Source organism: Falco rusticolus, chromosome W (assembly GCF_015220075.1).
Source record: "Falco rusticolus isolate bFalRus1 chromosome W, bFalRus1.pri, whole genome shotgun sequence".
In the NCBI taxonomy this organism is placed as follows: domain Eukaryota; kingdom Metazoa; phylum Chordata; class Aves; order Falconiformes; family Falconidae; genus Falco; species Falco rusticolus.
In genome coordinates, this window is record NC_051209.1 from 6,353,659 (window position 1) to 6,476,124 (window position 122,466).

General features: G+C 41.8%; 1 protein-coding gene across 1 annotated transcript; it reads right to left on the bottom strand.

Annotated features, from left to right (window-relative positions):
• Nucleotides 1–7,435: 7,435 nt before the first annotated feature.
• Nucleotides 7,436–121,632, bottom strand: LOC119140921 (WD repeat-containing protein 7-like; the record flags this gene model as incomplete). Its single annotated transcript, XM_037372582.1, has 21 exons — nucleotides 7,436–9,816; nucleotides 9,967–10,171; nucleotides 12,818–12,922; nucleotides 40,804–40,903; nucleotides 46,927–47,009; nucleotides 47,666–47,815; nucleotides 48,542–48,659; nucleotides 58,880–59,066; nucleotides 76,047–76,268; nucleotides 94,339–94,445; nucleotides 95,954–95,956; nucleotides 101,625–101,752; nucleotides 103,398–103,516; nucleotides 104,942–105,031; nucleotides 108,711–108,799; nucleotides 109,336–110,105; nucleotides 116,265–116,479; nucleotides 117,644–117,839; nucleotides 118,544–118,764; nucleotides 120,715–120,963; nucleotides 121,488–121,632. Coding segments are annotated over 20 exons (3,501 nt in total), but the record flags the coding sequence as incomplete, so codon positions are not given.
• Nucleotides 121,633–122,466: the final 834 nt, after the last annotated feature.

The window sequence follows — 122,466 nt, forward strand, 5'->3', positions numbered from 1 at the left end:
ATCACCCGCGGAGCAAAGCACGTCCTCACCCAGAAGCTGCCTCGTCTGCTTCTGTAGCCTGCCTTTACCTTGTTCATCCTGGCTCCCCGGGCACTGTCAGAGACCCTCTCCCGAGGGCCAGCTGCCCCAAAACCCAGCACCGGGGCCATCCGGTGTCACCCCTGTGGAAGGCACAGCCAGTCGCTCAAGGCCATGTCCAGTTGGGTCTGGAGCATCTCCAGGGACGGAGACAGCATCGCCTGCCAGGGCAGCCTGTGTGGGGGCTTGAGGTCCCCCACAGCCACCTCCTTGCCCTTCACTGCTCTTCTGCTACCAGATGCTGGCCAGAGGCTCACCTGAATGTGACACCTGGGCTCAGACCCCCATGTCCCCTGGCGGGGGACAAGGATGCTTTGTATTTCTGAGCAAGCACTAAGTGAGGTTTTCCTTGAGGGGGAATCTCTGTCTCCTGAAAATGTTCCAGCCACATGAAATGTGCAAATGTCCATCAGCTCCATTCCTACCTCGCTACATGGCACGCTGCAGTCCAAGCATCCCCTCCAAATTCAGGGGAGGCTGAGGGCTCCTGTTGCCCAGTGCCCACCCCGACCCAGAGCATCACACCTGCTCCCAGTTCCGTACCTGCCCGGCACAAGCACCCCGTGCCAGTGCTCCTGCTCTCGCCTCTGCCTTTGGTGTCACTGGTGAGTGTTCTTCACCAGCGTCACCTTGACCATCTCAATAACCTGGCTGCAGGGAACAGCGTTTTCCAGAAAAACAATGACTCCCTGAAATTACTTTGCCTGGCTGGAGTTCTTTGGCAGAGCGAACAGGAGGCCTAGCAGTTCGCTCACCTGGGTTTGAAAACACGCCTCGGCGAGCCCAGGGAAATGGCTCCGTGTGGCCGGCAGATCACGGTGGGGTTTGGGTTTGACCCCGGAGCATCTGGTGCTCGTTCCAAAGGCTCCTGCTCGACCGCCCATGGGTTGTGGTCATTCTCTGATTGTTTGGTTCCCTCTCACAGAGTCTTTGGCTCCCAGGGTTCATGCTGCTCCCCGTCCTCCCTTCGCCTTCCTTCTCCTTGAGCCGGACAGTCGGGCAAGCTGGCGGAACCACGGTTGCATTTGTTTCCTCAGTAAATATGTAACTGCTCTAAAATGGATTTTAATCCACTTTCTGGCTAAACTGCAAACACGGTGAGAATATGCAGCCTGCCTTAATACCTTCTCTGTCCTTAAAGCAGAAATAAGTATTTTTTGTCACTCTGCAGCAGTGCTGTGCATCGCTGAGCAGGCTCCCGTTTGGCTCCATACCTTTTTGCATTTCATTGCAATTCATTACCATACAGCCTCTGTCTTGAAATATCATAAAAACCACCTTTGAGATCCTCCTGGAGTAACAAGGCAATTAAAAATGGGTCAACGCTATCCTTCAGAAAGGTAGAAAACAGCCTCTCGCCCAGCCACCCGCACTGCCGGGTGGCCAGCTGACTGCAAAGCAGCCGGCGCAGCAGCACCAACGGTCTCATCTCCAAATGTCACTCCCAGGGCCCCCGCCCCGCCAGCCCCCAGGTGACCCAGAATCAGCATGGCACGGCATGGGGTGGCTGCTCAGGTGCATTCATGGGCTGAGGTGACCATGAAACTGGACCCAAGTGCTCACTGTTACTCCCAGTCCTTGCAGGTTGCTAGAGAAGACTTTTAATGAGACCTGAATGAAAGAAGCAGCATTCCTACTAGAATTTGGGCTAAATTTATAAATGGTCTCACCCCAGTGCCTTCAGTGGAAGAGGATGAGGGCTGGGGTTGGACCCAGAGCCTCAGCTGGGTTTTACAGTGTCACTATTTAATAAGGTGACACAATATTTGATAACATAGTCTAAAAGCAGTCAGGTGCAGCAAGCACTGCAAAACATTATCCTTGATACTCATTAACCATCAAACACACCTCCACAAACTCGGCCAGCAGCGGCAGTGGCAGCAACCCCAGCTGTGGGGAGACTTCTGGTCATCTCTTCGCCTCAGGCAGCGCGGCACCAGCAGTCCGATGGCAGGGGCAGTAGCTGTGCTCTTGGACAAAGCCCCCATCACGTTTCAGACAGGGTGGGATGCTCCCTCAAAGGCTCTGTTCCTCTGTGGCCCTGGGTACCTGCGCACAGTTGCCATATTCCTTGCATTGCCAGCAGGTCTCAGCTGAGAAACGCAGGTAGCACATACCTAAACCACAGCATAAGAACGTCATCTGTTAGAGAGTAACAGAAAAAATAAAGCCAGAAATCTTTGAGATACCGAAGGTGTAAACGCCATAACACTGCGTCAGGCCCTAATGGGTCCTTGAAGGGGACCTTGGGTATTCCAGCAGTCACAGCCCGGCTGATTTACTGCCACACGCCGAGAGCTCTGTCACTTGAAAGTCTTCTCACCAGCCGTGTCTGCAGATGGGGCTGGTAAGCGGTGCCAGGCAGAGAGCCGAGCTGGGAGCCTTCTGGCCAGCCCGGCTGCCGGCACCGCTGAAGCTGCAGCCCATGCAGAAGATGAAGAGATGGGTCTTTATAAACTTTATGAACTTGCAATAGGCAAGACCAGAACGTGAAGGGCGGTAAAAGTCGTACTGCAGCCAGCTTCTCCCCCCTTGGTTCTGCATAAACTTGTAAGAGAAATCCTCCAGCTGGAATTCCCTCAGCCTTGCCCGCAAGGTTTGTGTGCCCACGGGGGAAGGCTCAGCCTCAGCGGGGCGACAAGAGCTGCAGCCTTCCCTGGTGGCCAGCACCACCAAGGCACCGGCACCCCTTGGCTGCTGGTCACAGGAGGGTGGCACCGAGCGGTGACGCTGCCAGTGCGGCAAGCCAGGACACATGCCCGAACAGTGAGGGGCAGGAGGCATGCCTTGAGGTCAGAAAGGTGGATTTGGTTTCGGGTTCTTTTTCCTAAATAATCAAATTTAAACTTGCAAGGTGTGCAGATTCCACCACTGTTTTTATGATAAAAACATCAGTTTTCTTGTACTGTATTCTAAATTGGCAGTAGCTCTACAGGAGTGAACAAATGTCTGTTTAAAGTCAGTTACTTCAGTAAATAAATACCTACACCCCCCATTTTAAGCTATTTCAGTCCTTTGCAAATAGGTTTCCAATTAAAAAAAAATAAACCAATTAAAGTCATATATTCTAAATGCAACAACCAACAATGATCTTCCCATAGACGTCATTCAGCCTTCATTTTTTAAAAAAAATCAACATTCAAAAAGCTATGCTGCTGCAGCAGAAAGTTTCACCTTTTAATTTTTTATACAGGATTAATTTTTAATTTTCAGTCATCAGAGATAAAGGGAAGTTCCCCATGAGCTCTCCTGTTCAAAGAGCACTCCAGGCAACTATTGCCATCAAGTCTCAATTTATCACACTGGAGGCTCTGACGCATATTTTTACTGATATTTTTCGTTCAGACAAAAGCATTATTACTGGTAAAGTTTTGGTGTTTGCTAAAGCCAGGCCCAGCCTGGACAGCTCGGTGGGAGCAGAGGAGAAACCCCGTGTGCTCCTTTCTCCCCAGCCCCCTGGAAGTGTGCTGAGCACCGTCCCTGCCCGGCATTGGGACCTTCTGAGCTCCCTCGCCACACGCTGTGCCCGAGACCCTAGTATGAGTCAGTGCCATAGATGCTATTAGATACGTGCTCCTTCCACGTGCGCCCAAAGACCTTGCCTGCATGAAGCACCATCTGCAAGGTTTAGCTTATGAGTTGAGTTACTCAGGTGTCTCGCAGAGCCAATGTCCCACAAATCCCACAAAGGGTCCTGACCATTTTGCAAACCTCGGAAATGCAGCTGGGGAGACTGCAGCCCTGCGGCAGCCCATCTCAGCTGGCCGCGTGTGCCCTGGTGCCCCTGAGCTCCCCAAGCTCCCATGCGGCCCGCTTGCCTCCTCTGCGCGGGGGGGCAGTGGGAGGGAGCGGAGCTCTCAGGGCACTGGGAACAGAGAGGTGAAGGGGCGTCTGCCCGCCGGGGGTCTCTTTTCTAAAGGGAGAAGGAAACTCACGTGGCTTCTGGAGCTCGCAGTGTGGAGCTCAGAGAAGAGCTTTAACGTTGGGTTCTTCTGCATGCTGGTTGCTCATGGAAGCTCCTGCAGCACCCAGAGGACAAAACACCTTCAGGTCCTCTCCAATTCCTGCTACTGGTCCGTTGGCTTTGAAATAGGCAAAGCCAGTGCTGAGCATGTTAAGGGCCTTCCACGTACGCCGCTTTGCTTGGATACAACTCATCAATTTGAAAAAGTATCTTGGCTACAAAAATTACTATTTGAAATCCAACTGAGGTGACGCCCGGAGGGTTCCTGTCCTGCATGCTGGCCTTGCCCTGCCTGCGCTGAAGGGGCATGCTCAGCACGTGAGGAGCAGGCAGCAGGAACGGCCCCAGTGCCTTGCAGTGTGTCCCTCCGGGTGGGACAGAACCCCTCGCCCACAGGGCTGCTCTAAGCAGACCCCTGCCAGGTGGTCAGGGGGTCCCAAGGTGAGCCTATCTCAGGGACCCGCAGACCACCAGCCACGCTGAGACCCCAGCTTTGGCTGCACCCTGGGGGGCTTGTCTCTGCCCAACGGTGTGGGGATGCCCCAGGCAGCCGGCAAGCTCGTGCCCACCCCTTGGCGCCGGACTGGAGGGAGCGAGCTATGGGCGGACGGGGTCCTGAGTCAGCTGCAAAGAATGCTGATGGTCAGCAAGACACGCGCCATGGACAATTCTACCATCCTGCTCTTCGGAGAAAATCTCTGATCAATACATTTGATGGAGTTTACACTGACCTCGGTGGTCTGCATTTCCAAATGGCTTTGGTTTTAGGCATGATTGACATGTTTTGAGGAGGACATCAACTGAACATGCACTTGCACTTTGAATGCGACCTGGCTCCTGCCGCAGTTGGAGTGCAGCCGGCGGGATGGGGCTCCTCCAGACAGGGGGGACAAGCAGGGTGCCAGCGGAGCCACTTTGTCACTTGCAACGTCCCCACCAGCCCCTGGGCGAGGAGCTGTGATGTGGGAGAGCAGGGGAGCCCTCTCTCCTGCTTTATGCCACTGAAAACAGCAAATCTGAAGTGCCTGGTATAATTTCTCTAGAGTTTTTTTTTCTATAAATCTCAAGCGACCTCTCATTTCCAGTATCTTACTCCAAATAAAGCTAATTAGTGGACAGACAATCTCCACTGCACCAGTTTAGGCAGAATATTGTGTGACAGTTCGGAGACAATCACGCATATGTAATTAATAATGTACAAGTCCATCACTCCGTATCAATCACCTTCCCTCAGGTTGGCTCGCTTCCCTCAGCCTTAATGCATGCTCTTTCAAGCCGAAGAAGGGAGCACCTTCCCATTTGATCTCATCTGTCCCTTCCTCTCCTTCTGCTCCTCTGTGCCAGGAGCTGTCTGTCCATCTGTCCCCCGTGTGCCGCCCAGCACCTGAATGCCGGTACAGCCGCTCCGTCACTAGCCATGTCCCCTCCAGGCCCTGGTCCCACTGCTGCTCCTGCTCCAACACAGAACATGGCCGTCCTGCCCCTCCTTACCTTGCCATGGGCATCCCGGCTGGTCTTTGGTGCTCCCAGCCACGGTGCGGGCATTGTGCCCTCCCTCCTGCTCCCAAGGTTATGCCAGATGTTGCTCAGCTTTACACGATGCTTCAGGGCGGTTTCATTGCTCAGATCAGTGCTAAATGAATCCAGCATGACATCCTAATTGCTCACACTACTCCACATCGCGTTCAGCATGCCAAATTAGCCTCAGTGTGATTTTTTATTGCCTCTTGGCCACAGGTGTGGTTTCATGTCCAGCACCAGGACGTGGACAGATGCTGGCAGCCAGCACGGTGTCACACACAGGAGGGTGACCCCCTCCATCCCCCCCTTGCTAGAGCTGCAGCTGGGAAGGGATGGGCTATGACCCTGGCTGGGGGCCACCTGGCCGCTGGCTTTGCCCCACACAATGCACAGGTGCTGGCAGCACTGTGCACAGCAGAATTGCCGGTGGCAACGTGGGTGGCACGTGGCTCCCTCAGGCCCAGCGTGCCAGCAGAAACCACCGGTGCTCAGTGCCAACAGAGCCTTGCTCAGGTGGGAGGAGGAGGGTGGGCCACAGCGCCGCTGGCTGCTCTGTGTAGTACCCCAGGATGTAGCCAGAGAGCTAATTATCAAAAATGATGCTGTATAAATGAAAGAAATATCGATCTTTTTGCATCAAAATGCAATCATGCCAAACCAAAGCCAATCAGCGTCCTTGAACACAGACATATAGCAGGAAACAGGCAGATACTTTGTATAAGTAAATTGTTTAAGGTGTAGTTTAGGCTTTAGTGTATTTTCATTTCTATTCAATGAGGAGACAGCGGTGAACACCGAGCTCCCTGCATTCGGCCATCTCTCTCCACTGATCAGTTTATATTTTGTGAAGTAAACAGCAAAACCAGTGTGTCTAATTTTTGAAATTCTTCTGGCTTTTCTTTTTGACCTTTGGTATTTGTACAGATCGATGCTCTCTCTAAACCATTGCACAAACACACCTTGAAGTGTCAAGCTTTAAAAATGAGTCTTCTCTTTCTCCTGTGCAGCCTGGATTATCTTGGCCTTGTCAAAATACATTCTCTAGTTAGGGGTTGGAAATATTTCCCTCCTGGCTCCCAAGTATTGATTTTTCAAGGCTCAGCTCTGCTTGTCAGCCGAGGAGGGGAGAGGTGAGAGTTCGCCCGGCGCTGCCGACTGTGCCGCCCGCACCACGCCAGCTGCATTGCCCACCCAGCCGCTGCCTTACCTGTAAGGAAATACTGCAGCCACTGATGCCTTAACGCATTTGTGCACTCCCCAGACTGGTGGTTTGCACAATTCCTTCATGGGTTTTTTATTCTGAAGAGCAATTAGGTCACACGTGACCCGGCTCTGGCTGCCCCGGCTCACCCCATGGCACGGGGCTTCCTCTGCAGGCAAACACAGCTGCCATTTAAAAAAAATAACATGTATCGCAGCTTCCAACCCAAACACAGTGTTACATCAAATACCCATGGTAATCCTGCACACCAGCTCAGAAGAATCTCAGTGTTTAATTTATTTCGATTATTTTGTCTGGGGGAATGAAAACCATAGGACAAGGAAAGAGCATTGCCTGGCACATGGCAGTGGTGGGGAACTTCTGGAGGATTTTTATTCCCTTGTTTGCCTGGACATGTTGTTTTGGGAGTTAAGAGAACATTGTTCCCAGCCCCCTCCTTCCTACCTTCGTCAGTTGTAATGGAGGCTGCAGTCCCTTTACCAGGACCCCCGCCCCTTTGACGGTGACTCCCCCTGCTCGCTCTCTGCTGATTCTCCAGTGCAAAGGAAGAGGTTTCTTAAACATTGGCGAGACCTCACATTACTGGCCAGTAAATCATCAGCAGGGAATTATTTACACACCATCAGGCAGATGCCACAAACCCAACACTCTTCAATACAATTCAGTTTTATTTCACAAGCATATTTACACAGGGAAGTTTAATATATACAGAGGATGGGGAGTGGATTCGTCGAGAAGCTGCTGGAGAGGCAGACACTTGAACCATTCACCGTACATGGCGACTTCAATCATCACAACATTTTCATACAGGTGTCTCATCATGTCATCTTTTGCTTGTAAACTGCCAATGAAGCCACATCCATCTCTACATTTACAAGAAGTCCAAATACAGTGCTAACAAATCAATAAAGCACTAAAAGCTTACACTGGAACGACAATACACACTTCACTGCAGTGCTGAGTGTGCGAGGCTGGGCAGAAGTTCAGGACCGGGCTGCGGAGGTGGCCCAAGCACACGTGCCAGGGCGGTGGGAAGGCATCGCCACCGGCCCCTCACCAGCCCCATGACTGGGCCGGCCCCACCACCAGCACCAGTGTGCCGGGGGTGCGCAACTCTTCAGCACACTGACCCCTCGCTGCCAGTGCCTCGGTTCTTGCTATGTGAGCTCACTCTCAGGACTGCAAGGAAATTTACTAGCTTGCTTCTGCATTTGAGAAAATCCATTACACCTCTAGCTTGAAACAAACATTTTAACGCATATATAATTCAAGATGTTTGTGCACTATACCACAAAGGAAATCACTGCAGGGGCATGGTCCACACTCCTACTGGGGCCACATTTTGTTCTGAAAGTAAACACACATACATAGGCGAGATCTACCACAACCCACCAGACCGGGTACCGGGGGGAGAATGCCTACAGGGTACATAGCGCTCTCCTCATAAGCCTATACTGAAAATTACAGCATTTCATTCTACAGATGGAAAGTCTCTGCTTGCTCTCATCTTTTTGTTTTGTATGGTTTTGTTTTGTTTTTTTAATCTCCAAGGTTACATATATATCTGTATAAACACAATGTACATGCACATTGCATTAGTTCACTTCGAAAAGACCCTGATATTCTACTACAGAGTTTTCCACTATACACTACATTCCCGCCAGAGAAAAGATTAAAACTTAACGGCAGTTTGTGTTAAACATTCCTAATGGTCTTAATTTCTTGGGTTTTAATTTTTTAAAATTATTTTTAAACAGCAAACAGATATGTAGCATCAGGACTGTAAATCTCAATTTCATGTACACTGTACTACACAGACCACCCAAAAAAAATAAAATAAAATCAATGCTTTTTATATTTAGAAGCCATTTTTAAAATTCATTTATTCCTTTTTGGGGAAGGGAAGATTCTATAAGTACCATTTTTACTTTATTATGTAAGAGACAGCCGCCTTAGTTCCATGAGCTTTCCAGACAAAAATGACAAAGGAAAAGCTATACAAACATCAGTATGTTTAAATAAAATAGTATTTTATAGATTTTTTCTTTACTGTGAGCATAAACCAACATACTTCCACACCATTAAATATTTACAAAATTAGACATGTAAGAAGAGGAAAACACAGTCACTGCTAATGTTACCACAGGAATATTCCTACTGAAGAAAGTGTTTCAATATATCCATTCAAATAACTTACCTTCTACACACTTCTCATCATTTTTCCAGCCAGAATTGCTCCCCATCGATGCCATTTGTGCCACCTCCCCCCAAGGCCCGTGTCCTCCTGCCTGGGCCCCCAATGAAGGCACCGCAGGGCTGTGGCTGTGACACAAGCACGGGTGGCACGGCATGGGTGCACACTCTTGCTGCCGCGCACATCCTGGCACAAACGGGAGCAGCTTTAGGAAGAAAAAGCTTTTTATCTTTTTTTTTTTTTTTTGTCTATTTTTTTTTCAAAATAAATACCTGCATTGGTAGCAAAAAACACCTTTATATATAAATACTCCTTTTTTCAAGTTTGCTATTCCATCTTAAAGAGATTCTTCTTTTTTTTTTTTATTTACATGTGGACTATTCTTTCTTCCAGACTACAGCAAACAGTGACTGGGCACAGCAGCACTTCCCAGTTCTCTTGAAAACCGAGACTCTGTATGAGGAAACATCCCCTTCAGATCAGAACACAGGCCATCCCCCCGCCCCGTGGCAATGAGCCCCGCACCAAGAAACACACGTGCCTAGCTCTAGGATGCATCACCTGCCATCATTCAGTGGTCACTAGGAGAAAGTACATGTAAACACGAGCCTTTCTGGTAAACACTGAGATTCTGCAAGAGTCTCCAAAGGAAAAATATGTTTAATGAGGGCTGCTGTGTGAACTCAACATCCAGCGAGGAAGGGGCCGGGCTCAGCCCAGCTGCAAAGCCTGGTGTGATTCCTGCTGCTGCAGGTCTGGCTGAGGAGTGCCATCGCAGTGTCACCGCTTCTGCTGCACCACGCTGGCAGCACCTTCCCGGTGCCTTCCTCCTCCCGGCTGCAAGGAAAAACCAGCTGGTGTCAGCGCAGCTGCCTGGCTGAGCCTACTGTGGTCCGCAGGCACCACTGAGGGCATCCCCCGTGAGGAGCCCAGAGACAAGGGAGAGGGGGAATGATGAGGAACAGCTTTCTAGCACGGGGGATTTACCCTAGACCATAAAGCGATGCTCCTTGCCGTCGTGAGCCATGAGGATGACGTTGCGGTTGGAGGTCCAGATGAGCCGTGCCAGCCTGAGGATGTTGTGGGAGCCTGGCGAGGCTGGCTGCACTGGGGGCACCTGGTAGGTTTTGATGCAGCGGAGCTGGGGCGCTGAGTTCAGCATGCCAATGCTCCCCAGGAGAGAGGTGTTCATCTGCAAAGACACCCATGGGTGACCCACCCTGCCTGCCGCTTCTGGGGAGGGTCACCACACACAACTTGCACCCAGACCTCCTCTCAGACTTCAGCATCCCCGCAATCCCCAGGACCAGCGCTGGCTCAAACCAGGCTTAATTAAAACTTCCTTAGCGGCAGTGTTTGCTGGCAGGGCAGTGGAGCGTTCAGGAGTGCGCCGGGTGGTCTGGGTGGTGGTGAAGGACTACAACACACAGCTTTTGCATGAGGTACCCAATGGGCTCAGCGGGCACCTTCCCATGCTCCCTTCGGGACCTCAGAAAGGCGTGCTAAGCATAAGCACACACAATCGGAATTTAAGGAAAACCCATGAAATCAGTAAGAACATCTTTGTGCTAGAATATTATCTATCAAAAATCATAAAAACCACTAGCGCTGATGATACGCAGCATAAAGTGCAGTCGTGGTGGTAGGTACAAACAGGAAAAACCCAACAGCAAGAGGGTTAATTGTCTGGTAGATGAAGCAGCCATTTAGGAGAGATCTGTTGAGTTACACTCTTGGAAAGCAGGCCAGATCTCACTGATGCGCTCTGTCTAGCTCCGTGTTTATAAAAATGAGATTCTCTGATCTAACCCACTGAGATACACAAAATCCTACATACACTTTCTGGAATTCTGCTTTACTCTCAAACCCCTTCCTATTTGTATGTATCGCAACCCTAGGATTTCCATCCCCGAGACGTGCCCCGTGGAACCTTGGCAAATCCTGGGACATTTAAGGGGCGTTATTGCTGATGCCACGTCCTGAATTCTGATCAGTACAAAGTACAAGCCATTACTTTTTCCTGGCTCTTCTCAGCAGCAGAGCGGTGTCAGAGAGTGTAAATCATGGCATCTCTAGCAGGGAGCAGGCAAGCACCACTGACATTTTCACAATTTAAATCATCTTGAGTAATAACCCTTTTAAGATGACTAATGTTACTGATTTTCCTGCATTAATAATAGCACCAAACAGAACACAGAAGGGAAAAAAATCACTAGTGCATGAGGACACATTTTAAAACTAAATGTGTAGGTATGTTTAACTCCTTATGTAAAAGCCACTTCAATGTGAACATTTATACACCTGGAAGAGCGTGGCAGATCACAATTTAAAACTTGTGCCTGACTTTTTTCCCCTGCCAATTCGAAAAGATCTGGCTTGATTGCTTTCTAGATTTTCCCTGAGCACTTAAATTGAATAAACATAACTGATGGATGAAGATTCTTGCTGCTCTCATTTACTGTTTCAGAAAGCACACAATATAGTGATGGGTAATAATTCAGGAATTTTTTATGGCACCTGTAGAACTACTGAACGACACAGAAAACTGTGGAAGTGTATTAAAAAGTGTAACTGGCACTTATGGGCATACTGAGCTCTGTTTTACAGTCTCGTTACTGTAAGACTCAATGACTTTGATAGCACGTATCGCTTGATCAGGTCAGCTGCTTCCAAATAACGTATTTTCTAAGTCTAAAGCCATTTGAAGGTAAAAAAAAACCAACCACAAACCAAACCTGCTTGGGAAACATAGGCAGCAGCCTACAAGTGACAAAACGTATTCCTACCGATGTGAGATTACAAATAAAAAGGTTGCTTAGGTTAAAGAAAATAAACCTCTAGACACTTCACAAAGTGGTGGTCTGACTCTCAGTTTCTCCTCACGTTCCAGACCCTCTATATCAGGGGTCCTCAAACTTTTTAACCAGGGGGCTGGCGCACGGATGCAGTGGCAGGAGGTCATCTGCGGCTGCTTGGTTCCCCCCCCAACCCCCGGTGGGGGGGTTCTGTAAATACCGGGGGCCGGACTGAGGACCCTGGGGGGCCGTATCCATCCCGCGGGCCGTAGTTTGAGGACCCCTGCTCTATATTCTTTCTATCTCAACTTTCAGCATGGTTAGGGAAAGTTTGGATTGCTCCATGTGGCGCAGCAGAGCCCAGCACAGGGTCCCCGTGCTGCCACCACCCACGGGTACGGAGTGGAGCTGGACACAGGGGCTTTGGCCTCAGAGTTTTGCGCAGCCACTGCCCTGGCCTGTGCAGAACGAGCTTGGGTCGCCTGCGGCCTCTACATTTCATCCCGTGGACATTTTAGGGTGTGAAATTGAACTATTACAACAGTATCATACCCCAACTTTAAACATCAGATATGAAGGTTTATCATTTAAGAACGTTCTCTGATTACCCAGAAGCAATGTACCGATGTGTACCCATCCCTCACCCAGGGACAGCTGCACAAAATGCTGAAATAGAAACGCCAGCAAGAAAAATCCAGTCTTACAGGGATACCACTGCTCAAAGCTGCCTTCACAGGTCTGAAGGGATGGGGAAGGAAGAGCTACACAGGGGAGAGGGGCTGGGGGCACCGAGCCTCAGCCCACCAGCCACCCCTGACAGCAGAGCAGTGTGCTCCCTTTGGGGTGAGGGACCCACGGCGCATCGGGCTGGTGAATGACAAAACTGCACTGAGATTTCAGCTTCTGCCCTAACTTCTGGGACACTCCTGTTGCCATCATTTCCTTACATCTTACCCCATCGCTGAACGGTGTTAGAAGAAAACCCCACACGTGAGTTCATTAAGGATGTGCCTGCAGACGGATGGATGGGAGCGTATCCTTACCTGCCAGAAGGAGAGGTGGCTGTCAGAATTGGAGTATGTAGCAAGGTACCGGCCGTCGGGAGCAAAAGCCACTGCAGTTATCGGTCCTTTATGGCCATGGATAGTCTAGCAAGAGCAGGAGAGAACAGCAACATAGAAGATTCACCATCTGTCACCACGATGCTGCTGAACACACTTTTAACTAAACACAAACGCAAGCATACATGGACTTCTAGAAACCCTTCTTGGAAAAACAAGGGAGACCACTACTGTCTGCAAAAATTAAATGCTATGTGGAAATGCCTCTTCATTTTCACCTGCATCTTCTGTTATTCCAGCACTCATTTTCTGACCGTCATTGTGTCAGTCCCAAACGCTCCTGAGCAGCAAACCCAGGCTCTTGCACAGCAGCTGGCTCCTGGTCAGGGGGGACTTGGGGTGGCATGGAACATAACTGCAGCCCCGCCACCCCAGGGACCTGCGCCCAATGCCCTTTCCTCAGGGCCCTTCAATGCCTCCAGACAACCCAAAACGTGAAAGCACACCGCTGAAATGTCTTCTCAGCTGGGACTTCAGCACGTGCTGCTCAGTATTAAATACCACAACAATTTAAGTGTTCTAATTGCTGCCTAGCCAATAAAACAAAATTAAAAAAAAAAAAAAAAGGTAATATGTGTCTTTAATGGGAATTTTTAAAAAATGTGATACTTACACTCCCCGAAAGAGGCTGTAAATTGGATGTCTATCCAGCTGGCTCGGCAGCAGGCAGGGAACAGTAAGAGGCACAACTCCCCTGCCTTTACAAACAGTCTTTACAGGAACATCACCCCACCAGAGCGCCCAGCTCTCTCCACTGGCTCCCCAGAGGCCACTGGAAGGCCGGGTGCGGAGCTGGGCAGCAGGCACAGCCGGACCCCCACACCCAGCACCCGCCGCCTCACGGCCAGGCAACATGGGGCTTCAGGCTCCCACACTCACAACACCACTGCTTCTTCTTCAGGATGGCCACAGCCCACCCTGCACACAGGAACGGTGACGGGAAGACCACAAACTTCATTCCAACGACACAGGAGCGTAATCGCATTTTTGTAAAAGCCTCCCTCAGAGGCAGGTGACGGCCTGGGAATTACATCCACCCGCAGCCGTATGGGCTCATCCTTACAGCCGCGCCTCGGCATGCACAGGCAACCGTTCCACTGACAGAGCCCTCTCTACTCCAACAAAGAACACAAACGTTTCTATTCAAACAGAAGCGTGCAATTAAACCCCTTGTGACTGCTGTCACAATATATATAATTAAAAGTTCAAGCCTCATATTGTAGATGAAGCACAAAGGATTTTTTTCCCCAGAAACAACACAACTGGAAGGTACTTGCTATTGTCTCAGATTAGCACTTGAACTATTACTTGAAACACACGCTTTGGAAGTGCAACGCAGGTGCCTAGGCACGCACCACACATTCCTCAGGCACATGTAAAATTTTCTAGACCAAGTCCTGGACTCCTGGATCTTTGACAGTATTTAACGTTACACACCCCGCTACCAGCCCTCCCCTAGAGCACCCTCCCATGCAGCACCACCCCAGCACCGGGGTCCCTGCAGGCATCAGCACCCCACCCCGGCTGCACCAGCACCTCGCAGAGCCATCTGCTCACACGCCACGCTTACAGCTACGGTCTCACCAGTGGTACAGATGTGGGTTTTTTACAATATCCAACAATGTAAACCTGTATGTCAGAAACACCCTGAAAAAGCACACACTTATTCCATGCTCAGGGTCACTTAAGATTTTAATTACTCATTACCTGAGATTACTATTTAGCAGGTGCAGAATGAGCGTACGCTTTAGGCAAGACTGAGACTCATTTGTCTTGTGTCCTCTGATGCTTTGGAGATCTCAGAATAGGCAAACCCAGGCAGCCCACCTACCCTCACATCTTATACCCCAGGGGCGCAAACCTGAGAGCCCCTCTTGTGGCTGGTACCCCTGCCCCAGTGAGCCCCAAGGGCTGGTCTCTCCCACCAGCTGAGAAAGCTCAGCTTCCCGGGGATCCAGCGAGCACCGGCAAGTGCTGGGGGGCTTGATGGCAAGTGGGGAAGAGAAGAAAAAGAAACGCAGCCAAGGAAGCATGAGCATCAAGGGTAGGGCCAACCAACAAAGGGTTAAAAAGCCAGAATCTGTATTTAAATTCAGGATGACACATTAACTTCTTCTCAAAAATACTATTTTCTATTGGATTTGCATTGTGAAAACACTAGTATCAGAAGCACACAAAGTATTTCTTCGAAAATACACAACAGCAGCTCTTTCTGCATCAAAAGGCTCTGAGCCAACTCTAAACTGGCAGGGCTTAACCATGTGAAAAAAGACTTTGTAACATTCATGGAACAAAATTAGGCTGTGAAAATAAAAGTAGTGCTCCTGTACACACCACCGGGACATTCAGAGATGAAGACCTACTCAGAACAGTACGCTGCATCTGAAGTTAGCCTTATATATTAAGAACCCATTAATATATTCGTTTCTTGTTTATCATGTAAAAGGTGAGCGAACTCCAACAGAACCTCAAACCTCTCTCTTTAATGTAATCACCACAGCCTAGGATGAAAGTTTGAAAGGGCAATTAATTAGATGACCCAATGTTTAGGCCCATCAAACTCTTCAGCACTTAACAAACAAGTAATACTTGTCAATAAAATATGTTTTGGTAATACAAAGGTAGAAAATCAATAGTACTAGTGCACTTGTTGCTCTTTTTACTACTGAAAATGTGTTCCAATAAGTACGATCCTCAAGGGAATTTATCTGCTTTGTTATTTAAAGGAAGTGCTTCTCTAATTGATGCTAATCCTTTCAAGCCAAGTTTTTTGCTGAGTCTAAAGCAGGGGTCCTCAAAATACAGGCCGCAGGCCGGATACGGCTCCCCCGTATTTACAGACACAGACACACACACCCACACACACCCCGCCGCAGATGACCTCCTGCCACTTCATCCGCGTGCCGGCCCCCTGGTTAAAAAGTTTGAGGACCCCTGCTCTAAAGTGTGCTTTGCAATGCCCATCGAGTGTTACTGAGGCCAGTGAGTTAAGCGTAACCAAACCAAATTATTGCTGCTCATTCAAAATATTCTGCTTGCACCCATACATTTGGTGCTCAGACTCCCCTGGCTGGCACCGTTTTGCTGCAGTGCTGAACACTGCATTAATGGATTACAGCACTAATGCCTCAGCAGAGATCGCATGCCAAACATGCTGTCTTTTGGATTGCTTTCAAGTTACTATCCGCGGTTTTTCTGCTCCAGAGCAGATATATTAGCCCACAATGAAAAGTATGCAAAAATCTGTGTGATACTGGTTTGGGAATTGTCTTAATTCTGAACAGCAGAGGCGGTGGAATACTGTGCAGCTGTCTGCAGCTTCCCTCTGCCCAAGAAATTGTTTTTTAATGGGACGATGCTCCTGGGAGACTATTTGACTTCTGCACCTGCCACCGCTGTCCTGTAATACATGATATACTGAAGCTATGACAACCTAATACCAAGTCCAATATTTGGTAAACTCTACATTGAACTGCAATATTCTGTTAAAGGTGACAAAAACCAAACACTGTACCCTGCAGCGGTTTTATTTTCATAAATATACTGAAATGCATACTTTAAATTGATAAAGTAACTTAAGTACTCCTAGAGAGAGACACTAATATTTTATCACCTTTATTATTTGATATTCACCTCCCCAGTCTCTAGAGCAGGGGTCCTCAAACTTTTTAACCAGGAGGCCGGCGCACGGATGAAGTGGCAGGAGGTCATCTGTGGCTGCTTGGTTTCCCCCCCCAACCCCCGGTGGGGGGGTTCTGTAAATACCGGGGGCCGGATTGAGGACCCCTGCTCTAGGGGTACCTTAACCAAAGGGAAACAAAAAATTCACTTGCTGAGGAAGCCTCATACCTAACACATCACCCCCAGAAGCACTGCCCATCACGTGAAAGACACACAAAAGCAGAGGTTTACCACAGCTAAGCAATACCCCTAAAATGATGTGCCTAGTTTTAGCTTGGAGCAGTAGGAAAATATCAGCTCCAACTTCTGCACGGGACAGAAATCATCTCTGGGCAAGGAACAGTTATTTGAAAATTAAGGTGGAGGTGATTCTGTAACTCTTTCATGGATCAGTGAGAAGTCACTGGCAATGGCTTCATGGGCAATTTCAGCAACTCAGCCGGGGTGATATGCCACAGCAACCATCTAGAAGTGTTCTTAGGCATAAATGCAACATGATATGAGAAGGTAAATAAATCATAAACATAGAACTCACTATGCTAAAGGAAAAGTCTAACAACAGATACTTAACAACCAAAACATTAAGCTGAAAATCATTGGTGTTGACGGCACCTACTGAAAAAATGCACCTCTCCCTCTGCTTCCCCCTCCCAACTACACAGAAATAATGCAAGTTTAGAACAGGTCTTAATAAATACAGCTAGGTCTGACAGATCAGTCATTCCTAGAGGTGGTTTGTTGTTTGGTTTTTTTTTTCTTTTTTTAGAATCGTATTACAAATAATATAACCAGAAATGAGCCACAAAAGAAGAGCAGGTTAGTAGTGCTTTACCGACATGCATACACCTCTCTGAAGGTCCCCTGGCAGTGGCACTGAGGGATTCCACATCACGGAAACACAAATGTTCTTCTTTTTTTTTTTAAGTTAAAAAATTAGAAGATGGGTTTTAATGCTAATGTAGAGTGCAAACCCCTGCAGAACATACACAGAGCCCAAACTGTGCAAAGGAATAAATACCGGCCTTTGAGAAATCAATATAAGTGGCAGACCTATGAGGTGAATATATAAACATAAATACTTAGGACGACTGCTTCAAAGGTAAACAGGAGCCCCTGCAGTACCTGCTCGGCTGCTCTCACTTCAGTCCCCAGGAGATTAAAAGCACCTTCGCCAAGCTGCGATATACTATGCCCAAGACCCATTCTTTTTCTTCAGAGATTGTGAATCTTATCTTTGTTTGCAGCAGCACTCCTTCCCGGGCTCCCGCACATCTGTCTTCTTTTGCTATATGTTCTTCACATCATACTTTCATGTGACTGATTTCCTTATTTCAGAATATATGGACGTAAGATCGGTGCCTACAATGGAGGGGGTACCAGGGATTTTCAACAGATGGTAGGAAGTCCCCACTTGCCCTCACGTTCCTATAGCTTTGCCTCCCTTCTGTTAACCTGCAGCCGGGAGGTGCCCGGGACCCGCAGCCCATGAGACGGCCGGCACGGGGCACTACGGCGAGCGTGGCAGCCAGCACAGACCCTCCCCACAGAGGGTCACTATTAAAAGGGGTATAATCACTATTAAAAGGGGTATAATAACAATAATTGCAAGCAGTTTGTGTAAAAAAAAACCCCAAAGCATAGATAAGAGTTCAAACTGGACTTGCAAGTGCTTCGTGCAAAACTCAGTCAACCCATTACAGCCACAGGAGAACACAACCCCGGACACGAACAGGTGGAACGGCACATCCTGGCTATCTGATTCAGGTGTGATTTGCCATTTTGAAAAGTGAGAGTAAAAATAAATATTACTAAAACAGATTTCAGGAGCAGACAGGATAGGCAATGTTATTTTCCTAAGCAAACCCTTAAGTCTGATACCTGTGCTGAAATGACCAAATTCATAGCACAGTCTGAAACAACCAAATTCATAGAACGGTTGTTTTTTAAACATAAGAAACTTAGGTAAAGAAATAAATTGTCACCTAGACAACCCTGTATGGCTCAGAGCACCAGCCAGTGACAAGAGACAGAACGTGCGCTCTTACAGATACTGTTTGTCAGAACCACATCATTTTCATCAAAGATCAGTCTCTATTGAAAGAAAAAGCTATTAAAATTTTAATTAGACTTAAGAATTGTTAAGTGAGTTAAGAGGAGACAGGAATGCATGGACCACCCCCTCTTCCTATGCAATTACTGTTCATTAAGAAGTTCAACCGATCAAAAATATGCTTTTCACCTGCCTACATCTGCTGACTTCTATTTGAGAGCCGATCATCAGAGTGTGGTGGCTGGGGCACGAAGCACTCCAACCTCTCAAACTTCTCTGGCAACGCGCTAGATGTGGTCACCGCAATCCCATTTCCCCCCCCGCCTCTTGCCTATTCCAATAACTGTCACGGGCTCTGCAGCCAAGCACAACGCTCCAGGACGCTTCCCACTCTTCCCAGTCAAAGTGCGTTTCACTAAGGTGCCCTCTGGCTGAAGTGCCGCCCGCGCTGTCTCAGTACAGATGAAACCCCAAGAGCTAAGGAGTGTCTGGCACAGCGAGAAGCTCCCGTCCTCAAACAGTTCTGTTCAGGTGCAGCTCTTCCCTTTCAGCTCCAGCTTTACTCACCCAAGTTTTAAAGAACACTAGTTCAAACAATGTCACAGTCCTATTTAGAGCGCCGCAGTATTTTTAACCTTTGAATTCAGAGCCTTCAATGCACTTGCAAAACACAAATCCGTAATTCCCAAGTGACTCAAGACTTTAAAGAAAAGTGTTCAGCAACTCCAATGGAATAGGAAAAGCTAATGATATCAGTGCTTCCCACCAGGTCAGTGGGGTTTGGGGACTTAATTATCCTTCTAGAAGTGTCTTCTGCCCTGCAGACTCTCAGAAAGCAACTCTGCTGTCATTTTTGAAGCCAGCCTTCTGATTCTCGCTGCTCCTTGCTCTCATTTTCTTCTAATCAGCACCAGCCATGTTTCCAGATCTTTAGCAGTTCCTGGGCAAACTGTCACCTGCTGCAGAACTCCCCGATGCTGCTTGTTTTTTCCACAGTTACCACCCGCATCCTCTTCCAAAGGTCACCAGCATCAGCATCAAAATTATCAAAACAAGCAGAAACTTGGAAATTGCAGTCCTCAATTTTACAATTTGTGGAGAACATTTTCTTACAAGCCTAAGCCTTTCTTATGAGTAGTTTGCATATGATGGTTTACACTTGGTGATGCAATGTCATTGCATTTGAAAAATGCAGCAGCTTTTTGACCCTTTTAAAAAAATAATTAATTTGTGCTTCTTTCGAGACCCACCTTACCTAACTGGGAACACTGGCTAGACCCACATGTGCAAATACACACATCCAGTGATCTCCACCAGGACACCATGCCACCCTCTCGTCACCGCAAGCAGTGCTAGGTAGGACCACCAGAACCGCAACGTGTAATGGCTAGTCCTCCTTGTCGTTACATCCCAGCTTACTGCAAAACCAGTCCTCCACCTAACAAGAGTTTCACTTTTCTCCCATCAAACAAGCATATCTTTTTATATTATGCAGATCACAGACATCAGCATGTTCCGCAATATTCTGCAATTAAAACATCACTAAACAACAGTTGGGACGGGTGGAGAGAGAGGGTGACGTACTCTGGTCCTTGTGTTCAAAGTGCGTCTGGGTGTTCAGAAACCCTGTGAATAGTGTCAGGGCCACTTAAATCACACAAATCCTCTAAATTTTAGAAAAATTAGTTCACAGTAATAGTAATAATACCTGGAGCATTATATACCGTTGTGCAGCTATAAAATCTCAAAACAAATTAGTGATCAATCATTACTCAATAACTGACAAAGTATAAGAGATGATGTGTTCATAAGTTTTTCTAAGTTGTTTAATATGTTAGGGATACAGATTTTCCTTGCTTGGTGTTAATTGTTTCAATTTCTTCCAAAATGTACTTTAAAAGCTTTAGTTTCACTGCAGATAGTTTCACTCTCTACCTACAGCCAAAAAGCCATTTTGCAGCCGCTTGCAGCAACGTGGGGGCTGAATCACCAGCAGGTGCCCCAATGCCTCCAGAGAAAGGCAGCCCCGGCAGCAGTTCTCCTTTGGATCCAGCAGGTCTCACCTCCCTGCTCCATCGGGATTCCAGCCCTTCCCCGTGCTCCAACACTACAGGTCTCCTGTTGCAGAATGGCTGTGTGATCATGGCCATGACTCCCTTGAAGATCTTTGTGAAACAAAGTTAGCGTAAGTTAGCTGAAGCAGGCCTTGCAGCTGTGCTGAGGCATGCTGATAAGGAAGTTGAAAAAAAACACACTGACCTTGTGCCTAATGTTGTAAATAACTTTGAGGAATTCGCGTAGACAAGAGAGAAAATAAAATATGTAGCTAGCTAACCGCAGAAACCGCAAGTAGGAGGACGTATGAAAATGTAACCCTTTAGAGCTTAGCCAATCAGCAGATGACTAGTAGGCATAATTAACTGGAACTGTATATAAGACATAATCGCGCCGTAATAAATCGAAGCTTGCTTTATCACTCATATTGAGTTTGCCCGCTTGACTTCCCTCGCCGTCGACAGTCTCCCACTTATGGATGCGAGAAGCAAAGCAGAAAGCAGCTGGGCACAAAGCCTGAGTTCAGGACCATGTTTTTCCCTAACAGAGAACAAACCCCCGAAAGCAAAAATGCATTCACAAAGGTCATGTCTTGATTGAAGACACAGGTCAGTTAAAAAAAAAATGTTAGTAACATGATTTAAAATAGTTCTGTACATCTACAGAGAGAGTGAGTGGTGTTTAAATACATTCTGCTTGGCCATGGGCAACCCTAAAGGGAGAAACCCAGATTTGACCATCACCATTTAGTGCATATTAGTGCTTTATTTCTACTTGAAATATGGAATATAAATTAAATGTGATTTTGCAAGTTATGAACTGTAAGTTAGACTTAAAATTTGTTTTTAAAAGGTATTTGCATATACTCTTGTTTCAGCTTTTCTTTAAAGGGAGTGATAGTCCCTTAGGAAAAAGGATGACAGCTCTTACACAGAGGTGACTGACAGCTGTTTATCTGGCTAAACACTGCCAGATCTGTCCAGGGTAATCTAGGGTTTCTCTCTTTAACAATAAGTTGTAAGAGCAATGTAAAAAACCATAAATCCTTACTCCCCTTCCCAGCAGGGTGGTTCCCTGGACAGCTCCAGAAAACTGCTTTAGCAGCATCTGAAGAAAAAAGCTTTTTATAGAAGGGAAAAAGCAGCATTGAGGCCACTTTTTGTGTAGGAAATAGTGTCTGAATAGGAAGCAACAGCTAAATTAGATATAATTGGAGATACACGGAAACTCAATTTTCTTTGCAGATCTCAGTATAAAATCTGTATACCTGCTTTTCTGTCACTGCTCCTGGGGATGCTACTAAACTCAGTGCTGTAAAGAAATCTGTAACTCAGCAGGGGGCTTGTGGTCTCCGAGGCTGGTCAGTAAGTTTAATGTCTTTTTCTAGTCTATTTGACTTTTGTATACCAAATTGTACCACTTCAAAAAGGAATAAACCCTTACTGGAATGGATTACACTGTCAACTCTCCACTTTGGAAGCTGACAGCTGAGGCATAAGAGTTAAGTAGAAAGCTGTAGTTGAATCAGTTTTTCATTTAATTTTTACTAACTTTGATTATTCAAGAGCAGTCCTGACATCTGCTCTTGGACTCACAGTCCTCGCTTGGCATCTGTCCCTGCCTTCCCACTTCCAACAAGATGTTCCCTTATCTGCAGACACAGCATGCCTGCAAAGGTGGAATAGGCAAGTTCCTTTAAACCAGTCTCCAAATCAACTAGAAAAGTAGTACAGAAAAATATATAAATAAATAAAAAAATCTGTCTTGTAGAAAACCATCGTTGCTAATCAGCATGACCTAAAAAGCAAATTTGGTGATTCCAGAGGCCTCATTACTTAGCCTCCTGAGGCTGGGAAGTTGGCATGGAGTTACGGTATGAATTTATGGTGCACTTGCTAGGCTGTACATGAGGACTTTCAGTTTGCATTTGTTACTTGTAGCTTAATGCATATATTTATATGTGCAAAATAGATTTAACTGCAACACACAGAGGCAGATTTGGTGCAGATCAACAATATCAAAGTGAAAAGTTAATGCAGAGAAGTTAGCGTGCTGTAGACATGCGCCTTGGTTAAATCCCCACCAGCCTTCCATGTAGAAGCATATAAGGACAGTTTACTCTCATAAAATATACTGTTAAATTACCACCAGCCAACCAACTGTGCGTAATTAAACACTGGTTTTAAAAGAACTTTTGAGAAACTTGGAAAAAAGTGACTATTTCATTACTGCATCCCTAACATAGCTGGGATTTGCTGTCGATTAGTTACAATCATTTCTTGTTACAGTAAAAATGAATAAAATCCCTCAAGCGTATTATTGGGTATATTTAAAAAAATCGGCTCAGGGTAAAGCTACTGCAGCCTATAGGGAAAATGGGCGCGCATCACACAGGGTAGCCTGACACCTTCTGTACGGCCATCTCGTACTGGGAACAGAATGTAAACAGAACTCAAGAGCAAGGCTTGTATCTGTATCAATGAGGATGAGAAAATGCAGGTGCTGGTGCAGCCGAAGCATTTCCCCTTAAATTCCCACCCCACTTGCCAGCGATGCACTTACTACTACCCTGTATTACATTATGATGGATTTTCCCTTGTGAACTTTGCTATTGCTTGTGCGAGTCAGATTCTAAACAAAACCAAACAGAGAGCACCCCAGCCCCCCTGCACCTTACCGTGGCTGTAGCACGGACGGGGCACATCAGAGTATTTTTACAGCCAAAGTACACTGCACTGAATGTGCTTCCACACGTGCTATGTGCCAGGATGCCAGCAAGGGGGCATTTGTTCTGCAGCCTAAGAGCTTCCCTTCCTGCCTCCAGTGAGAAAAAGCCTACATGCGGCGAATGAAGAGACGGGACGCAGCTTGATGCAAGCAAATGTCAATTTATTGTTCAGAAGCACGCGGTTTTATACACTTTCAGAAGCTGCGCGTTTTAAACAGATTGGTTCTTGAAGCTAAGCCTTGCATACTAGGCAATCCCCGATTGGTGGTTAACTACCAGCAATTAACCGCAAGGTGTTACCTTTCCTTGGCGCCATCCCTCTCCCACTCCCCTGTGCTCTGTAAACATGCCTCATCATGTTAATTGTTGTCTAGACAAGCTCGAGCACATTCCCCTCAGCTAACTGATTGCCACGCATGGTCCTAGTTTCCAGCCCGCTCCTGCATCTCCCCCTTCCTGTTGCACAAAAGAACCCCTGAAACCGAGCAAAAACAAGGCACAAGTAATAGAACAAATAAAAAACCAACTAAGACATATTATCAATGTCAAAATAACCCACTGTCTCTGTTCCGTACAGTTTTACAATTTCCCCTTTTTGTTTTTGAACAGCTAGTACCAGGTTTGCCATGTTCTGCAGGGCCCTTGCAAACATGACAGCAACCAAGGTAACAGCAAACAAACAATACTGCCAATTGAGTGAATGGATGCCAAAAAGGCTGACATTTTCTCAGATTTTGATAACATGTTGCTGCAATGGGGCGCCTAAAATCCACGCAGCACATACCATCCAAATCCTCACAGCCGTGTCCTTGAACCAACGACAAAAAGCAGTGGCAATTTTGACTCACATTCTTAACTGCCTACCAAACAAGGTGATTTAACTCTTTAATGCTTTCCCTGCTGTTACTCTGGATAAGAGAAGAACCGCTGCGACACTTTCCCATCATAGCCTCCTACTACATTAGCATCTACAGAAAGACAATTATCGACATTCAAAGTGTAAACAATATCAGCTTCTTTTGGATTAACATTATACGTAGGTGGAAGGGCACACCAAACAAGAACTGGTTCAGTCAAAAAGTTCAGAACATCGCATGCCTTCTCTGAACATCCCTCTGGGGTCATTCCCCTCATTCCCTCTCTTTTTTATGCAAAGAGAAACACTTTTACCATAACAGAGAAGCCCCTATTTACATCTGAGCCCGGACACAAACCGCAGCTGTATGCTCCACCAGGCTCAGGGCAGAAATCGTTCATGTAGTTACATAGCTATATATCTCTACAAGCGTGCAGACACCTATTAAACACTAGATAACCATGTTTATCTTTCCTAGTCTCCTTCACAATACCCAGCTGTTCTCTCATCTCTTCTTAGGTCAGACATTCTCCAGTTTCCTCTCCTACATCTCTCTTCAGACATTCTCTATCCTCCTCTTTTTTGCTTGTTAATTGCGACAAGGCAAAGGTTGTGTGTAGCTGGGTGACCATGACCTGATTTATGTGACAATCAACTAAACACTGAATACAGGAAAAAAAGGTATGGGAGACATAAGGCAAACATCACTAAGGTGGTTAAAGATAATTATAATAAAACCTGTAATACTTTTGAGTCATGGCCCAAAGTTTCCCAGCCGTGAGAAGAGACCAAAGGCATCCCGCCCCTGGCTCTGTTGCAGATCTTTGTTTTAAGGCTTTTGAGTTTTGTATACTTTTGTAAATTAATTCACAGTGGTCACTCAGATTCACGTAACACATCCTATCAAAGCCTTCACACTTGTGTCCCTGTGCTAATAATAAAAATCAATAGCAACTCGGTTCTGTAGCAACATATGATGGACAGAATCAACATCTGTTAATAAGCCAGAAAAAAAGAACAGTATTTGTAGTATTACTTTGTTTAGCAAGCTAGCAGCCTAATTTACTAAGCAAGTTAAGAGCGTGTACTATTCTTACAGAAGAGATTAGAGAAGCAAAAATGTGTTATGCTGCATTCCAGAACTCAGCCTGAGAATTACAGTCTGCTGTGAGTTCTGCGTTACAATCATTTGACACATGTTGGGGTTGCGATTGTGAAAGTTGCCCGTTTACAATTTTCATTGGCATTATCACAGCCAGTTGTTTTAAAAGCAACCCTTGAGCTTCCTGATGTTCGACTTGTTGCAAAATATTCTGAAGCCAATCAATCAAGTTAGTATTAAAGTTAGTGACTCTCTAGGACCCTGCAAGACTGTGGCAAGACTCCCGCATCCTGACTGCTTTAATAGCCATCTCTTCATTTGCAAACAGTTGTCCCTGGGATACCTTGCCTGAGTCACAGAATCGGCACAGTTAATTGCTCCAGCCAACTGCTCATAGTTAACAGCAATTCCCCGATTAAGGTTTTCAGTCAAGGCCACTACACATAGCTCACAAAAATCAAATAACCACATCATATACTGTATCAGTTAGTACCATACAAAGCAGTAACTTCCAATCATGCAGTGTGAGTGTGTAAGGCTCTGCCATCACTTCAAGAAGGGACATAGCAAATGTATTATGAATCCTCCCTTCCCGCACTGCTTTGCTTAACCCTTTAACAGCCTCGTATTGCACAGGCTGCCACTCTGCAGGTTGATTTGTCTGACAAAATACTGAACATGCCATAGCGACTCCCAAAACCCATCACTTAAGTGTTTCCCACTTGCATTCCTGCCACCAATCCCTCAGACTCCCTTTCACCCTCCCCAAAAATACAATCAATGCATCAGGAGAGACGAGGGGGTGGGGAAAGGTCTAGCTCCTTTTCCAGATCTATAGGACCTGGATCAAAAGGTTTATCAGTGTCAATAAAATCATTGTCCGAGTTGTCCTGTTCCCGTGCTTGGTCCTGTGTTGTGAGGGTCGCTGCAATCAGTGACAGAAGCTTTGGGGGCAGAGGAGGTGTGGACAGAATCACCATCGCTGACGGTGTCTTGAGAAGAGTCGCGCTGTCGGTGGAATTTACAGCTTCCTCTGGTTTAGCACCGATAGTAGAATTAGTCCACACTTGGCAAAGAGTAGTCAGAATTTGCCACCAAGGTGCTAAATGCATTCCCGACACGGAGTTCCCCTCCGCGGCAGCATCATACAATTGGCTGCTGTCTGTACACACTTTCATTCTTTCAAAGTCTCTAAAGTTTCTTGGCTGCTCACCTGTCTCGATGCATACAGGTGTTATCCTCGGGGTTTAGGTTGTCCGCCTGGTCCAGACAGCAAGACGATCGTTCAGCCAAGCCGTCTCCTCCGGAACGCAGCCCTCTTCCACGAGCTGTCTTTTTTCCGTCCTTATTCTTCCAAGGCTTCGGAACACCACCATAGGGGTCACCATTTGAGGAGACTGAGGCACGGACTCCCGGATCTGACTAGAAGACCCTTCATGAGTCCATATACGTCTCTTTCTGGGGACGAAGCCTGATTCCCCATTACGGATTTCCCACAGCTCACCTCTCAACTCCGGAGGGATTTCAGGCCGGCTCCTGCTTCCTTTCAGCAGATCATTCAAAGTTCTGTGGGATTCGCTGCATGTCGCTCAGATAGGCGATTCGAGAGCCCTTCACGTCGGATCCTTAAACGCATCACGTCGGGGTCACCAATTTGCGGCGAATGAAGAGACGGGACGCAGCTTGATGCAAGCAAACGTCAATTTATTGTTCAGAAGCACGCGGTTTTATACACTTTCAGAAGCTGCGCGTTTTAAACAGATTGGTTCTTGAAGCTAAGCCTTGCATACTAGGCAATCCCCGATTGGTGGTTAACTACCAGCAATTAACAGCAAGGTGTTACCTTTCCTTGGCGCCATCCCTCTCCCACTCCCCTGTGCTCTGCAAACACGTCTCATCATGTTAATTGTTGTCCAGACAAGCTCGAGCACATTCCCCTCAGCTAACTGATTGCCACGCATGGTCCTAGTTTCCAGCCCACCCCTGTACCTACAAAATTAAAAGATTATACTCAATAATTATCTTTTATCTGCAATTTGAGGATGTGTGTTTCTACTACCAAGTTTTCCTGCCTCATCTGAACTTGTCAGTGCAACAGTGTCAGTAAATGCACATATAGGTTCAGATTCCAGGATAGCTGTCTTTCTTATTCTGTCTTTAAAATACCATATTTGAGTACAGTGTCTTTTATTCAATAATCAAACTTAACTGAAACAAGCTATCTGACATCAGCAACTATTCAGTCCAAATATAATATGAAATAATTTTATGCCTTACATAAGAATAAAAATTTGCAATTCACCTAGGTACCGAAATAAAACAATAACACTATGCACAATTCAATTACTGCTTTGACTGCTAAAGCTCCAACTTTAGTTCTGCGGTGAGCCAAATAAAAACACCTTGGACTAAACAGCATCAATTCTAGCCCATGTTTAAAAGCACCTTTTGCTTTGAAATAAACTGAACCAAAACTCACACTTCTCTTTAATTTTCCAGCGAAAACTGCAGAGTTTTTACATACAAAGTCTCGTATCTGCATCATCTGCAGATTCCTCCTGGGGAGGCACTCTGAGGTGGCAAAGCACGGTGATGCTCATGGCAGTGATCCCACGAAGGGGGCTGGGGTCTCCTCTGGCTACACACCCACCACTGGCTGTGCTTCCTATGGACACTCACCTGGGCAGGAGTAAGCACCAGGGTAAGGGAGTGCTTGCAGAAGAAAATAGCTAAAGAATTCAATACTGCTCAGCTAAATGAACCATTTGTATTCATGACGAGCTCCTTACACATCCAGTACTACAGGTTTACAGCAGGTTTACACTAAGCACGGCTCACTTCAGTATCAGTTACAAGTATCTCTATGAAATGCAGTTCTAAATATTTATGATGAAAGCCAAGATTTAATCAATGAAAATAGAATATTTTATGGCTTCCTTGACTGTACTGTGTGCTTCTCCCCGCATGCACTTTACCAAGCCATTCTCTACTCACAGGGAACGCAGACCCGACTGCAAGTCCCAGCTGGCACCCAGATCCTGGGAACCCCTCGGTGTACCGGTAAATGTATCAGGAACAGCAACGACATTGGCTTCAGCAGGTTCCTTTACAGGAGACGTGGTTTTCATAAATTATGCATCAAAATATACAGCTGCATATACAACCCTGTATTATCTATAGCTCAATGCTGGGGAAGGGTTTCTGTTTTCAGAGGGAATTCTCCATGCTTCCAAGACTGGAGCCATCACCCAACAGGAACACATGGACAGACATGCAAAATACCCAGGCTGAAGTCAACAGCCCAAAATCCCCTAAAAATGAGAACAGCACTGGAGGTACACTGATATTTTCCCATAAAGTTCATGGACTTGCTCAGTTTGAGCCCCCTCGATGGGAAGAACAGATATATTTTCTGAATGAGGCTCCACCCCTTACACCAGTAAGGGGCCCAGAGGATGTAACAGCAGCAGGCAGCTTCAGCTCTCATGCTTTAATGAAAGTCTTTGATTAGTGACTCTGTAAGGGCCAGTCTCTCATTACATACCCAAACACATTTCTACAGAAAAGAAAAAATTATCAAACAGCTTGTATGTATGAATTAATGGGGGAATTTCAGACTGGACTCTGTTACTCCGCAAGACTTTACCTGTCGTAACTTTAAATAGAGATGATCACACCGACCCCAGGTTCCTGGGCTGCATGTGAGGGCAGCAAATCCTCGGAAGCCTCCCACAGGAGCTCACACATCCCTCTGGGGGACAGCCCTTACGTGAGCTGAGTGCCATGCCTGCTGCTCACCTGCACGGTGAAGAAACGCCTCCAAAGAAAGAATGTAGGTGAGTTAATTCTTATGGATTAGCATGATCAGAATTAATGAATAATGTCACTAAATCTGTTTTGGCTATAAAATAGTGCTAGAGGCTCTGACAAGCAAAATATCATTAAGCAACTTTCAGACATTAATATTTTCCCATCATTCCAAAGTCAACAACAATAACGTATCCTAAAATCCAGTTACCTGAAATATATCTCTACAGTCTGCTGACACTGATTTAGTGTTCAATTTTAAAAAGAAAGCAGCAGAGTATCACTCTTCTTCTGTATTATTGCACCTCTAAATACATGAATTTCAGATGCATGTTGACAATAATTTACAAGCTTATGCAAAATATTAATAATTTGTTTTGAATTTAACATGAACCTTTAACTGCATCCCACCTGCTGGGACTGCTTCTAGCCTAGCAAAATGACTATGCATTTTTTTCGCCTTGTATTCCTAATAAATATATTACTTTTAAAACAGAAAAAGAGAAGCACGTCTCCTGGGTCATGACTTTGTACAGTATGTAAGTCACTTCAGAAAACCTCAAAACTGTCAGTTTGTAAAATCAATGGAAAAGATGACGTTTGGAATGGGAAGCGTAATTCAGCCACGCTGGCAGCGGCAGGAGCACACTGCAGCAGCATCAATGAGCTGCAACGTGGTACGTTTATCATTAGATAGTCACTCCCCCAGAGGATTAGCAGCACACAGGTGAACCTTGTGCCACACAACACACTTGGGGTGTCATTAGCTCATGATAACCTCACTCCCTGCCATCTCCTATTGCTTAGAGGTTACAAAGATTATAATAGGACTAAAAGAACTTGGGCGAATGCAACTTGCAATGAGTGATACCTTAATCAATTCAAAACCAGGGGCTGCACATGTGTAGTCAACAAAGGTGTGGATGGGAAACTTCGAGCATGCATTATGTTTTCAATTAATGAGCCCAAACTTCAGGAGAACAAAGAAATCCAGACATACACTAGGCCTTATTTTCCCCAGACAAATTCCAGCTTTTTCAAGTAGCATTTTGCCTGATTCAAATGCCATGTATAAATACTAATGAAAAAAACCCCCAACCAACCAACAGAAGGATTTTAGGATACCAGCTCACCTGAAATAAATTAGCAAGTGCATCCCAAGCAGAAGCAGCAAGATCTTCAGGGTGTCTCAGCAGAAGCACGCTAAGTTACATACACCTTTGAGAAACTTCATTGTGACTGCAGAATTACGAATTGCGCTTCTCCATTTAAGTGGTTTATTTTTGGCTAGAAATTGCCAGCCATGCTAAACCAGCATGGAGTCGGGGAGGATTAACAGCATGTCTTCTGCTGTGTTTTGTAAACAAAGGCCACATTTGCAGATGGAGCAGCCACAGATCTGCTGCACTCAGAACTGTTTTCCAATTCACTGTGAAACATCAATTATCTTTATTAAATAACAGTATCTCATCTCAGTCCATTATCAAGATGGAGTCTTATTTTAGCTGGACTGCAGCCCTATCTGTATATCAAGGCTGGCTGCAGTGCCAGAGTGAGTGAAAGGCTGTGAAATAATAATCATCATCAAATTGTGGTCGACAGGTTGTGAGGATGGAAGCTTTTGATGAAACCTCAACCATTTTTTGTGCAGCTGATAAAGCTTAACCTTTGCAATACCTGATAACTAGGACTCAGTTAAAGGCAGCTCTGCATACGCTTAAAAGCTTTGGCTGCTCGAAGCCCCCTGCAATTGCTCGGCTGGAGGGGATCGCACCTCCCTGCCTTCAAACACCCCCGGCACTGAGCAAGCCGGCACACGCAGGGCCACCCCAAACCCATTCCAGGGATTTTTACACACACACAACCCTTGTCTTCCAAGAAGGCTGAACCACGCTCGGCCCTAAAGCTGTGCCAGTAAAAGGTCAGCCTAAAAAGGACAACCTGTGCATAACAACCAACAGCAACAAGGGAAAAACTGCCAGCAAGCCTGTTTAAACTGCCTGTTTAAACGTGGGCAGCTTTCTGTTATCCAGAATAAAAGTGGGATGAGATCACACGGATAAAGGGGGGGAAAAAAAAGCATAAAACCATACATGCATTAGGCTAATTGCATAGCAGCCTTTCTGTTAAAGTTGTTACTCGGCCCTTTTCTTATGATAATTTCTTTTCAAAATAGAATTAAGGGATAGAATAAGGTTGTAAACATTTTGTACCAGGTTTTCATTTTTGAGCATAGCATGAGTAATCTGCAAGCTGAATATAACCCTCCCTGTGAAGAATGGGGAGGTGATTCAGCCTTCAATTTTCCCTTTTAGCTATCCTTCAGTTTCTCTAGAAATAGAAACTTGAGGAAATTTGTCAAAAGTCACATGAACAAGCAGAACACGCCTTTCAAGGAGAATGTACATCTCTAGTTTTTTGGGCAGCACATGGAAACAGAAAGGGCACCAGACAAACCACATGCAAGCACAAAGTTATGGCTGTGTTTATGGTCACTACCTTAAAAAAACCCTGAAGCACAACCAAACCGAACAAACCCACTGCCCTGAGCAGCTTTCTCACCATTCAAGGCAGCTGTGGAAGTTCACTGCTGGTAGGACTGAGCAAGCAGCACAAAAAGTGTTGGGCATGCTGCTTAGACAGCTGGAAAGCCTTCCTAAAACTGCAACACATTCCGGGGGACCTGGCAACACCCTTCTGCATTATCACGCAAACGGTGTTTAGCTCATTTCAAGATCTCAGCATCAACCTCCAGGAGGCTCATGAAGGCACTGGAGGATTAAAAGGATAATTAATGTCTATTTCCCAGCAAAACCAGAACTGACATGCAAGGTTAAAGACTTATTTATACCCACGACCAGGCATTTTCAGAACCTGGCTTAGAACTGTTGAAATTTCTCTTCAGACCAAAGAATGAATCGCAACAGAATCATTTGCTTTTCCAAATGAAAAAAAATCTTGAGTAAAATGTGCACTGATAATCGTAGCCAAAAGTAGGAGCTTCGAGTGAAGCAGCCAAAGCGCTCACAGCTTGTTAACATGGACTCCCAGCAAGCATTAGAAAAATGAGGGTGTTCCTGGGGAAGGGAGAGAGCTCATGGCATTAGTTACACCGGAGTTGTACCTTAAAGAGCAAAGAGAAAGACCTGAACAGTTAAAAGCCCACCTCCCTGATGCAAATCTCTCCAAAGAAAGGTATGTCTCATATGAACTTGGCACTAATAAAACATTTACATAAATACAATATAACTCTTGTCAACAATGTAGTTCTATAGAAAGGAGGTGTTATCAAGCAAGTTTACTGAAACGTACGGTTTTGATGATAAAAGTCAAAACCCTCATGTGGTGACACTTCTGAAAGGTGTTTGGTGCAGTCTTACACATTCCTGGGAGAAATGAAAGTGATACATAACGAACAGGTTGGCTGTTAGGTGGATTAAATATTGGCTAATCGATGTGGCTTGGAATGCAGCTGTAAACAGAAAAAGTGCTGAATTGGTGCATTTCTCCTGGGGTCCCAGAAGGGCCCATCTAAACCCAGAAGCTGTGCAAGAGCTGCTGCTGCTGCAGCTCAAGGAGAACACCCAGCGGGTCTGGGCTTGGGGAGGGAAGACCCGAAGGGCACCAGCCTTGGGAGCACCCTGGGCCAGCAGGGCTTGCCAGCCTCCCTCCAGCCTGGAGCAGCCTCATCTCCTTCGTTTGTCAAGTATGGTGGTGCAACTTTGACCATGTCTAGAGCACTCACACGCATAAACAAAATTAACAATTTCTTATGCAAATGAACAGTTAAATGTAAAACAGGACCTACTGGTCAGAAGCTGAAGCTAAAGCAAAGTCAAGCTAGAAACAAAATATAGCTTTAATAATGAAAATTATTAACTAATGAAACAACTTATGATTCTGGCAGATCTTCCATTACTGGAAAATTTAAGATCAAGGTGAGATGATCTTCTCAAGACGCACACTGCCCAGTGATGCTGGATTTAAGCGTTTTGCCCCCTGCAGGAGGTCAGACCTGATGATCACAGAGATCCCTTCTCACTTCTCTCCTTCCCTCCTCCGGGGAGCTGCCAGTCATCGGCTCCCTCCATTTACAATTTTGCTTTCCTGAGCGAGCCATCACCCGTGATAAATACACACTGAACTGCTAAATGCTGCTCTGGAGACCAGCAATGTCACTCTGATGGACGTGGCAGCAGGCACCATTAAAAAAAATAATAATAATAAAAAAATCTGCTTTTACATGGAACTTGGGTCCTCCCTAGGTGTGGAGGGGCTCAGCATCTCCCGAAGGGCTGCTCCGTGCACTGCCGGAATGGGGAATCCTCCTCCAGAGCCTTTACCTCCCATTGCTTGTCTCTGCATACCTTGTTTTTGAAGGATTTAAAAATATTCTGGTCACAAACCCACTGCTTCTCCAACAACAGAAAATGCTAAATGGATTCAACAGTAAATACTGTATGAATTGATATGCCAAAGTTCAGCCAGTGTTTTACATAATTCTAATCAAGCTTCAGAAAAGAGTTCCTAGTGCAGTTTAAGACTAGAAAATTGTTTCTTGTGGAACAGTTCTATTTATGAAAAAACCAAAGAAATCCCCCATCGCAGCAGTTCAGAGTAATAATCCAAAGTACAGCACAAATACCATTAGGGTAAAAGACAAAACTATTGCAAAGGAGTAATTCCCATAATTTCCCCCAACATATGGCTACTTTATAGTAAAATATAATTAAATAGATTTGCAAAAAGCCCAGCTAAATGGATATTTCTATTTTTCATGATTATTTTGGAATTTATCAAAGCACTTAAAATTTTCAGAGTGATCTTGATATTTTATATCATCTCACTTTTTCTAACAGTTTTTTTTGTTGGGCGGGCTGGGTTTTTTTCTTTCCTTAAAAAAAATATCTCTCATTAATTCTTTTGATTATTCAAACATTTCAAAAGCCGTGCCGAGAGCGCCTCGTATAACCTTTCTCTGAGATCTGCAGCAACGAAGCACAACGAGCCCCGTGCTGCTGCGCAGGACATGGCCCGAGTGCAGGGCATGGGACCCCTCGAAACAGGGTACACAAAGACCACCCCAAAGGGTGCTAGCACCTTGCCACCCACCTAATGACATGTGCTCCAGAAAGGCAGCAGCTGCACTACGGGCAGATTGGTTGGCTTCCAGAGCCACGCAGCAATAAGATAGTATGTTTTATTGTGAGTGTCATGGAGACGGTGTGAAAAATTAAGAGTCATAGGCAGTAAGTGGCAATGGGTCAATACTGTTCACCGAGACATTGTGTAGATAATCAACAACAAGGCCCTGGGTTCTCTCCCTGCTGCAAACAGCTGAAGAGCAAATCAATACCGCCATGGGAAGGACACTGCCCAGCCCCACTCCCCACAACACATCGCCGCCACGGCAGGAAAGCACCTGAAAAACCACATGAATTCCAACTTCGCTCGTGTCTGACGCTGGGCACTGGGAACACCGCCTAACACTCAGAAAATATTTAATAAATAATTTAATAGGAAAAAGAGAGAGAACATCTAATCTCTATATTAAATTACAGAAAAAACTAGATGAAAAAAGATATGTACTTGGACTACTCATGATACAATACAAAGGGGCTGCAATTTTCATTCCCATTTAATGTTCTGAAAATAAACTAAAATCCAAACCCCCAAAATTAGTGTTTCCTTGAAAGTAAGATTAAGTGTAGAACATTAACTTTTTTGTTTAAATATTATAATTAATAATCTGTCTTCAAAAAATACTAGGTAGAATTCATGTTAGTATGCCTATCTGCACAGCAGCAACAATGCACACCAAAAGCAAAACACTGAAATGCAGATAACTGGCTTTGAGGCAACATTTTACTTGTAGTATTAATAATTGACACCTTGTTAAATAAGTGATACTAATATACTATATTTTTAATGGAAAAAACCTATCATATATAAATGTTGATTTATTATTTGTTAGAAAAGGTGATGCTTGACATCCATCATTCTATTAATTATTAGGTGTAATTTCTCAGTCAGTACGTACAACCACCTTTCTTGTAAACAAAATAAAAATGTGCTGGAAGTAAAAAAACACCAAACCCTAGAGAATATTTTTGTTGCCTATTATTACAGTTAAAATGCCTCCCTTTTTTCTACAAGCAGATCACAAAATCCAGGTCATTAGCACCCTGTTTCACCTATAGTGTAAAAATAAAGGAACCACAATCAGAGTGCATGTTTGGGCCGGCAGTTTGCTCTTCTGCTGGTAATTACTACAGATTTTTCCACCAGCTATAAACTGTGTTAAATCTGTGACACAGTTTCAGTAACACAGAACCCCACACCGCTCAGATCCTGCCATCAGCTGAAGTTAAAAGGGACTTTTTTTTTTTTCAGCATGGCTGCATGATATGAAAAACTAACATTTTAAGCTTTATTTTCATCACCATAATTACGTTAGTATGCACGGTGCTAAATTACCGGATTATAGTTTCATGAATTATTCAATGCAAACATCACAAAATCAAAAACAATTGCAAAGCAAAGCAATCTCCTTCTTTTATGGGGATTTCTGATATTTTCTTCAGGCATCTCCAGAGCAACACGGCTTCAGCGCAGCAGGGCAGCACCCCGTCAGTGCCAGCGACACCCCGATACCTGCCTGCTTTGCTCCCCCGTCCAGGAGTGATTGCCTACTTTTGCATGTGACCCAAAGGGATGGGAGCATGTTGGTGCAGGCACAGGTGCCCTCCCGAACAGTCTCACGCCCATCAGTCAGATGGCTGCTGGAGCACGGTCCTCTACTGCACATCAAGCCCGTAAAACCACCCCAGCCCATTTTTGGGAAGGGTGAGCATGGGAAGCATGGGGTGAGCTCAGAGAAACCCACCGTTCACTCAGCTTTTTAAGAAACATGAAGAACAACATGTTTTTAGTGGTAACATACCTAACTCTGGTTTCTATATGCACAATGTACAGAATTCATTGCTCCGTAAACGCTGCCAGCAGGTGCCCTGGTGCTGCTCTCCAGAGGTGCCTGTGGAGCCCAGAGGCAGTGGGGCAGAGGTGGGTGGGCAATGAGCCGGGGGACTGCACGCTGACACCACCAGCCTTCCTGCTCGGGGGACAGGTGACACCCCGGTGATACCACTGGCCACAGCCACCAACCCCCGGCTTCAGTGGGGCCAGGACAGCACACGCACGCCCTTGGCTGAGGAGAAGGGTGCTGGCTGTCTACAGCGCCTTCTGCCACAAAGCCAAGGTTTTAATGTAAGCTGCAATGCTTTAATTGATAGAGAGCTTTTATTCCTGAATGCTTCTCAGAGCTGCTGCTCCCCGATAGTCCCTGGGAGCGCAGAAGGTGACGGTGGTTTAGACTGGCTTTGGCGTCAAAGAAAAGAAAACCTCAGAGATGCACCTCCCCACGCAAGCTCCTGATCTGCGGGGGCTCAGCGACCTGAGACCCACAGCCTACGCTAAGGGACGGCCTTTGTGGTAATTTAGTACCAACCTCCAAAAACCACATCAGGCGTGAGTAACAAAGCTAAAGGGAGAAGAGGAGGTTCTGCATGACAGGAACGCACACAACAGGGTGCGACAAGGGCCTGTCAAAAACGTGAGCTCTGATGTGCAGTTGCACCTGGCAAAACAATATTAGGATGAGAAGCCTTTCAAAGTTCTGCTTTTGTGTGGTTTCATAGGTAGGAAGGGAAAGAAGGTTTGGGGAAGCTCTGCAGCAAGACTGAAATAAACACTGAAGACAGTCTCTGTGCAGCCTACAACAGAAACTGGTATTTTGCCTAAGGAGGATTAAGAAAAGCGGAGAGTACATTGCGGAGAAGGAGTTTTGAGCGTCCTCTGTTTTTTTCACCTTTCAAAACAAAGGCTGAAAGTGAGCATTAAGGCTGCCTGTAAATAAGGTACAAGTGCAAAAACCAAGGAGAGGAACCAGTTATTTAAGCTAAAGTTCAATGGTGGTACAAAGACTTAGCTAGCTATAACTACATCAGTGTGGGAATAAAAAAAATAAAAAAAAGATTTCTAACCCGTGATATTTTAACCCATCGATACTCTGGAACAACCTGCTACTGGGTGTCAAGAAACCTAAGGCTTTTTCAGATGCTGCTCGCTCAGCTGCTACAAGAGAAGCTCCCATGCCTGCTGCAGCAGGGACAAGCCTTCATGTCCCAAGGAGGTCCCACCTGCAATACCCACACTTACCGCTCCTCTTCCCTTCTGCTTATCTCCATGGTAATCTCACTTAACATATATCCTTAATGAAAGGTATGAATGGGGAAAGCAGCTCCCCCTCTTCTTACCCAATCAGTAATTCTGATGCCTATCTATAGAGGGATTTTTAAAGGACCGAGGACATATGTTACCATTGTCCGTGTTGGACAACCCAGGCCTGTTAGTTGAAGCTGCAGAGCAGCTTTAAATTGTCCTGGGAACAAGCAGTGGGAGAAAGAAAACAAGCTGTGCACAAACAAGAAGCCAGGTGCAGAGCAAGTCCTGGGAACCGCGAAATCCACACACTCTCATCGGCACACTCTGATCAGGCGCCTGCAGCATGCTCACCGGTCAGCCACACGGACGCCCGCGTGGCCAGAGACTTTTATCCAATCACCTGTGTGTAAAGTCGGGTGAGCGGTCGGTTTAAGTTATAAATATGACCTGTTTAATAAAGGGAGCACGGCATGTAGCCATATTGGTGTGATTGTCGTGACTTGGCCGACTCTCCACGGGGGACCCTCTTCGCCTGACTAAAACCAGCTTACGTGAGAGCTGCGATGGGGCAACTAATAAAACTTTCAAACTTCTACTTTCAAAACACTAACATATTTACTAAATGCAAAATTATGGTTTCAGGAAATGATTCAAAGAATCATTTTGTTTTTTAAATAGAGAATGACTAAGCAATTTTTTGATAGTGTGTTTCTGGCAACATTGTTCAAGAAACATTATAAACAGAAAGAAACAGAATGAGCTTAAGCTAGATGATGGCCTGTGTTAGAGAAACGTTTTTCTCAGTAGAAATGAAGCCACAGCTAGTACAGAAAGTGAGAAGGTCCCAAGACAAGAGCGGGATGGAAGGAGGCTGGCCAAGGGCTCCAGGCATCATCCCAGCATGGGCTACTGCTCACCCACCAGCTCTCACTCTGCCTTACACCAGGGCCCTGACCCTCATCAGCGCTCCTCAGGCACGTGTCCTAATGTGTGCTCAACTTAACCATACCAAGGCAATTAAAATATTTTGATAAACATTTTGAAAGGCTTTAACTTTTGTAAAGAAGTAAAAAATTGAGCTTTTTTCCAATTTCAAAACTTTTCCATCTATACAACCCTGAAGGTATTTCACATCTTCCGAGCAGCTGAAATCTGCAACTGCGAGAAATAACTTAAAATATCAGATTTGGAATAAGAAACCTGTATCCAATAGATGGCATTGCCCCCTAATAATCATATATCTGGCAGTCACCAAATTTTTCTATCTCATGAATAATAATAAAACCTGCAAAGGACCCTGCCCTAATTATCCTGCAGTTCCGTTCAGTCACACCCATCTCTGCTTTATATGATCTACGTGGAAGCATATGAAGAATATAAGAAAAAAAGTGCTGTGAATATTCACCAACACATCAAATTACGCAAGCAAACAATCTATTGACAGAAAACTGGAGTTAGTTCGAGGTGAGACTGACGTGGAGCATAGTGCGCTTCGGAGAAAAGGCTGGCAAACATCAGCTACGCACAATCCCCTTCAAACAGCTGGTGGTTATTACACAGAATTCACTTTAAAAGAACCAAAGGAAAAGGTAAAAAAGAGAAAAAGAGGGTATTTTAGCAGCCTGCCAAACCAAGGGCAAACCAAGCCAGCTGGGTGACTTTTGTAGAAAGTTTAGCCCCAGACACACATGCAGCTGTAAGCACCTTCGCTGTCCTGCCCACCAGCACCGCCGGGCTCCTGCCGAGCTGCCGCGGGTCCCAGGCTGTGTAAGAGGAGTTACAGACCGACCTGAGCTCATGCGCCACAGGCAGCCATGCCAGAATTACCTGCTATCTTAACAGCTCCTCTGCTCACCCAGGAGCCAGCTCGCTAGCTGAAGCATGCGTTAAACTAAGTTAAAAGCACAAGGATGACAGCACTGGTTAAATGCTGCTGCTAAATGGAAGGAGGGGTTTTGTTACCAACTCTCCTTGTGCTCTGAAAAGAGAAATGTAAGGCAGTGTATAGTTGTGCTCTTTACCTCTCCCCCTCCAACAGCATCAGGAATTAGCTATTGCTTTGAGATGCCAAAGCTTCACAGACTTATTTGGACTTTGCACTCTCCACTTTCAGTGTGGTGATGCCCATCAAAAGGAATTGTGACTAGGGGGATGTTCAGCTGCTTCATCACACCAGCTGCTGAGTAGGCAGAAAAAAGTCACACAACACGTGCAGGCTCCTTGCATAATCAAGGAAACTTATTTGGAAAGAGGGATACGCACAGCTCTGCAGCACCATGGTCATCTTGGCTAGGACTGCAGGACAGTAAAGATGCTCAGTGACATCGGATATATCAATACACAGCTGTTCTTGTGGACCCATTTTGTAGTTCAATTAATAAATCATGATCCAAATGACTTAAGATAAAACAAGATAGAGCATTCCATACTTCCTATCTGCCTGCATTATACAGCTATTTATAAAACAAATCTGGCCATCTTAGCTTCCATAGGACTGCTGTCTAAACAAAATATACCAGAACATACAATGTTGTCAGCTACTAGATTTGGGAAATAAACCCCAAAATTTCAGAACAGGAAGTGAACCAGCCACATACACCTAAGCACGCAGTTCTAACAACGGATCTAGCAGGAATGAATCTATGCTGCCTTCTCTATAGTGCAAATTTTCTAAGGACTAAAGATAACAGCTTTTAGAAACAACAACAAAAAATATATTTACACACACACACAAAGAATAAGGCAGATTAAAAATACAGATATTTTACCCAAGCTTTACATGAGGACTATTGAAATTCAATAAGAAATAATAGCTGATCACATAGTACAAGGAATAATAAAGAACATTAGCAAAGAATTTTTCTGAAAAGACAAGGCAAATACTTTGTCATTTAAACATTTTTAATTCCAGGCACTCATTTCAACATTATCCTTAAGTATATCCTCTTCTAGGTCACTGGTAACTGGTAAGAAAATATGTATCTTATTTAACATCAGAAAATTGTAAATACCTCAAACGTAAGCATCACAGCATTTTGCAGAAAGGAGTTTTAGGAAAAGAAAAACCAACCCCTCAGTGGATTTTCTCTGTGACTTCTACAGTAGGCAAGTATCCTGCTATAAAACCTAACTTCAAAAAAAAATCAGATTTTTCATTTATTTCATAGCAGGGGTATCACCTAACTTTAGGCTTTCATTATTAACCCATCTGTGGCACTCATTCAGTTGCAGTGAATGAAGACAGTAGGGCTCTATATACTTTGAGTCCTTCATTAAACTATTGAACCCCTCAGCATTATCCATAATGTTCCAGCATCTTAGCATGTCAACTGATGCAGAGCTCGCTGCTCTTTTCTTTCAATAACTTCCACACTTTATGGTGAGGAAGTCACAATGATTTATTTACCTGACATTTCCCAGTCCGGATGTCGTAGAGGGCCACTGAACCATGGCGAGCTCCCACTGCTATTCTGTGACTCCGCTCATAATAGCTGACCATGTAGAACCTGAATTGAACATTATAACAAGTAACAGGTGAGATCTGACCTGCCTGCATGATGTTCAAATTAATTTGCAATGCCACTGGGTAATTAACATTAGTGCTAGAATGGAGATTTGATTCAAAAATTCATCAGCTGCCAGTTTTCATACTTGGCATTCAGCAAACAAAGCCAACTGATGTTTGCTGCATCACCACAGAATCAGATCAGATTTATTTATTTTTATTATACAGTGTTCAACACTTCCACTGTGTTTGGGAATAATCTGTGATAATCACCAGATTCCCTGAATGTCCATGTGCATATCTTGTTTATAGTGGCACACCACAATAATGCCGCATGTCAAATGGTTAAACAAGATAATCTAACACCCTGAATGACTTCAGAGCACTTTTCCTTGAAAATGAAATGAGAAAGACTGAGAGAAAGTGTAGGGAAAAATACGCAAACTCATAATTTTTTGATTGGCATAAAAAAAAGCAAATTAAAATTCATCAAATGCTCTCTAATCCAGTAACATCCTTCAGGTGAAAAGGATCCGAGAAGCCTGCAATTGTCCTTAACATCCCGTCTGGCTGTATGACATCGATTTGAATTCAAACAATTGCAAAATTCAAGGAATTTCTATACCCTGAAGCACAAGAGTGACAAAATCCTTATTTCAAATAAAAATCTTTGGGAAGATCACTGTGCCTTTCTTATAAAAGGGAGAGCAGACCTGTGAAAACTGCTGACTGCACTTCCAATTACATTTTAATTTTACAGTTAAATTTTACTATAATAAAGTCTGCCAGAGATCTCCAGAATCAGTTTATAAAAATATGTTGCTGACAATATTTATGGCTTCAAACAATAAATCCTGCAGTGATCTATCTTCCTGTTCTTCAGGATTCCGAGAGTACCATAGCAACTGCTCTCACACAGGTGTGATACACTTGTTTCTACAGTGCAGGATGGCAGTCAGGAAGAAAAACAGCACAAAACATGGTGTTACAGAAAAAAAAAAGAAAAAGAAAGAAAATCAGTTGTTGTGTGGGAGAAAGGGCAAGAGTAAGTAGCTCAGATGCATTTTTGCATCCTGCCCCTGCGCAGGGAAGGTTCTGCAGCAGAGGGACGTAGATGACTTCAGGCAAGACCAAAGGGAAGGTGCCAACCGTGAAAAACCTGACAGCTCTGCTGGTAATTCCCACTCGAGAGGACAAGACAAAGACAAACCCCACTTCAGCTACACCAGTTATTTCATCTAACTCTTACCCTACCTGGAACGGCCAGATAATATTGAGTGTCAATGGTGAACGTCAAAGCCCCTGACGAGAGCCCACAGGCCATCAGACATACTAGCCCATACGGCCACGTGCTGTGGTCAGCACAGAACCCTCCCTTCTCAGAGCATACAAGGATGATGATGGGCAGCTTTTTAATGCTCCCTCTTCTTGGGATATGGAAATATTTCCAGGCCACAAACCATCTCTGCTACCTTCTTTTGCAGCCAGCATCTGCCTCATCACAATCTGCTTTTCATATTCCTTTGATCAGTGGCACCAACACAGCTTACTTATTATTCAATAATAGTTTCTCATTTATTATTAAGATGAAAAAAAGGAGCGCTTAGAAAAAAAGCAAAAGCTGTTGGCAAATAGCCTGGGAGCAGGAGAGGCAGGAGCCAGGCATAAGAACAGCAATAATGCTGAGGGCAAACAGGTACAAACAGGAGGGTCTAGAGCCCCCCATGCACGGTGAAGAAGGCATGAGACTGTACTAAGAGAGCATTCACATTTTTCACTATTTCATGTCAAACTGCAAACACCTGCACAATTAATGTGGTCCCCCAGGTGAACAGGGAAGGGGATAAATTTTTAAGGCTATTTTATATAACCAGCAAACTCAGGATTTTTATATATACACTTCGAAAAAAACCCTCACACGCTGCTTGATCATTACAAGTAAAATGGATTACAACAGAAAGTTTCTATATAAGTTGTTTTATATCCCCATTAATTCTATTACACTACTGAATGGGCACAGTCTGCTTGTCTCCTCCAATAGATTTAGAAAGAGAATATCACATATGTAAGTAAACAGCATTTCTCTCCTTACTGCATTTAAATGCCCATTTAGACAGAGCACAGAGTCAGTATTTTTCTTTGAAAAGCAGAATCCATCAGACCACATAACAACAGAGGGTTTGGGGGGAAAAAGACTTCACGGAAATAGATGCTTTTCAGTTCAATTTTCTAAAAAAAATTACCCCTTAAATTGACATACAGTTGTCAGCTCTTTAGCTTAATTCTTTATCTTTTAGTTAGCCTAGCATTGCTACAACCACACAGAGATTTAAATATTTTAAGCCTTTGCACCCCTTTCTAAACCTCCATATGGTTGAGTTCAATAGAGAATGACGTGCCAGCATACATTTAGACTATGCTACAAACTCATTTTTGCAAGCCTGGCTGGTGCAGCCACAGCCACCGGCGGCATCTTAACGGAGACCTTGCCCTGGGTGCTGCCCCATTACTGCTCTGCAGAGAAACTTGGTGTGAGCAAGCTGGGTTAAGGGCTTCGTAGGAAAATGATACTACTTCTTCCTCCAAATAACAGCGAGCACACTGGCCAGTTGGGAACGGGGCTGCTTGGGCTGGCTGGGGTTTATGCTGGCACTAGAAAAGCCAGCAGCAGCAACACTGTGGTTCAGTGAAGGCTCACCAACTGCTTTAAAACCTGAATTAGTGACTGCTGAAGTATCTAAGAGGTTATACAACTTTTTTTTTCTTTAAATTAACATTCTAAGTTGAAATGTTAAATGTTCATCAAAATGAATTTGTTCATTAACATCACAGCTTCATTAAATCTTAATTTCAAACTTCAGTATCTTGCAATAGGCAGAGGGGGTTCTGGATTATAATTTTGATACTCTCTTGTCCTATTTCACATTTTGTTCTTTTTTCTTTTCCTTCTACAGACTGACGCTTCAGGCTCCCTTGAGCATTATCACGACAGCACCTCCAGCTGATGGACCCCGATTCCTTCAATTATACTCTCCAAAATCCTAGAAATTATCAGGGCATAGGAATTTGTTGTACAACCTCACTTTGTCTAATCCTCAAAATCTGCGCTCTTCCTGTAAGGCTACTCCCTAGTAAAAAGACATATTAAAACCACTTGTTATTTTAAATTTAATCTATCTTCCCATATGAGACTATGCCGTGACACAGACCGCTTGAACTTGGCAGCCTGTACTAAATACATGACCTGACCAAGCAGAGTCCATCGAGGACCACTCAGCTGCAATGCAACTGCTGAATCTGGAAAACGCTCGAGTCAAACAGGATTTTGCAGCCTTCAATGTTACCCTTTCCAATTTTAAAGAAATCGAGAAATATTTCATAGTCATTGCATTGTACTTCAGTACTTATTGTGATAAGAAATGGGTTTGTATAGCACATGCCAAAAGGAAGTACAATTCTCTATAAAGAATAACACTTAAGGGAAAACCAAATAGACACCATAATCCCACGATGTGAGATCTGATATCCAAAACCATCTGCAGCGATAGATTTACCTCAGCGCCACCCATCAGGACTGAGTCAGTTACGCTCACAGCAATAAGCGGCATGACTGCTACATTTGTACAACAGTGAAAAAAAGCTGAAAACCCCAGAGGAATGATAATCAGGTACTTTAACCGAGCACACTGCTGCTCCCAGCCCTGGGTTTAATGTTCTGCCGAAATGGGAACATCACTTCCAAGAGACCGCAGAGGCACAACAAACGTTTGCCATTATAGCCCTGAGTAAGGCACTTCCACAACATCCTCCGAAGGAGCAGAGCCTGCACAGCAAGCACCAAGGCACCCGAATGATCTGGCCACAACAGGGGTGTGCAAATAGCGCAGTACAGCAGAAAGGGCACTGGGATATTAAAAGAATTAACAATTGGATTATGTCAGAGTACTTCCACAGGGAATCTCTCCAGAGATTCAATCATTTGCTAAAATCTGATGAAAATTTCCATTGGGCTGAATGATCACATTGGTGGGGTGCTGCGTCATTTTTACAACGGTTATAACTATGTAGAATAGGAAATATTACTAGTACTTTAGCAAAACTTTAAGATAATGTATCACTATAAAAATACAACAGGACTAGGGAGATTTTTGAACTAATTCCCACTTACGCTTGCATTTATGCTTTAAGGTAAGCCTTTTAAAGCATCAGGAAGAAGGAAGATTACCTCTATCAGTATCCTACCCATCAACAGGGTAATTGTTCTTTTCTTGAAACTGTTCAATATTTTAATAGCTCATTAAATTAAAATGTAATGGTCGACAGATGATTATTATAATTTATTGGTTGTACCAGTTTAATAGTATAACTGGGACATATATTGTAGTCTAAAGATACTGTAAATGTTCCCATTTTATCAATCACATTTTATTATTTGAAAGTACCATTTTAGGAGTGAATTAGAACGAGCCCAAGACAAAAAACAACTGACGATGCTCAACTCCCAGTGAAGGTTAGCAGAGGCCAGCATCTGAACAGCCCCTCGTGCCTTTCGGCACCCTCCGAACTGCTGGGTCATCAACAATGCAAGCACAGGACAGCCACTGTGCTTCTCTTTCCCTATCATTTTGTGCAAATTCATCCATGTGATTTTACCGAGCTGCCCGGCACCACAGATAGTTTGAAACACTGCCCAAGACATTTCCACATGCTGCAGAGTGCAGGGCAGCTCTAAGTCACCAGCAGTGCTCTCTATGCTTTGTGAGGTTTAATTTCAATTGAATCTCCTGCATCCAGTGTGAGCATCCAAAAAAAGTTTCTAAAATCCAGGGAGAGGGCAGGCTCCTACCACAAGGGTGAGGGCGCTACTCGCTGCCTACAACAAAAGCTTTTGTGTGCAGCCCCACTCCCTTGGAGGATGCCTGGGAGACAGTCACAGGGCAGCAAAAGCAAGGCTCTATTCCACAAAGGCATTTGGTACTTTCTATTTCTTATCTTCATTTCACTGACCTTTCCTATGGGATGGCACTGCTATGCACCTGTGCAAACAGCTCAGAAGGACTTGGAAGTGCCTGGTCAGGAGATGGTCTCCTCCGATAACTATGCTCTACTGCCAGCTACTAGGCGGATTACAGCAGTTAGCTATTGCCACAAAGGAAATAATATTTATTATCAAAATTCTCCATTAGAAGATGTTCTGGAGGACAAAATGGAGTTAGGCTTAAGCTTCCTATGAAGGAAAAGTGTGTTTGTTATTTGGCTGAACTCCTGGTACAAGAGCATGCTCTGTTGAAGTGCTGTGCTCCTGACAACAGACCTTGAAATGCAAGTAAAGGGCTCCAGCTTTGACAAGCCTTGGGTCCGCAGCACACTGGGAAATCTTGCTTTGACACACACCTTACACTGGCTGCTTGTGGCTTGGTCTGGATGCACTAAAGAACAGCAGTTGGCTGCAAGCCCCCCTGCTGCAAGCCACCCCATGGGGTGTCTGGGAACACCACCTCACCCCTCAAACCACATCTTTGTTTTCTGCTCCCAATGTTTTCTTTTTTCCCCAGTTGCTTTGATGGTGACAATTAATTCACCCAGGCAGATTGTGCATATTGGAATCTAACTTGTTACTCAAGTACATTATTCTCATTTTTGTAACAACATAGACTGAGATAAATCCTTTGGAGGAAGCTGCTCAGCTTGTGTGGCTGTTCCAATGGCATAGCTACAATATATGGAGCGGTAACAGGACAGAGTTTTTCACGAGATTACACAACATTTTCATCTTTTTGGACTTTTTAAAATATCCAGCTTCAAGGAGTTGTTAGTGTTTTTCTTTGCTGATATGCATTTCTGTCAGATGTGGTAGAGAACTAAAAGCCTACAAAAGCTTATAGGTGAGCTAAAACCACTCTTCACATTTGTTATTTTAAGGTGCAAGCATCATGTAAAAGATTGTTTCATTCTTAAGAAAGAAATACATCCTGCTGGTGACCTTGCAATTTATTTCACAGTATTCTTGGAGGAAGAGCTCACCTGCAGATGGCTGGAAAGCATTCCTGAAGACCCTTTTTCTTAACTAAAGATCCTTCAAGGCAATACATGATGATGTCCATAACCTTGGAAACAATAGTTAGAATCATTTGACATATGGTATTTTATGTTTCATAATAAAAGTTCTAATAGGCAAAAATAGAGAATTTTTGTGCCCCACTGCATCTTTGATACCTAACTTTAAAATCCAATTGGGATGAAGCAAAGCAGAACTGTCCTGCACATGATAAGAGTTCACAACAGCAATGGTACTGGCAACTGGAACCATGCAGAGTACCCATGAACAGATACAAACCAACAAACTGCCCATAAACATGAGCTATTTGAGCTCTGTAAGTACCTCTGGTGTGAAAAAGGCCTCCGGGCATCATTATCAAAGTTACAAACCTGTTACAACATCTGTACCTTTCTTCAGCAATACACATAAGCACCAATGAACGCAACAGATAAAAACATCCAGTGCGTTCAAGTACCAGGGTGATGAGCACAAGCTCTCTTGTTTGGGTTTTTTTCCCCAGCAATGCAATTTAACGCAATTTAAATTCAATTTAAGCTTTTAAAGTTCAAAAAAAATGAGCTGAATGGTATAAAACAAACAAATCCTCTTCACACACAAAAGGGTTTATGGTTCACACAAAGAAAATCTACAATTTGATTCCAGGCTGACACATTATCTACTGTTGCATCAAACCCACAAGCAGATCTGGTGGAACAGCCTTACCTCCACCAAAAGGTCCACAACATCGGTAGGCATCTTCTCAATAAGTATCTCAATGACTCTCAAGATCTCTCCTTTAGCCCGAGCGAGGGTGGTGGTGTGAATATTCTGCTGAGGCTGCGTGTTTGCTGCCAGGGCAGTGTGCCTGTGCACCTACCAAAGAGCAGGGTTACATTAAGGAAGCCTGTACCGTACAGAATGCTTGGCTTTAGTTTGAGACCTATGGATTATTTCACCCTCCCCTGTTACTCATCATCAGTAGAGCCACCAATGGTTATCCTTGAGGAAGTTTTTAAACAAGGACTCATCTCCTTTAAGTAAATCTTAATCCCGTAGAACTAAAGGTCAAGATAAGGAAATGCCTGGGTCTTCATTACATCATTTCCATGCATTGTACATCTTTTTTTAGGTATTAGGTGGCTGCTTTGTAACAGGGTTCTTTTTGGCTGGCCACTGACCATCTACCATCCTATTGCTTTAGCTCAGCCAAAGCTCCGGGCTACCGTGCCCAGCCAACACAAACCTCACAGCAGTGTCCCCTCCTCCTCACCCTGCAAACCCCATGGCTAAGTCTCCACTCAATTTTAATTCATACTTAATGGGGTCATGTGTGCACTGCTTAAAGGAGGCAGGATTTTACAAATTGCTATTGGAAGTTTATATAACCAGAATACAACAAACTAAGACAGAACTCATCGCACTCAGGTAAATATTGCTCCTGTTGTCAATTACGGGTGATTTTGATATCTGCAGGCACAAGTATATTACACTTGCTGGTTCCCTTTTTGGGGAGGAAGGGAGAGATTTGATTCTCTATTGCTGTTCGTAAGCCTGGAGCCTCAAAGCTCGGAGGAAAAGCTGCTGAGTGGCCCCGCTCACCTCCTTGGCGATGGTGGTGATGAAGGCAGGTGGTCTGGCGGTGGCGATGAGGGAAAGAGCATGCCTCGCTGAACGGGCAGAGTCGGCAGCCGGGCTCAGGGGCAGCCCCATTGTGATGCTAAATGGGCACCAGACAAAGAGGGGAGAAAGAAAAGGAGCATTAGAAATATAGAGTGAAAAGATTAGAAACAGCTTATAATGTCAGTTCAAGGTCAATGAGAGCACTAAAACAGTTAGAATATAATGGGCTTCCAACAATGAGCAGTGATTAGGAGTCAGGGTGTTCTATCATCAAATACAAAATTGAATAATTAACCATGAAGATTTAAAACAGTATGTGCATCTGTCCAAAGTGTTAAAAAGGCCTTGTTAACAAATTATCTGTATGTGCTGAATACATATCACCTGAGGACAACGCAAACACAGAACATCTTCCCAAGAATTTATGGTTTATTCTTTTATGATATTTTAAACACAGGCTGAAAAATTACTTTTATGATATTTTAAACACAGGCTGAAAAATACCCTGTTCGTACTCATTCCCCTTAATTCCGCTAAGCACTGCTTATACGAGAGGAAAGCAAGAAGCTTCCTGAAGAACTAAACCCACCAAATCTATTCTGTTTGATCTTCTTCACTGCATGACTCAGTTACAGCAGCATGATGAGATGACAGACAACCCCGTACCTTATGCTTCCTAATTGTGGAAATTATTCAAAAGCTCTTCAGAATTTCTAACACTGAGGTTTTAACAGCAATTCCTTGAATAACAGTAAGGGAGCAAGCGGCACCTAAATTTTCTGTACACAATGCTTTTCATTTGCTATGACAAGATAAACACAAGAAACAGTAAGGAAGCACCCAGCAACTGCACCGAGCAAAACCACAATTGGATACTTGGTAATTGAGAGCATCTGTACCTGACAAAGACACCACATCGACTAATTTTTGTCTGAAAACTTCCTTTCTTAAAATCATACTGGTTTAACTGTCACTGTTGTATACATCACAGCAGAGCCCCATTTTGTTAAGTTAGTTGTACATTATCCAGCATTTCTGTAAATCCTTCCTGCACCCCTTCCCACAGCCACCCAGAGCGTCGCAGCCCCCAGCCCCAGGACATGGGTACCTCTCCAAGCTAACAACTTTGTGCCTTCAACAAATTAAGCTAATACATAATGATACATCCAATGTGTGTCTAAACGCAAGAGTACAGAATTCAAGAGTACTGCAAGGCCCTCAGAGCCGAGGGTTACAGGTTTGGGAAGAGCTGCGTGGTGGCAAGGCAGTGTTTGAGCGCTGACTTGGATGCGCCGCAGGCACACGGGTCTCCCCGGGAGAGGACATTTCACCGAGGGAAACTACAGCGGTGCAGGGGGAAGAAATGGTGGGGAAAGAGCTATGGGGAGATCAGGGGTGAACGTGCTTTGATAGGGAACTCTGCTTTTACAGAAGGGGAGGAATACCTGGGAACCAGCATGTGTTGGAATTAACCTGATGTGCTCAACCTACCCTGCAAAGGAAATGTTCTCCAACATGACTATTGCAGCATGGAAAGAGAGATCACAAACCAGTTTGCCAGCTCTAAAATATTGTAAAGTTCTCCTGTAACATATAGTCTGATCAATCCTGCTGCCATGACCTCACTTCTACCAAGCAGGAGCCCTAGAAGTGTTCTGTTCTGTTTTTTTAAATAAAGACAAAACAAAAGAAAGGTAAGTTTCTTTTGCTCACCCCTGGGCATCAGTGCACCATTTGAGCATGTGGCAATTCCACATGGATTTTACTATGTCATGAAAAGCTGTGTTATGGAATTGCACTGAAAGCCCTCCTTTAGCTATCCTTCTTCTTTGTTATTTTACTTAGAGATTAAGTAACATGCACAAAAAAAGCATTAACCTGTAAACAACATCTATAGGCTTACTCTTTCCCTGTGGAAAGGAAGTACTTTTCTGCAGACAAGATGGGCAGCAGTTGCTGTTCCTAAGGCACAGGAAGGTTGTGCTCCCAGACACGTGGAAGTGAACAGCACTAACCGGCCAACACACAGAGGCATCGAGTTTTAAAGCCGTTCCAACATCTTAGCTGGTGATATTGCAAGTACATGTGAATGCTGAATGTTAATAAAAGTGAAGCTTTTTGCTAAAGCAACTATGTCATTCAAGCACACCTTAACAATATGAGATAGTTTTATTACATGAAAGAAGATAGTATCTGCAGCTTTCTTTGCTATCAATGTGATTTCAGATGCTTTAATACTTTGGCAGATGTACGTGAGATAAAAATACCTTCAATACAATGAGTACTAGTCTGGTGAAATAATCTTATCTAGAATCTGCAGTTTCAGAAGAACACCACGTGTTTCTAAATGCCGCGGACAGTCAGTTACGGCTCGTTGCAATGCGCAGCAGTGACAGTCGAGCAGCAGGAAGCTGCTCGCTGCTCTGCACCACCAGCAGCCATAACTGGCTCTCACTCCGCAGCCTGCATGCATCCGCACCATCCCACCGCTGCCCGAGGATTACTCGTTTAAGTAAGAGCTGCCACTGCCAGCTCTTCTGCTGCATTCATTTTACACATGTGACGCTATTAGCATGGCTGAACGGGAGCACACTGCTCCAAACCCCTGCACTGGAGTTCGGACGCTGCGGGTAGGAAGTTCAGCTGTGCCTGCTTCACTCAGCACACCTGAGGGGCAAGGGCCAACAGATCTCTCTCTTCACTCCTCTGGACCCACTGGGCTGGCAGGCTTAGCCCTCACCTGCACCTCAGGGGACCCTCAAGACTTCTTTCAACCAGAAAGCTACCAACAACCTCTACGGTGGGCAAGCCACAGAAAACAACAGCAGAGTCATGGAGAACAGTATAATCATTCCACGCTTCTATCCCTTTAGCATCTCTATGTGCTTTCAAACTGTTAAAAACTTTTACCAGGGTCAACAAAGTTCATTCTGCTCTGGAAACAGAGTCAGACACAACTTGCTCTGAAAATAAATGAGGGAAATAAGAAACTGAAACAACCCCAGAGACATGGAAATCACAGCACACATCTTGTATTCTGGGCACCCCAAACAATACAGCGCGGCATTTCCACCATGTGTGCCACAAAGCCCAGGTGAAGTCCAAACCCACTAACTCAAAATGGCAAGCAAAAGCATCAGTTACCTTAAACTCCAAAATTATTTGTATTAATCTATCTATTCACCTTGTGACATTAACATTTGAGAGCTTCTCTTCTTTCAGGCTAAACCAGAAAAAAAAATTTATCTTCAACAGAAGTTACTCTGATGTTTCCTATGGCAAACTTTATAATGACATTCTCTGGAACTGAGGCAGGAGGAAATCTACATTTTCAGAGCCAGGATGGAGAGCACTAGAGGTGGTGGTTTTTTTCCCCCCCAACACTTCAACACGAAACCACATGTGCAAACACGAGTAAGAGAAAATAAGCATGACATGGCACTTCCTTGGGCACACTGAGAATCTCCTCTCAGCCACTATTTGAAGGGGTTCCTCCTCCCCTGTACCAAAAAATTCAGTAGAAGATCAAAGAGTAACAGAAGTTACAAAGCCAACTAGCTTATTGCAAAAAGCCTATTAATGGTTTTGTAGAGGATTTGGGTAGCATGTGGTAACTGAACAGTTACACTACTTAGCTGAGAGAGAGAGAGATGGGGGGTGTGTGTGTCTATAGAGGACAACACATTCTCTTAATTTCTTTAAGTGTCTTTAAAAATATTTCTATATGCAATATCTGATTTAATATTGTGAAAGCTTACAAATTGAATCCTTTGCAACAAAGAACTTCAGGGTGGTTAAAGCGTTCTCTGACAAATTAACCATGTTTCCAGAGCAAAACAAGATGAGGTATGGATCGGTCACTGTTCTACAGACCTGAATTCACATAAACACAAACCAAAGTTTAATATAATTTTCTTCCCCATTCCTCACCTCCACTGTATGCATTAAAACTACTGAATTTGAAAACCAATAAAGTTTCTGCAACAATAAAAATGTCCTCCTTGGCCTTCTACTTGTAAAACCACATTTGCATATAACTTAAAAAATCCTGTACAGATGTTACAGACAGAAGTGATGAACTGGGAAGGAAGTGGTATCGAAGCCAGGCTTTCAGCAGGGCTCATTATCTCCCAAAAGCAATCAAATCCCCCAGTGCTTCAGTACTTTTTTTCTCTAAAAAGACTTTGTGTTTCTGCCAGCAGTATTTTTCCTTACAGGGTGTTTGGTAAAGTGTGCATTTTCCTGAAAAGCAACAGGCTTTTTGTTAATTCATTAGCATGGCTCAGCAGTGGTAGTATGTGGGCAGAGATTAACACCACACACACACACACACACACCCCGGGGCCGGGCCAGCTGCTCGCAAAGCCCTGCGCAATGGGACAGGTACACCGCACCAAACCCCAGAACAAAACCAAAGCAGATGCAAAAGTAATATATGGAGGGAAATTCTGGCTTTCACACCCAGACCTCTATTCTTGTATTGACGAGTTTTAGGACTTCTGTATGTGCAGCAAGAGCCGGCAGCATGTGTTGTCCCTCTTGTCCTCATCCTGCCCTCTGACTTCTCACTGCACTGTAAGCTGACATTTGAAGAATCATTTCTGTACACGTAACACAAAGTGGATGCAGCTTGTCCTGTAACGTGTGTCTTTAACACCAGAGACAATATTTTACCTGCAAACAGCAGTAAAAAACCTTGGATTTGTTACTGGTTTTATTTGTGCTTTTGATTTATTCCTTTTAGCTCATTTCCAGAAGGCTGATTCTAAGTGGCCAGTATCCTGCATCACCAGGGAATGATGTCCTCTCTTTTCCCAAATCCATCACCAACCTCCCCCACACCAGTGATCCGAACACCTTCAGTTTTTTGGAAACCAATACACTATTTGAATAATGCTTCCAATGAAATACAGACTTTTAAAACAGGTAACTTGTTTACAGGTGTAGCACAAGCTATTACAACTTCAGAGTCATGTTTATGTACTTCACCACTTACAAAAAGTAAGTAAGGTATATTTAAAAAGCTGATTCTTAAAAGACGTGGAAAAACAACAAGCTACCTGCGAAGAGCTGAAGGTAAATGGAAAAGATTTTAACAGCAATGAATAGAAAATGTAGCAACTGGATCTCTACATCTCACAACTTCCACAAAGCAGTGCCAGATAAAAAACTTCATGGGACTAAGAATGTGAAATTTCAGCATATATGCTAACGATTCTGATTAGGATCTCTTTGCTAACTGGACTCAAAGCAGGAAGCTGACCCAGCTGGTCACAGAGAGATGCAAGAGGGAACTCACAAAGGATGTGATTCCACAGGGATCTTTTGAAGGGTGTAGAGCCATCTCACCTTTCGAGAAAGCCACTATTCTGCACAATGGACATTCAGCCCCTTTTCTCTCCTCTGTTTGGAGACTTTGCTTTGATGCTCTGAGGTGAGTGGAAGGGGGGGGGGGGGAAGGAAAGGTGGGTATATCCCAGCTCATTTAACAGAAACCTCTACATCAATACACTTCAAAACCACCCTTGTTTATATGGGCAGCCTTGAAGTGATGGCTAAACGAACAGGAGGAACCGAAGCCCCTCTGTGGCATAAAGCCAGCAAGCACAGTACTCCTCCTCAGCTCCCGGAGGGGCTGTGGGTGCCACCAGACCCCTGCTCATCGGGTGATACAGCTGCAGGTCACTCCTGCCTCCTGGAATCCAGGGTCTAAACCAGAACTGACATGGACACACATCCCTGCTGTTTCCAGGTTTAAGTCATTTCTGTATGGCAGCACGTGGCAGCATGTCGCATCACCTTTAGGACCAAGTACCCAGCTCACATTTCTCCTTTTAAACCCTCAACTTCAGCAATTGTTTAGGCTGTGTTCTAAAAATGTTACACTGTATTGGAAGACTAGGGACGTCCCTGCTATATATCCTACGGCTCCACAGATACAATTTGTAAGAACATAAAAGTATAGGAAAGTTTTCCCACAGCCTAATTATTTTAGTGCGTGCATATATGTAAAAACATACGGATCAATTAGAACGCAACTTGCCAGTTGTAGCATATTCTATCATAATCCATATCAAATTGTAGCTTGTAATTCAGAGCAAAAATAATGTACAGCCATGATCCATACTGTTATCCATGCCAAGAAATCAAACCCTAATAAATGCCAGAAAAATACTCTTAATCCTCACAACCAAGCAGTTTCACTCGGCATGGCAGGCTAGTACAGTATAACCTTCAGGGACTAGCATCAACTGGGAGAGTGGAAGACTTATAAATACTAGAGTTTTGGATAACAGCTCAGATATTTAATTCGGAAGGGAAAAAAGAAAAACACTGCTTTTTTTTGTGTCAATAAATGTGAAGTTGTTTTTTTTTTTTTTTAAAGCAGAAGCTTTGACATAAAAGCTTTTTCATAAAGCATTCTTAACATCAGGGAGAGAAGCCAGGCAGCTGTGTGCTGTTATTGTGTACAAAGTAAATCAGGCACAAAAAGGGGCAGCTCAGCAGGGCACCAGGAGGGTAAGATGCACACTTAACCCCCTGCACACATTGTTGCTCTATTTCTTTCCATCTTCGTCCGCCTGCAGTCGGTACTGTATCTGTCATGAATGTAACAGGCCATTTTCAATCTAAATCTTGTTATGGATTAATAAGCAATCACTTTCTCGCTTATTATGCAATTTATCATGATGAAAATTGCATTGGGCTCCTCAAGGTTACATGCTGAATACATTCATTTATTCAGTGCTCTGTGGATAGAGTCATACTAATCTTTATGACAGCTAAGGATGTAATCGCAAGATGAAAACTACTTTCTGAAGAACCGTGTTCACCTGGCTTCTGTATTTACATACAATAGGGCTCAGGAGATTCTCTGGCAAGGTAACACATTTTGGTTTCTTTTGTCACAAGAAATAACTGGAGTTCAGACAAATAACAATATGAATCCAGTTTGTACATATTTCTCCATTAACACCCCCCCAACACACAGTAATCATGCATTCTTTTCAAACCTCGAGGAAATTAAAACTGGTACATAAAATGGGTAGTATCTGCCTTAGTATCACATAAAAGAAAGTCAGAAACCTTAACACCTCCACAGATGGATGATAAAATGCATACATCGTATTAAGACAACCCTGGTCAGTTCCTTACTGCACACAGCATTTAAAATGTGTGTGTTAATAAGCAAATATTTGTAAGTACATTTGTAAAATAAAATTAATTGATAATAGAGCAGTTTTCAGAATTGTAAGATTTGAAACCAAATGCAAAGGTTGAATGCTACGGGCATGTAAAAGTGCTCACGGCATTAAATGCCATTGCTACCAGCAAAACAAATCCTTGACTAAAATAGAAAAGTAACTAAAAATATACATACATTATTTAAAAGCCTCACTATTTTCTAATTAGAAGGGTATTCGATAGTTTCACGCAGTGAGATATAAAAGAACAGTATTTACTGTAATTTAGCAAACAATAGCCTTAGAATAGAATGGAAAACTGGCTAATTGTTTAAGGATTTTTTTTTTTTAATAACTAAAGTGGTATTATTACTGCAATGCTGTAAACGAGAACATCTGTAAGCTAAGCAAACCCCCTCCTGCTGAGCACACTGTTTTACATGCAGAACAATATTCACCTGACTACTGAAGGCCTAATGCAGTTTTAAAATAGTTTTAAGGTACCACAGACATCTCCTCCTGCTTTCATGTAACACCCTCCTCTCCCACGCACTTCAGGGTACACCCAGAAAGCTCAACAGATGTTAGCAATGCCATCACGCAAAATATTACTTGCTGCTAAAATGAGCCTCTGCATTTTATGAAAAGAAATACAGTAAAATTAATTCCCAAATAATCAATTATGATGACCTTGGCAATTTCAGACCTCCCCCAACTCCCCCCCTTCCCCAAGCAAAAACCTTGCAAAGAAAGTCACAGACCAGTCAGCCCTCTTCCTTTTGGAATGAAGTTGTTTCACTGTTAACAAATTCTTTATCAATTACAGAGTGGTTTACAGATTAACTCTTAAGGAACATCACTAATTAAAATATTATGTAGAAAGCACTACATAAATTAAAAATTAAGCATGAAACACATTTTAAAAAGCTAGGGAATATTCACACAGCACTTGGGATGCCAGACCGAGAAAGCATGTGGACTGCGCTTGGTGTGGATGAGGAAAGCTCTGCTGAACCGAACGCCAGCATCGCGATTCACCCTGTCATTTGTATTTGCATGGAAACGCAATGCATCAGCACGGATACAGAATGCAAGACTGCAAGACTGCAAAGCTCTAACAGCCTATGCATTTAAGAACATAAACTTGCTTCACAACAAAAACGTGCTGAGGTCTTATTAGAAAAAACATCAATATTTTCTATATTTTATGTGATGAAAATTATTATTAAATTTAAATATTTTTATTAACTGTCATTTTCCAAGTGGATGTCTGCAGAACTTTAATACTACAGTATTAATCTGTACTGACAACAAAATAAATATGAAATTTGTATTTGCTCAAGGCAATTATCCACCTAGAGCAGGAGCTACATGTTTTGTATGTCCAAACGGGGGATTAATTTGGTCCTATACAAGAGCCATGTACCTACAAATGAAAATTTTGTCTAAGCAGCACTAACGTATATCCACTTATATTTTTCAAGGTTTTTCATTAAAAGCAGAAAGCTTGAAATAGCTTTCAAAGCCAATTACATAAAGCATAGTATCATTGTTTTATTTCATATAAACAGCCTACTATGGTTGCTTCTTACAGAGATTTTTCATTTGTTCTTTATTTATACACAGAAATGAGAGCCTCTCCTCTTGCACGTTTAAGTGGTTTGCTTTTTTTATAAAAACTAAATACAGAAAAATTTGTTCAGATGGATTTAGACTAAATTTCAGACAGGATGATCAATTTCACAACAAACATTAATAAAAATAAGGACTATATTGCAAAACTCTTTCCTGTGCAAATAGGCCTGTTATCATTAATCAGACTAATGGTGTGAGTAAAGACTGTTCATGTGAGAATCGGGGCCGCAGTTGAAATTTATTACATTTAGCCCTCAGATCAAAAAATTCACAGATACTCAACAAAAAAGCCACTCCTGTCCTGCAAAGTTGCAGACATTGAATAAATCCCAAGCACTAATATTCAAGAATCCCATTATCTGAACACCAAACGCATTAAAAAAAGGCAAGACACTACCTTTATTACACAAGTCATCTTAATGACTTCACTTACCCATTTAGCCATAATTATTTGATGGTGTGATTGATAGTACATGGCCTGATCAAGTGCAACAACTTGTGTACGTACCCATGTACACATAACTAGAAGTTGTACAGTTACAGTAATTTTAAAGAAGTGGAACAAATAGGTACTTAGAGTTCCATGCACAAAAAACTCTGCCAAAACCCAGCATTACCTTTTTGTTGTGCATTTTATGTCAAAGCATCACACTTCCTCGTGAAATTTGCCCCCCACCCCAATTCCAAATACCTAATTTAAAGAAGATTTTATTTCAAAGAGGTTAGAACAGAGGTACAAGACAGCATACCATATAAATCTTGAGAGACTTTAATAAGTTGTTCTCTGACCCTAGAGACAGGCTGTGGTCTATTGAGTTTATGATTTCTTAGCAATCCTTGAATCTACAGGTTACCTTGATGCTATTAATAGCGATGCTCCTGATAAAATAACTACATTTTCCAAAACAATTCACATCCTGACGGGATGGCTTGTAAAACCACAGGGAAAAAAAATATCCACATATTCACACACCGGTGAGAAATACCAAATACCTTCTGAAAATACCATTTTTACAGTTAAGAAAGGGTAAAAAAATATGTTAAAGTGACAGACATATTTTAGATACAAAAAATGTTTAACACTCTTCTTTTCTCAAAATTACTAGCAATATGACCAGAAGATTAATGCTGTGTAGCCCCAAGCAACACCTACCAAGTGTTCGGTGTCTCCCAGTTTCAGAGGGGGTGACCCACAGCGCCAGGAGAAGCCAGCACTGCAGTGCTCCATCTCTCCCGCTGCAGTGAAACCCTCTTCTCCCTTCTGTGATCGCCCACAGGAGCTGCCTGAGACTGCAAACTGAGCCAGGCTAAAGCAGGCTTGAAATCATAATTTACATGGTACCGGTTCAAAAACAAAACTTGAAACAAGAAGTTATTCCTTGTCCCACCTTCTTGCCCAGTACCACAGCCATGGGGATTTGAAGCAGCTGCTGCAAAACCTAGATGCGCAGGTCGGAAACAATGCAAGTGTTTGTAAGCCAGTAAAAGCAATACCTACTTAGCAAGCTGTTTCTCTGCGTCCACGCAGAGCTCCAGAAGGCCCATCAGCACGGCAGAGACATCCATGTAGGGCTCCCACACGGTAAAGCCGCGGCCGATGAGGTCGATGGCAGTTCTGCGGATGGTGCTGTGCACAGGCAGCTTGGGGCTGGGCGGCTGCAGCAGCAGGAATGTCAGTGCCTTGCCTGTCATGCAGAATGGGAGAGGATGGGACAGTGAAACGAGCTGCAGAATGGATTTGACCTTGTTTGCAAATACTCGCTGATAAGAAACACATATTATGAAAACCTGCTCAAAAGTTACAGTATTTTGGCTTTATCCTACCAACGGCCAGTTTGTTACTGGAACGAATCAGTCTGCGTGGTACAGTGATCTGAATCAAACAGGCCCATAGCAATATTGCCAGTGGTGAGTCTTAAACACAGTGTTTTCACTACAAAAGAAATAGAACTAAATGTATTTTTGTAAACATGTAACTTCTCTAACATGCCTAAATATTTCTGCCTGAAAATTCTGCAAAAAGTGAGAATAAACCAAAACATCAAAAAGAAACTATTAAATAAAATTCCTCCCTTAAATAGACACTTGCTAAGAAAACCCTGAAAATCTGTAGTAATATGTAATAAAAGTTTTCAGAAAAAAGGTAGGTCATTTTGAAAGGGCATCTAAGAAAAACAAGCTTAAAAGATTAAACGTGGGAAAGCATCAGTTGAAATAAACCACGTGGAGATTACACACTTTTTCATCAGGATCTCAGCTACAGCCAGAAGCAGTCCATGCTAGATGTGCTTAACTGAGTGAGAAACAGCAAAAGTCAGTCACCAAAGTTGCCAAAACGACTTCTCATTTCCAAACGTGCCACACGCCTGCAGGCACAGGGCTCAGGAGAGGTGGCACAGTCAGCTCTGTTCTTTAATTACAAAATCCTGCCCTGCACTATGATGACATCACCTCAGTAACTGACAGAGGTGGCGTTTAATCCAAGTGAACTGTCCATCTGGGGACTTGGAAGTGACCAACGCTGCAAGAGCGGTGCTGTGTGTCCCCTTCCCCGAGTCCAGGGCGAGCACAGACCCCAGCAGCGTGGCCACTTGCCCACGGGAGAGCAGCTGCCCTGGCGCTCACGCCCAGCAGTGCTTTGGCAGGCAGCTCTGGCCCACAACGCGGGAAGAGAAACATGCATGGACAAGCTGATAACCTGGGACCAGGAGCTCTGGGGATTTGCCCACTTGTCCCGCTCTTGGCCCAGTACAAGCTGAGCAGGGGGAAGAGCAGAGCAGAGCGTACTGGTGACAGCCCAGCAAAGGTCCCCAGCCCATCAGAGATGCTCAGCAGCGCCGGCTCCTGGGTGCGGGTGATTTAGGAAGCAGGTGCCCCATTTTACAGCAAGGGCTTCTCTTCCTTGCAAAATATACATCCTACTGACACCTCCTCTGCCACGTCAGATGCATAGGGATTAGGAATGCTGGATTTGGGAAAGGGAATTTTGTAAGGCCTCCATATCACTCGATCCTGGGATAGATGATGGGATGTTTGTGACCACTTCTGCTCCCAGATCTCAGCAGCTCCAGAACCGTGCCTGGATCTTCGGCTACAGAAACACTCCACAGCACATGAGCATTTAACAGCACCACCCTCTGCACCTGAGCAGAAATCTCCCTGAGTGGGGCCCACAAATAAATGTTGAGAAAGTTGTCTGAAAGTTCACAAGATCTATCATTTTCACCACTGCAGTGTCACACCTCGCTAAACAAGCATTAGACATATATATATAAAAAACAATTAAAACTGAGAATTGGCTCTCAAATAGGAAAGCATGCTTTAGCCCATTTCTTTCTAGGCCCACCGCCAGTCTTGTCTCATGCATGTCCTACACATGGCGGTTTAATTACTACTGTGACCGACGCAGTGCTTCCCAGGCGCTGGGGCAGGGCTGCCACAGCACTACGCTTGGCTTTGAGCCCTGCCCTTGTGCTGATGCTGAGCGCTGGCGAATAGGAGAGGCAGCTCTCCGGAAAGGGCAGGAGGCGCCTGGTACCAGGGCAGGCTCCGCAGCCCCAGATTGAAGAGCTGGGCTTGCTTTGCCACCTGTAACTCTGTTTTTAAAGAACAACCATGGCGGAGTTTCAGCAGGAACTGCTGGACACTTCTCCCACCTTTGCAGGACTCAGCGTTTGGTGGTTAAGGTCGGTTAGAGATGCAAGCTCAAACATTTATCTCTTGCAGGTGAAGGAACTGAATTTTGGGTCATTTGTGTTATGTTTGAGTGTCCTGGCCATTCAGACACTTATGTTAGAGACTCTGCCATCAGCACTGTCCCCTCAGGTCACCTCTTTGTAAACAAACCACAGCTGGCAACGATCCCCCTCCCTACTGAAAGTGGCAGCAGAACCTAGAATAACAAGACAAATTAATTTCCCAAATCAGAGAGCAGAATCTTCAAACAATTCAAACAAATATCTTATTTTTCCCTAAAGAGTTGTTATACTATTAGATCTGTAATTCCCCCCTCCAGGCGATTTCACAACACACCCTTAGGATGGCTGCAGAGAACCACAGGCAGCAAAGGGAGCTGGTGGGGGCTGGGGGTGCCCTGGAAGGTACCTGCTGCATCCCCTCTCTTCCAAGGGCTGCATACCTAACACACGCATTGCACTGCAACTGCTTCACAGCGTTGGTGTCCAACCTCAGTAACTCTCTCCCTCCTCCCCACAAGACTTTTTTTTGTTTTCTTTTAGAGAGAAATATAGTTTAAGGGAGTAGTGGGGAAAGAGAGAAATGATGTCCCCAAAAACGTCAACATACCTGAATTCTAATCCAGGTTCCACTTATTGAGGAAATGTGACTAATAATTTCATTCAATAGACTATTTTTAAATAAAAATAATTACATATATATAAATGGGTAGGAGGGCAAAACCAAGCAACACTTCAAGATAATTTACCGTTATCTCATTCTAACCTCTTAATAATGTTCATTTAGCTTGCTATTGTGATAACTATTGATTTTAACAGGTTTTTCTTTAGTCTTCAGAACTGTCCTCTACAAGTTGCTCATTTTGTTTATTAAATAAGCCAGCCACCTGTCATTTTAAGCATTCCAAAAAGCCAACAACTGACACGTTTTTCTAGTCCATTCACACTAACCCCTTATACATGTGTAACAAAACCTGAAAGTTTCTTCTTGAAGTGGACAGCAGGCAACGAAGCTCTAGTTTGTGTGAATTTTATTGTCTCAAATATTAAGAACTTAATTAAAAAGTGACTACACAAACATTACTGCAATTAAACATGCCTACCTATTTCACAGGAATCCTCCTAGCATTGCTGCTGCTGAAACCTGTAGAAGAATGGCTGCAGAAGCGTGGCCTTAGAATCTCTGAAGATCTGCACAATCCAGGCCTGGTATTAGAATAGGCCTGTAACCAGAATTGTACTGAAGTTGCTGTGCTGAAGTTAACAAGAAAGGTAGCCTTGAGCTATTCTTGAATCCTGAGACCAAGTAATTATGTTGTGCCAACAGGCCGTGGCTGTAACAAGCTACAGATAGGGATAGGGACCGGTATGGGAATATAGGGAGTAACAAACTACAAGGCTGAAGCACAGCAACACAATTAGCTACATGGATAGAATGCTTATTTTAGTCATGATAATTAGGGGTGTGGGAACCGCGCGTGTTTAGAGACTACTAACCAATTATATTTCTGCTTTACGAATATGCATGTGTATTGGTTCTATGTAAGTAGTGTTAGAAACTAATAAAGCTGAGCAAGATGCATAACTCATATTGAGCGTCTTCTTGACTCCGGCGAACCCTTCTTCCAACAGAAACCTACCTTGTGTGAACTGAGCTAAGGAAAAAGATGAACCAAAAAGTCATTCTGCTGCTCGTTTCTCAGCATGGACATCTTTGTTTAAGCTTTGACTTGGCTTAAATGAACGAATTAATATTGACAAAAACATCAACTAAGCTAATGAGTTGTTAGTTAAGGCAATAAACATGTCACATTAGAGTCAGTGCAGTAAAGAGGTAATTAGCCCTGGAAAAGCTCTGCTGATTGGGGATGCGGAGACCCTCTGCTCTTAACCTTTGAGTCCATTATGCAGAGCAGGGCCAGGAGCAGCCACGCTAACATGTCCCAGACCCACAGCCTTGCCTGTGCTGCCAGGGCAGGTCCCTGTCATGCCTGGTGCTGATTCGGCATCTTTTAGTGAACCTACACACCTGCGCTGCCAACAAACAGGCAAATGAAGGTATTTTAATAGAAGTCTGGGCCAACATGGTGATGTGGCAGAACAGATCCTACCAGACCAGAATGCAGATGTGACTGCTTGAGCGTGCTCCTCCTGCTTTTGGAAGGGCTTGTCTCTTCAACGTGTACTTGAAATTACTGTAAGCAGGGGGTTCTGTCTTTCTTGCTGGAAATCTAAACAGTATCACCTTCTTTAAACAAAAAAGTTTTAAAAATCTGCCTTAGAAAAACACTAAGCTTTAACAATTTACTGTTATAAAACATCATTAAGAAACAAACCAACAAAAGCTCCTCTCACTGAAGACTGGGGTGTGACTTCTAGACAGAATTACTTCAAGCAGTAACTTAGCAGAAACGTAGCTTAGGAAATGCCATTCCTATATAAATTTGTATTAAAGTAATTTTGTTCCAAATGTTTCATTCTGCATTGGTACACCTATGATACGAGCATATGGAAATAATAATAATAAAAAAAAAGCAGCAGAGGAGGTAACCCAGAGCGCAGACCTTGTCCCTGGACCGAGCTGACCCCCATGTCAGTACCAGGGAGCTACCAGGAGTACCAGAACCAGACTGGATTTTTCTCAGCCAGTGGAGAAGGATAAAATTTTAGACACAAGTATGAAGTACTTTCAACATTTAGGATAGAGATAGCAAATCTGCCTGTTCCCTGAAACGATTTCTGTATATCCTCACATGAAACGCTACGTGACAGCACACAGACACCTGTACAAAAAGCTGCATCCAGCAGACTGAGGCATAGGTACAAGTCTGCCTGCTATTTCATGTGTTTAATTGAACACTAAAATAAAGGTTTGAGTCATTGCTCCTTGTCATTTTTATTAATGAAAATGTGACATGAATACTAAAGCTTGTAAGTTATTTTCAATGCATATAGCCCCTCAGATTTCTGAAATGTCTTTCCTTGCTGGATCTCAAGAGCTTTGACCATATTACATCAGTCGGCATTGTTATCCCCATTTTGCTGATAGATTTAAAAAAATTAAATAATTTGCTCAGGAAAATCAATAGCACAGGTATGAACGAGACACTGATAACACCGATGCCCATTCTCATAATTTGCCACGAGATCAAGTATCCAACTAAATAAAAATGATGGACTCCAGGCATATGATTTAACTTGATTTGCATCTTTTTTCCAATTTTATGGAAAAAAGAAAGTAGTAAAGAATCATAGCCATAATTTTTTTTTCAGTCTGCCCTCTCTCCCCGTGTCTGTGGGCATAATGTTTTTCTGCAAGAATGTAAACCAAATTGTGACTCTTTCTGGATGATTTTTTTACTGATTTGACATCTACCTGTAAGAAACGTCCACAGAAAGACAGAAATAAAAATTGGATAGCTGGGTTAAAAATCCGTATCACTTAATCCCTTCCTACTTCTAGTGCAGTGAATTTTTATTACTTATCTTCTCTCATCTTTCAAGACAGGTATAAAAACCAGAGAATGATTAACTAGTCATATTATTTGAAGATTTTTTTCTGAAGTTTTAGTGATGAAAAGATTATTTTTTTCCCCTACCATAATATCAAATTTCCTAATTTTTACAGAATCCATTTTCAGCATTTTTTCTGGCCTTTACTGTAATTTTGACCCTCAGGTTTTTTTCAAGTGAATGTGAGCTAGGAGAGACTTTCTTTTTGTTGATGACTTTAAGCCATTTAAGTACCATTCTTGCAACAGGTGCAATGCCTGCAACTTCTAAGACAATTTCAGAATTCACATGGATAAGTAGGTTTTTTTCTTTCTTTTCAAAAGTATGGTCTTAGAGTACATTAAGAAGCTAAGTAGTTATTGTGCATGACAGTAACATGATTGCAATTTATATGAAGTAAAAAACAATTTAGAACTAAATTTGAACTGCTCCAGCATAAAAGGAGAAAAGCAAAGAGGCTGAAGAGAACCGGTCCCCAACTCGTACACGTGGGACAGCACCACAACCCTGCAGAGTCCCCCTAGCAGACAAGCTGCAGCACGGGGCAGCCATGCTGTCACTGCGCGCTGTGTGACCAGCCAAGGGGGTGCCGGGGCAGGACAGCCAGAGCCACACAGCTTGGGCGAGCCTGACCACTGTGCAGCCATTTTGTCCTGCAGGGCAGACAAGACAGCTGCCAGGTTTCCATCTGCGGCTCACACAAGGACCATTAGCTTGCGTTGCTGGTCAGTCACTTTGTGCCGTTTCACTTGCTGTGCAATGATTCAAAATTAATTCTCAATACTCCCGATACTCTAAGATTTTCCAGGGGTGGCGCAGGCTGCTCCTACTTGCCAGTGGCCAAGAACAATAGGACATTCACTGTGCAGGCAATCGATAGCTCCCACCCGCTACTCCTGGCTGCTGCAAAGGAGAGAAACAATTCCCGCTTGCGGGACTCGCTGCTCCACACGCAACTGCTGTAGTGTTGGCTTTGCTCTTCCTGGGGCTGAGCGACAGCCCCTTCTATCACAAATATGCAAGAAGTAAAACAGTTTTGAAAAATATCTAGAGAAAGGTAGTCCCTGCTTATTTTATCAGTAAATTTAAATTGTCACCTGAGGCTCCTGTTACCTAAAAAAAGAGCAAAAGTTGCGATTAGCAAATGAACATTTGAAACAACATTAACAACTAAGTCCTTTTTTGCGTTTATACTGAAAAGGTGAACATTTGCAAGTACAAACGCTACAAGATGGGCACTGAAGCACAGCAGAGGCGATGATGCCGCTCTTGGGCTCACTCTGCCATCCCAGCCCGCCACCCCGCCGCTGCACAGGGAAGCAAAGTTTGTCCTGGGATTTGTTACAACCTCTCAGGAGTTTGAAAACTTAGTGCTTCCTAACTGAGTGTGGTTCTGCAGCACATAGACACCTCGGTGCTTTGTTGGGCAGCTAAGATGTCGGTTTTTAAAAATAAAAGAAAAAAATAGGGGGTTTTGCCTCCTATCTGATCAGAAAGGAAGTGTCCTCATCCACTGTGAAGACTTACCACCACCAGAAATGTTATTTAATCCTAAGGGAAATGTTTTCCCCATGTAAATTATTTATGTAAATTCTGGAAATTTAGCAGAGGTTTAACAGGTCAGAACCGCCAACCCAAGATGCAGTAAATTCCTAGCATTTCTATTAAAGAGTGTAATATATATTGCTTTTTACATTATGTGAACAGAGAGTAAAGAATATTCCTAAGTGAGGCCAGGCAAACACTGCCCCTAAGCTGCTTTAAAATTCAGCAAGATTTTGCATAATTCGTTAGGAAGGGAGACAAAGGAAAAAAGAAGAAAATGTTTATAATAGCTGGTTTCCCAGTCTTTTCTGTCTAACTCTGGTCTAGTTAAACTGACCTAACAATGCCATTTTTCTTCCTCTTAAAAATCTGCAGCGGGAGAATCAAACGTGAAAGCAAGATCAATTCTGTTCCAAGACAGTAAATGAGTTTTAGATCAGACTTGTTTCAATTTATGGAGAGAACCCAACTATGCTGCTTTAAATGCACTCTTCCCCTAAATATGAAATTCTATTACAGTACTATAGAAAGAGTAAACTATCATCATTTTAATCCAAAATTTGTTTATAATCCAGCAGGAAGGAGAAAGCCAGTATGACTTGGGTCATAACTGTGCATTAAACTTTGTATTTTCATTCCTGTTAATTGCATAATTCTATTAAACCATGTTATTTAATCTAAATTATATAATGTTTTCTAAATAAAGCTACTTCCATTAAAATGATCACAGTTTCATAGGAAGTAGCTGTTTTTTCCATAACAGCACTGACCAAACCCTGTTAATCTCAGAAGTTTTCTCCTGTTACATATAATTCTAATGAGTTTTCTTAAGCAGTCTGGACAAGCTGTGACCCCATGACAGCAGAAGATGCACAATATCAATGAAATAAGTCAAGTCAATGCAGCAACTTGCAGGAGGCAGGGGTCACAGTTTAACCTTCTCCATAGCACTGCTGTCCAATACATAAACATACCCATACCAACAGTGATGTGTATTTTATTCTTGACTGCTGCAAAGCCATGTGAGCAATGCAAAATCTCAGGGCAGTCCAGCTATTTCAAGTTGCTCCTTTCTCCCAGGCTGTCACCCCAGCAGTGCCTGTCCCCTCAGTTTCGGTAGCACACCTATAGCTGGGTCTGTGCTGCAGCTGATGTCATCAACATTAGGCTCTTCACAGGACACCCCTGTAATTGATTCAACCAGATTTATCTTTGGAGAAAATAAAACCTGAGTGACCAGGCATTACTGGAGCAAGGGGTTACGTTTGCATGTACTTGAGTAGTTTTGAAGACGAAATCAAAGCTCTCCAAAGGCCAGGATGCAGAGTAAAGATGGCTCCTTTTCTTTTTGGCTATCGCTACACATTTTGAATTACAACCCATCCAAGCTATAGCTTGAAACAGACTCTGACAACACCATCTCTTATGCTAAACTGGTAACTACAGCAACAGAAAGATAACCACGCAAGCAGCGATTAGTTTCCCAACAAATAGATCTCCAAACCAACTTACTACAGTGTCAGCCCACTGCTGGTGCTGATGGATTGCTTCCCTGCCAGCAGCTAGCTGTGTTAGTTTGAAATAGTATTCCTAGACAATGTGCCATCATCTTTACGCTGCAGGGGACACAAGGACTGGCTGAAGGAGTCAGGTCTCTTCTCCCTGGAGCAGAGAAGGCTGAGTGGGACCTCACCGCAGTGTTCCAGTACTTAAAGGGCAGCTACAAAAAGGATGGAAGCTGTCTCTTCACAGAGAGCCACACCAATAAGACAAGGGGCAATGGATACAAGCTGGACCATGGAAGGTTTCATATTGACATAAAGAGATTTTTTTACAATGAGAACAATCATTTACTGGAACAACCTCCCCAGGGACATGGTGGAGTCCCCATCGCTGGAGGTTTTCAAGACTTGATTGGACACAGTGCTAGATCATCTCAGCTCAGCTCCCTTTCCCACAAAAGGCTGGAGTAGATGATCTTCCGGGGTCCCTTCCAACCTGGGCTGTTCTGTGATTCTGTAAGTTTTACTGCTGTTCTCCACAGCAATTTATTCCAGCCAGTTGCAGACAATCCCAAATATGATACTCAAGTCATACATGTTTGAGTTGATTATGTGATCCTATGCTATGACATTTCACAAAGATGAATGCAAATGCTGATAAAACAAAATTAAAGAAATTTGAAGTTAACGAACAGGGGAAGTATATATGTAAACAAGATATTTTTTTTCTTTACACTAAGTGCTAAGTCCAGCCAGTTGCACAAGTGATGCAACTCAGATGCCTAAATGGAAAGATTGCATATATAATGAAAAGTTGGAAAGTAACACTGATATAGTATGTGCAAAATAAAATACTTCAAAATCTATGGTCACACATATGCATTCACATACATGTGAAGATAGAACATGCCACTCTGGATTAGATGAATGACTGCTCGCCCAGTCCTATTGCTGTGAGCCACTGATACAGTAGCTGTTACAAAAGCTCCCACCGTAGACGAGTAGATAAGGGAACTGCCCCCAAACCCCCAGGCTCCCACCCCTGGACTGTCAGCAGGCTGGACTGCATTAAGGGTTATACCCTTCAACATACCCTATATTTACTGCAGTTTTCACTACTCCTTGTCATTCCATAAATGCTTAACCCTTAAACATCTTCAAGCAATGAGTTCCCCAGGCCAGTCCAAAGTGCTTGGTGCTGGAGTAGCCCAGTGAGCCTGGGGGAAGAGACAGGGAAAAGAGCAGCTGCAAAACAGAAAAATTATCTAGCACAACAAATAGGTAAGCATCACTGCTTTCAGTTCTCTTCATTACCTGTCCCCAGAGCTGAAGCTATCCCTTCCTTCAGATATGCAGAGTCCTGGCAAGCATCAGTTCTGTTTTTCTGACAATAAATTTCTTTATAGAAAATAAGCAAAATAACTGTATAAACAAAAAATTATTTTTATATATATATATTTCTGAATTTCCCACCTAAACGCTAAAATCAGTATTACAGAAAGTGCTTTTAAATATTCAGATACTCATAGGCAAGGACTGTTGATAAAGACAGTCCCTTTGGGACACGGCGGGTAGAGGCGAGCCCAGCTGATGCAGTGGGTACCATCTGCTACTGCCCTGGGGGGGCACAGGGAGCAACCCTGGCAGCTCTGCTCAGCGCTGAGAAATGCTGCTGAACTGTGATCTTTATATAAACACTGTTTCTAAGGGGCGCAAACGCATATACACTCGCAAGCATGTGGAAATAAAAAAACATTCAAATTAATCATGGTACATCCCGCTAGCCTGATATTACATTTACTCAGGCAGGTATTCTCCTCTTGAGCTACAGCCACTTCCTGTACATACATTTCCCTCAGGACATGAAAACAAATGGCTAGAAGCCTGAAGTCATAAGAGCTTAAATCAGCAATTATACAGCTCACAAATGCTGTGAGGTTTTCAGCAATGTTGCATCTCTCAGCCCAGCTCAAGTAGGGGCTGTGAAGAGCAATGTGAATGACTGGACCTAACCCCAAAGGGCTGATCCCTCAGATACCCTGCGCAACATGCAACACCCTGTCGTGCAAGGCACATTTTAGGGAATTGGGGGCTTAAGCGAGATGTGACTAGAGCAGGGAAGGGGTTCTGGGGTGTCAGAAGGGAGCTCATGTGTCCGGACTACAAAGAGAGAATCCCACTTTAACTGCCTCTCGCCATAAACCACCATGTATCCAGATCACCAAGAGCCAGCGGGGCTGTGCTCTCCATACCTTCCCACCGGGCGTCAACGCGATCCTGCCCTGTGCAACCACCCAGTTTCACAAGAACTGCAGAAAACTAAAATCTCTGACTCCAGTGGCATCAGCAGTGTTTTCAAAGCGTACTAGGGGATAGCATGATCAGACCAGCAGCAAAAATCACACACATTTTGTTTTCTTAGGAAGTGATTAATTATATATCTCTTGTGATACTCTGTTCAGATATCTGAGATCTCTCTCACATACTTCTACAAGAAAAACTTCTGTTCCTTATTTGTAAGACGGGAATAATATTGCCCCTTTAAGTTTTTAAAAAACCCCACTCCTATCTGACATTTCTATAGGGTTTTTTTCAGCATATTTACAACACTGAACCTTTTACATTTAACCCTCATATGACCACCAAACCACAGCTTTCCCCAAAACCAGCCACACCTGCAAACGCTCAGCTGTTGGCCGAGCAGACCTGATTCCTGTGGGAGACGGGGATCAGCCAGAGTGAGGCACAGGACCACGGGGCAGCCAGGCCCTTGGCACCGAGCAGGCACATGCTTCACACTGCGGGTAACGCGGGCTGTGTGGGCACATGGCCTCTTCCAGTGCACCCCCCTGCACACCATGCACGCCTTGCTGCCCCAGCCCCCCCCCCGCCTGACAGAGTGAGCTTGGCAGTTACCCTAAAACTGCAGCCTACAACGGGGTGCGACGCCGGAGGACTGGGGCTGAAGACTGAGCATTAACCGCTGGAATTAAAAACGGGGCTGTCCCTTAAACAAGCCTGCACCTCCTCTGCACTGCACCCTGGCGCAGACCACTGCTCTCATGGGCAGAGTGGCTCCCACAGCCCTATGTGGGCTCACTCTCCCTCAGGCACCTTCCCAAGCTTCCTTCGCTGGGTTTAGCCTCCCCCAGCCCCAGCTAACGAGGCTTTGCTCCATCTGCTCACATGCAGCCGCACGCCGGGTCCTGCGGCGCTGCTGCCCCACAAGCACCCTGGAAAAGCCAAGCTGCTTCGGTTTCTTTCACATGAGATGAAAGTGTGAGCATTCTCTGGTGGAAGTGTTTGCATTTTACCCAGTATTTAATATGAGAGCCTGTGCTTGACCTTTTGGAAACAGAAAGCAGATAGCGATAAAGTCCATGGACACAAGCAGGGTTATGGACGGCTGTCACCAACACACCTCTCGGCAGGCCTGACAGCCTCCTGGGGAATGACCTGGGGCAGGTCTGAACAGCCTGCAGGGCTCTGGAAGGCTGAAGTTGGAGGAAAAAATACAGCACTGCAGGAGTGGGCTGGAAACTAGGACCATGCGTGGCAATCAGTTAGCTGAGGGGAATGTGCTCGAGCTTGTCTGGACAACAATTAACATGATGAGACGTGTTTGCAGAGCACAGGGGAGTGGGAGAGGGATGGCGCCAAGGAAAGGTAACACCTTGCGGTTAATTGCTGGTAGTTAACCACCAATCAGGGATTGCCTAGTATGCAAGGCTTAGCTTCAAGAACCAATCTGTTTAAAACGCGCAGCTTCTGAAAGTGTATAAAACCGCGTGCTTCTGAACAATAAATTGACATTTGCTTGCATCAAGCTGCGTCCCGTCTCTTCATTCGCAGCACAGCACTTTGAGACTGGTACCCCATTTGGGGGTAACAAAAATTCAAAGTTGAGCCTTCAAATTACAGGCAACGGTGCATGGACCGGTAGAAAACACAACTGACAGTGACTTATTTGTTGCTGAGGATTCCTCATAACCCAAACACAAAGAAGAGATTTTAGTTTGTCAAGATACAACCCATTACAGTAGTCAGATTATTAAATGTGTGAAAAAGAAATCTCTGATTAAAAATATACAATTTAAATCACTCAGCCCTTACAGGATTTTGGGGAAAAAGGTGAATACAATTTTTAAGATTTGATTTTGTTGCTAAAGCAAAAAGAAAAAAATCCAAGATTTAAATTAGGGCTTAACATCTGCTACAGAGATTGACCATTTTCTGCCATACAGATTGACTATTTTTTCTAATTATCATCTCTGAGGATAAGGTATGGATTTTCATAAACACCATTTTTCCTTCTCCCCCCCCTTCAGGGACAAAAATTCTGCTTGACACACTGACCTAATCACACCAACTCAAGGAAAAAAGCATATTTTACACTTACTAGTACACTGGATTTCACAGCACACTGACTGAAACCTACAGATCCAAAGGAGGACAATAATGGCACAAACCATGGGATTCATGCAAATCTGAGCAGCTTTCTGCATAACTGACATAAAAACACCACCAATGGAATGGCACATGCTGCTAGCAGGTTCATTACAAACAATAAAATCAGTTATTTGCTTAAACAAAACCAAAACCACAACAGCATGATTAAAGTTATTGAGCCAGTTTGCCTAATTTGCTCTGAAAGGCTGCTGTTCAGGTGCACAACTGATTTATTGCTTCCGTAAGTGATGATCCCAAGCGCTTGCTCGTCTGTATTAATTGCCACTGCAGGCTCAGCCTATCAGCTCTCCAGTGGGTGCATACAGTTAGCGGGGAGTCACCTCCTCCTCGCTGGAGTGGCAACTGTAATATTTTCACAGTACCTAACTAATGGATCAAAAGACATTAGAAAAGGCTTCAAGGTAGGTGATGGAACAAAAGAATCCTGTGTTCACCGAGACCCTTAAGTTTATCTTGTGTTAAATTCTGTTTTCAGATGAAACGGTTTTGGGGTCTATACAAAAATCTGTAATGCTGGAAACTCCATTTAACAAAACACGTGAAATACCCGGTTGCACACCCCAAGTAATCTTGTGCTTTCTTGCTTTTTGTGTGCCTACATGTGTAAAAATGGATTGCAAAGCCATAGTGCATCTTGAAAGGTAAACCTCTAACATACGCAGACACAACTCCAATAGAAATTATGTTAAGATAAATACCTTGCTTAGGAAAGGCATCCCTACGCTGCAGTACTGAAACTTTTAGAAGATATTACCGAGTGGTGAAGCCTGACCTATCGGGCAGTAAATACTGCAAAAGAGCAAAAATCCAAAACTGAGGAAAACACCACCATGGGCAATATCTCAGCCACTTTGTAAGGCAATGGTCCTGTACCAGAACTAGAGACGTGACCTGCAATCCTCATCACAGGCTGATTATTCTCTCCCGCCCTCCTCCACTTCCAGCCCCATTCCCATCTGCCCAGCTCACTGCAGCGGGTTTGCCACCCTCCGGCTGGAGGGACATCCCTGGGAGAGAGCAGAAAAGGCCAAGGCAGACACACAGCCAATGCGAAACCTGCTTCCTTAATGGCAAATCCCCACTTCAAACACAGATGTGCTAAATTGACAATGTTATTGAAATTGTATTTATTTTGAAAAAAATATTTTCTTCATCCTAATCTAATGACTTAATTGTTTTGGCTGAGGGTTTCCAGAGCAGTGGCCGAACAGTCTAAAGGTAACTGCTCAAAGGTGTAACATTTCACAAACATGTCTCTGTAATGGAAAAGCGTCTTAACAATGCTGGGGAGAGAAACAATTTAATCTTACATCGCAGATTTTAAGTTTGTTATTGCTTGATGTAGATAGTGTTAGCTATGCTACATTACAAAATAGGGCTGCAATATTTTTGTTATTAGCACATGGACATGGTTGTGAGGATTTTGAAGGGATGTGTTGTATGAACCTTCCCATTCATTCCATATCGATGCACAAGGAGTTGTCACAACTGCAGGGAAACATGAAGCATATTCTTGCTGATGATAATCCCTTCGATGAATGGTTGAGAGGATTGGGGATAACAGGTTGGTTAAAGACGTTATTGATGGAAGGAATACGCTTTGTTATAATCATTATTGTAATGCTTTTCGTTTTTAGCTGTGCTTTTTCTTGTTTGAAGAAAGATTTAACATCTACTGTGAAACAGACATGGGTTGTCCAAAAAGAAAAAGGGGGATATGTAGAGGGATTTTTAAAGGACCGAGGACATATGTTACCATTGTCCGTGTTGGACAACCCAGGCCTGTTAGTTGAAGCTGCAGAGCAGCTATAAATTGTCCTGGGAACAAGCAGGGTGAGAAAGAAAACAAGCTGTGCACAAACAAGAAGCCAGGTGCAGAGCAAGTCCTGGGAACCGCGAAATCCACACACTCTCATCGGCACACTCTGATCAGGCGCCTGCAGCATGCTCACCGATCAGCCACACGGACGCCCGCGTGGCCAGAGACTTTTATCCAATCACCTGTGTGTAAAGTCAGGTGAGCGGTCGGTTTAAGTTATAAATATGACCTGTTTAATAAAGGGAGCACGGCATGTAGCCATATTGGTGTGATTGTCGTGACTTGGCCGACTCTCCACGGGGGACCCTCTTTGCATGGCTGCAGGCCACCCCATCCTAACAGGCTCAGCAGAAGGGAATGGTCTACAGTGTTGACCCTATTAGTACAGTAATCAAGCTGTGTTTGTCTATTATTGTTATAGTATTACGTTACCATGTAACTAAAAAGGCAGCACTTGCCCTATGCTTCGTTAAAACAAAAATACAAAATTTATCATCGTTATTGAACTCATTATCTGCATATTTTGTAGGAAGATGAGTTGGAGTGAAAAATGACTAGAAGGCATTAAAAAAAAAAAAAAAAAAAGAGAGAGAGAGAAGAGAATGACTTTTGCACCTTTTCTGACCACAAGTCTTTGCAGCTTGATACAGACCCCAGGAGTGAGACTACTCTCCAGTACATGCAAGCACAAACACAAGCAAAATGAATACACAAAGCATGCCCTCAATCATGCTGCGGCAGACAAGGCCTTCAAGACTTCTTGCGCTAAAGGGACAGAATACTGCCCTGTGAAACAATCAGCTCCTCCAAATAATTTTGAGGTTTGATGCACTGAACAGCGCACTTTGGAAGTAAGCGTGTACAGCTCACGTAACCAGGGCTTCAGACAGAAGGACAGTCCCCCTCTTTTATCATTACTACCAGTCCTCTCCTGTAATAGCTTTCAGCTGAGACAATACGCTGCTTTTCAATTATTTGTGTTTTTCACTTTTCCTCAAAGGCACTTGGGCATCAGGTGAAGATGGAACTAGTGCAGGAGGAGAAATTCACTGCTGTGGAATTATTTTATAGCTAACCAGACAGCGGATGGCTTTTCAAGCAATACTGGCAACGAGTCTGTAGTGCTTCGGAGGGATCTTACAGAGATGACAAAGGGGACTTTTGCCAGACTCCACATAAAAAACCCAAATTCCAGTCCACTCAGAAACCCAGCCAAAATAATTGTACAAACCAGGGCACTGTAGTTGCATTTGCTTCTAGTAGATTTTCTGCAATTAACATCAGATACTCAATGCATAGATATGTAACCATCTTTGATAAGATAATGTTTACTGTCCATACTAAGGGTAATTAAATCAACACTACAGTACCGATTTTAATATAGGACCAGACCACTACATTTTATACAGCACACTTTGAATTCCACTATTTTTCCATTAATCTGTCTTTGATTTTTACATCAGACATCGTGCATGCCTTCCCCTATGCATGCTCCTCATCACCAAGTATGTTTTTCTATAGCTTACTGATCCACATCTCAAAATGTACACGCATGAAGTGAGCACACTTGACAGTGCTTAGTTACAGGGGGAACAACTCTACTAAGAGCAAGACCTGCCACACACCGAAATGACGATTAGTCAACGGAGGAGGCAGGATGAGTGCTGACAGTATCCTTCCTCCTTCTCTACTAATGTATGGGATGTTTTCAGGAAAAAAAAAAAAAAAAAAGAATGAAATACATAAATGCAGTCCTAAATGCAAGTGTTTTGGTTTAACTGGGAGGAGAATAAAGGATGTCAGAATTGCAGCAGAAGAGCCAGCCACTATCAGAAAGCACCAGACTGGTTCTTGCCCATGGCCAGTGCCTCCCTCCCAGCAGCACCACTGCAAACCCCACACCCAGTCACCAGCTCCACCGCTCTGTCCCACTCACTCTATGAGCACTTTGCAACCTCTTTCTGTGGTGTGGCTTATTGTACGTTCAAAACTTCTCATCTTTTTTCCAGTGAAAGGATATTTTAAATTAACTGGTTTGTACTGAAATGTAAGTAACCCCCCTTCCTCCCCAATCCTCTGCCCTCAACACCAGCGAGGGAACCCAGTACTCAGGGTACTCACATGTATGCCTTGCCAAGGAATAATTTGATCCACCGCTAGTCAAACCAAATCCCTCGGGAATTTGACTGGAACTACGTGGCCGAGTGGGAAGTTTCGGAGGTTCAATTTCAGCTCCAAATTCTGCCCCAATCACCCCCAGCAGAACGATGGCCGTGGCTTGCTTACGCCTCTCTTCATAGGATGTGGATATTTTTTTCATTTGTGGGAGACCAGACAGACAACCTAAAATGAAAAATAAGAAATATGAGAAAAATCAAAAGCAGGGTTGTTCTTTACTACTCCAAACAACACTTGTTTCCCAGAGAAAATAAGAGGTTTCCATTTAACTTAAATCACATCTTCAGGACTGTTACTGCCCTTACCAGGGTTTTCGGCCAGCAGAAATGGTTCCATTTTACTTCTCAAAACTTACAATGCATGATAAAAGTCTAAAAACCACTTATTGCAAGGTCTGCCTTCAACAAGACCCACCTTTCGAAAACTGTCAAGATCTTATGGGGAAAAAAGAATCACCAGAAAACTGTCTGATTTCATAGTTTTATGTGTTGAGTTGATAAAAGATCTGTGGAATTCTGTGTTTCTCTTAGTTCTTGTGAAAGGTGATTTTTGTTTTGCTTCCTGTTCATCTTAAATTTGCATAACCAGTAATAATATTTTTAAAGACGACAGATTTTTAGGATAACTTATTTGGTTATAGAAAAGCACCTTTTTATTTTAGGATCCATTGTCACATTCAGATTCTCACTAAATTTTAGCATTACAATATATGCCAGTAAAGCAAACCAGTATTTTTGTACACTAGAATGTTACATACACTATTTTAACAAACATTCTTAAAAACAGTGGGAAAAAAACCTCACTGTATTATGAATTTCAAATAAAACTGAGATTTACATCATTAGTGTAATACAGCCCAGGGATTTTGGATTTCACTAAGCAGAAGAAGTTTTTGGGTTGGTTGGTTTGTTTTTCTTTGAGTAAATAAACAAAATTTTAGAAGAAATTGACTAGAATGAAAACATTGTATTCACTTACTCTGACAAGTGCAGTTCACTTTTACCTATAAGACTAATTCATAGCATACTAGGAAATGCCCTACCATAAATTCTACAAAAATAACGAAGTCTTAATCTTTCCTACAGCACTCTGCTGCTAAACCTTTGCGGAGAAGTTGGAAGGCACCACCCTAGCACTGAATGAGGCTTGTGGATTAACGAAGGGTGAATTAGCAAGTCACACTGTACGGCTCTCTCTGCTAATGACATTCACATGGCTCGATAGGAAACAAAACATCGCCTACAAGAAAACTAACCAAATCTTAGAACCTGTGTTTGAAGACTATCCTTTTTCAGGCAACCATGCTGCAGTTGTGACTGCGATGTGCCAAGCCTTTTGGGAGAGAAAAACAACAGAAAGCTTAACAATGGTAGGGGGGAGAGGAAAAAAAAAAAAGAAAGGAAAACATCAACAGGAACTGCCTTCGGAGGAAGGAGGATGAAAATGGGCTGTAACAGAAAAAGACAGAAATGTAAGTTTTAACTGCTTAGCATTCACTTATCCCGCTCCCGCCCTCTGCAGCCACCATTATCTCATTAACATTTGCATATGGAGCGCTGGCAGATTCCACCTTACTGCAGCCTCCCTGCCCCATGCCCAGGGAGCTCGGAGCTGACGGGTGGGCGGCAGCTACCGCTGGGGACCAGCACCCCCCATCTCCTGGGGTACCGCAGCGAAAGGCACCCCGTGAGTGACTGATGGCGGCTCCCTCCCTGCTCCCGGCAGCCGCCTCTAGCCCAGGTGCTCAGACAGAGCCTGGTGTGACATCTTAGATCAAGATGAATTGGCACAAACTCCTGATCCAAGATTGTTTTAAACCATTTAATTTAGTTTCTTCCCCTGCTTGGATGAGTACAGCTCCGGTTACAGATTTCTATTCTAATGCGCTGCAGCAGGCACAGGGAGCAGGCAGCAGAGCAGATGCTGGAGCAGGGGACTGCGGGATGCTGATCAATAGGCGAGGCGCTGACCCCAGCCACGCTGCCCATGCCAGCCACAGCTCCCAGGCGAGGAAGAAAGGAAGAGCGAACACATGTGCTGCTTCCAGTAGGAAATTAAACCACGGGGGCACTCAGTGTGCTGCACCCTCCCCCCACCTGCCTTTCATTTGATTATAGCAATACGAAGTTAACCCTTCATTAGATCCCCAAGGATGGATTTCAAGAGTATCCTTCAAATTACAGGCTCGCTTCCACAGAACTTCCATGTTGCAACTCTAAACAGCAAATAACGAACCAGCAGGCATCCACAAGCTCTGTCCCAACCCACACCTCTGCCATCCCTGGGACAGGCAGGCAGCACACGATGAACAGTTCGTCTGCAATTAATACCAGATCCAGAAGGAAAACTCCCAGGCTGGCAGCGGCACAGTGCTGCGTGCTGTGGCTAGTGGCTGAGCTAATTCCTACTGCTGACCCCAGCACCTAGATGTCAAGGAGATAACTCTTTGTTAACCTAACAACAAATTTCAACCAGAGCAGGGTGGGAAATATTCTTAGAGTGTTTCATTAGCAATCTGGCATATGACAGCTCTTACCCTGCTCACCGCTGCAGTGTAGGATTTCCTACCTTAAAAAAAACAAAACCTAAAAAACCCACCAAACGCCAAACCCCCAAATACAACAAAATCACAGCCCTCCCTCCTAGCAACATCCTTCCCCCAAAATCTCCAGATGAGAGGGGGAAAAAAGCCTTAAATATTCCTCCCCCCCCCCCAATTACTAGCAGAAAACACACAATTAATTGTAATTATTTCCTACAAATAAACTGACAGCCATTTGGGAGATTTTAAAATGAAATAATGTCTATAAAACTAGTCCTTCCTACAGTTTCATTTGTCTCATGAAAATTTGGTATTTTCTCATAGCGATGTGCCTCCATTTAATCATGCTAAAGGGTGACACAGAGATCCATTTTCTTGACAGGACGGTTGATCACCCTATCACAGTGAGAAAATTAATAACCTCAAATAGCTCTATATGGAAAACAGAAGCTACGCTGGTGAAAGGACAAAAATGTTCTACATTTTAGTTGCAAAAATAACACACTTCCAGATCCACACACCAAAAGAGAAACCTATCACATCCATGCATCTGCCCAGCTGGGTTTTCTTCAGACAAAATGACCATGTTAAACATTTCAAAATACTTCAGTTTTTGAGAATTAAACATCCACAACTGCTTAGAGGAGACAGCTTTACAGATAGCACAAAGCATATTTATGAAGTGTTTAAAATATAGGTAAAATATTTCAGAAGTTTTAATTGCTTTAAAGGCTGTGAGATATTGATTGCTTCATTTAAAAAGCAGTCAGAGAGTGCAGCCATGAGGTCAGGATAAATTTAACAGTTTGAAGCACTTTACTAAATAACTCAAAAGATCATGTTAATTGGCTTTGCACAGTTCTTGGGTAAAATTAATTTTATCCTATCTTACAATAAAAGGATTAAAAGACAAATTAAGTTCTCTAGGTTTAACTGGAATAAGAATCAATGGATTTGAATTAAGGCTGAAGGTGGTTTTATGAGAGATGGACTGCTACCAGATAGTGCCTAGCTGCTATTAGGCACATACTGATGGTGCTCCCACATCATACAGTGTTAAACCCTTGCAGAAGTAGGTGCCGGACCCATTTATTATTATGAAATGCATTGTGTGACCCTGTAGCGCTGCTGCAGCGGTTCCGAGTGCAGAAGGGTGGCCTCTGGCAGCCCCAGTCCACCAAAACCGTGCCCAGCCCTACCCCATCAGATGGCCACTGTCACGGAGGACCACACAGCCACAGCACAGGAGCGACAACCCAACACAAGTAACGATGGGGTTGTAATTATGTCCGCTAATTTAGATGTAAAGGTCACTGCTGAGATTTGGTCACAATATTTAATGTGCATAAAATTCTTTAAAGTGAAAAAATATAGAGAAGATGCTGCAATAGATCTATTTCCATTGCTGTGTGCTCCAACAGCCGAGAGAAACCTCATCTGAGCTCCAACACAGCAGATACACAGCAGCAGGTACACTGCCACAGCAAGGGTCCGCAGGCTTTTGACAGCAGTAAGACTATTAAAATACATATTTTGAAAATATATAATGATTTGCAATTAATAAAATAATTTCCTCAAGACCACAAACATACTTTGAATCAAATGTGGTTGAGAACTCAGACCTAGCATGCCAGCCTGATATTTTAAGAGTACAAAGAAAAGCGACAACCAAAGCTCTCTTGATTTTTGTCACAGGTCAGTTCCCCAGCACTGAATGCCCACAGTCAGAATTCCCTAACTACAGCTGAAAGCTTGCAAACCAAACTCCATGAAAAGCATCACCACTTATCCCTCCTGTCTGCTGCATCCCTCTTGCTGCATTTCTTACAAGTTTTCCGTTTATTTATGAAGGGGAGGTTTGTAACTGGGCAGGCTTAGGATAAGGATTTCTGTCCATCCTTCCTTTTCTCTCTCTGTTTCAGGTCTGAAAAAATGTAGTTAGCTAAATTCAGAGAATCCTCCCAGTCCTCCCAGAAGATGCCAGGGAGGAAGCACACACCAAAATGCAGCAGATGCAGAACTTACTGCAACCACCGCCGGAACCGTTCACGTTTGCAACTGTAATCGTTTCTCAGTGCTACACGGGATATTAGAAAAGAACACGCAAGAGCTATGAGGGAGGGAACGCAATTCTGCTTACATTCATCTTGGCTGTCAATAATTTAAAGTATTTCTTTTTGTCAATTGTACTATTTTCTTACAGTAAATAAATTTACATAACACACTGCTTGCGACTTAAAATAGAAATAGCAAAAAACTTTAAGAAAACAATATACTAAGTGTGCCTATGGGAGATACTTAACCTTTCCTTTAATTGTTCAGGATTATTAAACCAGTCAAAGCCATGATATGGGCTTGCTTACATTTTTAGTTTTTAAGATTATACACAGCAGAATAATTACAGTAATTTCAGCACCTCCTGAAAGCTTATAAAGCCAGAGCATTCACAATAAATCAGAACTGAAAAATATTATGAAGAAATAACAATAACAGAAAGTGACCAATTAGGAAAATACAGAAAGACAGGAAACAATCTGTTTGATCTAACCTTACGAAAACTGTGGTTACTCATTACTAACCTCACATTAGTAAAAGTATTTTGATTGCTTGGAAGCACAGCCATTCCTATAGACAATGCTCCCTCCGCTGGCACAGCTGAGAGGGGTCCTCCATGTGCCCAGCAGCGGTGAGGGATGAGGGATTCTCTGGGTTGGGACTGATGCCGAACGGGGGGCTGACCCATCCCACATGGTGGGGCTCCTGAATACAGATCCTACTCAACGATATAAAGAAACTCTGTACCGTCTCTTCTCATCTCTATAGGTTGGAATAACCACCTTCCCATCACAGCAACAGCAGCGGCAGCAACAAAAAAACCCCAAATAATAAAAACCAAACTACCAAACCCTAATCCCCCAAAAAGAGAGTATGGATTTTGGATGTGGGTCTTTTGCATACAAGTGGTCTTTGTGGAATACACATCTGGTAATCCACGTTACATTTTCTTAAGTGTTATTTGTTCCTACTGTAAGAGTGTCAGTGCAATACACAAGATAAAATTTGGTCCAATAGATGGAAAAAATAAATCTGTGTCTAAGGCTACCTTTTCTTTGACGACTCCTTACTGTGCACAGCCTTCTGCTCCAGGCTTTCTCTTCAGAAAGCCTTCTCTTCAGAGTAACTTCTATTTTTAGTCTTTTATTCATTGATAGTGAAAAATTACCTGCAAATACAGAAAAATGACACACTCCTGAAGCTATGATGCTTGCCTCCTATAAACCAGAGCAATTCCCGTGTCTTCAATATATTTATGAGATTTACATGAGTGCAGACAGAAAGCTCGCGTATTTTGTGAAATTAATTTTTTTTCCTCCCACATAAAAAAAAAATTATCTTCCAACTTGATTGCCACCATGACAGTCCGTATGTGGCAATTGAGCACAACACAGAAATCTGGCAATACGGTGGCAAGTTAAAAGAGATTATCTGTGATTGCCAATTCTGAGCATCTAATATTTATCTTCTATCATTATTAAGCATTTTTTATCAATTTGATTTTTGCTGTTTTCACAGTACTTCACATTGGGCAGTTCCAGGAAGCACATAAGAGACAGAAAATCAAACACAGATTTCAAACACTAGCTTGCTCATAAACACATAACACATTTTGTAATCAATCTTTTTACTATTCCTATAATTGAGACCAGAACTATGAAAGACTAAACCCAAATTATGCTGGAGCATTACCTATATATAGTTCAAATGCATACTGTGTGAATTAAATTTGCTCAAGAGAAGTAGTACAGGCATTTTAGTGTTACAGTTAGTATTTTTAAATTAAATATTTTGCTTTGTTTTATAAAGACATCTGCTTTCAAACTATCAGACAGGGAAGAGAGCCACACAAGAAGAAACCAAAACGTTTTATGACAATTTCCTGCACATTTTTATTGTTCTTACTGACAAGGTACATGCATTTTAATATATATATGTGTATGTTTAGATAACGAAAGAAGATTTGATAACACCACTTGAAAATAAATTTAGGTAAGGATGTGCAAAAGAATTGCTCTGGAATCAAAAAATCTGGGGTTTGGATGTTGGGTTTTTTTGTTTATTTTGGTTTGCATTTTCTTCCTCCCCATCAGCACGCTGAGCTGATTTATTTGATAATGCCTGCCTTGTTGTTTTCTTTTCATGTCAGCAGCGAAGTATTTGAAATAATGGAGCATTGTTACTACTGTAAAAACTGGAAGTGTTTAAAGCTTATTTTTTCTAATATTTCATAGGACATCTTACAGCAGACAAGTTTAATTGTTAAATATCAGTAAGTCACATAGCTTTGTATTATTAAAGGCAGGACTTTTTCTGGTTTACTTCTTGAGAGTATCTTCCCTGTGTGATGCCAGTAATATGGTTTCATGCAGGAAGGAGGCTGCAGCAACTTTGAAAGACAGAATTATAAAACCTCCCATGGGGAATGATAATTACTATTAGGTGAGTATTGAGCATTGTTTTTAGAAAAGACTGTTTCAGCCACAAAGAGATTTACAAAAACTGAGGGGAAAAAAGTTGTGGGTTGGTTTGTTTGGGTTTTTTAACAAGTCTTTCATTTAAGCCCCTATCTCAAATCAAAGGGTCTGACTCCATCAAGAGCCTCAGGTCAAACACCCGGGGAGGTCAGAGCCCACGCAAATCCCCACTGTTTATCCACCCGGTACACAGAAACACGCACTCCTGGAAAACGGCAATGTATTTGTGACTTAAAAATGGTAGTTTTCAGGCTAACAAAACCTGTCAGCAATCTGTTAGCCTCCAATCAAAACCTTACACAGTAGCCACTGGCAGCCTTAAGGGTTAAGACACTGATTTTCTTCTGCATAGGTGGTGCTATTTTAAGCCAAGAGTATGTTAAAATCCACACCAATGAAATCAATACAGCACTGCTCTACTCAAGGTGAGACCAGATAAACCTGTCAGAAGCTCTGAGAAATAGGCTTTGCACTACACTCGAGTGCTAAGTGCCTTTCAGCCCAGAGATCTGTCATTAAATCATTAGCCATCATTTATTCTTCCTAAAAAGCTCAACACCTGAACTTGTTTGGTGCTCATGAGCCCATTGGGACAGCGGCACCGCTCTTTGGCAACATGCCGTCTTGCCCAGCACACCGACACAAATGCTGCGCTCGCACTCCTCCCAGCCTGCCCACGTGCCAAGCACACCCAAAAAAAAAAACCCAACTTACAAATGGTGGGTTTGTGTTTACCCACACACTCAGGATTCACCAAAACCGTTCTGTACCTTGGAAAAGGTGACCAGCATTGCTTGCACCCCAGGCTCCTTCACACATTCAGGTTAAAAGCTAGTCATAGATGACGTGTATTAATCACTTTCATTCAGGTATAAATTATTCTCTGGCCTCACTGCAACTTTTGTTGAAGTCTGAAACATTGACTTCGGTGCCAATTATTAGTTTATAACAAGGCTACCGGTGTCATCTATGTAACAGCAGATACTGAGGGCTGCTGTTGGCAGTCACTCCCCGTCTGGAACCTACTAATAAAAACCCAAGAGACTAATTGTTACTGAATACCTGAAGCAAGAAAAACAATAGTAATTTTCATTTTTGGAATATACAGGCATAAAGGTTAACCTGCTTTCTCTCAGCAATAAACATTCCTTTTTCCACCTATGCTTTATGAACTCTGTGCTGAAAACATCTGTTCACTTTCAAAAAGCAAACAAATCAGCTGTTCTCTTTGGCACACAGGTGTTTTCACCAACAAGCTCAACTAAGCAAACATCTTAAACTAATTTAATTCTGTTCTAAGCCATAATAGACTGAAGTATTTAACAATGTGAGAATAAATTTTACCACAGTGACATCTGATTGTTTCATACCCTATCCAATGTCTGGTCATACCCACAGATGTCTGCTATCTAGGTATGAATTGTCCCCAACCTTGCTGTTTCAATTTTTAAATGCAGTTTTATGCTGCAGTCTCCAAAAATCTGAATTTCTCTTCATTGCTGTCTACATAAGTCATAAATAAAAGTATTTTAAACATTCATCATACCTTTTCAAATTTTTTATTAATCATCACTTTATTTCACCTCTAATAAGGGAAGGTTTGATGCATTAATTCAGTGCTTTAAAAACAGCAAGACACACTGAATAAACTGTGCCTGATATTTCCCCATCTGAACAGCAGAGAAAGGTGTGAAAGGGCACACTCACATGCCGGCATGAAAAAAAGGCAGTTTAATTGCCTCTGAATAGCTATTATATGCTGCAATTGGCCTACTGAATCTTAGATGATCTATGTATTTATCAAAGCGCAAAGACTGGTAAAAGAATGAAGTATATGAACTTTAATCATCTTTCTTGCGTAAGTAGGTAAAATTAAAGTTTGGGCATATGAGAAGTGCTATTGAAATTATAATCTTTTAACACAGTTCAATACATTTACATTATATTTTACTTTTGAATAGTTACAGCTGTCCAAACTAAGCTGAAATGTGAAAACAAGTGATTTCCAATGCAATGAGGCACTGTTTGGCTTTTTTTATTTTTGGGGTTTTTTTTAAACTTCCATCAGGTTTTCCATATACTAAGTAGATAACTTATGTTTTGAACCTGCTAGCTTGAAAACCTAACTATCCAGAAGAAGGTATACAAAAACGCTATAAAATGTTATAAAACCAGCTGCTATTAAAACACATTACAAAGAACTGCTACAAGTTTCATACCAGACCTCTGTCTTAATAAAAAATACTTTTGTTCAGAACAAAATGACATCAGACACCACCCACAGGAACAGGTCTTCAGAATTTAAAAAGTTGTTTTTATCAATCTAGCTAAAAACCCCACAAGATAGACTAAGGAAGTATCATTTTTTAAAAATGTATCAATTGAACTAATTATTTCTAAAAATAACATCCCCTAACTTTGCTGTGACTAACTGTATGTTTAAAAGACACAGTTAACCATGGAAAGAGTCCAGATAGTTTCTTAAGACAATGCATACATACATATATGTGCATACACATATAGTCTAGAAATATTACAAGGGATTGGACAATTCCTCTTTTTGTAACCAACTACAAGAAAATGCTTTCAAACATGAATAGTCCAACCAGCTGCAATTCTTCACCTGTTAAATGATGCAAGATTTTGACTCTATTCTCCTTTCCTTTAAATCCCACTCATGGAGCAAGACATCCTGGGGGGGACTCACATCATGTGTTTTAGGTACCTGAAGGACAACCCAGGACCCTCGTTTCCTGGAGTTACTGGAAAGAGGTAAGGAAGGCAATTCAGAACTGAAGTCAGGAGCCTAAAGGTGCACACTGGTACCCGCTGTTCATCATTCTAAATGCCAGCCTAGTACCCTGTACAGCTTTTGGTTTTCATTGCTCCCATCACTCTGGGGAAAGATTCACAATCTGAAATTGTGATAACAGCTCCCTTATCCACTCAACATTGACCTCAGTCAAAACCCTCCATGTTTTATGCTCTTCCTATCATCAGGTCCTGCAAAACTGTTGTAAAGCATAGTTTGCATATAGAAACTGAAGAATTATGCATAGTGAAGAAACACCTTCAAAAATAACCATTGAGAAGTACTGAAAAAGTTTACCAATGATGGAGAAAAAGTAACCAAGGCTAAGCGTGTGAAAAGTTTACTCTTCCAGCACTGGAAGAGGCCGCATGTAAGAAAACAATGTGGTTGTGACTACACCTCTTATTTCACGTCTGCATTTAACTAAGCTGTCACGTATCATGAGGGAAGCCCAGCTGGAGCTCAGGAGAGAGAGGCCACTGCTACAGCGACTGCCCTGGCTCCAGGGGGCTGGCTGCAGAGAGCACAGGAGGCGAAGCCCAGGACAGTCCCACAGACACCAGCCGACCTGCCTGCCTCACACTGCTGTGACCACCTCCTGCTCCTCTGAGCTGCGCAGCTCATTCCATGGCGCGAAAAGAGATGGGCCAGGAGGATTTTCCCAAGAGAGAAGCAGAGTTTCCACAGAGCACTTCAATTCATGCAAGAAAGATGAATGCTGAAGGCAAATGAGATACAACTGCTACTCACTACGTCCAAGTGACCACACAAGACCTTCCTTGGGCAGGAAGGTGAAGGCTGGGGGTTTTATGGTGAGTATTTACAATCCCATCCTGGCATATCATGCTACCTGGTACAGACCACAGTCCTGCTATCACAAACAATTACCAGGTCAATTTCTGCTGAGCAGGTCATTGTGCTACTGAGTGTCTGTAGCTGGGTCTGGGATTTCAACACAAAAAAGAGGATGTTTCTCCAAGTCCAACACAAACTTACTTCGTGCTGAGACAACACCTGATATTTTTGAGAAGGAAAATAGGTCACAGGCAGTGATAAGGCATTAAAGTCACAAGAGCAGCACACAGAGCAAACGTGTTTTAAACTGATGAAATGGGGACCTCTGAAAGGAATACCCCCCAAAAAAACCATAGTCTGCGTATTGTCAGGGTTACAGAAAGTGTTCAGGCGACATGAAAAGCTTACGCACCTGGGGTGAGAAGACCCCTGGATCCATGCAGACCTTGTCTCTTCCTTCACAAATCAAACTGCTGGTGCCTTCGGGTCTAACTCCGAGACCCACACAAGTAAACTCTGCCCATGCTTGGTTCTTTTAATAAGCTGTACATAATTATAAATTACATTGTGGCTTGACATTTTAAACCTTATTTAACATTTATGTCATTTTTTTACCAGCAAGTTAAAAAAAAAAAAAAAAAAAAAAAAAGCAGCACAGAGGATTCAGGTCTTCATTTTACATCACTACTTCCTTGCCTCAGGAACTGCTATAACCTCAGGGCAACAGCAGACCTAATAAACACAGCAATTTCCAAATTGTTGTTACTGCTGTTGATGCAGTATTTTGCAATGAACTTACTGGACTACAGATGGAAAACAGCTCACTTGTTCCATAAAATTGTAGACAGTGATCTCAAACTACAGATGTCTAGTAAACATAAACAGCAAAAACCTTCCCAAATTCCAGAAGTTGCTTCCAAGACTAAAGGAAATGTTAAAGCAGTTGTATGTCATATTTAACAATATATTGGTTGTCAAGTAAATGATTCATGTCATAGTAACAACTGGCACAAGCTGCTGGGAAAGTAATCTCTGCGTGGAAATTCTTAGACTCCAGTAGTTCTTACAGCAACATTTGTAAGAACAGTCTTCCAGATAGAAATGATTAATTTACACAAGTAAATACTGCTAAAAGCCATACATACTACACATGTTAACAGCGGAACACCTTCTTAAAGCATTTGGTCCATGATTAAAGCTAACATCCCAAGACACCTACACCTTGCCAGCACAGTTATATTTAGGGCGTACAATTAAGCTTAAACTTACTGAGGTGGATTAAGGGAAATCAGAGGGGTGTTTGCAGCTGTCACCGCACACCTTTCTGAAACACCAGACATTAGAAGGAGCCATACCAATGCTGTCACACGTCCCAAAGGCAGCCCGGGAGCAGCACTACAGGTAATAGCTGTGTCTTACCAAAGGCCTCAGAGCTGCTGCACTCCTTGCTAGGGCTGTGCCACACGTTGCGAGGGACTTCCCTGCCTGCTGCCTTGTCAGGGTACCATGTGGGCAGCGAAACTCCTCTGGCGGAGGCAAACAGAGACCTGCTGTGCCTCTGAAGGAATTCTTCAAGTGCAAGAAACATGAGAATACAGACTTTTTTTCAAGGCAAAACAACTGCTGTAAAGAAGCTAGCTAACTGAACTGCAGCAAAGCTGGTGGCCTTGCCATGTCCCAAACACACTGCCCAGCAATGACAGAAAACAGGACCTGTTTATACACTTCTGTGCCTCCACCAGCAAACACCATGAAGAGATTTAAGCATATTCCTGCCACATGCTTTAACATTGTTACACTATTATTGGAACCAAAAAAAGAAAACCCAGAAAACATGAGCCTTTTGAAGCTTTGGTTGCAGTGCTAACCAAAAATGAGATGTAACAGAATAAGAAAAAAAACAAAAAATGAGGACTCAAGAATACTAGAAAACCACATTTTAATATGCCGCTTTTATAACCTATGCCTCTTTAAAACCCCACTTCTATACCAGAAGAAATTATTCTAAATCATTTTCTTTTGACTGTAATCTTTCAAAAGTCTTTGATTGAGTTAAAGAAAATATCACACTGAAGTGTTTCTGCTGCGTGGCACAGAAAAAATGAGCAGCTAATAGAATACAATTAAGGTATAAATTTTTTTCTAAAACAAAGAGAAAAAACTTTTCCCAAGTTAACACGATTTTTCAGAGTAACTGTGGCACAAAGGAAGACTGTGCAGCGCTGGAGGAAGACATCTGCCACCAAAACAACAAAAAAATTTCAGACGAGTCCCAGATTGATTTTCACAAAGTAGTGACGTCTACAGCATGCGTTGAGGCAGACTTCCCACTTCCACGCACAAAAGACTGTGTAAGAACTGATACTAAACATATTAAGCTTTGTCCAGAGGCTGACTCTTTTGGCACCCTCATTGTGCTGAACAGTGGGCCACTGGCTTGTTCGCTGGGGATGGCAGATGTTTTCATTTGTTGTGTACCTCCACTCCACCCCAAATTTTCAGTGGAAGTCTGGCTGATAATGGGAGGGACGCAATGGGCAACAGCAACTGTCACTCTCCCTCCAAACTAGTCCAGCTCTAGCAGTAAGAAAAAGAATGAAGAAAAAGCACCAAAGTAGTCCAGAAACTCAATATAGTATCAAAATTTAAAAAAAAAGGAAAAAAGGCACAGTATATAACTTAACAGATGACTGTCCAAAACTTTCAGTTAGTAGTTTGTTGAAACATTTTCTTCAGTTACAGTGTAAGCCTTTGAGTTAAAAAAAAAAAAGTAGTAATAACACACAGGGAAAAATAAAACATCACCTAGGAACTAATTTTAAACTACTTCAAATAGTCAGATGGCACCAAAATCAGAAGTCTAAATAGGGTGCGTAAAATAAGAAGTGCTCAATAGATGAGAAAATGCTGGAAGTTAAAAATGTTTGCAAATGGATCACAAGATTAATCACAATAAACATAATCCCTGCCCTCACATTGTTGAGTCTTCAATACAGACAAATACTGCCACTGATTAAAGAGCATTTTTAAGTTTAGAGTATGGGTTAATCTAGCAATATTTCTCGCTTCTGACTTTGCCAGTTATAGGATAGTTATTGCTTAAAAAGTACTACTCATTATGCACAAAAACAGTTGTGTGAATACTGACAGAAAAGATTTAAAATACTAAATTTTCAAGTTGACGAACATTTATCAGCAGCATTCCTAGATTTTATTTTCGTACGAACTTTTGGAAGTGCACTACTACAACCCATGGAACTCTCTCGTATCAGAAATAAGTGTCTGTGCAATGCACAAGTCAGATATAAGTCTGCTTGACCAAGACTCATTTTGGTTATGCAGCAGTGAGTGTTTTTAAAGCATCTATTTACTGCCTTACCCTGCTACAATAAGTTTTCAAACAGATCTTTCCCTCTCTGTGCAAGGGATCACAAAGGGACCAGGAGAAGGCTAACCACTGTTTATTCCTGCTCCATGCGCTAACGAGTCAAGGCAGCATGCACGACAAAATGGACTGGACCAAACAGTAAAGCCTCACCTCTGTAGCTAAAGCAGTCCACGTTCCCTATGTGCCAGCCTTTTGGAATGACAGATCCTTAGGAATAAACTGCATTTCAAGTCAATTCCCCACTATCCTGATACAGCAACAGACTATGTTATATCACAGTGTTTTTGTTTATGGAAATGCCAATACGGAATAATTGGTCCAGTAAGCGTATTTATCTCCGTTACCTATCAGTTCACCTGCTGGAGTGTTACCATTTTGCAAGCAAGCCAGGTTAAACAAGCTGGCAGTGCTATGTTTGTTTCCCAGGGCAGTGTTACCTCCTAGGAGCAAGCACAAGAGTGGGCAGAGTAGTCTGTGCCTTGAATTTCCCACCCACTGATATTTTATTTTCACACAGCTGTTAAAAACAAACTGTAGAAAAACCATAAACTCTTTGCTGTTTAATAGCAGACAAGAGATTTTGTAATCAAACCAATTAGGGGTCACAAGATCTCTTCGCTAAGGTCAGAACAACATTCCAGGGACATCTAACCCCCTCACCCCCTCTCCCTGAGCGCCATGTGTGTCTAACATAAAACTCCTCAAAATCTCCCAGATTTAGAACAAAACCTTTAGCAGAACTCTTAGGGCCTGTGTCCACCTTGCACACATGTACGTGGCACCACTGCTTGATACAACGGCTAGAGAAAGCTCCAGATTAATTCCAACACACACCTCCCCCTCCACCAAAGCACTGCAGCAGCGCTTTGGCCAAGCTGGCTGCTGGGTGCAGCACAGATCCATGGAGCGGTCCAGACAAGATTTAACAAACTTAAACAGAGAGGTTTTTACCTTTTTTTTTTAAAAAAAAAACAAAAACAACAAACTTTAAAAAATCTAAAACTTTTACCTACAAAACCAAGGTAGTCCATATCTCTAAAGTCTTTGCAGCTGAGGTGGCTGTACATGCCACTCAGTGCTCACAGATGGGGGGAAAAAAACATTTAAAAAAAATAGTACTTAATTAGAATTTGGATGGGTTTGTGCTCAAGTGTCATTGTCAATGCTTAACATGACCAAGGTCATCATTACAAAAAGTAACCGCCAGGGAAAAATTCCACATTGTGCAACGCTGAAGAGGCTGGCGGCTTTATCCTAGTTGGTAGAACAGAGATTGGAATAAGCGCTTCGTGGCCAGAGTCATCTTCCATTGCACATGGCACCACCAGCAACAAGGTCCTGACAAACTTGGCACTCCTATCCAACCATGAGCAATACCAACCACCACCAATGGGACAGTTGTGTGAGTCTGGAAACATCTACAGTTACCCAGGGAATTAATTAGACCTAAATTAATTCTAAACTTGCTAGAAGTTTCTGTTGATTAGGTATAAGAACAATACATACCTCCCATTATGCCCCAATATGTCACTTATTTTCATTACTAAGGTAATGTTGCACAGCTGGGAGGCAAACACTGTGCAACCTAAAAGTTACTCCCTTGAAGTCCCTCATTTACAAGACAGCTCCATAAACTAAATTCAGTGGATTTCTAAAGGCAGCCTATTTATGCTATTATATGATTTTTTTTATTAAGTAAATAAATCTGACGGAGGTTGACATTTTTCAGTTTGGTAACATTTGACTCTTTATCCCAGTTATGTGCTCAGCCACATTCTTCTTTTACTACCCCTATATGTAACAGTGCTACGTTGTTTTCTTTTATTAAAAGTATTTTGCTCTTCCTTTGTTTTTCTTGAAAAAAAGATATTTGCATTTCTAAATTAAAAAACTTAGATGTTCTTTCGGCGCCTAAAGTTATGATAAGAACACAAACAGATTATTAATTACAAAATTAAAAAAAAAAATTTGAAAAAGTCAATTTACCGTCATGATGAATTGGAAAATTCTGACCACTGAAGCCAGTAGCTTTTATGTGCAACTAGGAAAAAATGTTGTTGTCCACATATGAATTTTTTAAGCAAAATGTTTGTTCTACTTTTAGTTATCCAGAAAAGCCTTTCAGGCATTAAAGATAACAATACACACCACTACTACATTGGAAGACTATTTGTGCACGTATTTTCAGAGCATTTGAAGATAGACCCAATTTTCTAAATAACTCCTGCCTGTGTTTTTAAATGCTTAAGAGGCACCGTAGTGTATTACTGAAGTATTTTCCAGAAAGAGGCTTCAGTGCTTTTCAGCCAGCTAAGCTAAAATGCTTTAATCTCTAGAAGTTCTGATGTGAAACTGATCCTTTTAAAAAATTATTTGGATAAATAAAAACATTTGGTGAATCTCAATTTGAACTGAAAAAAAATATCCTGTTGGCCACTGCACACCAGCATTACTTTGTGCAGTTAAATCAATAAATATTAGCCTTTATAGAACCACTATAGAAAGAAGCTGCATCATATTTTTAAGACAAGGTTAAGTTTAAGTTGTCTCAAAACTTTTTTTTCTATTCTACCAACACAAACCTAATTGTATTCAACTGTAGACTGAAATTTCATCTTTACTCAGGATATTTTTTTTTTTTTAAGTTCAACTGCTTTTCATAACAGAAATGCTTTCTCTGCAAATAAAATTATCAGCAGCAGCCTCTGGAAACACAGTGGATAGCTTTCTGAAAAGCTCAAAACTCAGTCTAGCACACAGGAAAAACACACATTTGATTTCGAACTTACTCCATTAAAGTGCCTCCTCTTCAATCTCTCCCATGAAAAGAACACACAACATCAAAGGGGCAGAAAGCTGTTCCAGCTAGGACACATTTGTTTGTAATACTGCCATTGCTAAAACTTCCAGAAAAAGAACCAAAAGGTCTCTAACAGATGTGGAGCCAAGGAGACAGGACATGTTCCTGAAGGAAATGCCAGCCAATCTGATGTACATGCTGGGGAAATCTGTTTCAAGGTATGCCAAGCCCATTATTAATTTATTTTTATTTTTTCCGAGGGTCTGTCCTCTATCCATTATTGTTTCTTGACAAGTCCCACATCATCCCCTAGCTGCTAAAGGCATTCCAAGCATCCTTCCTCCCTCTTGGCTATTTCCAGTTGGCCTTTTACCACAGCCTGTGTTAATGCTCCCTACTGCACACAGGCTGTTCACCCACCAGCAGTAATCCTGTCTCAGGCACCTTCAGCTAAAGACCTGACCTAAAACTAAAATCTGTCATACAAACCATCTTCAGGTCAACAGGAATAACTAGTTTTCTTTTAGACTTTCAAAAAAATCTATACAAAGCTTAGCCAAAATAAAACAACCACCAAAAAGCTTTTACACTCTAACCTGCAGAGTACGATATACTCTCCATGTGAGATACGATATAATCTCCACTAAGCTAAAATACATACGGTAACCATTCCAATCCCAAGGACATGGTTATTAAGCATATAGATATTTTCCTTATGACACTGCATAAATACACATGAAAAAGAGTAAAAAGATAACTGCTTATAATTAAATGCATATTTCTGTATGGTCTGTTCTCTCAGAACATGTCTTGATGAACCAGAACTCTGCTTTACCTGCCAGCATGCAATAAACTAGAGCAACACTATAAAGCTGTATGAGTATTGCAGAAATGAAATACACTTGAATTCCATGTGCAAACTAGCAGTGCTTACTTGTTGAAAAAACCCGAAACACCTCAATTCAATCACGCAGACTGATGGTAGCACCCTTACATCAGACCTTTCACCAAGGTAAATAATTTAAGGAATAACTAGAAAGAATCATGTAAAGCCTTTATTCGAGAAATACAAGCTAAACAGGTCAGTTGCAGGCAGACTTAAAAGCTCAACACACACAAATTAAAATACAGCTAATGATTTAGAAGTAACACAATAATACTGTAATAGTTACAGTTAAGCCGGTATTTTAGGTTTTTTCTACGGCTCTTTTCTACTATTCATAACTACTTCTGATAACACACACTTCATAAGCAGCCTTAATATTTCATTTTCTCATGAAAAACATGTTATTTGGCAGAAAGTCTTCCATCTCCCCTGCATAGTACCCTGTATGTAAAAAAATTAATTATCTATATTAATGCTTACCTGCTGTGATGTCATCATCAACCAGATCATGTTCCTCTTCCTGAACTTTTGCTTCTGTTCCCAATGAATCCAGGCTTGCACCACCAGTTTGAATGGCTTCCGTGTTACTCCAGCTGCAAAAACCAATGTCCACGAGTCAGCAATTTTGGTAGGTAACAGCCTTACCACTGGGGCGGGGGGGGGGGAAGTAATTATCTGTTGGTATTCTGAACCATGCAACATAACTCTGTGAAACACAGATAAAGCAAAGCAACTATTGCCTGGTTTTCCTTCATACTGTATGCAGCCTTTTCACAAACCATCCTTTAAAAACCTTTCCATGCTGTAAATCTCTTCTATACTTTCTTCTTTTTCTGCTGTCTTCTAGTATCATTAAAGCTATTAGATACACATTACACACTAACAACTTATACAGCCACAAAATACAGAGTTCCAGCAGAACTTCTCTTACATCTCCTCTCAATGCTTTATCTCTTCTGGAAAAAAAAAAAAAAAAAAAAAAAAGTGCTGTTTTTCCAGGTGACCTTCAGAGTATATTAATTCAGCTGACTCATTCCATGTCATTTGGGTTGGGATGCATCTGCTGCTATTAAAAATGACAACAAACCCCAAATTGTGCCACATAACACCACGTGATTAAAGTTTCAATTCACTGGTTTATGCTCTGCCCAGTTATAATCTGTAATTGCTCCCTATATGAGCCTTACCAGAATTCAATCAAGTCATTATCAAAAGAAGTGTTTTGCTAACGGTGACAAAGTACAGCCTCACAAATATTCTTCCCAAAGAGCTTTACGAAAGCTAAAAACCAGACTGAAGGGATGCTCTGATAAGATTTCTTTTCCCCCAATCCATCTTCTGTATCACCCTATACTATCAAAAATCTTATTATACAAAGAGATTGCTGCTTTACTGATTGCGGCATTAGGTTTGCAATCTGCAGGGGCATTAAGTCCCCATTAAAAAGCAAAGTTCCCCAGCCCTTAGTCAGCACCAAGCGAGTTTCAACAAGAAATTAAGTTGCTGTAAATCACTGTGCCTTGTGGATGGCAGGCATCTCTCATGGCCCAACACAAGCATCAGTAAGGGCTTGGCACTGAGCAGTGGAGAGCTGCCCACTCTATCTGCTGCTGCTCCTCTTGGTTTTAGATCATCTTACGAAGTCGTCAATGTGCATCACTTCAGTTCACAGTAGCTTTTATGTAATAACTCGCTGGTCTTCTCCAAACACACGAATGTGATAAATAAAAGACAATGATATCACAGTAAATCACAATGGGGGAACCTGTCAGTTGTACACAACAAGGTCTGTGAATCTGCACCTGAAAGTCACTTAATTTCAGGTCATCTTTAAACCAGTTTAGAAAATTAACATTCTCATGAGTATTACAAATTTTACTGGTTTTCATTACTCTTTTTAAATACTAAGTAATCACAGAAAATTACTTAAACCTTGTGATAACACAGTGATTTCGTCTGACAGCAATTTCTAACCTTATTCTGACATAATCTCTTTATAAGGAAACTAGTACCTTTTAATAACTTTCTGAACATCCTTCCAGTTGTGTCAATGCATATAAAACCAGTGACAACAGATATATAACCAGACTGGAACACACTGCCCAATCAATAGCAAATCACTTCATTAAGCATGTTGGCATGACTGCACAGAGATTACATGCAATTACAAATTGCACGCAAACCTTATTCAGGATGCTTTTAAAAATAAAGTTTGCTGTTATGGTGCAGCTGCTGCAGCCCATGGACATCACTCCAGGAGTCTTCACCGGTGTCCACACAAAGATCAGGACTCCAGCACCACCTCAAAATACACTTGGGTTTTCACCTTCAAGCACCAACTATCTTTAATAATATTTATTGGGGTATACCCACTGGAGTTGGCCAGTATGTTGAGGGGGAGAGAGGAGGTTATTTTTTTAAGCACTGCTTTACATTCTGCATTGCAGTTAGTACAAGCAGCTGCTAATCTCTGCAGGCATAGCAAACATCTAGCTATTGCCTAAGTATCACTTCCATAGTCTAAATTTCTTCGATTTCTTTCCACACCCAGAGAAGGGTGAACAGGCAAAATGCCTTCTGAAGTTTACAGTATGAAGGCCCTAACCGGTGAGCTTTCATGTCAGAGGGAGTATCTTCTGTGGTTGAACACCTGTTGGTAGAAGCCAAGGATCTAGCAGTCCCTAAACAGTAGGTTTAGGCTGGGCCAAAATTCAAAGCCTTTGATTTATTTAGTGATTACCTCACCTCTTTCCCTGCTTTTTAGCCCTGCGTCGCTGAAAAAGAGGCTTATTTTCCATATGAGATATTACACCTTTCTGAAGACCTTAGCAAGACTAGTTATAACCAACGGAAGGAACTAAGTGCCTTTGCATGAGTTGATTCTAAGTAGAGTGTATAAAAAATTAGAAAATTTTATTACAATTTTATACAATTAAAATAAAAACGTAAGTAAAAATCTATTTAATCAGAACGATTACACATTTCCTCCAAAACAGTGAAAGGATAGAATCAAAGGGGAGGAAAATAGCTACATGCAAATAGTCGGGTAATAAATTATCATTTCCTCTCAATGGAAAACAGTAAGAGGGAACATGTATTCCTGGACACAAGTGTTTTCTATATATTCACCAAAATGTCTTAGAAACATGCTTTAGAAGTGAAAAGATCAAAGGCCTGAATTTATTAGGAGTAAGCCAGTCAACATATTGGAAAATTAAGATATACTTGTGTTACAAACTTATGCCATTAATACAGTTTACTATTTACTGCAGCATCCTAAACTCATTATTCATTTAATACATTAAAATGTTGCAGCATCAAATTATTTGCCTTGCTTCTTTGTGCTCTCTTAAGTCCAACCTTGCATAAGTAAGATGATCAACTACATATATAAATAGCAAAGTCTTTGGGGTCCAATCAAACTATCCTTACTTGATGAAAACTTCCATTTAAATCGATGGAAGTTTAATTAAGTTTTACTCAATCTGGCTTTAAATAAAACTTTCGAACAGAAATCTAACTCTACTAGAAACACGGTCACAAAACCTGATAACAGCATATTCATTATTACAGACCTTTCATATTTATTTTGCTTTTCAGTCATAACATGGATTATTACTTGAAGTAGTTTAAAAAGAGACACAATTTAAGGATAGCTATTTCAGTTTCTTTAATTTTGCGCTGCCACATTTAAGATTTTTACTTAAAAAGAAACAGTAATTTGATATAAGCATTTACCTGAATGAACTGGGTTTTAGCAATATGGGAAGCAAAAGAAGTGCCTATACTTTATTTCTGGGCAGAACGTACTGAAAACGGATTTCTGCAGAGCCTGAGCAGCACTGCCTGCGCCCTGGCAGCCCGTGACGGGCAGCCTGCCTGCCTCGCATTAATTCACTCCGCACCACTCCGATCGAACCTGTGCAGCTCCCAGCCGCCCCGCGTGCACTGCCTGTCTGCTGGCTTGGCTCCATCCGCATCCCACACGCACACAAAGGCTGGGGCAAGATAACCTTTTGCTTTCCATTAAAACCACAATAGCCATTTTTCTATCTGCAGTAACACCATATTTAAAAATACATCTGTCCCTCCAGGGCTCAGTGGACAGCCCCACCACCAAAAGCTTGCAGGTGTCCCACTGCATAGATCCCTAGAACCATGTCTTCAACATTTTAAGAAAATGTTTACACTGACCAAGGTAAAATAAATAAACAGAAGCAGCAAAACATAAACATAATATCCAAAGAAATCCCTTTCAAAAGAGAATTTAATTTGCAGAACCCCTTTGACACTGAAGATAGCCCTTGCTCTTAAAAATAAACAAGGAGAAAAAAGCAGTAACATTTTTTCCCTTTTTGAACTTCAGCTGAAAAGGCATCCTTGTGGCAACTGCCCCACAGACTATGCAGCATTTCAGAAACAATCCTATGCGTGCAAATGAGGAGCAGACAAGGCCATAGCAAATATTTACAGTCATATGACATAATCTTAGTAGATACAAGATGAAGCTTTGAAAGCTTAACTGTTTTGCTCCCTGTGGGAGCCTGAAAATACCAACACCTGCAACACCTCTCGTAGGTTTAATTCACAGCATCACTTATACATCCATCCCCATTTGATGTGGGGTCAACAACCTGACGTGTCAATTTTGGATTTGAAGGTCCAAATAAAATAAAGATTTATTGTTCTCCCTACAAGGCACTTTGAAAGGAAGCCTAATGTGTCCAAACATCTGAACTGCAAATCGTGTGACACAGAAGCCATGTTGGCAGCCTAAAGCGAGCTGCTCCGAGCAGTGACAGTGCAGCGGGCCCGTTTGCGGTGGTCCCTGCAGTGCACGCTGGTGGTGTGCTGGCAGGCCCACAAAGGAGAAAATAAGATCTGCTTGGCTTTCTCCCTGCTCCTCCAGCCCACCATCTATAGGGGGACAATAATCTCTCTTGCATCACTTAAAAGATTAGTAAAAGATAAGCCTGTGCACATTTGCCTGTCTTTCAAGTCTGCCGAACACATTTTATCAAAATGCTGGGAGACGTGCCAGTTGCTTGATCTGTACAAGTAAGGTCATGTCCCAAAATTGCTACTGGATCCGAGCACCGAATATACAAACAGGGAGAAGATGTCATCTCTGTTTGCTAGTACTACACACCTGATTCATTCAAGAGGCAACAAAATGCATATATGACAAAGTATCTTATATCAGCAACAAGCTTCTGTTATGATTACCACTTGTTTTTTAATTAAAACACATCTGTTAATGTTTAAGAGAAGCACTATGTCTACATCATGCATATAAGAACTACTGCAGAGTGGAAACATGCTGGACACAAAAATATGCTGATAATAAATTATGCCTCTATCAACAGGCAAAATTGGGAAAAGTGGAGGATGAAGGAATCAAAACAGTATTTCTTTACCTTCTATATTTCTCCTCCTTACCTTTCTAGCATAAAACTATACTTTTCAGAAGTCCATTGCATCCATTTTGACAATCCTAAATAATTTTTATCCCCTTCAATTCCTCCCCAGACCTTTAAAAAACATGTAATTTTAAAATTAAGTCTTACAAAGTAACTAATATATGCACTTTATTCTCTCCCCACAACAGCAACATTTGTAGCTGCTTATTTTGTTTCTCCTTTCCAAAATCCTAATTCTTCTTCAGAGCATCAGCATCTCTGTGTGTGTTTATACAGACAACAACACTATTAAATGCCTTCTCAGCCCTGTCATTCAGGAGAACCACAGATCCTGCAACCTTAAATCACATCGTTTTCAGCGCTGTTATGTTAATATAAAAAAGTTAATTCCAATGTGCTAGTCATGGCCCATTTGAAAGGTTTCCAGTATCAGTGCTTTCACAGTACTAAACATTTACATTAAAGTCATTTGTTCAGCCATGCTCAGCTGATTGCTCTATTTTATATTTTCTTCTGGTAATTTAAAACTTTCTTGTTCTGATAGATAAGCACATCCTCATTTAGTGTTAAAGCAAATTATATGCTTTGATTTGCTACTGATTAACAGAGGCCAAAATACTGCTGTATACATACTTGAATTGAATGCATATAAAATACTCAAGGTTTTTTCTTAAACCAGTCAGTCCCTCACTATTGCTCTAAAAATGCATGCCATGCTCCTCACCTGAGCACAAACACAGGCACAAGGCAGAATATTATGCTTCCACCTGACACACACATAAACCACAACTGCATACTCTTCTATAAAACTTTCAAATATAACTGTTTAAGTAATAAGGAGTACCAGAAATCGCAAATTACTGAAACTAATACAAATTACTGGTTGCTTTCAAGTACATTAAGAAGTTCCTATTTTGGAGACAGTCAACTGGCTAAAGTAGGCACTCCAGAGTGGTTTATATACACTTCACCCACACAATTATGTCCATAATCTCACACCCAACAAGGTCATTCCAGTATCACTTCAGAGAAAAGAAATTAGTAATCATCAACAGTTGCTATAGCAGCTACTCTTGAGAGTAAAGGGCAACTATAGCTGTATTCTACAAACAGAGTATAACTGATCTCCTAAGAAAAACAATTAAAAAGTACATCCTAATATACAAAACGGCACAAATACCTATCAGTATGAATCAAGGCTCTTTGACATGTCTATACAACATACTTTCACTTATTATTCACTGCTTGGCTGCACATCTAACTGTGCAACATTCCCATAATAAGGCAAATGCTACATGGCTGAAGGCTATAATTAACAACAGCTTCGCCCTACCAACAAATTCTCAACATCACACAACTGTGTTCCATGTAATTTATGCATTCAGTTTAGATTTAATAAGATTATTACACATCTCAAAAATCAATTGGTATTTAATAGAGATCCTTCTCTGAATAGAAACTATGTTCTTCAGTGGAAAAAGAATCTCATTTTAAGAAAGATGAGCACCTGCAACTTAAAGCAAACATTCTCATTCATCAAAATGTAAGTTTTTACTGGTTTGTTATATACAACAGATGCATCTGGACATTATTCTATAAGGCAAGTTTCTAAATGGATAACTGAATGGAGCATCTCATGATGATGACAGATCTTCCAAGAATATGCTCTTAGAGTCTATACCACCCCTGCTTTGACAACAATGAATAAAATGAAAACAGGTATTTTTGGGGAGAAATACTACTAATTAAATAGGGGTCCATAGCCATTTATCTGGAGAATAATCTTTACCCAGTAGCTCCTGGCAGCACTTGGTTGGCTTAGAACACCCCACTGGGCAGGAACTGTTACATCAAGCGTTGAACAAACACTGATGGACATATACTGCACCACCCTGCATTAGTCCCTTTCAGAATCCCTTTATACTCTTGGGATGCAAAAGGATCCATTTACAACAATTTCTATTATCTAATTATACATTCTTTGAAAAGGAATGTCAACATTTCACCACCAGTACCTTGTAATTTTATCAGCCCTTTTCATAGGTTTCTTCCCTGAAAACTCCAAACTACAGGCTAGACACTCAACAGAAGGGACAGCCTTCACAAAAGACACTCCAATCCCAATGAGATGTACTGAGACATTCAATTTACTTATTCAACATCAGTGACGTTAAGTAATTTCATGATTGCAAAATTACTTTGAAAATGTCAAGAAACTTTTCTATATAATTCTAGATTTCCCCCCTAGAATTTCCCCTAGATTGGTAGCATTATTCATAATTTTGTGTGCAAAATGCCTTCTTTTACCTAGCAATCAAGTTACTTTCAGGTTTAACACAGCATTACTTACATGATATCACACTGTCAATGTACTGTGGTAAATAAGGAGCCCACGCATCAATGGTTTCTTTCCGACCTGCCTGCTCGATTCTTCTCAGTTCTGCTAGCAACAAGGCCTGGGCAGCTTCTCTTACCTGTAAAGAAAACCCACAGCAATGTCACACAAACTCCAATATCAAATACTTATCAGTATGTTTTCAGTTTAATTTAGCAAGAACAAAAAGCACGACTTAAATAAAAAAGTCTACAGGAAACTTAGCTTTTAGCAGACCTTCATTCTGCCCTACCCCCTCCACCTTCAACACAGAAGCAAAATAACCACAAACATGACCCAACTGTGATGACTCTCAACAAGACATAGCAAAAATGTGCAGCCCCACGAGAAAACCAGGGGATGAAGGTCACAACTCAGCCCCTAGCATGAGTGCAGTGCATAAACCAAACAGCTGTCCCATCTCCTCCTGGCCTTCGCAGACATGCCTTCCTCAGCGCAGACAGCAAGACTGGCCGAGGCAGCCTCCCATCCCATAAAGCGAACAGCAAGACAGGTTTCTCATTCAAGGAGATGAGGCTAAACCTTATGTCTGTGCTGATGCATCAAAAGGCCACCAAAATTCTAGTTTTCTACAAGCAGCTTGTGATCACCCTTCTCTACAGCAATTCCAAAGTTGGGTCCAAAAATCCAAATGTGCAATGAATAAAGTTTTCTAAATGTCAGGAATGTTGCAATATAAAACCAAAAATAAAATCACTTTAAAATATTTTTTCACGTGGGACTTACTCATTTATTCCCTATCACGGAAGACTGAACAATGAAAGCAAAGGAAAACGTACATAAAAATGTTTCCCAAAATCTAAAAAAAACAGAACTAACCAAACAAAACAAAACACCCCCCGAACAAACTGAGTTTTTACACAGCAAATACCAAATACTATCTGGTACTACCTGTCCCTCATTAATATCACTTGTTCCACCTGAAGAACCATAAATACACACATTTTTGGTCTAAAAGATTTAACATACAAGGAAGTGATTTGATCAAGGGAAAATAAAAAATTGTGGACAAACAGAATATAAATACACTACCCTGACACCTAAGGATATCCAGTAACTGGAGCTCAGCTGCTTACTTAATGAGTTTCAAAGTAATTACCCTGTCAGGTAACTATCTCACAGTATATCCTTCCTAGCAAAAGAACAAGCCATCAGGTGGCAAAAAACATATTCCCAGTTAAGTTACAGGAGTGCTGAGGACCTCCAGTCTACAGCCCAGCTCTGTCACTCCTTTCCTAAGTAAAAAGCTGCAGAGTCAACAATTTTTTTTGCCACAACAGCACAGGTGTAGTGTTAAGGCCCACTAGTCATTTATCAAACAGCTGGGTGACAAACCATTTACTGGCTACTGTATACACACTCCAAAAACCAAAGCAACTCAGCAGTCTCTTGAAAAATATAGGGTAGTTTTTTTAATTCTCTTAAGATTCTAAATGGAATCACAGAAGTTTTCAATCCAGTAATTTCTTTAAAAAGGTACATACAGCATCCAGAAGGTAAAAAACCCCACAACCAACATATATGTATATATATTTAGACATGATCACATTTCCAACATTTTGATAGGTTACCTGGAAAATTAACTTACTGAATCTGAAATAAGTAGTGCAGGAATTTGTGTCAGAAAAGAGTTAGGTATTTTTTATATTAAGGGAAAATGCGATCAGTAGAAGAGAACATAAACCCAAAGAAACCTAGCAGTACAAAATTACTACTGAAATCACCTCCAAGCATCGATCCTGCCACCTGCGAGCCAGCATCTCCAGAAGGGGAGGTCTGAATTTATCTAGTCCCAACAGGTCAGGGAGCATTACGCAGTGCATAGCAGCGAGCTGGCTCCACCCTATGAAAACACATCACAGCAGGAAGATAAACATAATAAATACCAAAGCAATTTAAAGTTCAAAATGCCATCAAGTAAATTTACATTGGCTGCTGACCTGGTGTAAATTCAGAAGATGGTGGGAGAAAGAGGGGAGAGGAAAAAATAGAATCAATTTTGCAGCAGAACAACAGAATTGTTCCTTCTGCCATGGGAACCTTGGGCTCACCCCACCATGGGCTGCACCCCGGCTTTACCGATACCAGCTGACCTCAGGGTAAGCTGCACAGCGCATGTGCTTTCTGTATCAGACAGGAATGAGCTCTTCCAGGCATAAATCATGCCTCATGAACTAGCTGGTCAGATCTCTAACACATGCAAGGGTCAAATGAGACATCAGCAGAAGGTTGGCTCAAATCAGTCCTGATTAAACACAAACATCCCTCTTCCTCCCCAGTCCCCAATTTTTATCAAAAGCATAAGCCATGGTTCTGAGTTCAAGATTTAGATGACCTCTTCAAACCATAACGAGCATTACTTAAATGATACTTAATGTCCTAAAAGCAAATGCAACATAATTCTATTACAGAAAACTTGGCATATGAATTACCACTAAGAAAGTTTATGTAGAGTTTTCTGGCCCATTTCAAAAGGTATGCAAATATGTACAAGCTCATGTTTCTCTGCTACCCCTATCTTTTCATCTAAATCTTATTTCAACATGCTTACTTCAGGTGCATTTATACTACAAGCCTGCAATATTGATAAGTGTATCAAGCTCAAACAACATAGCTTGTAAAAACGCTTGTAAAGTACTCCACAGAAGAATTCTTTTAGTATTATGCTCTACATTGACTTGAGAAACTGAAGAAATACTTGAGGTGAGCATATAGATCTATACTTTTAAACTGTCAGCAATACTGAGCATAAAAATCAAAATATTTTAAGTAATAAAGCTCTTAATGGTGCTAAAAGAAATCATTATGTTGATTTTCCTTAAAGAAAAATGGATTAAAAAGAGGAATTTCCAGTCTAACAGAGAGCTGTTCCTACTCGAGTTGCAGGAAAGCAGGAATTTATAGCTTAGTAAGACACGTGTTGTGGCTTCTCTCCTTCATATATGATGGGTAAAGGCATGTGTATTTTCTCTACTTAAAAAAGACCAAGATTTTTTGTCAAAAGACAACACTGAACCCAAACAAGATCCAAAATATCATCTTTGGTACACCAGTTGAGAACTGAATTTACAGACAGCCCTAGACACACAAGCTGGATCTGCTCACCCTCTACCAGCATTAATGGCAAAACATATGAACAACCCTCATTGCCTCTATTTCTGCAAAGAAAAAATTCTACATAGATCAAATTAAAGTCATGTCATAACAATGATAAGGGACATTAGTTGAAAGTAAAAGACAAATAGATAGAAAAGTGAGGAAAGAATACCTTCATTGACTAAGAAACAGGTATGTAAAGTAGGAGCAGTGTCAGAGCCAGAGTGACCAGCTTCAGTGCTAGAAGAAACAGCAGGAGCAACTTGCAGAGGTAAGAAGAAATAAAGAGAAAAAAAAATAGGAAAGTGAGGATAGCAGCTTCTGAAAAACAGCTTAGTATCACTGAAGAATGAAAAACAAAACTGGAGGAAACTGTGATAATATTAAACTTAAAAAAAATTCTAGGTTTTACAAGTGCAATGCCAGTGAGAGGAAGACATGCAGCTGCAGAGAAACACAGATACACTAACAGAAACTTGCATGTTTCAAAAAGACAAAAGTACCCATAAATAAAGCAATTACAAACGTGTCTTTAGATAGTGAGATTTGATTTGACAGCACAGTCAACTATGAATTTTAAAAACAGGAGTTTCACTGTTTGTTCTTGTGCTTTTCCTATACTTAGATAAATTTGAAATTTGCACTACTCATTAAAACCCCCAGTAATAACCCCTTTTAAACCTGGGCTGCCCCATCTGTCACTCTAAAATATCACAGAACATATTACTGATGGTTAATTTTAATGTAAGTTCATTTTAAATGTGTCTCCATTCAAATAATTTTAAGCCTATACCAAAGAAAGGTCTAAAAACTTAAAGCAGAAGCATACACACCATACAATATAAGACTACAGGCGAGCAACTACAGAGGAGCACAATTCAAGCATGTTACTCAAAACAGCATCAGTGACATTTACTTTGTAAATAGCATCATTTTTTGGTGCAAATTTAATTTAAAAGCAGTTCTAAACATTATACTTCCACTAATTCTTCATGACTTAATATCACGTGAAAAGATGCGCAGACCTTATGGCATACAAAAGCTACAACTCGAGGTCAATGTGGAGATTTAGAGGTCACTATGTGACACTTCCTTCCTATAGAGAAATTACCATATGTCATGCACAAGCATCTTCAAATTAACCCCCCTCTTTTATTCAGTTGCAGAACAATGGGTTCAAGCTCCTGAACAGATTAAGCATTGTCTTCTGAATGGTCTGTTTGCTTTTCATGCAGTGAACTTCTTTTGCCACTGTGGGACATCTGCATCAAAACTACTTTTTCCATACTTCCCACAGAAATGCGTCATGATGGCACGTGTACAGTGACAGGACAACTAGTGTAAATCACTTCATAACAGCAAAACCTAGTTTCAGTAGACGTATAAAAAAAGCTATTTACTTTATGAAAAAGATTGTTTGTAAAAACACAAAACTACCCCAAACTGAAGTCTCACTCTGAAGCTCCTTTTTTGCCTCATTTTGTTGTAGTAGTTTGTGCTCTCCTAATATCAGTAATTACAACAATGACTGTAATGGAAGCAGCTGGCCCTGCAGATGAGCAGCATAGAGCTGTGCTCATCTCACAACAAATACTGGTCAAATTGATGGAGATCAAGCATGTCATAAAATGCATTAATTGTATATCTAACTGATTTTTAAGAATAGCAGCACTAGAAATTTACAAGTAGCAAGATACCGCAAGTAGTGCGCAACAGGATGTAAAGGCAAGACACTAAGGAAACTTATGACCTAAGAGTACCCCTTAGAAACCAACCCATTTCTCCGCAAAAGCATGTGAGATGTCACCAAACAGAAAATTATGATTTAGGAACAGGAGGATTTTTCTGTTATTTTTGACAGCACACAACTGTCTCAAGAAGTTATAAATATTTCCAATAGATAACTATATTACGTCTATCTCCAAAATTAGCAAAGCTATTTCAACACAAAATTAAAGTTTTCATTTGAGAAAGAAAAATCACAATGGAACTGTATCTTATCAAAACACAGACTCTCTCTGTGATGAATATGTTTTTCTTGCATCAAATTTGCTATGAAGACACCATCTCTGAGAAATCCTGATGTTTCAATTAATTATATTTCAAAGAGGAAAAGTAAGTGGCTGTAGAAAAAACCCACCCAAAACCAAAACCAAACAAGTTCCACATGTTGAAACAAGAGCCCTGCTTCTTTTTTATTTCTGCTTTCTGATTTTGACTGCTACTTCTCTATTTATGTAGCACCCTTGATCATGAAAGAAGCTTGACACATACCACTCCTGGAACTGATTTTCCCTTTCCAGCCAAGATCACAGTAGATAAATATTTCTATTTAGGAAAGGAATAAATACAGACAAATGCTGCTGATGGGCGAGTTTCTTCCTCAGATATAAACATCCCCTTTTTTCACGTGAGTGAAGAAAACCACAGTTGATTTATGTTGTGCTTGCTAGCTCTAATACAAGTGCCGTTCCACAGTTTAAAGGTGTTTTTGAAGACTTAAATATATCTTTAATGTACATCTTTAAAGATCGTACATTGCAGTAAATACCACAATGACAAAGTATTTGTATTCTGCAAAATGCAATCATTTTACGTATTGCAAGTTTCTCTGTATTCATACAGATTGAAAAGGCAAAGTTTTAACAGTAAACAGGCAAAAGCTAAAAATAAAAAATTGCCATTTTCAAAGGAAAATTTAAATAAATCCTAAATGATATCTGCTTTATAGATTAGTTAAAACAATAACCAAATACATCATGTAAAAAAGAAAACCCTTTCCTCTTCTGCCCGGCAGCATATTCAGGCAGCTGGGCTCACATCCACAAAAATCCCAAAGAACTGTAAGAGCAGCAATGATGTGTATACCTTTCCTCTTTATCATACAGCAAAACACGTATGACAAAGGTTACAAACATACATCCCCCTCTAACCATACACAACCTCCAACTGGTCCCATGCAGATTATGCCCCCCATTATCCCTAGCGGGTAAATCCCACATACCACCCTTCCCCTTTCGGGCACCACCAGCACGCTGCGCTGCATCGCCCTCACTCCCCGAGAGCCTGCACAGCTGCCTCCCCACGAGTGCCCCCATGCTCTCCCCAACAGTTCACTTGCTCCTTAGCTTTGAGCTCAAGTCACAATTGGCCACATCACGGTGGTTTACATTTACTTTATTTCTGGCATTAAGAAGAGTAGTTCATTTGTCCCATGAAACAGCAGCTCTGTATTTCAAGAGCAGGCAGGAAGGCTGCTCCTCTTCCTCCATGTCTCCAGTCCCAGCAGGACTGTTTCCCATGTGCTGCTGCTGCCCAGAAGAAGCCCTAGTCCCTGTTCCACTCTACTCCAGCAGAAAATTAATCTTGTGTACATCCTTCTTTTACAGCCCATGTTTTTCTACTTCCTGTACTTAACCATTATATTTACAAAAAGATACAATGCAGACTATTAGAGGGTCTTCAGTATCATCCACTGCCACCTTTCATAACTGTGAGTGATAAAAGTAGCAACAGCAGCAGAAGTAGAGTTAAAATAAAATAATTTTTTCCTCCTCAAAAAAAAGGAGGGGAAACGTATACATACTACTTAGATGTGTTTATCTTTATGCTTTATGTTCATAATAAACATTTTTGTATTTGTCCATATAGCCCTCAGTGACAGACTTTAAACCTCTTACTATCACCACACCACCACAATGCTTGGAGCACTTAAAATATGCAAAAAATCATTCTCAGAGAATGACTTCATGACAGTATCAGCATCTTATATTGATTCTTAAAAAGGTCTGAGTCATTAACATTTTTATCTAGAATATTACACTACTTTTTCCTCCCACATCGAAGCTAGCAATATTTTTAGCACTTGATAGTAAGGTGATCACTTCAGTGTCAAGAACTGAAATGACATATCAAATTGTTCCAAAGCACATGATTTTTACCTTGCTTAATTTGTCCTTGGGCTGCATGACTTGAAATTGAAGGGGGTGCCTTCACTTTTGACATCTCAGGAGTGCCTGGCCTAGGTGGCCTAAACACAAAATATATATGAAGAGGGAGAAGGAGGATAGAGGAAGAGGAAAAAAAAGAAAAGATTATTTGCTAAAGATACTGTAACTAAAAAAACTTTGAAAAGCAATCCTATAAACAGTTAGTTTGATGGAAGATAAGTCTTCTCATTTGCAATTCCTAGGTAAGGTTATGTTTTGGTGATAAAAAGTTCATCTGTATGCTTTGATTTATTTCGAATTTGACCTATATGTTATTAAAACCCTTTGTAAAGGAGAACAAGAATTGCCTCTCAGACCTCCTAGTGGTGCATATGTTAATACAGCTTCATGTTCTATTAACGTAAGTTATGTAACTCCAAAGCAACATTGTTATCTTGGCATAAAAAATACTATGTTCAATAAAGAAGAAATACACTCAATTCCATCTAGGTACCAAACGTTTTCATATCCATTTAATACATCAAACCCCACAGCAAAATTAAACAAAATAAAATGCTGTATTAAAACAGAGACTCTGAAAGAAAGTTACCACAAGTTAAGCGAGTATTTGCTGTACCTGGCCGGACCTTTCTTCATGTGGTCTCCAATAAAAGTGGCATTGGTCATACTCATCAATGTGTTGGCCAGTGAGATAACAGAGAGGAGGTGCTGAGTGGTGACGGCACGCGATACACCATACGTCCCCTTCCCCAGTCCTTCCGTAACAGGCATTTTCTTTCCTAACTCCACACTATCATATGACAGTTTGCCTACAGGCTGGTTGTAGCCAGGAAGCATCAGAGACATGTGGCCTCCTCTAGACAGGAGGCCAAAGGACACTGAACAGTGTGGCTTCAGCATCCCAAGATGCTCAAGACAAAGCTCATCTAGAACAGAATTCAGGCCCCAGGCATGAAGGCAGGACATAAAAAGCTTTGCTGTATCCATGGTTAGATTATATTCTAACAAAGTTAATGGTTTAGATTTGCTAGAGCAATATTCTGGGTCACCATCTTCTCTCCTCTGCCTTATCGATTCTTCATCCTCATCTTCATCATCAAGAAGATGCTCTTTTATATTCTCTTTGATTGTTTCCTTGACCTGCTGGAAGAGGATGGCTGCTCGTTTACTAGTCAAAAAGGAGCCTCCTTTGTCAGACCCGCCAGAGGCTTTCTGTAAATTCCCTGGAGAAATGAGGGCAGTGTTGGGTCTGGAGGCCTCCTCAGTCAGCAGCTGAATAATCAGGGCTTCTACATCAAAGAAAAGCACGTGTATATCTGGATCTGTTAAGTTAGCCTTTATAGCTTGAATCATCAGGGAGTTATGTGAATATTTAGGTAAATTCCCCTGAAAAAAAGGAAAAAAAATTTAAATTTCAATTGGACTACTTTGTTAAAACTTTTCACAAACTTAATTCACAGATTAAGGAAGCTGTGGATGATCAAAAGTTGAAAACTCACATGGGTATAAAACATGTTATGAGAATATCAGTGAAGAATTTTACAGCACTTTCCACAATGTCAGGAATTTCAAATTTGTGATCAAGTGTTGCAACCCTAAAATACAGAAATTTTACTTGCAGAATTTTATCAGAAAAATAGAGCTCTCTAGATAAGACAGAAGTTTGCATTTATTTCTCCTGAATTCTAAAAGATAATAGTTATACTCCAAGGAACAATAAAATTTCATTATTTTATTATAAAACTTAAAACACATTAAATATTTCATATCTGGATACTGAAGTATAGGATCCATTTAAGCCACTGGAAAATGAATACATAATCTACTAAATAAGCTACTAATAAATCTGTCCAGATATGCAATTAGCATGTCGCTTGTCGTTCACTCTGCTACTTAAGTCCATCTTCTTCCTCCTTCCCCTCCTCCCAAGGAAAAAAAAAAAATTAGAAAAAAAATGTAAGGGGATAAAAGCTGAAAAAAGTCAGAAGAGGCGATTGGACAAAAGAACATGAATGTAAGTATTATGACAACCTTATTCTTCCTAACCAACAAAGTTACACTCAAGTCCTTAGTTTCCCCAAAACAGTGAAAGAGAATCTTTCAACAGAAATAACCCCTGTTGAGATGTAAGTAAAATACTAATTGCAAACCAGGAGAATTAACAGCCTGAAAGGCATAAGGTTGACCATTCGTGTTTGATGCACAGAATAACAAAGTCAGAGCAAGAAAACCATCCAGGAGAAGCAGTTCCCAGGTTCTGTGATGAAGAAGCGTTTCCGGTGTTGCGTTAGTCACTGCAGAAGTTAAACCCCGCGCTCACCTGGCAGCTAAGGCTAAGGGAGCACATAAACCCCATTACCCTACACAGGTCTTAACAAGGACAGCAGGAGAGGTGGTGTTTTCTCCACAACTTACAGAGGCTGAATGGTTTGTTCTGAAAACATCAGCCTTTACTCAAAGTAGAATTAACTCAAAAGTTCTTAATATAACACCAATAAAAGCAATGCAGTCAAGGCTCCTATGTCTTTTCTCATCTATAACTCAACAGCCTTAACGTTAATATGAACTCTTTCAGTTTGGCAGTCTAAAAAAAAGACCCCAGAGAATGGCAATTTAAACCACAAAAGCACATTTTACAGCAGGATAGTTATTTAGAAATTAACAAGGCTTGCAGTTTCTATATATACACTGTATATATATTTACAAATAGGTATGCATATATAGACACATACACTATAAATACATATAGTCTATATAAATAATACACTCTATATATGACACAAAAATCTGAACTTACTGTATATATACACATGAATCCCTAATATGTTTTCTCCCTATTCTATATGCACCCTGATATATTGCTTCCTTTGTTCCCTGACCTAAAGCACATCTTATGAAGCCTTAAATACCCTGCATCAGTAGGAGTGGTCACTCCTGAGAAATCTGCCAAGCTGCAAAACTACATTATTTCTACCAACACCCATTATCTTGTATTTTTCAACCCATTTCCTTCTACTTCTGAACACTAACAAATGTACTTATCACTGTGAATCAAATTAATATTCTACTATAGAAACAAATGTATATTCTGCTTAACATCTTAGAAATGGAAAATTGGACATGCATATGTACCATTTATTATTTCTCAAGGACTTCTGTCAAGCCAGTAAGCATTTGTAGTCCTACAACTACTTGGCTGCTTTAGGTTTCGTAAAAATTTCATAGCACATGTTTAAAAACAGAAGTAATTTTTATATATTCCTTTCCCATTATAATTGTAAAGACCCCCAAAATGCTGTTGGCATGAAAGAATATAATACCCACCACATGTTCAATTGCTGTTCCAGTGTCTGTACCTGCTTTGAAATAAGCATACTCAAGGTTCTCAGTCACACAGATTTATCTCTCATAAAGCACTCAGCTTTTTCTGTGGCTATTAGTTACTGTACATCCCTGAAGACTGTAAGATTGCTTTTTACAGTAAAACATTTTCAGAGGAAAAACTGACCTCTCCAAAGTTTTACATTGTATTTGGAAAGTGATGGGCCCAGAGGAGGCTCTGGTACCCTGACCTGCCGTCAAGAGCAGCTGATGATCGAGCCACAGCTTCCTCGCGATTCATTTCTGACTGCTACTTTGGAGCAATGCAAGAATAACCTCTGCCTTTGACTGTTTCACAGCAAGAGGCTCAGGGGGAAAAACTAAGAGCGAGACACTGCTCCTTAAACCTGTCTAAACATAATATACACAAAGTGTATTTATCTAAAGCAATCCACTATGTTAGTCTTATTTGAGATTGTAATCTTAATTGTTCTACCACACTAATACTTTAATTCGCAGGCTCTTAAGGCTGCTAATATTTTGCTTAGAATGAATACCCATGTATATTTTACTGTATGGTGTTGAAGCGGAGAAGAGCAAGTACAATTATTGGTTTGCTTGCTGCACTCGGTAATTCTTGTTCACTTTCAGAGGATGATTCTCAGCAAATGCACGTATACATTTTACATTATTCCAATGCACTCACTTTGTAACAAACCAACAAGATATGAAAAGCATACACACACAAAGAGAGCAATATTCAAAACATATCAAAAGACTCTCCAACAATGGAATGCAGACCTGGCAAAATCTTCAATATCATCTGCTATTCTGCTAGAAACAAATGATTTTTTTTTCTGTCTTTCCTCAAATTAAAATTAATTTCACTTATGTAATGAAGTTAAGCTACTACCAGAATGAAAATTCACATTTGGTCAGAGGGATTATGAAAGAAAAATTAAACAGAGACCATCCTCCTCACTCCTTGTTCTTGCATTTCTCAGAGGAGCTGTGGTGTGGTCTAGCTCACCATGCCAGAAAAACAGCCAGGGCCTAACACGATCAGAGCTAAAGGAACTAGCCAAATTCTGCTCCTTTCTTTGTAGTCAGCTCAGAGAATGAATAAACTATGCTTATTACATAAATTTGCCATGAGAAGCTAATAATGAATAATTGAAACCAGAATAGAAATAATTAAGTATCAATAAACTACAGCTGCAAGTTATGTTCTACAATGCACTGATTTATTCACACATTCCTTATAGAAAAAATCTAGTTAATTTCTCTGAATGTAATGCAGGTAACTTTTTATTAAATGGTCTCTGGTAGTGAGCACAATGGTAAAATTAAAAGCAGCGACATAACCAGAATATTTTAGCTATTAATCACCATTGACCTATACCATATTCCATATCATGAACATCATCATGGTACAGAACACATTTTGCTGTGCTGTGTATCATGCCTTTGCAGCTAGCAACAGCTTCACTGGATGTGAGGAACCTGCACATAAATGTACATTTGCACAGCACATACAAATGCAACATTCATATTTTTGTACGTGTACAGCCGCACCGGCTGCAGCAGGAACAGCAGCACCCAAGCCTGAGCATACATCTATTTGTAGAACCATGACGGTGGTGTTTCTGAGGCGTGCTCTCCCTAAGGGACATTTCTTTTCCAAACAGAATGTGACAGAAGGTGGCAAAAGAAATTAAGTGACAAGCCAAGGCAGCAGGTGCCTGGGAGCAGGGTGCTGCTGCTCTCTGCTGGCCACAGCCCAGGATGCTGCTGCCTTAGCGGGAAGGGAAAGGCGACAGAAACACAAGTTCTTTTTGTTTGGACTCTGCCACCATTTTTGAATGGCATTGATACACTCAACAAACTTAATACCCATCTGCTCTGACAGGTCTTTATTAGGAAAAAAGTTATGATGCAAGGCAGCATACTGGAATCGCCGCTAAGAGGAACTGTAAACAGGACAACCACAGGACAGCTAGCTTGGCCATCCTCTAACCCACCCCCCTGCTCAGAGCAGGATCCACCAGAACAAGGGGCTCAGGGCAAGGAAAGCCTCTTACATACTCCTTTAACACACGGCTACAAGGATATTTTTCCCAGTTTTCTTCAAGATAAAGATTAATAGAAGGAAGTGCAAAATTAACAGAAAGATAAAAACTTACATGTTGGGGGTCACGTTCTTCCTGTGACAAAGTTCGTAAAACCCTCACAAGGTCACAACTTTTCTCCATATTTGGCCAAAACAAAAACATACACGACAACCAAGAGAAAGTTCTTCCTTCAGCTCTCTTCTATCTACACTGACATGCTACTGAGCCCACCAGCTAAACTACCATCAATACTTAAGCCTATTTCTAAAAGTTACTGTTGGCTTTTCCCCCCCCCCCCATCTCTACCAGCTCTGTGATGCTGTCAGCTGCCTGTTAAGTTTTCAAAATGGTCAGTCCAAGTCCACCAGACTGAAAAAATAATGAGGCACATTAAAATTAACAGGATATTAAGAATTCACTCTTGCACTGTTCTACTCCCATAATGAAGTTCCTTAAAATTTTTACACTGTACTAGCTTTTCCTGGGGTACATGCCATATGGCACTCTATTTGCTCTTCAGAATAATAAAATTAATGCTATAATGTAAAAATTACTCAATACAATTTGAAATCCAACTTATTTCTTATTGTGAGATACAGATTCAGAGAAAGAGATCATTCCTACTTCAAAAAGGAATTCCCCCACATCTCAAAATATTTAAGGTGCTTCCCACTTGTGCAATAACAATCTGAGCAGAGAAAAATCATCCTCTACCTCCAGAGATTAACGTGCAGGTTCACCATCCTGCTATTGCTCTAATACCTGAGCAACTCTTACATTATGATATTACCAGAAGGGTCTGCTTACCAGAGTTCTTCATACGAGCATTTACTCATTGCTCAGATTGGAAAGTAGCCAGTTGTACTGTGTAACATCCATATACACTGTCAAGTTTTGTGTCTGAATGAACACACTTTTACATACCATGGCTTATACACTCTTATCTATACATTGACATATGGTGCTCAGGAACAGCTAATAAATGATTTTAACAAGCTACTAAGTGATGAATTCAAACAGAACTGTCTGTAAATATTTCATTGCTTAATGATCAAGGACTTTTCAAATTATGTTTTGTGATTTAGGAATCAGCTAAGGTCATTAAGTGTTTAATGCCAGAATATATTAAAGTCTTTCTCAAACTGTAATTTTCAGCATTGAAGTTACTTTGGCTCCATTTATATCTATTTGTACATATATTTCAGTAATACTTTTTCTGAACTGTCACAGCAACAGTTATCAAAGTAAAATAAACTCAAGCTGTAGCTCCACCTTCAGCAACATTTGCAGGAGTGCATAAAGCATGCCCAACGTGGTGGGTGGGAAGAGGTAAAAAACAAATCAATGCCAGTTCCATTCCTTAAAGTTAGCACAAAACAAAAAGGGTGAAACTTACTTTTGATTGATAAGGATCACAGGCTGGTTTCTTGTCTACCCATCAATACTACAAATTAACAGAACCTATATAATTGAGCAAATATTCCCGATTCTATGAAATGCTGCTGAAGTCAGATTTTAAATAAACTCAACCTGAAAAAAACAACCCTAACAGCAGAATGCACACTGAAGAGACAGGTAGCATTATGAACAGTAACATTAATGTGAAATGACATTCAGAGAGATATGGAAGGGATTGTGTTGGTTGATATTAAAATTCCTCTCTTTCTAGATAGGTAGCAATATATCTGGTGCATAACCTCTATTCTTACCGAACCTAGAGAAGATGACAGTGAAAGCAGTACATAGTTAAGAGACAGTGAAGAGGAAGCTTAAAAGCATTAGACTCCAGCAAGGAAAACCACAACAACTGAAAGCAGAAATTAGAAAAAAACTAAGTAAAACGTGGTTTCAAAAATATAACTCTAGATAACACCACCTGCACTGGAAGCTGCACAATGCTGAATGAAGCTGATACTTTTTGTTCAAGGACAGTGAACTCCTAGGACTGACCCAAGGCCAGGCAAAGCTAGTTTATGTCTTTATTAAAATTTCAGAGAGCTTTGGATAAGAACCTTTCCGTTACAACGATGAAGAATTCCCATATTTCATTCAATTATTTATGGAAATAAATATTTCAGGTACTGCACTAAAACCAAACTGATACACAACTTACCTTATCAGATGCTTCAGAAGCAAGTAGGTTAGTGGCAAGGGTCTGTAGTTTCTGATGTGCCACATTTTTCAGAGCAGCCAGACTACGCCTAGTCATTGCCTTCTTCAGGTTGACGGCAGGATGGCTCAGGGAGTCCACAGCCGCTGGAACTGCCTCATCACAGGCATTCAGAATTTCCACTGCTGTTATTCCCATCACACACCTGTCCAGCGCACCTGCAAATATTTTGAAAAGCATGGAGTTCAAGCAGAAGCAGTTCAGAATGTCCAAAGTATCTCGAGTACAACAATGGTGAAAATAATTTACACCACAGGATGCAATGCATAAAACTTTCTGTTGTGTTAACAGCTATTTTTAGAACTAATGCTCCTAAAGGCACAGAATTTCCCTAAATTTCCATGAAGTTGAAGTGTGTAAGGAAAAAAAGACATTAGCAAAAAATCACGACAAGTTTAAAAAACCCAAGATGTGATTCTGTACTGACCAGAGCGCGATGACTACAGTTGCTCAACATTTTTAGCAGATGGCTGTTTTCAATCATTTTTAAATCCCTCTCTCACCCAACTACCTGCATGGATTAAGTTTTCCACGATGGATCTCATGTTCCTCTTTGCTTCCTAGAGCTTCAATCAAAACCTATTCTCATCTAGTTTTCACAATAAGCTGGAAATAATATTCAGACATTATCACAGGTTTGGGGGGGGGGTTTAACCACAAAACCACAGCGAGTTAAGGAGCTGAAAGGTAATTACATACTGCATATATTCTGATACTTTTTTACCTTCACTGTCTCCCTTTCAAACATCACAGAATTTTCTACAACAAAGCTGTTTATATTTTATTCCATGTTGTCCATTCTGTTGACTCATTTTCAGTTTCTTCTAAAGTAAGCATTAGTCCCTTTTTAAAAAACACAGCAAAACAAAGCAAACAACAAAACAAACAACACAAAACAACAGACAAACACTTTCTTCACTCTGCAGATGATGAAAATACTGTAGATTCAAGGTGCTCCACTTCTACAACAAGTTTTCAAGAAAATTGCTGGGAAAGCACAGTTACTAATACACTGAGAGGACGCTCTAAGCGCGGCCAATATTTCAACTGGTTTCTCTGAAGATGACTAGGAAACCATGTAGGGGGAGAAACAGCCACAGCAAGCTATACTTCTCCAAACCGAAATGAGTTATTCCAAATACTGAAATATGTATTTTTAAAAAGGTTACATAATCTACAGATTTTTGAATGTGTAAAGTGTGCAAAAAAATTGAAACTCTTCTCTCAGATGCAACTTACACAGAACTATAACCAAATACATATATGCATGTGTATATATATAAAAAAAATTTTTTAATTGATGTCTTTGAACTTAACCTTACCAGTATCCATTTGCCAAACGTACACAGACCCATCTGAACATCCTACCACGAGGTAATCATCGGAAGGCCTCCATTTTATTACTTGAATAGGGAAAAGGTGACGGGATGCCAGCATGATGCATTTTTTCTCCCACAAACTCAGAAGACCTACTGAGTGATCACTGGCAACAGAGCAAATACAGTGCTGGACTCTTGCCTAGTAAAAGAAAAAAAAAAAAAAATGAAGAAGAAATCTTAGTCATAATGCAGAGAGCTGGCATTTAATAATCTCTCATTCACTGGACCAAGCATGGTGATCAACAGCCTATTTTATAAACAAAAACTAGGCACACAAGTCTATGGTTAAACCCACTAAGGTCACTAGAAACAGAATTGCACTTGCAGAAATTCTCTGGAATGCAGCCTCTTGCAGATCATAAAAGAGCAAACAGGTGTTAAAACCTGTTTTGCTGATCAAAGAAGAGAAACCATGGAAAATCAATGTCATTTAGTTCATTGAATTCTACTCATCCAAGTTATGAGATACAAAATTGCCTTTAAAATCCATGGCCTACCACATTCACAAACACCTTCAGGGAAAAAGACCGCTTCCATGTTGTGGAAATCCTCTCTCACTTTTAATGCTGTATATATTAAAATGCTAAGCATTTCCCTAGCTAGCTCTGTTTTAATATCCACTTTTTCCACTATTTTTAATCCTGTACGTATTGTACACGATGCGAACAAAGCCAAGATTAACAGAACAATTAAGCTCTTTTTAAGTGTCTGCAAGAGTTACATATTGGGTCAGTGCTACCTTCTCAGTGTTTCATATTACATTCACATTGTCATGTATTTGAGGAGCTGTACCATTTATGGAAAACGCGAGACAGGTTATAAGACATATTATGTAAAACTTACACTACAGTTTTCTGGTGGAACTAGAAGTTGTGTAATTTCTCCCCCATGTACACAGAAGATATGTTTCATCTCTCCAGAAAATACATCCCATATGATGACTGAGAAATCCACACCACCTGAGATCAAATACCTTTGATCATAACGAGGAGAAACCTGATGAGGGTACAGCAAACATGTAATTTTGTTTCGATGGCCTCTGAGAGTCCGGTGAGGTGGCCAACCTGAGGAATGGGGGAAAAGGGGAAAAGACAAGAAGAGAGAAAAAGACGTAATTTAGTAACAATCCAAAACACTGTTCTTGATTAAAAAAAAAATAAAAATAAAAATACAGGCATACTGCATTTTTTGACAGAAGCTCTTAGAGGATTAGACGTATTTTTTGAAGTGTTCATATTTTTTCTTACTGGACACGGACCAAATAATTCCTTTTGTCTTACTGTACAAAGTCACTTTAAAGTAATTCAGTTGTCTTAAAACAGTCTCCTCTCCCCAAAAACATCCCAGAAAAAAAATACTTTAAAAGGTAAAAGATGTGAAATAGTAAACTCCCTTCCCCCTCAAACACGAATTTATCCAAGGTTATAACCAAGAGGACCAGAAGCAGCAAAATTGCATAATCTTACTCTACACTGGCCACAACAGCAACATGCAGGTCTGCAGTGTTATGCATTTGGTGCCTGCGCAGAGTAAGTTAGTGGCATCAAATTTAAATGTAAAAAGGAAAATAATTTTTGTGAACACAAAGCAAGAATGGCGAGACTTCTGTTCACTGAGATCAAATACATCAGCTATATCATTCTCATTGTAAGGTACAGCAAAAGATACTGAGAAAACCCTGTCTTTTCAGATGGCAAATTTCATAAAATGGGCCAGTAAATTAAATATCATGATCAAGTATTCTATGCAATATCTGCATGATGTAGTGGATCTTTTTTCCTCTACGTGATTATGCTTTCTAGCAAGCAGAGCAAACCTTAAGTAGAATACATACAGGCACTTCTGTGTTTTTATGAGTGTAGGAATCACCAATGCTTATTTGCGGAATAATGTATCAGTTTCAAGGCAATTCAACTTCACATGAAGACAATGTTTGTAGAAAGTTATACAAAGTAACTCAGTTATATATATATATATAAATAACTAAGTGAAGAAAAAGACAATATTTGTAGAAAGTTATACAAAGTAACTCATATAATGGAAACAGTACAACCAACAGCCTTGTATTTAACTGATAAGCTCGTATGTATATTTCCAGAAAAATATTTACATGATTTAGCAACACTTAAACATCAAAACCCAAATATTTGTTCTGCAGCTATAAACACAAAAGTATTAAAACAACATCTGGAACCAAAATATACAAGAGCAGGCCAACCTATAGCAGGCAACTAGCTACACAATACAGAAGGAGGAATTCTCTGTTAGATGTATTATTTTCCCAAGGAGCTCTTCACAGGCACACTAATAACCCAGCTGAGCACAGTGTCCAGAACGATTCTGAAGAGACAGGAGATGTCCCTCACCATATCTTTGCTACTGCATCTCAAAAACCCAGGAGAAATATCCAAGCCTTTCCCTGTTGTGGCAGTTTGAGTCCCTGGCTGGAGGCCAGGTGCCCACCAAAGCTGCTCCATCACCACCCTCCTCGGCTGGGCAGGGGAGAGAAAATGTAACAAAAGGCTCCCAGATCAAAAGACTGGGTTAGATTGCTCTCACTCAGTAATCGCCATCATGGGCAAAATATACTTGACTTGGGGGAAATTAGTTTACTACCAATCAAATCAATTAGGATAACGAGAAATAAAACCAAATCTTAAAAAAAAACCCCTCACAGTTAAGATGATCTTCCCAGGCTTAGCTTCACGTCCTATTTTCTCTCCCTCCTCCTGCCAGCAGTGCAGGGCGACGGGGAATGGGGTTTATGGTCAGTTCACGACATACTGTATCTCCTGCTCCTTCCTCCTAATTGATGCAAGCTGGCTACAGTTAATTTATTATTTAGATTTTTCATTACATAATAGAGCATCAGAATTGTTAAGAAAACTGTTACATGATTTCTACCTGTAAAAGGACTTAACGCTCACTTTGTGAAACTATTTCTTACTTCAGTGTATCTCATGACAGGTGCACAGGGTAATCCAACTGTGCTTTTCAAAAGCTTATTTGCATACCTCTCCTGAGCATATGCTCTCCTTGCAGCAGCTGAACTATAGCAGTTTGTGTTGCTGGCACAATAACAATGCTTCCATCTTCACGACCACAAACCAAGCGCCCATGAGCTGGGATATACACGCTGGCTGTAACTTTAAGTGGTTCATTGATGTTTGGTATTAAGCTTAGTTGGTCTATAATCCCAGCAGGGCAAGGAGTAAGTTTATCAAAAGCTTCCTGGAGGGATATTGAAGTTGTTGTTTGCAGTCCTGTTTAAAAAGAAAAGAAGGAAGGGGTGAGGTGAGGTGGGAGGAGGATTTAAAAAAAAAATATAAATAATCAAGAACAGACATTATAAATGCTTTTCTGAAAAGTTTAAATACACTGTGTCACAACACTTTGAACAAAGTAAAAGGTACATACTGGAGATAAATTCACTAACTACGTAAGTGAAGCTACAGCAACACATGAAAATGATATATGTGGGAACTAGAAAAGTATATGATTTAAGCTACAAGAAGTTACACAGGCAGACAGCAATGGCCATAGCTAGTGTTTGGAATGAAGCAGTCAAAGCTTAAAACCTGAAAAATATTCAGAGTAAATTAAGCTTTTGATCATTTATGAAAAAATTAAGTTAGTATAACTCTTACAAGAAGCTAACAATTAAAAAAACCAAACTTCATGGATCTGTAGGAAAAGCAGCAGCGCTTTATCCAGTAACAAAATGCGTAACAAAAAAACTAGACACCCTCGTTAAAAGACTTGCAACAAGACTGTCAATTAGGTATACCTTTTGCACTACCTTGTTGTTCAAGAGTATCAGGCACACTCCAAATACACAGTCTCCCTGAAGAGTCTCCTTGGATTAACAGCTTATAGGAAAACTCCCTATGGCCACAGAAGAATCGAATAACTGGAGGACATATTAGTAGCTGTTAAAAAAGACAAATTAACAACTTCAGAATACATGTAAACCACGCACTAACCTCAAAATTTACTTTCCCCACATAATCCACTGTACTTTAAAAAGAAGCAGGACAAAAACTAGCTACTTTATGCTTTATCTTTCTTACAGGACAAGGAATAAATACAGCAATACTAATCAGAAGAAACTGTGGTTACTTACAACATAAGTCACAGGTTTAGGGGAGAGGAAAAAAGATTTCTGTATATATTTGGGTTTGTTCTAAATACATTCATATTTAGAATAATTTTTATCTCTGTGTGTGCATATTCTAAAATTGTTAACATTCTAACTGCAAAGGTGAGCTGAAGTTACACTACTCAGTGAGGAACATGGTCCACAACAGAAGCAAAAAAGTTTTAATATCGATTGACAACATAAAGAAAAAAAAAGAAATAGTTAAGTGTTTCAATATCCAAATTTGGCAACAAATTAAACTGTTAAGATAAAAAAAAGTGTTTCCTACAATAGTCTTGTAATAACAGCATTTATAAATCAGACAGTTGCTTATAGGTAGAAGTGCTAGATACATCATACAGCAGTCCTAGATATATTAGTTTATAGCAGATACAGTTCACAGCATGATATAAAAATGAAGCACAACTCAAAAAAAGACCGTGGTCTACAAAATCTTGTTTTCTTTACTTTGCAAGGATTTAAACTTTCCAATTCAAAGCTGTGATTCCAAAGGCTCTTGCTCAGCTACTGCCTAATCACCATGCACATTATGACTTGACTTCTAATTCTCCAGGTACTGATGAATGATAAACTGTCAGTACATAGAAACTGAAGATTCACTTGACCA